At 42.2% G+C, this 144,179-nt stretch overlaps 1 protein-coding gene and 1 long non-coding RNA gene across 2 annotated transcripts; one reads left to right on the forward strand and one right to left on the reverse strand.

Moving 5' to 3' along the window:
• Positions 1-16,053: 16,053 nt before the first annotated feature.
• LOC309815277 lies at positions 16,054-64,038 on the forward strand. Its single transcript, XR_014295834.1, has 3 exons — positions 16,054-16,254; positions 17,403-17,499; positions 63,954-64,038. It is a non-coding gene; the product is annotated as an uncharacterized lncRNA (long non-coding RNA).
• Positions 64,039-64,742: 704 nt separating this feature from the next.
• FAM110C (family with sequence similarity 110 member C) lies at positions 64,743-71,506 on the reverse strand. Its single transcript, XM_082641969.1, has 2 exons — positions 68,867-71,506; positions 64,743-64,879 (listed from the first exon to the last, which is right to left on the reverse strand). Exon 1 carries the CDS (start codon positions 69,859-69,861, stop codon positions 68,896-68,898), a length of 966 nt encoding a protein of 321 aa, XP_082498095.1. The 5' UTR covers positions 69,862-71,506; the 3' UTR covers positions 64,743-64,879; positions 68,867-68,895.
• Between the last annotated feature and the right edge of the window lie 72,673 nt (positions 71,507-144,179).

A 144,179-nucleotide genomic window follows, 5' to 3' on the forward strand; every position in this document is an offset into this window, starting at 1 on the left:
CCCAGTGAGGACACCTGAGGAAGGATCAGGGATTATTGACTCAGATGTATCAACCAGGGCTTTTTCTTTTCCCAGCGACTGGACACACTTACGGAAGTAAAATAAATTAGTATTTATTGTAAGGGTAGAAATACATTAATACTTGCAAGTGACAAGTTGAAGAATGGGTTTGGACCTGGCAGGTCCAGCGGCTCACACTGTCTCAGTGTGATCTTGCTTCTCTCCAAATCTTTGTCCCGCTCAGTGCCTTTGGGGGACCCCATTCACAGGCACAGGCTCTCTCACTGCCCTTGGGCCAACAGCAGTTCTAGGCTGACAACCACTCACCATCCATTTTCCGAGAAAGAGTTTCTCCTTTTCTTGGATTCCAAAAAGTCATGGTTTTAAACGCCTTTGATCTGGCTTGGGTTACATTCTCATCCTTGACCCAACACCAGAAGATGGAAAATGGGACTGGCTAGATGTGGGTTGTAAACCCTTCTTCGAGCTGGGTGGAACATGGGGTCGTCCTTCTGCAACTGTTTGGACTGGAAGCAGGTGAGATGTAATTCCCAAAGGAAAACTGAGGCACTTGGGCCTGAGAACAGATGTTCGCTGGGAGAAAGCAACAGATTCTAAGTCAATGACAGCTCACTGCACAGCACAGAATCTGACACAAAAGGAAGAAAGGGGTTCACTTAAGGTCAGGGGCTGCAGCTATGTATCCAGTGCTCTTACTGCCCCTCCCAAGACTGCAAGAAGTTCTTTCACTTGCTGAAAAGTCAGGATCATTGGTGGTGGTAAACTCAAGTCTCTTTCCTTGGGCATCAGGTCCTCACATCTCAGAGGCTGGCCCAGAACAGCCCATGTGCCCTCAGAAGACCCACAGACCTCATTCCTGCCCCTGAGATGTGGGATCCCGTGAGTTATGCCATCTCCCTGGCCATATTAACTACCCATCCCTGAAAAACAATACTGCTCCTTTTCCAGTTTCTTCTCTCTCCTTTTCTAAGGGAAGAAACCAAATGCTAGGGTGGTAAGGAAACTCTTGTGCAATGAAGTAACGGGAGGCTCAAGAATTATTCCATGCCATGGAACCCATAATTGGCAGGCTTCCAGAGGCCACATGGATGCATATGGCTCTCCAAGACAATGGCAGTGTCAGTGTAAACCTCCCACTGGGCGGTCCAGGTGCTTCCATATCTTTGATTCTTAATGAATATGCATGTCAAAAGTTTCTAACGACTGAAAGGACAAAGGATTGCAGGGCCATGGTCTACTGTATGGGTGTTGTGTCAGGGACACACTCCAATGTTTAGAGGATTATTACTTCTCTTGGCAGCCTATGAGGCTGTGAGCGGGAGGCCTTTTTCTCAGCCACATGCATGTTAGTAGTTGAAACTTCTCAAAGAAATGTCTACACTGCCCAGGTAGCTCTTGAATTGCCCAGCATCATGGTCAGCTCCGTAACTGTACATGAGGGCCTGACAATGCCCAGGCTGGACTGAGCTAGAGGACCACAGATGCCTGCCTGGATAGTCAGAGGTCAAAGGCTGTCCTGCCTGAGACTTGATCATCTATTCATGCCCACTCAGATGGAACAAAGGATGCCTCCAGGGCCAGGAGGGCCCCACCAGCCCTTAAGAAGGCGGCATCTGGGGGCTGGCAGGTCACTGCCCCCAGTCCTGTATAAATCCACACGTGTCCGCTGAGTGCCCTCCTGTCCTGGCTGTGCTGGAACCTGGGGCTGCCCAGGCAGAGTAGGGCCAGCATCACCTTTCCCAGGTAGGAGGGCAGAAGGAAACCATGCATGACTTCTGACACCCTCCCCAATCCTTGACAGAGGTTGAGTTGGATAAGAAACAGTCCGAGACAAGAACAGACATTTCATTCTTCTCTCAGAGCCCAGGACTGGGGGGAAGGGATGCCAGAAAACCAGTTATTGACCTCAGCTCCCTGACTCCTGTTTGACCCTGGGCAAGTCCTATCCATTCTGGAGGCTTCAGAGAGAAAGAGAGGGGAGGGCAATGAGGGCCAATTGTGCTTAAACCTAACTCTAACCTTTACCCTAAGAACCCTAACCTCTAACCGTAACCCCCTAACAACCCTAGCCCCAGACCCCTAGACCCTTGCCCCGACCCCTAAACTCTAACCCCCGACCCTTTAGCCACAGCCCTCTACCAGGATGCTCCAACAATGACCCCTAACCCTAAACTGTGACCCCTGAACCCTCACACTGACTCAAACCTAGGCCTAAAGCCTGGCCTAGTGGGTACCGAGGGATGACTGTATGAACTCTCAAATAAACCAAGGAATTAAATCTTCCTGACCATGAATTTAGCAATGGTTTCTTAGATTTGACAGTAAAGCATAAGAAATGAAAGAAAAAAATAGATAAATTGGATTTCCTCAAAATTACAAACCTTTGTGCATCAAAAGAGTCTATCCAGAAAGGAAGAAGACAGCCCACAGAATGGAAGACAATATTGGCACATTCTATATCTGATAAGACTCTTTACCTAGAATATACCCAGGACTTTTCCAACTCATCAACACAAAGACAACAGCATTTTTGAAACAGACAAATGGCTGCATGGACTGCTCTCCAGGCAAGACATACAAATGGTCAACAAGGACATGGAAAGATGTCAAACGTCAGTAGTCATGATGAAAATGCAAATGAAAGCCACAGTGTGATGCCCCTTCACACACACTAGAATAAAAATAAACTTTAAAATCAATTTTAAAATATATAAATAAAAATAACAAATGGCAGCAATGCAGAGAAATTGGAACCCTTAAAAGTTACTTGTGGAGATGCACAATGGTGCAGTCTATGCGTACAAACCTTTACCATTTACTTAAAAATATAAAATATAATTACCATGTGGTTCAACAACTCCACTCCTAGATATATACCAAAAAAATGGAAAACAGGCATTCAAACAAAAACTTGTACACCAATTATTCATAGCAGCACTGTTCACAATAGCCCAGGGTAGAAAAGATTTAAATGTCCATCAGCAGGTAAACGGATAAGCAAAATAAGGTAGATTCATAAGCTACATTATTCTGTCATATAAAGGAATAAAGTAAAATTATACAGCCACTGTGGAAAACTGTATGGTGGCTCCTAAAAAACATGGATGTGATCCCTTGATTCCACTCCAGGGTGTACACCCAGAATATTAGAAAGCAAGGGCTGGAACAGACATTTGTACCCCATATTCATAGCAACGTTATTCACAATATCCAAAAGGTGGAAGCAACACAACACATCCTTCAACAGATGAATGGATAAGTACAGTGTAGTATATACACAATGGAATATGATTCAACCTTTAAAACTAAGGTAATTCTCACACATGCTACAATGTGGATGAACCTTGAAGTCATTATGCTAAGTGAAACCAGCCAGACACAAAAAGGACAAATGTTCTATGATTCCACTAGTATGAGGTATCCAGATAAGTCAAACTCAAAGACAAAGTAGAATAAGGTTGCCAGGGGTTGAGATGAGTTCGTGTTTAATGGTTACGGTTTCACATGGGGAAAATAAAGCTCTTGAGATGGATGGTGAGGATATTTTTACAACAATGTGAATGTAATTAATGCCACAGAACTGTGTACTTACAAATGGTTTAAATGGGGCTTTCCCCATGGCACAGTGGTTAAGAATCTGCCTGCCAATGCAGGGGACACGAGTTCAAGCACTGGTCCTGGAAGATCCCACATGCTGCAGAGCAACTAAGCCCGCGAGCCACAGCTACTGAGCCCTCGTGCCACAACTACTGAAACCTGTGCGCCTAGAGCCCGTGCTCCGTAACAAGAGAAGCCACCGCAATGAGAAGCCTGCACACAGCAACGAAGAGTAGTCCCGCTCGCCGCAACTAGAGAAAGCCTGCGTGCAGCAACAAAGACCCGACACAGCCAAAAAATAGAAAATAAAATAAAATAATTGTTAAAAAGTTTTTAAAGAATGATTTAAATGGTAAATGTTATGTGTTTTTAATCACAATGGAAAAAATGAATGAAATAATGATCAATGTTACAATGTGGATAAACACTGAAAACATCCTAAGTGAAAGAAGCCATACAGAAAAACCACCCAGATCATGCTCATCTTGTACACTTTAAACCCAGCAAGGTTTGTTAAGTGAGGAAAAGCCCCAGTGATGGTTCCAAGGAAACAAAACTGGATTCGAATAGAAAAATACATTTCCACAAAGCTGGGGCAGCTGGTGAAAGTTGAAGCAGGTCTGTAGATAGGATTATAATGTGGAAACCATAATTATTCCTCATTTGGGGGTTATGTGCTCGTTCCCTGGGAGAGTGGCCCTCCTACTCTCACAGGGTAAAACAAACTGGAGTATTTTGTGAATGTGGAAAACTTTATACTGCTATTTAAAGTTTTTTATACACTTGAAATTTACTAGAAAATAAAGTACTTATCAAAACAGCCATGTCATACCATGCCAGAAATACAGACAGAGCTATAGGGACTTGCCTGGGGGCGCGGTGGTTAAGAATCCAACTGCCAATGCAGAGGACATGGGTTCGAGCCCTGGTCCAGAAAGATAACACATGCTGCGGAGCAACTAAGCCCGTGCACCACAACTACTGAAGCCCGAAGCCTAGAGCCCATGCTCTGCAAGAAGAGAAGCCACTGAAATGAGAAGCCCATGCACTTCACCGAAGAGTAGCCCCAACTTGCTGCAACTACAGAAAGCCCACGTGCAATAACAAAGACCCAACACAGGCCAAAAAACTTAATTAATTAAAAACAATAGAGCTACAGAGCACACAGCACTTCCACTCCGGGGTGTACATCTCGGGAGAACCATGAATCCATAGGACACAGGCACTTCAACTGTTAGTGCAGCCCTTTGCAGGAGCCTCGACTTAGAAACAATATAAATGTCCTTGGAAGGAAAAAATGGATAAAGAAGATATGGTACTTATGTATAATGGAATATTACCCAGTCATGAAATCAATGAAATAAGGCCAGTTGCAGCAACTCAGGTGAACTTAGGTACAATCATTCTAAGTGACATAAGTCAGACACAAAAAGACACTTAGCATAAGATATCACTTATAGGTGGAATCTAAAAATGGCTACACATGAACTAAATTACAAAAGAGAGTCACACATTTAGAAAACAAACTTAAGGCTGCTAAAGGGGAAAGGTGGGGTGGGGCGAGGCATAAACCAGAGGGTTGAAATGAGCACAGATAGGGTTCCAAAGACCAAATAGGTAATTGACAAGACCTACTCTACAGCTCAAAAAACTAGACTGGGCACACTCTAGTCACCATAAAAGAATATATACGACTGGTAAGAATCTGAAAAAGAATTTATGGATGTCTCTCTGTAAGTGAATCAAGTGGATGTGCAGCAGCATTGAAAATCAGCTATACCCCATTATAAAAATAAATTACAAAAAAAAAAAAACCAAGGAGAAACTGTTACAAAATTCGTTCAGGGGCTGTGATGAAACCTGCATTGACCCCATCTAGATCTACAGTGAAACGGGACAAGAGCAGAGGGCTCCATCTCTGTCTTTACGTTTACAGTCTAATGCGAGCTCAAGTCATTTTACCTCTGTTCATACACTGCTGATTATTTTCAACAAATCACAAAGATATCGGTGTTTTATATTTACTATTTGGTGCTTGAGCTGGAGTAGCAGGCAGCGCCTTGAGGATATTAATCCTGGCTGAGCTATGCTAACCTGGAGCGCTGCTTGGAGATGCCCAAGTCTTTAACGTAGTCGTAACAGTCCCTGCACTTGTAATAATTCTCTTTGTAGTTGAACCCATTACACTGCAGGGTTCAGAAACTGACTTGGGCCACTAATAACTGGGACACCTGAGGTAGCATTTCCCCAAATAAATCATGTAAACTTTTGACTACTTCCCCCATCATTCTTACTCCTACTCATATCACCAACAGTAGAAGCTGGTTCTGGTAGAAGCGGAACTGTATATTCAGCTGTAGCCTGCAATCTGGCCCATGCAGGAGCCTCTGTCGACCTAACCATTTCCTCCTTACCTTTAGCAGGTGTCTCTTCAATTCTTCGTGCTATTTCTTGTATTACTATAGTCTTTAATCCAAAACCAGCAGTCAAATCCCAATACCAAACACCATTATTTGTTTAGTCTTCCCTAACTATAGCCATATTACTATAATTACCACTCTCAGTCCAAGCAGCCAGAATTGCCAGACTGTTAAGAGATAGAAATCTCAACACTACATTCTTTGACCCTGCAGGAGGAAACCGAATCCTATAGCAACACCTAGTTTGATTCTTTGGTCACCCTGAAGTGTGTGTATTCATGGCCTACCAGGGTTTGTTATAATTTCACATATCATTACATACGATTTAGGACAAAAACTGCCTTTCAGCTATTTGGGAATATTATGAGTCATGTCCACTGGCCTTTTAGGATTTCTCTGTGGGCCCATCTTATATTTACCATAAGGATAGCTGTCGACTCAGTAGCATACTTTGCATCAGCTACCATAATTACTTCTATCCCTACAGGAGTAAAAGTATCTAGCCGATTAGAAACTCTTTATTTAATTTTTTTATTTTTTTATTTTTGGCTGCGTTGGGTCTTCGTTGCTGCGCACCGGCTTTCTCTCGTTGCGGTGAGCGGGAGCTACTCTTCGTCGCCATGTGCAGGCTTCTCATGGCAGTGGCTTCTCTTGTTGCAGAGCACAGGCTCTAGGCATGTGGCCTTCAGTAGTTGTGGCTCACGGGCTCTAGAGGGCAGGCTCAGTAGTTGTGGTGCACGGGCTTTTTGCTCCGCGGCATGTGGAATCTTCCTGGACCGGGGATCAAACCTGTTTCACCTATATTGGCAGGCCAATTCTTTACCACTGCATCACCAGGGAAGTCCCTGATTAGCAACTCTTCACGGAGGTAATATTATATGAGATCCCACTCTATTATGAGTTTTAGGCTTTATTTTCCTTTTTACAGTAGGTGGTTTGACAGGAATCATCTTAGCCAACTCATCCCCAGACATTGTCCTCCAGGATACATACTATGTAGTAGCACACTTCCATGACGTAGTGTCCATGGGAGCAGTCTTCACTATTATAGGAGACTTCCTACACTGATTCCCACTATTCTCAGGTTACACAGTTAACTCAGCAGTAGCAAAACTCACTTCACGGGTATATTTGTAGTAGTAAATATGACTTCCTGCAGCACTTTCTTGGCCTCTCAGGGAGGTTACTACATTCCTCTGAGGCACACACAACATGAAATATTTTGTCTTTAGGCTCATTCGTCTCAGTAGCAGCAGTAATGCTAATAATCTTCATACTGTGAAAACCATTTGTGTCCAAACGAGAAGTCTCAGCAGTGGAAACTGCTGCTCCTAACCTAGAATGGTTGCACGGATGCCCTCCACCATATCCTATATTTGAAGTCCTACCTATGTAAATGTAAAATAAGGTAGGACTCAAGTCCTTTTCAAGCAGTTTGAAGCCAACAGCATAACAATTATGTCTTTCTCAATAAATGAGATAAAAGTAAAAAGTGATGTAAAATTTTCAAAGTGAAATCATAGGCTAAAATAGTGTATATCACGAAGGCATATCAATTTCATCTAAGCTCTCAAGATACATCACCGATTATGGAAGAACTTTTACATTTTCATCACACACATTAATAGTGATTTTTAAAAGAAGTTCTCTAGTCTTCTATATTATTTCACTAATATTGACAATTAAACTAACTCATATATGGACAATAGATGCACAGGTAGAGAAAATTTGAACATTTTACCAGCCATTATTGTAATCTTAGCTGCTCTATCATCATTGTGAATCCTTTACATGATACATGAAATCAATAACTCTTCCCAAAGCATAAAAACTATGGGTCAGTAATGATACTGATGCTACAAATACACAGATTAAGAAGATTTAAATGTTGACTGCTCTGTAATCCCCACATCAGAGCTAAAACCAGGAGAATAGTGATTAATAGAAGTCAACAACCTAGCACTATAGAGATAGTCATTGAATATTAGTTTCATCTGAAATTGTTGTACACTCCTGAGCTGTTCCTTCTCAGGCCTAAAAAGAGCTGCTATCCCAGGACGCCTAAATTAAAGAATCCTAATACAGACAGGACCAGGCCTATGTTGTGGACAAGAGAGCTCGTTTTCCTGAGGTCAAAGACAGGACAGAGGGATATGGCTGAGATATGGGGTGAATCTGGAGCCCATGGGGATGCACCCTCCAAGCTCCAGGATAGGAATGGGGCCTCTGGGGTCCCAGGCCACCCACCACGCCCTCCCGAGCAGCATCTTGGCAACATTCCCTGTCAGTGATGAGGCATCCCTAGCACTTGTCACGCCCCAATGCTGTGTCCTATGTGGGTCCCATGCTGTTGGGACCACACCCACACTCTGCAGGTCCACGCTGCAGGGTCCTTCCTGCCTCAGGAGTAAAGACCCCACAGCAAGCAGTTTCCTCCCCAACCAGCAGGAGGAGGGGAGGAGAGCAGGGGCACCAGGGGAATCTCACTCAGACAACACCCCAGGGGTGCCAGCGGGAACAGTGATGATGCAGATGAGGCACAGACCAAGAGATGGATCCAGAGGACCCAAAAGGCAGCTGGTCAGGTCCTGGCTCATCTGCACCCCAGACACCTTTGTCCCTCATACAGCCCCTTCCTCATACACCCTCTCCTTAAATGCAGATTCTTCAGATGCAAACAGGCAGAGCTTCAGGCTGAAAGTCAGCTCTTCCAAAGTGACCCCTCAGCAAACACGGCAGTATTCCACTCCAGTGGGTGCCCTGGAGTCCACAACTCAGGGACTGAAGTGGATATTGGTGCCAGGGGCAGTGGGAGAGAATGGGGAGTGAGACGTTCGTGGTTGTGGAACTTTGGTTTTGCAAGATGAAAAGTCTTAGGAATGGTGGTGATGGCTCCACGAGAAAGTGAATAGATCTGATGCCTCAGAAACGTGCACTTAAAATGGTGAAGATGGTAAAGGGTATGTGACGTGTGTTTTATTTCACTTAAAATAAATTCTTAAAATAATGTCTTGTTCACTGTGATTCCTTTTCGACTCCCCTTCATCACAGATGTCGGAGGCCCAGACACAGTCCCCTACCTTAGGGGCCATCACGGTACCCTCACATGGCACATGGGAGACCATTCTTAGGGGGGGCTAGTCTGTGCTCACCTGACCTCTGTCCAGGGGGACCCAGGCAGTGGTGACCCCCATAGATTAGACATATGATATGATATGTTATTAATATGATACCACCAAGCATTGTCACTCACCAGAACACAGAGCAGCAACCCACTCAAACATGCCTGACCTCACATGAATGTGAGAAGACTAAGAGAAGAAAAGGTACCACAGGTTAATCAGGTCAACACCCTTAATGCAGAGGTTGGAAATCTCAAAGGGGAAAAGACACACTGCAGGCAAAGAGCACATATGGGCTCTCCCCGTACATGTGATCCTGACCCATGCAGATGTGGTGAGAGCCACACAGTCCCCACACCCTTTACCTGGGGTCGCATGTCCACACTCACCACGGTGACCCCACCTCCCTAGACCCTGCACCTAAAGTCACACGTTCTCTCTCAACAGGTGACCCCTCCTACCCAGACCTCTCCACCTGAGTCACATGTCCACAGTCCCAGGGTGAACCGCCCTCCCCAGACTCCCCCAACTGGGCTCACACGTGCACAGTCTCCAGGGTGACCTCACCTCCCCAGACCCTGCACCTGGGGTGACATGTCCCCTTGGTCAGGACACCATGGCTCTGCTGGTGGCTCCCCTCACGTGGAAACAAGCTGTGTTCCTGGGGCTTCCTGGGATGGGAGAATGTGGCAGGTGGGTCTCCTCTCCCCACACTTGTCCCAGAGAAGTCCTCCTCTTTTCAGTTTGATTCTGTTGATTTTACCTGTTTTTAAAGCTTTCATGCTAAAGTTGAACACACTACTTGGTTCTGGCAGGCTCAGTCCTTTCTTGTCTCACATGCTTGTTGAGATAATTCACAGGACAGCAGGGCTGAAAGCAGAGGGGCAGCTCTGGACGCTTCTGAGTAGGGACGGTAGAATGGAAGGAGAACTCAGCAGCAGCCTCAGCTGTTACCCATCGGGCTTTTGCCCGATCTGCGTGCCCTGCAATCAATTCACCAGCTAAACCTGCCTCCCTACGCACCATGCACGTGCTGGTGAATTGGAATTATTGCCAGGTAGCCCTCCTGTGGATTCTCCACGAGCCCCAGGGAAGGTGAACCTTACAGGGATTAAGACTAAGGCCCCGACCAGAGCACTGACCCTTGGGAGGACCAAGTAACCACACTCAGAAGAGAGGTTGTTACTTAGAGAAGCCCACCTCAGTTCCAGACCCCAGACATTTAAGCACTCACCTTCAGATGCAGGCACGGAGCTTCCCAGTCCTGAGGCCAGGCCGGGTTTCTACCCAGGTTCCCATAGTCCTAGCGTACACAGAACATGGTCAGGCCTAAATCTTCTTCTTATAGACAACACATGGTCAGCTCTGAACATAATCAGTAGAAAGGACATGCAGAGGTCTAAATCTACCATGTAGACAGAACTTGACCATGTTTAAACTAGCTTATGGCTGATCTCATAGGAGGTACAGATCACACACATGGGTCTCTCATCTTTGGACACCCACATCAGGAAACTGAACAAAATCTTTGTCATTAAACATTTCAACAGGCAAAACAGAAATGTTACCAGTTTCTCTGGCCACCTGATGGTCAGGATCCATGGGTGAGCCATGAACTTCTGAGAGTGCAGCCCCGTCTGTTGCCAGGACAGACAAGAAGTGGCCTGATTCCAGCCTCCCAAGCTTCCAGAAGGAGGCGGCCGCACTGGAACCCAGGCAGGACAGTCCTGCATGGTCCGGGCCGGGAGATCCGGTCTGTCCATTCCACTGGCCGATTCCGGGCGGGGCGCTCAGGGCCGCTGAGAGCCCTGCACTCAGGTCCTGCTTCCCTGCAGCGTGTGCATGTGCATGTGCGTGTGTGTGTGTGTGTGCGTGTGCGTGTGGGTGTGTGTAGAGGGGGCGGTGGCTGACGGCTCCCATGGCTCCCGTCCCGGGCACCGCGCTGTCTTCGAGGGGAGTCACGGGGAGAGGTAGGGGCACAGAAGCTGTTGGAGAGGAGAACCCACCGCGGAGCTCCTTGCACACTGGCTCGCCCCACCTGGTGACCCGCCTGCCCATCGTGGGCCGCATGTCACCCCCCAGCCCCCACCCCCGAGGGCAGGGCGCCTGCTCTTTCAAAAGGACAAGGTCTCACATGAAGGAGACCCAGTGGGGACTGTCACGCCCCCACTCCTGATGCTGACTTTGGGAGAATGAACCCCCTTGACTGGGTGATGGGACACTGTGAGGAAAGAGGTGGCGGCCCCATCCAAGTCGGGGCCTGGCTGAGAGATGGGAACACAGGAGCCAAGTGCAGGGCCTGGAGGCCAGGCCAACAGGAGGGGCATCCCCAGCCTTGGCCGGCCTCTCCAACTGTGACATTGTAGCTTTAGGGGACCTGGGGCAGGTGACTGAATGTAATGGGTGTCTAAACTGGACCCTGAATGGGGCTTAAGGAAGGTGTGAAGGATGTTACTGAGACCGTGACAGTCATTGGAAGACAGACTCTGTGTCAGGACATCCTGCTCCATCCATTTAAATCCCTGAGATCTGTGACCTTTACGTGGCTACGCAAGACTGTTAGAGCAGCTGCGTGTGGATATATCTGCAAGTGGTTCCAGCAAACACACAGTTGTGCACACAGGCGGGCATAGCACACACACAAACGTATGTAGGTGCACAGCACAAATATATTCACACACTAGCATATGAACACACATGCACGCATATGCCCATGCACACACTAATGTGAGCAAGTGCACACTAACGAACGTGTGCAAGTGCACATACCTATGCACATGCACAGCATAGGTATGCAAACAGGCACATGCACACGCATGTACATAGCACACACACAGGGAATAAAGTGAATCCATAAAGTGAGTCCGTAAAGCATTAAGTCCTGAACACAAGTGAAGCTGACATGTATTTTTCCCTTTTCTTAGCTTTGATGTTTTTCACAATAAAAAGTTTAAGGAAAAAGTTAATGGCAAATGACTTTTGATTCATAGGACTTTCTGACGTTATTCCACAAATATTATGACAGGAGAAATGAATGTAGATAGTACATGTGTCCACTAATGGATGAATGGAGAAGAAAAACATGGTCCATCAATACAAGGGAATGTTATTCAGCCTAAAAGGGAAGGCAATTCTGACACAGGCTGCAGCAGGGATGAACCTTGAGGGCATTAATGCTCAGTGATGTAAGCTAGACACAAACAAACAGTGCTTGATCCATTCATACAAGGCCCCTAGAGCAGTCGGAAACATAGAGACAGAAAGTAGGATGGTGAGTGCCAGGGGCTGAGGGAGGGACAATGGTGACTGAGTGTTTAATGGGGACTGTTTCAATTTTGCAGGATGAAAAAATTCTGGAGGGCGATGGCGGTCAAGTTTGCACAACAGTGCGAATTACTTCTGGACCCTGAAATGTGCACTTAAAAATGGTTAAGATAGTAAAGTTTATGTTTTGTGTATTGGACCACAATTTTTAAAACTTAAAAAAAACAACAACAGGAAGTAGTCCGTGAATAACACAAGATGCACAACTTCACTAACAACCGAGGGATTAAAACCGTAAGAAAACTACTGTGCACACACCTACCAGAATGGCAGACGTGAAGACACAGTATCAAATATCAGCAGGATGTGGAGCAATGGAAAGCCTGGTGCGCAGCGGGGGGTGCAACCACTTCTGAAACAATCGGGCCTCAGAGAGCGAAGTCCATGCACACAGACCCACAGTGTTCCTCCCAGCTGAACACACACCCCCCAGCCCTGCACCAGGACACACGGACATGGACTCTGCAGCCACAGGAGCCAAACCTGAGAGAACCTGAAGACCATCACAAGCAGATGCAGAAATGAACCATGCACGCTCCTATGAAGGAATATTCCACAGCAATGGAGTACATTTTGTTTAAAGGCAGTAAAACTATAAAAAATTATTTTAAAAAAAAACTATATTCACAAGATGAAAGAATCTATAATTCTGGCACCTACGGATTGTCGAATGCTCCCCAAAATAGATTGTTGTGGAAACGTTTATTATAAGGAAATTAACATATTCTCTAGGAAGTACGGGGTGAATGGGCCTGCTACATTTTCTACATTGAAGACATATACAGGTTTTGATTTTACTTCTGTTAACTCAAGTGGGGTTTCATTGGATTTCTGCTACCGCGGAGATAATCAAATTCTGGGTAGGGGTCAGGAGAAAACTAGTCATAGGCGTTCTCGTGTAATAATTACTGTTGAAAGTGTAAATGATCCATTTATCAGTACGACTGAGAATAGAATAACTGCTGCATTACTTCATATGAGGTTGTGTGTGCTACTGTCCCTAGGGCTCCAGTGAGTGAGTATTTTGAATGTGAAGCTCATCCAGATCTGAGAATGGAATAAGTGGCTAGGTGTGATATGGCTAATATAAATAATATGCCAACATTTATATTAATTAGTGGGTAAGATATGGGAAGAGGAATTCATGTTTTGAGAGCCAGGGTTAAGGTTAGCATTGGGGCAATAATATATAAATTGATGATGTTGATGGACATAGTGGTTCTTTAATAAGTAATTTGTATGCCTCAGCAATGGTTTGTAATCATCCATGGGGGCTGAGGATTGTTGGCCCTTTCTGGATTTGTATATAGCCTAGGATTTTCCATTTAATTAATATGAGGAATGCTATGGTGAATTAAATTGGGTCATTTGTGAAAGAATGTTGATTATAAACATATTCTTAGGAAGAGGACTTGAACCAGTGCAGATAAAGGTTTCAGTTTTACATAATTACCAGGCTCTGCCACCTTAACAAACATGGTTCTACAGTAGGGTATGTATAAATTAATTGAATGTAGATTATATCATCATTTAGTTTCCAGACATTTTGTAAAGTAAGCCGTAATGCTCTTGTCCTTTCCTACTGGCAGAAATCTGCAATAGACAGAAAGCAACCAGGATGACTCCAGTCTGAACTCAGATCACGTGAGACTTTAATCGTTGAACAATTAAAAGCAGTTATACCATTGAAATGTCGTGATCCAGTATCAAGGTCATAAACCATATTGCCGCTATGAACTCCAGAATACAATTACACTGTTATCCCTAGTAAAACTTGTTCTGTTGATCAGTGTTTTAGAACAGGTGATAAAGCATTTTGACTAGTTGGTCTAAATTTTGATCACTCAGAGGTGGTTGCTTCTCCAAAAAATAAATGGCACACGGGCCCAAGGCGCACCAGCTTCAGTAGTTGTGGCACACAGGCTCAGTAGTTGTAGCCCACTGGCTTAGTTGCTCTGTGGCAAGTGGGATCTTCCCAGACCAGGGATCGAACCTGTGTCCCCTGCATTGGCAGGTGAATTCTTAACCACTTCATCACCAGGGAAGTCCCAGAATCACAGTCTCCCTTTTAGTATACCTTAAGCCCAAAGAATCCATGGAGAATTGTTACAGAAAATAAGACAATAAAATATTGTAAGGACTGTGACAGAAGCATATAGTACACAGTTCATATAGACACAGCCCAAGCAGTTACAAAGTATATTAAAAGGGAGGCTGCAATTTTATTTTATTATTTTTATTATTTTTTAACATCTTTATTGGAGTATAATTCCTTTACAATGATGTGTTATTTTCTGCTTTATAACAAAGTGAGTCAATTATACATAAGCATATGTTCCCATATTTCTTCCCTCTTGCATCTCCCTCCCTCCCACCCTCCCTATCCCACCCCTCTAGGTGGTCACAAAGCACTGAGCTGGTCTCCCTGTGCTATGCGGCTGAGGGAGGCTGCAATGTTAAAAGAATAAGATAAATTATACCCACAAACTCCCAATCTTTCCTGAAACGTTGCAATCTGGAACCCTATTGTAGGAAGCAGAAGATTCCAGGAGACATTCTACAAATGAAGGACTCTAAACCCTGTGGTTGGATAAGGAATTCTGGAAGGAAGGTATCCTCATCCGAGGAGAGCAGGTTCCTATACTTGTCTAACATCACATACCTGGACAGTTCCCACTGATCTTGGTCCAGGCATTGCCTGTCCTCTTGAGAGAAAACTAGGGCCATATCCTGGAATGTCAGCAGTCCCTGAAATTAAAAGTACACATACCGTGTGGCCACGGGAAGAGTTCATAATGTGACCCAAGAAGAAAAGAGCAAGTTAAGAGAACTGGTTTTAATTTAGAAGAGTGTCTTCAATTACCCACTAATATATATATATATATATATATATTTTTTTTTTTACAAAGTAAGTTTCTTTATCTTATTTCTAACTACAAGAAAAGAGTGTGGCATGTGATCCACAAAACCAGTATAGAGACTATACTTATCTGGAAAAGAAATGATAAAATGATGGTTTCAACACAGGCATATGCATTTTTGAGTGTTTTATTTATATCAAATTGGATAAAATGTGTGTATTTCTCAGACAGAAAAGACGTGTCGAGGTAGAAATGTACCTTTCAACTATTCATGGGTACACAAGTACACTGGGGAGATTGTAAAAGTTCAGATTGTGATTCAGTAGGTCCGGTGGGCCTGAGTTCTATTTTTTTAACAAGCTCACTTTTAACTAGTGATGCCACAGTCTCTGATTCATTAACGACAATTGTGAATAGCAGAGACATAATTAGAAAGGTAAAAATTCATATTTAATTTTGAACTTAAAGTGTTTTATGGATTTTACACCTTTAATAGGATAGTAAGCACAGCAGCAACAATCATTTGTGAATATTTACTATAGACCGTGTATCTTTCTAACTTTGTAGTGTAGGACTCCAGGAAAAATGCCTGGGCTGCGGTCACAGTGGGCGGGGCCCTCAGGCCGGGCCGCCCCTCCAGGACCCCCGACGGGGCCCTGCGCTCCTGGCGGCTCCCTCCCCCGGCGCCTCCGTCCCTCCCAGAAGGCCTCGGGGCAGAGCGGTCCCACCCACTGCGCCCAGAACGGAGCCCGCGTTTCCGCAGAGCTGGAGCTCCCGGCTCGGGGTCTCTTCCCTCCGCCTTCACGGAACTGCCCCGGAGCCCGCGGCGAGGGCGGCCTCACTGACGCTGCCGGCTCTGGAGGGGCCCCGGAGGCCGAAGCCGCGACAGTCATGCGGACGGCGGGCCGGGTAAGTGGGCGCCGACCCTCCGCCTGGTACGGTGCCCTGGCGGCAGGGCAAGACCAGCTTCTGAGGGGCAGGGGTTCGCCGCCACCCGCCGCTGCTGTGCAGAAAGGGCGGCCCCCAGCGTCTGGTCCCGGGAACTTCGGTCCCTCCTCTCGCCCCTGCCCTCGGCCTGGCTCGCGGGGCCTGGGGGGCGTGGGGAGGGGGTCGGCCTGAGTGTCCTGAGGGGAAACGGGACAAGGGAGGCGCAGGGCCCGGCTGCAGCGTCAGCGCGCCTCCCCCCGACTGCGGGGAAAGCGGCTAAAAACTCCTCCCGAGGCTCGCAGGCCCCTTATTCAGCGGAGTCCCTCTGCCCTCCTTCCTCCCTGAGCTAAAGGACCGGGGGGAGGGGACAGGGCAGGGCACTGGCGCAGGTAATGGGGACCATCAGCAGGTGATTGTTAACTAAGGCAAACCGGCTCTCCCAACGTGAGGAATGCAGCGCTTTTCTTTGTTTGCGGAGATGCCAGAGGCTGGGCTCCCTGAATTCCTTCCTTTCATATGCACCTCAGCGCTCTGGGGCCTGCATTCTGTATTTGCATATCCTGAGATCCTCAGGGCTCGCGGCTCACACTGGAGGGCTGCAAGGGCTGATGACTGTGACATCCTTTGTTTACTGAGATGGCAAGAAATATTCCATTTCTCACAGGCTTGAGGGGCACAGAGTGAAGAGGGTAGGAGAATCTCACTCGGCATGTACTTCGGTTTACACGTAGATAATATGTACACTTAACTGTGCCACTGGAGGTTCTCAAGTGTGATCAATTGTACCACTGCCCTCTATGGATTAACTTCATGAATATCATAAGATACATGCCTATAGAATTGACTTAATCCATTTAAATAGGATAATGGTCTTTAAAGGAAACATAATAGAAATATAACAACAAATCCCTTACCACTAAAGGCTGGGTCTGGAGCAACCTAAATAAATGTTCCATTGTTAAAATATTGAAAGATGTCTTCAATAGAAATATCAACAAAAATGACAAATAATGAGGGCAGCAGAATGTTGAAATGTTCTATCTTTATCCTTAAAGTGGCAGAACATCATGTATTAGTAGGCGCTGGGGGCAGAAGATGCCTGATTTTATACCTTTGTCATATTTGTACAGTTGTTTCAACAAGTAACTTAAAGACCAAATGGAAGAAAAGGAGGTTTGTGCCTGACATCATGTTGATGTGAAACCAGGGATGGCCACCTTGTCCCAGGTGAGTTAAGTTTACCTGGCGGGTAGACCGCAGAGCTCCTGAGAAGCAAGGGTTGGTATTTTTCTGCTGGGTGCCCCTTAGGTTCTGTGACTTGACTGATTGTGAGTCATGTTTCGGGAAAGACCTGATCACAGGAAAAGAGTGGGAGTAGAGTGATTTGGGGAGCAGCTAACAACATTCATCACGGCTCATGGCTTGAATGAATTTTAAAGAAACAGGAAAACAAATGCTTCTTATGGAATCAGAGAATGTCCAGCCGGACAATCCCGGAAAATGAGGAACACCCATCCCATTTTCCAGATGAGAAAACAGAGGCCCAGCAAGGTGAAATCCCTCACCCAAGTTGCACCCGTCTCTCCTCCCCACTACATGGTTCATGAAAGCAGGACTCTTCCTGTCGTGGATCACTGCTGAATCCCAAAAAGGACCAGGCATCTAGCCACTGCTCCAAATATTTTGGCTGACTGTAGGAACAATGCTATTTCTTTCTTTCTCACTCTTATTCAGGGTTGTGCCAAGAACTCCCCAGGTTGCAAAGTAATTAGATAAATGTAAATATTAATTGAGTTTTGTTGTGATGAGGACTTGGGCTTTGGAGGTAACAGACTTGGTTCAGATCTTGGTTCTGCCACTCAATAGCTGTTTGGCTTTGGGAAAATTACTAAACCTCTCTGAGATTATTTCCTCCTTTGTAAAGTGGGGATACATGTATCTGAGCCAGCAGAGCACCTGCATGAGAGATGTGCACTAAATATTGGTCTTTCTCACTCTCCCACGCCATCTCTGTTCTTCCCAGAGAAGTTGTACAGAAGGATATAGTACTTTTAAAAAATAATTAATTAATTAATTAATTAATTATTTGCTGTATTGGGTCTTCGTTGCTGTGCGCGGGCTTTCTCCAGTTGCGGCGAGCGGGGGCTACTCTTTGTTGTGGTGCGCGGGCTTCTCATTGCAGTGGCTTCTCTTGCTGCGCTTGTTGTGGAACACCGGCTCTAGGCCCACGGGCTTCAGTAGTTGTGGCCTGCAGGTTCACTAGTTGTGGCGCATGGGCATAGCTGCTCCGCAGCATGTGAGATCTTCCCTGACCAGGGCTCGAACCCATGTCCCCTGCGTTGGCAGGCATATTCTTAACCACTGCGCCACTGGGGAAGTCCAATATAGTACTTTATAAAGAGGGGTTTTAATTGATTTCAGATAGTGTACATGTTTCTTGTAGAAAAGATTTTTCCACTATAGAAACATTAACATGCAATACCACTACAAATGCGGTATTCTATGGGTTAGATAGTATCAGTAAATTTTATAAGTAATTGGGCAAAGGCCAAAGCACTAGGTACTGGGGAGTAAGAAGTCTCAAGTCTGGGGTGCCCCCCACCCCAATTTCAAGAGCAGGGTGTGTTTTTCAAATCCATATTTCATCTGGTCTTTGTTTCTCATCCATCCTCTGTGTCTGCCTTTCACAAAAGGCTCAGATCCTCCACTTTCACACCCTCCCGGCTGGCTGTGCCCCAGCTCCCGTCCTGGAACCTCTGCACGCATGGGTGTGCCTGCTCTCCCTGGGCCTCGCCAGCTTTGCCAGGGAGCTGCTGTACCGTGCACTGGTAGCTGTACCCCAGGGTGCCTGGACCCTTCTGGTACATGAAGTGCACCCTCATCACCGTGAGTGCACGCCCATCCCCTTACCTTATATCCTGCCTCTAAGCCAGGCTTGGGGGTGACTAGTGTGCCTTCAGCTATGTGAGGTGCTGGGATCAAAGTGAAGTTCCCAACTTCTTAAGTTGCAGGCTTGAGGGGCACACAGGGATTTAAAGTCGGGTCACCTGACCTAAAGGGGGTGCTGATTGCTTTAAAGCCAGGGCAGCTGGCTTAAACCCTGCGTCCCTCCGCTGCAGGACGAGACCAACTTTGGCGGTTCTCGGGTTTGCTCCAAGCCGGCACTGCTGTGCAGGAAGAGCTTCCGGTAGCGCCTTAGTGCGGGGGGACTTGGTCCGTTGTCTTGCCGCTGCCCTCAGAGCGGGACCACCTGCTCTTCTGGAGGAGAATCAGGGAGGGGGAAGTGCAGAGTCCCGGCTGGAGTTGCGGCACCCCTTGTCTGATGGCAGGGAAGGGGGGACGGGGCTGTGTGGTGTCCTGGGGCTGGACTCACCAGGTCGACTCAGCCTCTCAGCCTCCTAACCTCACCCCACACACCCCACAAGAGTCTCCAATAATATGTAATTGTGCCTTAGGTTCTCGGTCTTCAAACTCATACCCAGGCTCCCAGGTCCCTTGATTTAGCCAATTCCTCTGTGCTCTGTCTTCTATTAGATACAGTCCCAGAGGGAGGGGCTGGGGGATGGGACTGGAGGGGCCCCGGCAGCACTGGCCTAGGCTGACTAAAGAGATCCAGGGCCTGCGCTATCACACATGTGCGAGGACCCTTAAGGCGCAATCGAGGGGGCCAGTTAGAGGCAGTCCTTGTTGCCTCAAGTGAGTATGGATCACCGTCGGGTGGGGAGCATGCTGACCCCTGAGAAGTACTGTTAGAAGGATGTGTTCCTCCCTCGGCTTCAAGGACGTGGGTGGGCTTCAGGGCTCCATTTCCCCTCCAGACCTCCAGGGCTGACTGCACCCCAGCGGCCTTGCAGACCTGGCTTCCTGTCCCAGAACTTGCCAGGCTCCAGGAAGAATCCAGACTGCAGAGATGGTGCTTGAGCGCTCCAGCTTAAGAAGTGCTGTCCCTGGGGACCCAACAGTGGAGGGAGGAAGGGTGAAGGGAGTAGGGGGGTGGGGTAGGGAGGGGTGGCTGCCCTGGGAGACGTTGAGAGAGAAATATCGCCCCCCACACCCCCTGCCCCCTGCAACTGACTGACCCATTGATGCCATAGGATCTCAGGCCCTTTTAGTCAGAGATGCCTGTTTCTTTACTCCTGTGTTCAAAACTATGCAAAACCAACTCTTCATCCTCTTGCTGCCTTGCCAGGACTTGTAAAGCACTGTTCTTTTGGAGCACTCATTCCCTAAACTGCGGTTTGGAGCTGTCCCAGCTACTTAAAGGTGTTCACCTTAAACTGAGACTAAATCCTACTCTTTTGGAAAAACGTCCTGCACTTCCGAGGAGAGAGATCATGTTTTCTGCCCATTCCTTCTTTCTACTTCCCTCTTAAGAAGCCCTGTGCTCAGAGAGCTTGGTGACTTATTTTTTGCTTGATGTCAAAAAGAAACCTTCCCCATGCACCACAAAAATCTTTCCTGGAGCATAGGTGTTTCAAAACCATGACCGTGTTTTGCAGTCAGTATACACCGGGTAGACTGCCTAGCTATCCCTCCAAGAGCCAGAGGTGAGCGTAATCAACTTATTTGACTGGATGCCCTTCAAGTTTAGGAAGGTCCCATTCTTATGCCCCAGCAGATAAGACAGGGCCCTGGAGGGCTGTGGCTGTGATTAGATAACTTCTGATGATTTTATTTCCCTTACTGAGCTGCTGCTTCTAGGTTAAATTCATTTTATTACCTGTCCCTTTTTTTTTTTTTTTTGCGGTACACGGGCCGCTCACTGTTGTGGTTTCTCTCATCGTGGAGCACAGGCTCCGGACGCACAGGCTCAGCGGCCATGGCTCATAGGCCTAGCCGCTCCGCGGCACGTGGGATCCTCCCATACTGGGGCATGAACCTGTGTCCCCCGCATTGCAGGCGGACTCTCAACCACTGCGCCACCAGAGAAGCCCTACCTGTACATTTTTAAAGAAAGACTGAAAAAGTCACTGTAATAGGTCAGGAGTCTGAGCTCAGGGTTAGTCAAAGGTACTCACAGGGAGGAAGGTGGATAAACATAGGTGCGTAAAATAGGAGGGTTGGCAAGTACAGCCAGGACGACCGGGCTCACCGTGCGCACTAATAAAGGCCAGAATCTCCTCATTTATCTCTGGTGGGAAGTTCTGATGGTTTCTCAGGATCAAACTCAAATCATATTCAAACTAGGGGGCTTCCCAGAAGGCGCTGAAGCACCGGCAGAGCCCACCTGCGCTCCCACCTTGGCACTCCAGGATCAGAGTTGGGTTTGGAGATGGGGTTGCTGTAACCCCAAGGAGGTGAGCAGAGAGGAGGAGTTGATTACCGGTCTCCTCTGACTCTCTGGCCCAAATTGCCTGGCTTCACGAGGGGGCAGAGTTTTGCTTTGAGCAACTTATGGGGCACTTCCAGACTGGTGGGGTTGCCCAGTGGCCCGACAGTCTGACAGGCTGGCTGCGGTGTGACTGCCCTTTGTTTCTTCAGAATCTGTTCATCAGGAGGTGCATGGTTGCGGAAGCCCATTCACCGCCCCCCCCCGAGGGTGATGGCACCTTCCCTGGCTGTACCCTATGATCACCAGGTACTTGAAATGAATGCAAGGTTTTTGACTTCAAGGAAGAGCTCACATAACCCCTTCTGCCTCATAATGTGTGGGATTTACTATAATGGAAGGACATTATAAAGAACAGGTAGAAAACTCACCTGTTGGTCTCCATGTAGGAGTTTACTTTGCATGAATCTCTCCTACATGAGTAGATAGCAGAGGTTTATTTTTGTTCCCGTGTGTGTAGTTGTGGCAGAGGACGTAGGTATGGTGATTTGAAGCCCTCAAAGAAATATTCTCAGAATTCTCAAGACTTCTCTTGATTGGAACCGAAAGAGACCTGGAAAAGGAGGAAAAGCAAAGGAGGAGGGAGAACGAATGACTGTTTCTCAGTAAATTCACCTTCCTGGTTGATTGTTCTGTCTTCTCATTTCTTTTAGCTTCTATGTATGTCTAATGGGATGATGTAGAAAGGCTGATTTTTATGCTTTAAAAGATTTTACATCACAAAGAAACTAGAAGTGGCTAACAGAACTTGTTCACATCAATGTTACATAGAGACTTTGATATTAAATTTGTATACTAAAGTGGGTTAATCCAAATTTTCTCTTTTTGAGTGAACATTTGTAACATATTTTTGTAGATAATAATTTATCCTAGATATACAAAATTGTGAGAATGGGTACCATTTTTCACCCCTTAAATGATTTCTTTTAAATGAATAGATCGTACACTTTAAAGGCCAATGTTGTCTTACATGTTGTTTTTTAATTCCTTGATTTCCAAAACTTGTGTTTATTTAATTGATTTCTATCTAATAATCTGTCTCCCCTTTATTGTTTCTTACTTTATATTTTATTGATCTATAGTTAATTTGCATTATTATATTAGTTTCAGAGGTACAACATAGTGACTCATAAATGTTTAGGTTCTTCTCCATTTATACTTATTATAAAAGAGTGGCTCTATTCCCCAGGCTATACAGAACGTCACTGTAGGTTATTGATTTTATACAGAGTGGATTCTTCCTCAGAACCTCCTACCACTATTTTGCTGCTCCGCCCTGTCTCTCGCTGCTGGTAACCACTAGTCTGTTCTTTAATCTGTGAGTCTGTTTCATTGTCGTTGTTGTATTCAGTGTTTTAGATGCACGTGTAAGTGATAACCTACCAGGCTTGTTTTCTCTGCGGCTTATTTTACTAAGCATAATACCCTCCAAGTCCATCCATGTTATTGCAAATAGCAACATTTCCTTTTTTGCTGAAGTCATCATAAATATCATTTTTTATCCCCTAACCTACTGATGAACACTTAGTTTGACTCTATATCTTGGCTATGGCAAATAACACTGTTATGAACATTGATGTGCAGTTATTTTTTTTTAAAATAGTGTTTTTGTTTTCTTCTGATATACCCAAGAGGGAAATTGCTGGATATTATGGTAGTTCTATTTTTAGTTTTATGTGGAACCTCCATTCTTCTTTCCACAGTAGCTGCACTACTTCACATTCACATCAAGAGTTTACAAGAGTTTCCCTTTCTCCACATCCTCACTAACCTTTGTTATTTGTGACCTTGTTGATGACAGCCATTCTGACAAGACTGAGGTGATATATCTCATAGTTTTGATTTGCATTTTATTGCCGATTAGCTATGTTTAGCATCTTTGTGCATTCTGGCTGTCTATCTGTATTTTTTCCTTGGAAAAATGTCTATTTAAGTCTTCTCATTTTTTAAAAAAATATTTTGGGTGCAGTTCTGATATTGAGTTGTATGTGCTGTTTCTGTAGTTTAGATATGAACCCTTGCTTGGTCATCTTTTTGGTGTTAACCTCTTAGCATGTGCAAATATTGTCTCTCCTTCAGCAGGTTGTCTTTTCATTTTGTCTTTGGTTTCCTTTGCTGTGCAAAATCTTTTAAGTTTAGTGAAGTCCCATTTGTTTATTTTTGCTTTTGTTTCATTTGCCTTAGTAGACTGAACGCAAAACTGTTGCTATCATTTATGTTGAAGAATGTTCTGTATTTTCCTCTCGGGGTTTTATGGTCCTACATTTAGGTCTTTATTCAGTTTTGCGTTAATTTTATATACGGTGTGCTAAAATACTCTAATTTTATTCTTTTCCATGTAGCTGACCAGTTTTCCTAGTACCACTTATTGAAGAGACAGTTCTTTCTCCATATTGCCTGCTTTGTTATAAATCAATTAAATATACGTGTGTGGGCTTATTTCTGGGATCTCTATTCTATTCCAGTGATCTTTGTGTCTGTTTTTGCTCCGGTCCGATGCTCTTTGATTACTGTCGCTTTGCAGTATAATCTGAAGTCAAGGTGCCTGATGCCTCCAGCTCTGTTCTTTCTCAAGATTGTTTGGCTATTTGGGGTCTTTGTGTTTCTATACAAATTTTAAAATTACTTTTTCAAGTTCTATGAAAATGCTTTGGTATTCTGATAGGGATTGCATTAAATCTGTAGATTGTCTTTGGCAGTATTGTTATTTAAACAGTATTAATTCTTCCAGTCCATGCACCTGCTATATTTTCTCATCTTTTTCTGTTGCCTTCAACTTCTTTCACCAATGGCTGATAGATTTCTGAGTACATGTCTTTTACTTGCTTAGGTGTGTTTGTTCCTAGGTATCTTATTCTTTTTGGTGTGATTGCATATGGTATTGTTTTCTTAATTTTTTTCTTTCTGACAGCTTTGAGTTTTGTTTTTTTCTTCTTTTTCTAATTCCTTCAGGTGTAATGTTAGGTTGTTTATTTGATATTTTTCTTATTTCATAAGAATAAGCTTGTATCACTATAACTTCCCCCTGTGAACTGCGTTGGCTGTGTCCTATAGATTTTGGATCACTGTGTGTTCATTTTCATTTCTCTTGGGTATTTTTAGAATCCCTCTTTAATTTCTTCACTGTTCCTTTCTTCCCCTATTCATCTGTGATGTGAGGACTCTCTTTAATATGATGTTTGGATTTCTTTCAGTTGTGCGTGTGTGTGTGTGTGTGTGATTATTTAAGTTGCTGAGCTCTTAGTTTCACGTGGACACTAACAACCCTGCATTGTTACTCTGCTCCCCCACAGTTACTGAATTTGACCTTATATTTTACATCTACTTGTTTTGTGTGTCCCTTAACTTCTTACTGTGAATATAGATGATTTTATTACTGTTTTCTTTCATCCTTCCTGTTAGCTGTGTACATGGTTGATTTACTGCCTTTGTTGAATATTTGCCTTATCCAATGAGGTTTTTCCTTTAGTAAGTTTCCTTTCCTAATTTTTATGTTTCAGTCGTGGTCTTTTCTTTTTCACTGAGAAAAGCCCCTTTAAGATTTCTCATAAAGCTGGTTTGGCGATGCTGAGCTCTTTTAGTTTTGCTTCTCTGTAAAACTTTAGATCTCACCATCAAATCTGAAGGAGAGCCTTGCTGGGTAGAGTATGTTTGGTTATAGGCTTTTCCCTTTCATGACTTTAAATATACCATGCCACTCCCTTCTGGCATGCAGAGGTTATCCTGAAAAGTCAGCTGAGAACTTAATGCAAGTTCTCCTGTTTGTAACTTGTTGCTTTTCCTTTGCTCCTTTTAATAGTGTCTTTTTATCTTTATTTTTTTGCCATTTTAATTACAATGAGTCTTGGTGTGGTCCTCTTTGGGTTGATCCTGTTTTGGCCTTACTGTGTTTACTGGACTTGGATGTCTGTTTTCTTTCCCAGGTTACGGAAGTTTTCAGCTCTTATGTCTTCAGGTATGCTCTACACTGCTTTCTCTTTCCTTTTTGCTTCTGGGACCAGTATAATGCAAATATTAGTACACTTGATGTTTCACATGTCTGTTCAACTTTCTTCATTTCATTTTAATCTATTGTTTTACAGTTCATCTTCAGTGATTGCCAGTACTCTGTCCTTCAGTTTTCTGATTCATTCCTCTGTGTCATTTAGTCTACAGTAGTTTCCTTTTAGTGTATTTTTCATTTCAGTTATTGTATTCCTCATCTCTGTTTTGTTGTTCTTTAATGGTCTAACTCTTTTTTAAAAAATTCTAACTTCCTGCTCTGGTCATCCATTCTTCTGAGTTCTTTGATCATCTTTATAGTCATTACCTTGAACTATATTTTGAGGAGATTGGCTATCTCCACTTCACTTAGATCTTCTTCTGAGTTCTTATCTTGTTCCCTCATTTGGATCATGTTTCTGTGTCACCTCATTTTTCTTAACTTGCTGTTTTTATTGCTATGTATGTAGTAGGTTCGTTACATTTCCTGACCTTCGAGAAGTGGCCTTTTGTAGGAGAGGTCCTATGTATCCCAGCAGCCCACTGTCCCCTGGTCACTAGAACTATATGTTCTAGGTGTACCCCCTATGTGGGCTACTTGGGCTCTTCTGTTGTGGTGGGGTGACTACTGTGGGTGGTCTGGTAGGCTTGGCTGCCCCCAGACTGCTTGTTTGCCAGACTCTGGCTTGTATGGAAGCTGTCTGTGCTGCTTGGTGAGGCTAAATCATAAGGCAGCTGGCTGCACAACTCTGGGGGACACCAAATCTAGTGCTGGTTCACTTATGGGTAGAATTGCAGTCCAGGTGATATCAGGGCTAGTGCCCAGTCACTGCGGTGATGCTGGCTACTGGGAGGAAGACACAGGTCCTGAGTTCTGGCTGCAGGGCCCAGGAGTCTCAGAGTTGGTTTTGGATCACTGTTCCTGACACAGCTATCTGCAGGGTCTGGGGTATCCCTAATCTTGTGCTCTCATTCTGATGGGCAGGGTCAAGACCCAAGTGAGTCCATGGCTGCTTCTGGCCTGCAAGTGAGTGTTCTGGTCACACAGGCTGCTGGGCTGTGGTATTCCTGGAGCTGGTGTGTGCCTGTTGGTGTATGAGGCTGATCCCACTGCTAGAGCAGGTTTGCTGTTGGGTAGGTCCAAGCTCCATCCAGTCCCTGTGCAGTAATCACCTGCCGACGGTGAGACTGATTTCAAGGCCAGAGCAGGCTCACTTGTCAGAGGGGCCAGGGACTCTGGGGCTGGTGCCTCTCCACTTAGGTGTGGAGGCTGGTCCTGGGGCTTTTGGTGGCTGGGCCCATGTCCAGCGGCAGCTGTGCATTGAGAGGGTCTGAAGGCAGCCTGTTTGCTGGTGGATGGGACTATGCCCCTGCTCAGTTAGTTGCTTGGCCTGCAGCATCCTAGTACTTGTGTCTATAGTCTGGTGGAAATGGGTAGGGCTAGGCCCTGAGGCTAAAAGGATAGAGGGAGGATTCTGAAATTATGCTTGCTGGTACCAGTGGCCACGAGGTAGAAGGAGCTCCCCCAGATGGCTGCTGCCGGTGTCTATGTCCCTGAGGCTGTGCTGTAGTTGCCTCTGGACTCTCTGGGAGATTATCCAAGATCAGGAGGTAGGTGTGACCTAGGATCCGTTTAAATGACTGCTTCTGTTCTGATTCTTGGGTCATGTGGGATTTTGTGAGCATTTTTTTTTTTTTTTTTTTTTTTGCGGTACGCGGGCCTCTCACTGTTGTGGCCTCTCCCGTTGCGGAGCACAGGCTCCGGACGCGCAGGCTCAACGGCCATGGCTCACGGGCCCAGCCGCTCTGCGGCATGTTGGATCCTCCCGGAACGGGGCACGAACCTGTGTCCCCTGCATCAGCAGGTGGACTCTCAACCACTGAGCCACCAGGGAAGCCCTGTGAGCATCTTTTAAGTGTGGAATCTCTATTTCCCACAACCCTCTGGCTCTCTGGAAAGTAAGCACCACTGGTCTTCAAAGCCCAACTTTCTAGGAACTCTTCTTTCCAGCACAGGGTCCCTGGGCTTGGGAGCCTGATGTTGGGTTCATACCCCTTGCTACCTGGGTGCACCTCAGAAATTGTAATTATTCTCCCATTTGTGGGCCACCCACCTGGGGGATGGGTCTTGGCTCTGTTGAGATTTTGCCCTTCCTTCCTGTCTTGCCGAGGTGCCTTCCTTGTATCTTTAGCTCTAAAACATCTTTTATGGTAGGTCCCGGCCTTTTTCATCAATTGCTGTTCTGTAAACAGTTGTGACTTTGGTGTGCCCATGAGAGGCATCAGGCTCTGGGTCTTTGAATGCTGCCATCTTGGACAATTTCTCCACTTCATTCTTAAATCATATTATTTAATTTTTCTTAGTATCTTATTTGACTAGTGACAGTTTGAAATTTATTATCACTCATGTTTACTTCTCCTGTTTTAATAAAAGTGAATAGTGCATTCATTCATTTTGAAATGAAGGTAGTGACCTGTGAATTTCCATACCTCAAAAATCAAGGATAGGACAAAAGCCTTTTCTACCTGTGTTACCCTCAAACTCTGCACCCCACACCAGCTTGGGGATTAACCTCTTGCACCCATGCTCACCTTCTTTTTTTGGACCGTTAACCATCGCTGCATCGGTGTGTGTGTTGACAAAGTGAACTCTAGTCTTTCCAGTTTTTGTGTTTTGTTTTTTGGATTAGGGAAGAGTCCTACTATGAATGTACATTTACTGGTCTGCTGAAGTTCATATTAAACCTGTCAAGCACATTACCAGAATTGGAATTGCTTGTATACACACTTTGATAAATTTTAGAGACGATGGTAAAACAGAAGTAAATTGTATTTCAAATCCCACAATATTCTCACACCATGAAAACCCTTCCCTTTTTAATATATTTGTGTGTAGTTTATCTTTATGCCCATACTATATTTTCCAGAGATGGGTAAGTGTTAACGTTTCTTGCTAGCACATTTACGGTATTGTTCAAAGTCAGGCGTTTAGTGATTTAACATGATCATATTTCCATGAACTTGCAAGTACAAAATCTTCTCTCACACTGTCTTTTACTCCCTGCTCTTTTATATTGCCCTCCTAATTATCAGTCCTGGTCTTTCTTTATGTTCTTCATCAACCTGGATGGGTTATACTATTTTCTCCCTTATTCAAGACCAATAGAATAGAATAGAACACCCAAAAATAAACCCTGATATATGGCCAAATGGTTTTTGACAAGTTGCCAAGTCTTTTCAAAGTAGAAAGGATAGTATTTTCAACAAATGATGCTGAGAAGTCTTGTTGTCAACATGCAAAAGAAGGAAGATGGACCCTTACCTAACATCATATGCAAAAATTAATGAAAACATATCAAAAAACTAAATATAAGACCTAATAAAATAAAAAGTCTTAAAAGAAGACACAGGACAAGAGCTTCATGACATTGTATTTGGCAGTGATTTCCTCAATATGAAACGAAGGAACAACAAAAGTACAGCTAACAAAAAAATAAACAATTTGCAGTACATATTTTAAAAAATGTGTATCAAAGGAATGTAAACAGAATAAAATGGCAACCCACAAGATGGGAGAAAACATTTGAAAGCCATCTATGTGACAAGAGATTTCTATTCAGAATATACAGAGAACTCCTACAACTCAACAAGAAGCAAACACCCTGATTCAAAAATGGATAAAAGACTTGAATAGATGGTTCCTCAAAAAGAGGTACAAATGACTAAGCACTTGAATAGATGCTCCATATCACTAAATGCATGTTTATATATTTGTGTGCATGCATACACACACAAGCACACACACACATACACAAGCAGAAAACAAGTATTGGTGAGGATGTGAGGGAGTTGGAAGCGTTGTGCTCTGTCAGTGGGAATGTAGAATGATACAGCTGCTTTGCAAAAGAGTATGGCAATTTTTCAGATATTGAAAAATAGAATTACTACATGATCCAGGAATTGTACTATGAGGTATACCCAAAGGAATTGAAATCAAGGTCTTAAAGTAATATTTGTACTCCAGTGTTTAGAGCAGTAATAATCACAGTAGCTAAAATATGAAAGCAACCTAAATGTTCATCCACTAGTTCCTGGATAAGCAAAGTGTGGTATACCCATATAATACAATATTATTCAGTGTTAAGAAGGAAAAGATCTAGGAATATGCTACAACATGGATGAATCCTGAGGAAATTTAGCTACCAAATATGCCATTTTTGTGACTTTTAGTGAGTCATAACAATGCAACTACTTATTTCAATTTTATGGGGTACTTAGTGTAGTCAAAACCATAGAAATTGGGAGGGTAATGATGCTTTTCAGGTGGTTATGGAACAAAAAGGAAAGTTATGTTTAAAGGATATAGAGTTACAGTTTTAAAACTTAGAAAAGAATTAGAAAGATAAATGGCGATGTTGATTGCCCAATAATATGAATGTATTTAATATCACTGAACGGTGCATTTTATAATAACTAACATGTTATATTTTATGTTATTTGATTTTACCAACATACAAAATTGGGAAAGAATGTAGTATCAGGAAAGGGAGTGGACCTGGGATAGAGCAGAGAGTAATCAGAAGGGTGAGACACTGCATATGTTGAAGAAGAGGCGAGAGTCTTCACTGGCCAGAAGAGACTTTATAAAAAAAAAAAATTACTCTGAAGGTGCATTAAATAGATATCTGTGGGTGTACTGCTATCTCCCATGGGTTATCTTAAAGAGTCTTTACTAAAGTCCATAAGGCTTGTTGAGGCTTTTTTAAAAACTGGATTCCCTAGGAGATAATTAGAGGGTGGTACTTAAGTCTATGTCTAGGTTGACAGATTTTGCAGGGAAGACGAATCTGAGAACAGTGGAGGTCCTGAGAGTGTAAGTACATGGAAATTGGAAAAAATAATAATAAAGGGAATTAGGAAAACTTTTGACTTCGAAGGTCATGTATTACTGAGTCAGACCTGAGGTTTCTAAGGAGTTATATACACAGTTGCTATTTGGATTGCTTGTTGATGAAGATCAGTGGAAAAACTAGAGTCGTTTCCAAGTGTAGATAAGATATAATGAGAGGATGGAGGTGGGAAGTAGGGAGGCCCAGAGAAAAGTGGGAAGGTCATACTGGGCCAAGATGGTGGTAATATCCAGCAGAACGGATGGTAGGGCAGACTGTGGTTTCATCTTTTTTATTTCGGCTCCCCACCTCATCCTTAATAATTCTTTGGGAATATTTCATTGCTCTGTGATGCAGGCACAGAATTCGAGTAAGGAGACTACACCCTCAGCGTCCAGCTGTCTGAGTCCTCAGTGTGCTTCAAATGATGGAGAACTATTGCTTCTTTATGAGAAGAGTTAGTACCTCGTAGCTAAGCTTTAACTGCAGCTTATGCAGGATTGATTCCAATTTATATATACTGTTGGCATGGAGGTTCCTCCTCCTCTTTTCTTGACCATTATGAAATGAATCTATATTTCTCAATATTTGTGTATATCAGATAAATACATTAAGTAAAGGAATCTTATATATTGCTCCCTGCATAGTTTGCCCTTTCTTGTTTCTCTTTTACCTTTACTAAATTAGCACAGGGAGAGACCGTGAAATGTTCTGATCAGGAGAGATTAGAACATCATATTTCTAGAGAGGTTGGTTGGACAGAGCAGGGGTCCCAGTGAGAATCAAAGCTTCTGTTTCTACTTGGAAGTGTACCTGTATAGAGTAGAGGGCTCCAGGAAATATCCTAGAATATTGCAATGTCCCTGCGGGAGATCATTAAGAGAGGCAGGATCTGGTCCCAGATCAGTGTACTATGACATGTTTGTCAGTCATCTGGTGTGAGATTCTCAGAGCCAATCCCATATGGTAAGGCTGAGGGCAGAGTATGAAGAACCTGTGAAAGCCTTTGATTGAATGTTAAAGATGAAGCTCTGATTTTGGGGAGAATTTTCTTACCTGACCGAATGTCACCCTTCTGTGGGGATGAGATTCTGTGCTTTTCTTCTCTTGATGACCGCTGACTGAAAGTCATTAGAGGATCATGTCTAGACAGCATTCTTTATTTAATTTCTTAAAGAAGAAAACATAGAAAACATTTTTATCCACTTTCAAATTGAGGATCAAGGGGAATGACATCAGTGAAAATGTCAGAGTAGGGAGCTCTAGCTTGTGTCCATCACCAGAAACACTGACATACGTGGTAAAACCTGTCAGAATGATCTTATCAACACATGTAAGTTTTCTTTTCTTTTCAGCCTGTAGATTTATCTTTCACTGAAACTTAACTTACTACAAGATGTGGAGAATAAACAGGGAAGTAGAAACTGCATTTCCTGATGAGAGAATCACTAAGTCACATTAGTTGTTCTGAGCTATGTCTTACTCACCGTGACTGTAATTAAAAGAAACAAACAAACAAAACACTTTTTTTTGGTAAGTCAGTTCTGACATTTCCTCGTTAAAGACAAGGTAACAGATACAGATTTAGATCTACATACAATGTAGCAAATGTTGATTGTACCTGTGCTGCATATATGAGCATGACCTGCTACAAATCTTCATTATACTTATTGCCACAACTGACAAATTCACTTTGGCCACTCCTGATATGTTGCATGTAAGGAATGCATAGGACACTAACCCCAGCTGGTCACAGGTAAACTCTGCCACGTGGATTACTGCATGTTTTCCTGCTGGAGGACCACACATTCTCGAGTATCATGACTGCAGAGTATGTGGGCTCTTCTTTTTTCTGGATAAAGGTTAGATAATCACCTAATTTTATGAGAAATATATAAATTGTATTTGCATATTCTTCAGGTTTTTATTTATCCATTCTCTTTCAAGTCCTAAGTGCAAATGTTAAAGTTATTTCCAAGAGGGTGGTAAATAAGACAGCTACGTTTATGCTCCAAAATTAGCAATAAAGCATAATACAATTGTAAACGCATTAATGTGTGATTAATATGTAGATACTTATGTAAATACAATTTTAGTAATGCTTTGTGGAGAGCTTCAGAATCTAGGTATTTAAAAAAAAAGAATAAGGAGTTCTTGAAACTCTCAGAGAATTATATAGAAGTCTTTGTGTCTATAAATATCAATCTGGAATAATGCATTTTCTTAGAAATAAACTAGGCATAAAATTGTAGGGAAAAACTTCATGAAATGAAAGAGCATGTGAGATGGACATACAAGAAAAAGAATATTCTCAGAGAATAATGAACAGTGTGAATTTCAGCAGAAGTGTAATACAGATTCAGAGAGTAAAACTTTGGAGAGCCTACTTACGAGTTCCTCATATTGCATCTTTGGAGAGACGGTAGTCATTTGAAACATGATGTTATAAGATGACGTTAACATACTTAAATACTTTCGTTTAGAAATGACCACTTAGAACCAGAATAAATGAAAGAGAGCACAAAATTATGTTTCTGTTGATTTTTGAAGATCTCAGGTGAGTGCTGATAATTTCAATATATATGATGTCGGGCTGATGTAGGGCTTCCCTGGTGGTGCAGTGGTTGAGAGTCCGCCTGCCGATGCAGGGGACACGGGTTCGTGCCCCCGTCCAGGAAGATCCCACATGCCACGAAGCGGCTAGGCCCGTGAGCCATGGCCGCTGAGCCTGCACGTCCGGATCCTGTGCTCCACAATGGGAGAGCCCACAACAGTGATAGGCCCGCATACCGCAAACAAAACAAAACAAAACAAAACCATGATGTCTTTCACTGCAAAATAAAGGAGCTGTTACGGTGGAGGATTCCTGGACTGAATGTCAATATTATGACAATAGTACGAGTGTGTTTCGTGTTTGGGAATTACAATCATTGTTGCTTTTGCTGTGGTCATCCATTTACAATGCTTGGTGTCAGCTGATTTTTCTCTTGTAAAAAAATGCAGTCTGTGTGTGTGGAAAAAAGAAAAGATACATGATGTCTTGATAAAGTTGTATGTAATTTGAGATGGAAAAAAGCATTTCTTTTCTATAATGCTAGGATGCTAATTGGACATTTTTGCAAGAAAGAGATTTCAGGATGCAAATCTCGTGTCTCTAAGGTGGGAAGCCAGTTCATGGCGGAACATTCTATTAAACTTGTGTGAGTGCAGAAATATTTTTTTGGAAGGAAGAGGTCACGAATCCCTTTTTAACAGTTAGTGGTTTATAGTATACCGATTGAGCAAAAGGTCTATTTCTGAACTTTAGAAAAAAATAATATAGTTTTTCTGCATTTATATTATGCAGCTGATGTAGAATTTCAAAAATTCTTTATTTTGAAAAACAATGTAATCAATTTGACATAATTCATATATATTGAACCTGTGGTACACACACACAATAAAACTTACATTCAAAAAATCTTTTTCACTTAAGAAATATTTTCTAGTGTAGTTGATTTACAACGTTGTGGTATTTTAAAATACATGTTTATTAGAGTATAATTGCTTTATAACACTGTATTAGTTTCTGCTTTACAACAAAGTGAATCACCTATATGTATACATATATCCCCATATCCCCCCGTCTTGAGGCTCCCTCCCAGACTCCCTATCCCACCCCTGTGGGGGACATACAGCACCGAGCTGATCTCCCTGTGCTATGCGGCAGCTTACCACTAGCTCTTTTACATTTGGTCGTCTATATATGTCAGTGCTACTCTCTCACTACGTCCCTGTCTCCCCTTCAGCCCTGTGTCCTGAAGTCCGTTCTCTACATCTGTGTCTTTATTCCTGCCCTGTCACTAGGTTCATCAGTACCATTTTTCTGAATCCCATATGTATGTGTTCATGTACGGTATTTGTTTTTCTCTTTCTGACGTACTTCACTCTGTATGACAGACTCTAGGTCCAACAACCTCACTACAAATAACTCAATTTTGTTCCTTTTTATGGCTGAGTAATACTCCATTGTATATATAGGCCACATCTTCTTTCTATATTCATCTGTCGATGGACATTTAGGTTGGTTCTATGTCCTGGCTATTGTAAATAGTGCTACAGTGAACATTGTGGTACATGTATCTTTTTGAATTATGGTTTTCTCCGGGTATATGCCCAGTAGTGGGATTGCTGGGTCATATGGTAGTTCTATTTTTAGCTTTTAAGGAACCTCCATATTGTTCTCCATAGTGGCTGTATCAGTTTACATTCCCACCAACAGTGCAGGAGGGTTCCCTTTTCTCCACACCCTCTGCAGCCTTTATACATTATTGTATTAATTTCTGCTGTGCAGCAAAGTGATTCATTCATATATATATATATATACATATATATATATATATTCTTTTCCATTATGGTTTATCACAGGGTACTGAATATAGTTTCCTCTGCTATACAGTAGGGCTTTGTGGCTTGTCCATCCTATGGAGAATAGTTTGCTTCTGCTATTCTGAAACTCCCAATCTTTCCATCACTCTCTCCTTGGCAACCACAACTCTGTTTTCTATATCTGTGTGTTTGTTTCTGTTTTGCTGACATGTTCATTTGTGTCCTGTTTTCGATTCCACATGTAAGTGATATTATATGGTATTTTCCTTTCTCTTTCTGACTTACTTCACTATCATTAGTATCATTAGTATCATCTCTATGTCCATCCATGTTGCAGCAAATGGCATTATTTCATTCTTTTTTATGTCTGAGTAATATCTATTGTATACGTATACCACACTTTCTTTATACATTCATTTTTCAAAGAACATTTAGGTTGTTTCCATGTCTTGGCTATTATAAATAGTGCTGCTATGAACATAGGGTTTTATATATTTTTTTGAATTATAGTTTTGTCTAGATATATGTCCACAAGTGGGATTGCTAGATCATATGGCAACTCTCTTTATAGTTTTTTTGAGGAACCTCCATACTGTTTTCCATAGTGACTGCACCAACTTACATGGCCACCAACAGTGTAGAAGGGTTCCCTTTTCTCTATACCCCATCCAGCATTTGTTAATTGTAGATTTTTTTAATGATGGCCATTCTGATCAGTGTGAAGTGATACCTCATTGTAATTTGGATTTGCATTTCTCTAATAATTAGTGATGATTAGCATCTTTTCATGTGCCTATTGGCTATCTGTATGTCTTCTTTAGAGAAATGTTTATTTAGGTCTTCTACCCATTTTTCCATTGAGTTATTTGTTCTATTGTTATTGAGTTGTATGAGCTCTTTGTATAGTTTGTAAATTAAGCCGTTGTCAGTCTCATCATTTGCTAGTATTTTCTCCCAGCCCATAGGTTGTATTTTCATTTTGATTATGGTTTCCTTTGCTGTGCAAAAGCTTATAAGTTTCATTAGTTCCTGTTTCTTTTTTGCTTTTACTGTAAGTCCCCTACATATGAACAAGGTGTGTTCCAAGAGTGCGTTTGTAAGTCCAATTTGTTTGTAAGTCCAACAAAGTTAGCCGAGCTACCCAGGTTACACAGTCGGCTATACGGTATTGTACCGTAATAGGTTTATAATACTTTTCACAGAAACAATACATAAGAAGCAAACACAAAAACAAAGAAAACATTTTTAGCCTTACAGTACAGTAACTTGAAAAGTACAGTAATACAGTACAACAGCTGGGATACTGGGGCTGGCATCAAGGGAACAGGCGAGAAGAGTTACTGATTGGAGGAGGGAGAGGAGGTGGGAGATGGTAGAGGTGAAGGATTATCAGCAGTGGGAGAGAGGGGGCAAGCTCCAATTTCACTCATACCTGACATTGATGACACAGGTTCTGGTTCCTTGCTGGATTTAATTCTATCTACCCTCTTGAAAAAATGCTCCATTGATGTCTGGGTTGTAGCTCGTTTCTTCTCATCATAGATGATGACACGGTAGCACTGGTTTGCATTCTGAATGGCTGCTGCCACCTTTGGGTACCATTGTAGGTTCGAGCCCTGTGCCTCAAAAACTTACAGTGCCTCCTCAAATTTAGAAGATTCCCTTGCCATTTCCTGTGTCGTGAATCTCTTCAGTTCTTCAGTTACTTCTTCTTCCTCCTGTCCCTCTTCATCCTTTCTCTGCACCTCCAATTCCATCAGTAAGCTCCTCATGTTGCACAGCAAGGAGTTCAATGAAATTGTCCTCTTGAAGATCTAGCTCCAGCTTCTCGCTGAGGGTCACTACATTGCTGAAGACCTCTTCAGACTTCTGATCTACCTTCTCAAATCCACAAACATCATGAACAAACTGTGGGCAAAGGTTCTTCCAAACCCCATTCATGGTGACCACCATACACTCACACCATGCAAAGCCAATGTTTTTTATGGCCTTGTAGATGTTATAGTCCTTCCAAAGTTGTCCCTAGGTTCTTCCTGATTTGTCACTTACCTTTACTGCCTCACAAAAAGTGTGACATAAATAATATTTCTTGAAAGTTGCTATAACTCCCTGGTCCATAGGATGGATGAGCAATGCAGTATTCGGTGACAGATGCACTACTTTGACGTTGGGAAAAGTCATCCATGAATGGGGGGTGGCCCAGAGCATTGTCGAGCAGCAAAAGAATGTTTTTCTGGGACGTCCTTCTCGGAGCAATATTTCTCTACATCTGGGATAAAGTGGTGGCAAAACCAGTCCTGGATCGTGGCCTGTGTAATCCAGGATTTGGGGTTATGCTTCCACACAATAGGAAGAGAGTCATTCGCTATGTTTTTAAGGGTTCTTGGGTTCTCTGAATGATGAACTAAGAGAGGCTTCAGCTTCATATCACTGGAAGAATTGCCACCAAACAACAGTTAGCCTATCCGTTGCTGCTTTACAGCCCGGCATCAACTTTTCCTTCTTACTGATGTAACTTCGGTCTGGCATCCTCTTCCAGTACAGTTGTGTCTCATCCACATTAAACACCTGGTTGGGTAAATGCACACCATTATCAGTAATTTCTCAAAGTGTTTCAGGAAGTTCCTGGACAGCTACCCTATCTGCACCTGCTGCCTCTCCACTTACTTTTACCTTGTTGAGGTTGGCTCTACCCTTGAACCGATGAAAACAGCCATGGCTGGCATTAAAAAATATGCCTTCTGATTCTTTCCCGTGTTTCTTCTTCAAGTCTTCATAAAGGCTTTTAGCTTTCTCTTGAGTCACCATTAATCTGAGCAGGATTTAGCACTGATGTTGATCCTGCATCTGCACACTGAGAAGTTTCTCCATCTCCTCCATCACTTTTCCATGCTTCTTTGATATTTTGTCATGAACATTGAGTATTATATTGGCTGTGGGTTTGTCATAAATAGCTTTTATTATGTTGAGATATGTTTCCTTTATACCCATTTTGGTAAGCGTTTTTATCATGAATGGATGTTGAAGTTTCTCAAATGCTTTTTCGGCATCTATTGAGATGATCATTTGTTTTGTGTTTTTCCTTTGTTGATGGAGTGTATCATGTTGATTGATTTGCATATGTTGAAACAACTTTGTGACACGGGGTTGAATCAAATTTGATCATGGTGTATGATCCTCTTATGTGTTGTTGGATTCAGTTTTCTAATATTCAGTTGAGAATTTTTGCATCCATATTTATCAGAGATATTGGCCTGCAGTTTTCTTTTTTGGTAGTGTCTTTCTCTGTGTTTTTTTTTTTTTTTTTTTTTTGTCTTTATTGAATTTGTTACATTGTTGCTTCTGTTTTATGTTTTGGTTTCTTACTTGTGAGGCATGTGGGATCTTAGCTCCACCACTAGGGATTGAACCCACACCCCCTGTACTGGAAGGCGAAATCTTAACTGCAGGACCACCAGAAAAGTCCCCATCTGTGGTTTTTTTTTTCAGTAAATTTCTTTCTTTATTTATTTTTGGATGTATTGGGTGTTCGTTGCTGTGCACGGGCTCTCTCTAGTTGTGGCGCGTGGGGGTTACTCTTCGTTGTGGTGTGCGAGCTGTTCACTGCACTGGCTTCCTTTTTGCAGAGCATGGGCTCTAGGTGCGTGGGCTTCAGTAGTTGTGGCTATCAGGCTCAGTAGTTGTGGCTTGTGGGCTGTAGAGCACAGGCTCAGTAGTTGTGGCACACAGGCTTAGTTGCTCCACGGCATGTGGGATCTTCCCGGATCAGGGCTTGAACCTATGTCCCCTGCATTGGCAGATGGATTCTTAACCACGGTGCCACCAGGGAAGTCCCCCCCATCTGGTTTTGATATCAGGGTGATGGTGGCTTCATAGAATGTCATTGGATGTATTCCTTACTCTTCAATCTTTTCAAAGAGTTTGAGAAGAATCAGTGTAAGTTTTGCTTTGTATATTTGGTAGAATTTGCCTGTGAAACCATCTGATCCTGGATTTTTGTTGGTAGGGAGTTTTTGTAAATTACAGATTCTGTTTTGCTTTTAGTGATCAGTCTGTTCAAGTTATCTATTTCTTCTTGATTCAGTTTTGTTTGGCTGTAAAAAAACAACATATATTTTTAAGTTATGTTAGCAGCTAAATACTTACCATGTATTAGACCACAAAAGAGCAAAGGAAATAATATTAAAATATTTTTTCAAATAGAAAAAGTATTGAAATATTTTTAAGAAATTGGGATAATAATACTAGTTATAGTAATGACAAATTGTTCTGAACTTAAACACTACTTTATCTAAGATGCATATTATATGCTTATCGTTTTACTGTTTTTAAATACATGGAATGTTTTCTCCTTTCTAATGTAATTCTTTTATTTTACCTGTATATTGGGAAAAAATTTTAGTTGCACATAATATAAAAAATTACACTTTAATAGGAGACATTAATCCATTTACATTTGCTGTAGTATTGAAAATACTTAGGTTTAGAGTTACCATGTTATTGAGTACTCTATTTTATTTATTTATTTTTAAAAATATTTAATTTGGGGGAGGTATAAATTATTTTATTTATTTATTTATAGCATCTTTATTGGACTATAATTGCTTTACAATGGTGTGTTAGTTTCTGCTGTATAACAAAGTGAATCAGCTATACATATACATATATCCCGATTTCTCCTCCCTCTTGCGTCTCCCTCCCACCTTCCCTATCCCACCCCTCTAAGTGGTCACAAAGCACTAAGCTGATCTCCCCGTGCTATGCAGCTATTTCCTACTAGCTATCTATTTTACATTTGGTAGTATATATAAGTCCACGCCACTCTCTCACTTCGTCCCAGCTTACCCTTCCCCCTCCCCATGTCCTCAAGTCCATTCTCTACGTCTGCGTCTGTATTCCTGCCTGCCCGTAGTTTCTTCCCAACCATTTTTTTCTCTTTTTTTAGATTCCATATATATGTGTTAGCATACAGTATTTGTTTTTGTCTTTCTGACTTACTTCACTCTGTATGACAGACTCTAGGTCCATCCGCCTCACTATAAATAACTCAATTTAGTTTCTTTTTATGGCTGATAATATTCCATTTTATATTGAAGATGTGCAAAATCTTCTTTATCCATTCATCAGTTGATGGACACTTAGGTTGCTTCCATGTCCTGGCTATTGCAAATAGAGTTGCAATGAACACTGTGGAACGTGACTCTTTTTGAATTATGGTTTTCTCCAGGTATATGCCCAGTAGTGGGATTGCTGTGTCATACGGTAGTTCTATTTTTAGTTTTTTAAGGAAGCTCCATACTGTTCTCCATAGTGGCTGTGTGTCAATTTACATTCCCACCAACCGTGCAAGAGGGTTCCCTTTTCTCCACACCTCTGCAGCATTTATTGTTTGTAGATTTTTTGAATGATGGCCATTCTTACCTGTGTGGGATAATACCTCATTATAATTTTGATTTGCATTTCTCTAATGATCAGTGATGTTGAGCATTCTTTCATGTGTTTCCTGGCAATCTGTATATCTTCTTTGGAGGAATGTCTAATAGGTCTTCTGCCCATTTACGGATTGGGTTGTTTGTTTCTTTGATATTGAGCTGCATGGGCTGCTTGTAAAGTTTGGAGATTAATCCTCTGTCAGTTGCTTCATTGGCAAATATTTTCTCCCATTCTGGGGGTTGTCTTTTCGTCTTGTTTACGTTTTCCTTTGCTGTGCAAAAGCTTTGAAGTCTCATTAGGTCCCATGTTTTTATTTTTGTTTTTATTTCCACTTCTCTAGGAGGTGGGTCAAAAAGGATCTTGCTCTGATTGACGTCATAGAGTGTTCTGCCCATGTTTTCCTCTAAGAATTTTATAGTGTCTGGTTTACATTAAGTCTTTAATCCATTTTGAGTTTATTTTTGTGTATGGTGTTAGGGAATCTTCTAATTTCATTCTTTTACTTGTAGCTGTCCAGTTTTCCCAGCATCACTTACTGAAGAGGCCGTGATTTCTCCATTGTAAATTCTTGCCTCCTTTATCAAAAATAAGGTGACCATATGTGTATGGGTTTACCTCTGGGCTTTCTCTCCTGTTCCATCTATCTATATTTCTGTTTTTGTGCCAGTACCATACTGTGTTGATTACTGTAGCTTTGTAGTATAGTCTGAAGTCAGGGATCCTGATTACTCCAGCTCCGTTTTTCTTCTCAAGATTGCTTTGGCTGTTCGGGGTCTTTTGTGTTTCCATACAAATTGGGAAATAATTTGTTGTAGTTTTCTGGAAGATGCCATTGGTAGTTTGATAGGGATTGCATTGAATTTGTAGATTGCTTTCTGTAGTATAGTCATTTCACAATGTTGATTCTTCCAATCCAAGAACATGGTATATCTCTCCACCTGTTTGTGTCATCTTTGATTTCTTTCATCGGTGTCTTATAGTTTTCTGAGTAAAAGTCTTTTGTCTCCTTAGGTAGATTTATTCCTAGGTATTTTATTCTTTTTGTTGCATGAGTAAATGGGAGTGTTTCCTTAATTTCTCTTTCAGACTTTTCATCTTTAGTGTATGGGAATGAAAGAGATATCTGTACATTAATTTTGTATCCTGCAGCCTTACAAAATTCATTGATTAACTCTAGTAGGTTTCTGGTAGCACCTTTAGGATTCTCTATATGTAGTATCATGTCATCTAGTGGCAAACAGTGACAGCTTAACTTCTTCTTTTCCGATTTAGATTCCTTTTATTTCTTTTTCTTATCTGATTGTTGTAGGTAAAAATTCTCTGGGTTTAGCCCACAGAGAAGTGGCTGTGTGCATTGGGGCTGTGTACAAGATGAAGGCTGCTGCAAGAAAAAGTGAACACAAGGGCATCTTTGTCCGTCTTGCTTCTGCAGAATACAAAGTTTCAGATTTGTTGCATTTTTAGTTGAAAGTTTATTATAAATTTTTACTTAAAAAAGAGAAAACTCATAGTGTTTGAACTGACAAAGGCTGCTGTGTTCAAAAATCACAGAAGAGGAGAAACAATAAAGTTGAAACATTCGGTGGACTTGAAGCACCCGCCCACCCCCATACTCCCATCACCACCAAAAATAGAAGAAAAAGCTGTGATTACAAAAGCATCTTTCTGTATGATTTGTGCTTGGGGAGAGATCATGGTAGAATTATGAGCTGCTGAAACTCTTCTTAGATCTCTGACACTGAAGTTATCTACTTAATAGATAGGTTTTCTAAGTTTCTATTTTCATGTTGTCTTACTTAGTAAAGGTGGTTTTCAGTGCTTCCAGAATTGCCCAGTTGCACCATTTCCAAGACATTATTTTCCTTTGTATTGAATACGTCTGGTTACAAAGTAGCTGTGCTATTGCAGAGCCTATGGATCACACATCTTTTAGCAGGGAACTGCGTGTAGTAGGTGGGAGCAGGCCTTACTTCAGGACTTGTCTTTGCTCCAACACCTGTTCTGTGCAGGTTTTCCATCATTTTAGCCCTACCTTCACATCCAGCCTCAGTTGTTTCCACTCTTTCTTGTCACTTTCCTTGTAGCCATACCTATGGAATAGCAGCCCCCAAATGTGATATAATCTCTCACTCATTCTGGGCATTGTACTCTAACTCCAAATACCTTTCTGTTCTGGGACAAATTCCTTCTTTACTCTTGAAGAGGCAGCCCATGTGTTCCCACCTCAGACATGTCTGTCTGCCACCCCAGTGTCTCCTAAACAGTCTGGGCACTCACTGCACCTCTTTATGTCTGTTTCTTTCTTCTGTGCAGGAACACGTCAGAGATTGCGGGGGCAGCAGTAACAAGCTGGTGTGCTCATGCATGGTTCAGCTCTAGATTCCTGCCTGCCACTCTAAAAGTGTTTGAAGTTTAAAATTCACATGAAGATTTTCCTTAGGAAGAGAATGGTTGGCTTGAGTAGGTTCTTGAGCCTAGTTCATTTCTGTGTTCGGCAGCTATTGAGATCCAGGTCTAAGCCATGATTCTGCCCCTAGCAGCTGTGTGGCCCTGGGAGGTCACTTGGTGTTTCTCAGCTTAAGTCGCAGCATGAGTAACACTTTCTCATGGCCTTGTCAGTTGTATCTGATGAATAATAACAAGCACACAAAACATTTAGTTTTCTGGAACCTGGAATGCAACAGTTCCTTGCTAAGTATCAGCTGTGTTGACAAGATTGGACTGAAAGGAGCTTTCAGAAGTAATGGGAATATCGTTGAGGTAAAGGGTATAGAAGAAAAACATGTGCTGTAGTGTGCCTTTTGTTGAAAGGCACGTTTTATCAGCTATTCAGCAAGAAAAGAAGCACTGCCTATAGACACTGAGGTCAGTCTTTGAAGAGAAACATGTTCTAATAACCTTTAAAATTATCTACATCATGCTTTTTATGGACCTTTCCACCTGGAAATTCTGGAGAAAGAAGACTTTGAGTGGGATCAAGAGTGATGACTCACGGGTTTTGATCTAGGGTCCAAAAGCCAGGAGCACTTCTGCCATTTGTGGATTTCAAACGCACCAGGATACCTCAGAAGCGCATTTTCCTGCCCTCCAGGAGTCCAGCAAGTTCCTATGGCCACAGTGTATCCAGACAGCCATTCTATTAACTCACTGAGAGACAAGAATGTTGCCCACTTAAGCAATGGTTTTACTTTTATATAGAAAGACATTATTTATCTAAGTGTCACTTTTGAAGCTATTGGTTCACATAGCTCATTTTCAAAATTTTCTCAAATTATCAGGGTCATAGCTAATGTCACTGGCACCTAAGATAAGAGGGCTTTTTTTTAAAGAAACATTTTGTGAGAGGAAAAAATCACCACATTTCAAACTTTAACATCTCATATTATGCATTGGTAAATTAGAAATGAACACGCTCCCCTGCCAGCCCTCGTCATAGCTAATGATCAAGATCTCCTGCCTGAGCTTTTTTAAACCCAGCATTTGCTGGCTGGCTGTGAGCAGTAGGTAGCACAGCTAACACCTCATTTCTCTTTGCCCTCCTGTCACACAGGTGAGGACAATCCTGAAGCAGCATGGATGGCGAGTGGCTGAACACAGTGGCAGCAGCAGACCTGGTTCTGGTCTCTCCTCATTTTTGCACTGTCATCTTGATTTAACACAGGTGCCTCAAATGTGGGGATTAGGAGGACATCTCTTTCTGGATGAGCACATAGAACTGTAAAGTACTTTTGTTTCTGTGATTTGCAGACTTTGGAATATAGTGTGTCTACACACTGAGGCAGGTAGTTCTGTAGTAGCACCACACGTGTGGGTCTCAGGCCCACAGTGGCTGAGTCTCCTCACTGCCTGGCCCACTGCCAATCTGGACCATGCAAAGCTTCGCCCAATACATCTTTAACTTCTGAGCACATCTCTCCCCCAGCCGCAGGTGACAAGTTGACAGTGGAGCCAAAGGGAACAGGCTCCAGGAAATGGGATGTAATTCTTAGAAATGAAGGGTTGAGTCTTCGACAGCCTGGTGGATGGAGGCAAACTTGTGTAATGAGTAAACACAATGTGTGTCTTTTAATTAAATATTAAACCATAATAGAATGAGTGTAGAGAAGTGCCTAACATGGCTCAAATCTCAGATTTCAGATGTGGAAGTGCTGCTGTTTCAATCTGAAGGAGCATAGCCATGGTTGAGGGGCTAGGGACTAAGGGATGGGCTGCACTCCCAGCCCCCTTCAATCAGCAGTGCACCAGTTTCATTTATTTTCTAAATAAGGATTCTCTTTGAAAAATGATTTAAACGACTCATTCTAATTTCCTATTTTACAAATGAAATGTAATGAAGCCCAGAGTGGTGAACTGGCTTGGTCACAGTCATCTAGTGCTCAGTCTTCTTTCATCTACAAAAGTAGAAAAGCAGTAAAACCTCTTGTGATGGAATTTAGATATAACACTGTTGTCTCCCATCCTCCATCCAGCCATTCTGCTCATGTGGGGATGGCTAAAGTCCTCATCTTTGGGGGAAGGGGTGGCTAGAAAGGGACTAGCGCTTGATTACTTCAGATGTAATGCAGTTGTAAACAGCATAAGTTTTAGTGTTGTTATTTTTGTGCTTTTTGTCATGGTAATGATGAACAGCAAATTACTTTTCATTTACCTTGCAAAGACAAGACTCCATATTTCACACAGGTGAATTTTTTGGATCCTATTCATTGAATAATTGTAGAGTTTTACTATACTAACAGTGACAATTGAACTGGTAACTCTTCCAGCTTTAGATCAGAGTCAGAAGTGAAAATGAAAGAAACAATGACCCACAAAGGAAACAGTGGACTGTTTACTTAACTTCTGCCTGTCCTAGGTAACATTCAACGCTGGCAGTGATTGGTCCAGCCCCACATCTTGCTCACAGGTGAGACAAGTCCTATCACCTAAGGCCTCCATAAGTTGGTTTCTTTCTGTTCACTCAATTTTAGTTCTAATTTCCAAGGAACACTATTTTCTAGGTTAGGAGCTTTTTCTGTAATAAAATCAGTGTTCTAATTTAAATTTAATTTAAATTAAATTCATACTTTTAATTTAACTCTGGTTTTTTCCCAGTTTTATTGAGCTATGATTGACATATAACATTGTACAAGTTTGTGTACAACATAATGATTTTATATTTGTATACATTGCAGAATGATCACCACCATAAATTTAGTTGATGTCCATCACCTCACATATTATATTTTTTTTCTTATGATAAGAAGTTTTAAGATCTACAATCTTATCAACTTTCAAATATACAATCCAGTATTGTTAACTATAGTCATTATACTATATGCTATCAGTACATTCTTGACTGTGTCCGTCTGGGTGGCCAATCATCCCAAATATCCAGGACAGTCCTGGGCAAACCAGAGCAGCTGCTCACCTACTGTGACATAACTTTCCACTACCAATTGGAATTTAGCCAAATCAGAGTGTTTTCAAACTAGATTAGTTTTCCAAGTCTTTATACCCGGTACTCTTAAGTACTACACTTGTGTTTTGATTTATCAGAGTGCTTTCAGCCCCACACAATGGAGTCACATTGAAACTCCATTGCATGTGTCCAACTCAGTAAAGTAGCAAACATACACAAAAAAAGTTGCTAAGAGTCCTTGGAGTTCCACCTCAGTGCAGACCCTCTTTGTACACACTGCCTTATCTTCATGGAAGTGGGAGGTACTAACCCCACAGTTTTACCTGGAGATTAGCAGATTAAGGAGTAATGGGGCCACTTGAACTCCTTGAGGAAATAAATAACTCCTTTTTTTCCCACCTGGCCCCTGAGGCAACACTGCCTATTGTGATTTATTCCTTAATTATTTTACCGCCTCCCATTAATTACTTGGATCTAGTCTGGGCTTGTACAGTCCTGTTCAGAGTAGCTGATTGGCAGAAACCTGATCAGGGCTCTCCTAGTTAAAGAGAAGTTCTTTGCTGATGGTAATAGAGCATGCAAACAAGCTGGAGGTATAGGAAGACCTTGGCATTCGAGAACCAAGCGTGCTACGGGGCTGGCTGAGAACACTGGGTGGAGGGGAGAGAGAGCTTATTCTCACTGATTCAGCAGTTTTACTTACTTAAGGGTGTGGTGACACTTGGGGCTTCTCAGGGCCTCTCTCAGAGAGTCAATAAAGAGCTATCTCCTAATTCTGCATATTTATTTTAACTCTCCTTCTGCACCTTTTGCCAGGTGAACATGGGGAAAAGGCGGGGACAGGGATGTTGATGGAGGAAAGTTAAGATAAAGTCTGAATCCATTATTTATTGAGCATCTACCAGAAATGATTCACCACAAAACAGTTATTTCCTGAGATGGTGGATGATCCTGTAACTGGCCCAGTGGGACAAATAAAGCAGACTCAGCAGCTGCGATCCTGTTTTTGGAAGATTCTTCCTCAATCAGTCTTATTCTGCAATCATGCCACATTCCATCTCTTTATTCAGTGTACTCTCCCCTCAGTGCACACACATGCACGTACACATGCATGTTCAAACACACACACACACACTGCCCACAGCAGGTTTCAGTCTTAACCTGAGAGTCAGAGCAGTGTCAGTATCAGTTTGGATAATTGTTTGATCTTGGGTCACTTCACCCATTGGCTTCTAATTATACTAAGTTATTTGTCACACTCTGCATGTGCTAGAGGATCCCATGCCTATCAGCCTTTGGAAACGTTATTCTCTCTGCCTCAAATGCAACCCTCCTCTTCCATGAAAACTAATTCCCATTGATCCTTTTGGACTCAGAAGCAGTTCATGACTGTGGCTGGGCATCACCAATCTGGAGTGAGAGGGTCTGGATCTAAACATGGTTCTGTGGATCAGTAGCTGTGTGACCATAGGCCACCTGCTTCACTCAGCAAGCCTCCATTTTCACCTACTGATGGAATGATGTGATGGTAATAACTGTAACCAAACAGAGCTGTGTAAAGGATGGTGATGGGCCGAAGAACACCAGGGGCCTCTAGCTGGGGCACCTTACTATGGCAGCTCCTGGGGCCTTGACAGCCCGCAAGTCTCCTTTTGCCGTTACTCATACTGACTGTTCAACATTATTGCCTTTGCAATCTCAGCCTCAGAGTGTCCCTCCATCAAATATCTTCACAGTAGTGCTTGCAAGTTCCAGCTTAGAAGAGGAGACATCCAAGTGCAATATGCATTGACCAGTGAGGGGGATCAAGAAGACACCAGGGATGGAAACCAAAAATCAGCTAAAGAGCCTGGATGCCACAAGAGAGAGGGACTGTTTCTTGGCAATTTTAATGAGGATACAGTATATCCAGGCAGTTTATCAAGTAGGACTTGGATTTAACCTAGGCTCCTTCTAATTGTATCTGGTTTTCCATGAACATCTCTCATCAGGGAACCCAAGCTTATTCCTTGAGGATGAGAACACCTTTGTATAAATATACATATCTGCCTCTGATTTCAGTAAATCATTAATTTTTTTAGGCTTTCCTATTCTTCAAATTCAGATTTTAACTTTAACTGTCAACTGAGGAGTACCAGGGGGGTAAAAGGCCTGTCAATGACAGTTTACCTCTTCTGGCTGATAATCAATTCAGGGAAATGAACTGGAGAGCCCACAGGTCTGAGAAAAATAAAATACACTATTCTCATCTACGTAGAAGTACACTTCAGAATGAAAAGGAAGAGAATAAACTATAATGACAAAGCAATACTACGGATGCATATTGGCCCAGTTACAAAGGGGATAAATGGCTCACAAAAGTAGTTAATCCCTTTTGCTTTTAATAAAAGGAATAAACAGAAATCTGGGTGTGTACAATGCTGATTAATCATTTTCCAAATACTTTATGGGGCAGGTCTTGTTTTGAGTTGTCCTAACATTAAATAAAGATCTCGGCCTTGGGAAATATTGTTTTTGAGCTCTTAAATTGTAATAACCCATGCTTCTAAGTGAGGTTCAAGTCCTAGCGATGAAGCCCTAGGCTGGTACAATTTTCCTAGATGCTTTCACTGGGGAATCTTAAGAAGTACACAGTGTGGGTACTCTGGATACAAACAACACACTTGAAAAGTGCCAAAATATGTCAAATAGACCTCAGCGAGTGAGAAGAGATGAAACTGAATGAGAATTAGAAATTGGAAGCTCATGGGAGGACACACTAGGAATTTTTTGAGTAACTTCTAGAAGATCACACTGAAGTCTAATTGTTGGGCATTTTCCTTTCTGCATTTCAAAGGAGTGAAGAGGACTCCCCATAACTTTTGCTAAGAGATATAAAATAACACAAAGAATTGGCATTCCTAGGTGGAACAAATCCAGTAATATTTCTAAGTGATGATTTTTTTAAAAAACAGAACTAGCAACGACTCTAAAGGGAATGATTTAGTTTCTTTCCTCACAACTTAGATTTATACTTGCATTTTATAAACTTTTGTCTTTAAATCCTGCTGTGAACACAGAAGTGAAGACAGAGCTATAGAGCTTCAGATAAGCATACAATGGACATGATAGAGGATGTCTTGAAGGACAATGAAGAGGAGAGGACTTGAAACCCTGTGAACAGAAACCAAGGGCAACAGTGTAATGGAGCTTTACGATACCAGGCAATTGCAAACGCGGGGTCACACCTAATGAAGCTACTCTTGGATTCATTAACCAGCTCTTTCTGATTGGTATGTTCACTAACCAACTATGCTAATATTTAATATTAGGTATAAAACAAAGTAGGCAAACTTGCACCACACTACTCCAGGTATAACAAGGAGAATTTACAGAGTCATAGATGAACTCTCCAAATCAGAGAAACATTCACCCGTAAACGGTTGTGTTGTATAATTGTGAGTAATGTAAATACCTAAAACGTGGTGCTCTTGAGAAGCCGGCAGGAATGTCTTTTGGTGCAAGAAAGATTCTCCAACCATCCTCCATGTCCTTTGATTTAGGTGGTTCTCTTTTCTTTGTATGATGAAATCAAGGATCTAAAATTGTCTGAAAAACTAAAGATGCACAGTTTGTCTCATGAAGAATGGCTGGCTTTACAGCAATTGTTGTTTACAGATTATAAAACTGTTGAACAGAGAAAACAGTCAGCCTCTGCCTACAGGTTTTGTCCACGTGGGATGCATACCTTACCAAGTGTGTGGTCTTCCGAGCAAGCCAGTGAAGCCCCATAATGGAAGGTGATTTTGAAATCTTGTGACTAATTAGTAACAATATCTTTGAACCGTTTTTATGATCAAGTGTTCTACTTTGCTGTAAATAGAAAAATGTTCTCTGATCAGAAATGAAGAGACGTCAGAGTAGGAAGTAGAGTATGAAGTGTTGGATTTTAGATTGTAAACTCTCATGCAATATTATGTATTTTAAGATATTTATTTCTAGAAACTCTGAATATAAGAAAGGAACTATTATCAGAACTGGAATAACAAAACAAACAAAAAACCAGATCACACCCTAAAATTTTGGTTGCAGAGAGTTTATGGAGTATGAGGACTGGAAGCTTCAATTTGGCAACATCCGGAAAATCAGTCCATTTCTTCCAAGTCTATCTGAAAACAGGTCAATTATTTCCACTCTAGCTATGCCACAGGGGAGCAGCATTTTAAATGAGATGGCAGTGTATGTGAAGACCCTTGTAAATATGCTCTGCAGATGTGAAGAATAATCTAGGCTTAAAATAATGTGGCGTAGGCTTTCCTTCCACTAAGGGTAAAAAGCTATTTGTGTGTATGACACCCAACCTGCTATGTGCATGTGTGACCAATCAGAGCAGACAAGAGAACAAACATGTCAAAATGGAACAAACATATGCACACACACACTGCACTCAATATACAAAAGGTTTTATGCAAAAGGATGAATTTGAAAAGTTAATCGGGTCTCTCACTGAATTGGATAAGGTAATTAGTGGAGAATCTCATGAGAAAGCTATAGGGGTTTTTAACAGAAAGCTCTAGGAAAACCCAGCGGCCAAGACACAAAGCAGAGATGCCTCAGATAAGTTCTTTTTTTTTTTTCATTTCACGTAGAGTTTACTACAGATTTAGATCAGGAGAAGTTATAGCCACCGTCATAACAAGACTTTTCTTTCTTTTTTTTTTTATTACTTTCTGCTTTATAACAAAGTGAATCAGTCATGCATATACATCTGTTCCCCCATCCCTTCCCTCTTGCGTCTCCCTCCCTCCCACCCTCCCTATCCCACCCCTCCAGGTGGTCACAAAGCACCGAGCTGACCTCCCTGTGCTCTGCGGCTGCTTCCCACTATCTATCTACGGCTGCTTCCCACTATCTATCTACCTTACGTTTGGTAGTGTATATATGTCCATGCCTCTCTTTCGCTTTGTCACAGCTTACCCTTCCCGCTCCCCATATCCTCAAGTCCATTCTCAAGTAGGTCTGTGTCTTTATTCCCGTTTTACCCCTAGGTTCTTCATGACATTTTTTTTAAAATTCCATATATATGTGTTAGCATACGGTATTTGTCTTTCTCTTTCTGACTTACTTCACTCTGTATGACAGACTCTAGGTCTATCCACCTCATTACAAATAGCTCAGTTTCGTTTCTTTTTATGGCTGAGTAATATTCCATTGTATATATGTGCCACATCTTCTTTATCCATTCATCTGATGATGGACACTTAGGTTGTTTCCATCTCTGGGCTATTGTGAATAGAGCTGCAATGAACATTTTGGTACATGTCTCTTTTTGAATTATGGTTTTCTCAGGGTATATGCCTAGTAGTGGGATTGCTGGGTCATATGGTAGTTCTATTTTTAGTTTTTTAAGGAACCTCCATACTGTTCTCCATAGTGGCTGTACCAATTCACATTCCCACCAGCAGTGCAAGAGTGTTCCCTTTTCTCCACACCCTCTCCAGCATTTATTGTTTCTAGATTTCTTGATGATGGCCATTCTGACTGGTGTGAGATGATATCTCATTGTAGTTTTGATTTGCATTTCTCTAATGATTAATGATGTTGAGCATTCTTTCATGTGTTTGTTGGCAGTCTGTATATCTTCTTTGGAGAAATGCCTATTTAAGTCTTCTGCCCATTTTTGGATTGGGTTGTTTTTTTGCTATTGAGCTGCATGAGCTGCTTATAAATTTTGGAGATTAATCCTTTGTCACTTGCTTCATTGTCAAATATTTTCTCCCATTCTGAGGGTTGTCTTTTGGTCTTGTTTATGGTTTCCTTTGCTGTGCAAAAGCTTTGAAGTTTCATTAGGTCCCATTTGTTTATCTTTGTTTTTATTTCCATTTCTCTAGGAGGTGGGTCCAAAAAGATCTTGCTGTGATTTATGTCATAGAGTGTTCTGCTTATGTTTTCCTCTAAGAGTTTGATAGTTTCTGGCCTTACATTTAGGTCTTTAATCCATTTTGAGCTTATTTTTGTGTATGGTGTTAGGGAATTATCTAATCTCATACTTTTACATGTCCCCGTCCAGTTTTCCCAGCACCACTTATTGAAGAGGTTGTCCTTTCTCCACTGTACATTCCTGCCTCCTTTATCAAAGATAAGGTGACCATATGTGCATGGGTTTATCTCTGGGCTTTCTATCCTGTTCCATTGATCTATCTTTCTGTTTTTGTGCCAGTACCACACTGTCTTGATTACTGTAGCTTTGTAGTATAGTCTGAAGTCAGGGAGCCTGATTCCTCCAGCTCTGTTTTTCGTTCTCAAGATTGCTTTGGCTATTCGGGGTCTTTTGTTTTTCCAAACAAATTTTTAAATTTTTTGTTCTAGTTCTGTGAAAAATGCCAGTGGTAGTTTGATAGGGATTGCATTGAATCTGTAGATTGCTTTGGGTAGTAGAGTCATTTTCACAATATTGATTCTTCCAATCCAGGAGCATGGTATATCTCTCCATCTATTTGTATCATCTTTAATTTCTTTCATCAGTGTCTTATAATTTTCTGCATACAGGTCTTTTGTCTCCTTAGGTAGGTTTATTCCTAGATATTTTATTCTTTTTGTTGCAATGGTAAATGGGAGTGTTTTCTTGATTTCACTTTCAGATTCTTCATCATTAGTGTACAGGAATGCCAGAGATTTCTGTGCATTAATTTTGTATCCTGCTACTTTACCAAATTCATTGATTAGCTCTAGTAGATTTCTGGTAGCATCTTTAGGATTCTCTATGTATAGTATCATGTCATCTGCAAACAGTGACAGCTTTACTTCTTCTTTTCCAATTTGGATTCCTTTTATTTCATTTTCTTCTCTGATTGCTGTGGCTAAAACTTCCAAAACTAAGTTGACAAAGAGTGGTGAGAGTGGGCAGCCTTGTCTTGTTCCTGATCTTAGTGGAAATGGTTTCAGTTTTTCACCATTGAGGATGATGTTGGCTGTGGGTTTGTCATATATGGCCTTTATTATGTTGAGGAAAGTTCCCTCTATGCCTACTTTCTGCAGGGTTTTTATCATAAATGGGTGTTGAATTTTGTCGAAAGCTTTCTCTGCATCTATTGAGATGATCATATGGTTTTTCTCCTTCAATTTGTTAATATGGTGTATCACATTGATTGATTTGCGTATATTGAAGAATCCTTGAATTCCTGGAATAAACCCCACTTGATCATGGTGTATGATCCTTTTAATGTGCTGTTGGATTCTGTTTGCTAGTATTTTGTTGAGGATTTTTGCATCTATGTTCATCGGTGATATTGGCCTGTAGTTTTCTTTCTTTGTGACATCCTTGTCTGGTTTTGGTATCAAGGTGATGGTGGCCTCGTAGAATGAGTTTGGGAGTGCTCCTCCCTCTGCTATATTTTGGAAGAGTTTGAGGAGGATAGGTATTAGCTCTTCTCTAAATGTTTGATAGAATTCGCCTGTGAAGCCATCTGGTCCTGGGCTTTTGTTTGTTGGAAGATTTTTAATCACAGTTTCAATTTCAGTGCTTATGATTGGTCTATTCATATTTTCTATTTCTTCCTGATTCAGTCTTGGCAGGTGGTGCATTTCTAAGAATTTGTCCATTTCTTCCAGGTTGTCCATTTTATTGGCATAGAGTTGCTTGTAGTAATCTCTCATGATCTTTTGTATTTCTGCAGTGTCAGTTGTTACTTCTCCTTTTTCATTTCTAATTCTATTGATTTGAGTCTTCTCCCTTTTTTTCTTGATGAGTCTGGCTAATGGTTTATCAATTTTGTTTATCTTCTCAAAGAACCAGCTTTTAGTTTGTTGATCTTTTCTATCGTTTCCTTCATTTCTTTTTCATTTATTTCTGATCTGATCTTTATGATTTCTTTCCTTCTGCTAACTTTGGGGTTTTTTTGTTCTTCTTTGTCTAATTGCTTTAGGTCCAGGGTCAGGTTGTTTACCTGAGATGTTTCCTGTTTCTTAAGATGGGATTGTATTGCTATAAACTTCCCCCTTAGAACTGCTTTTGCTGCATCCCATAGGTTTTGGGTCGTCGTGTCTCCATTGTCATTTGTTTCTAGGTATTTTTGGATTTCCTCTTTGATTTCTTCAGTGATCACTTCGTTATTGAGTAGTGTATTGTTTAGCCTCCATGTGTTTGTATTTTTTACAGATCTTTTCCCGTAATTGATGTCTAGTCTCATAGCATTGTGGTCGGAAAAGATACTTGATACAATTTCAATTTTCTTAAATTTCCCAAGGCTTGATTTCTGACCCAGGATATGATCTATCCTGGAGAATGTTCCATGAGCACTTGAGAAAAATGTGTATTCTGTTGTTTTTGGATGGAATGTCCTATAAATATCAATTAAGTCCATCTTGTTTAATGTATCATTTAAAGCTTGTGTTTCCTTATTTATTTTCATTTTGGATGATCTGTCCATTGGTGAAAGTGAGGTGTTAAAGTCCCCTACTATGCGTGTGTTACTGTCAATTTCCCCTTTTATGGCTGTTAGTATTTGCCTTATGTATTGAGGTGCTCCTATGTTGGGTGCATAAATATTTACAATTGTTATATCTTCTTCTTGGATCAATCCCTTGATCATTATGTAGTGTCCTTCTTTGTCTCTTCTAGTAGTCTTTATTTTAAAGTCTATTTTGTCTGATATAAGAATTGCTACTCCAGCTTTCTTTTGATTTCCATTTGCATGGAATATCTTTTTCCATCCCCTTACTTTCAATCTGTATGTCTCTAGGTCTGAAGTGGGTCTCTTGTAGATAGCATATATATGGGTCTTGTTTTTGTATCCATGCAGCCAATCTGTGTCTTTTGGTGGGAGCATTTAGTCCATTTACATTTAAGGTAATTATTGATATGTATGTTCCTATTCCCATTTCCTTAATTGTTTTGGGTTTGTTATTGTAGGTATTTTCCTTCTGTTGTGTTTCTTGCCTAGAGAAGTTCCTTTAGCATTTGTTGTAAAGCTGGTTTGGTGGTGCTGAACTCTCTCAGCTTTTGCTTGTCTGTAAAGATTTTAATTTCTGCATCAAATCTGAATGAGATCCTTGCTGGGTAGAGTAGTCTTGGTTGCAGGTTTTTGTCCTTCATCAGTTTAATTATGTCCTGCCACTCCCTTCTGGCTTATAGAGTTTCTGCTGAGAGATCAGCTGTTAACCTGATGGGGATTCCCTTGTGTGTTATGTGTTGTTTTTCCCTTGCTGCTTTTAATATGATTTCTTTGTGTTTAATTTTTGACAGTTTGATCAATATGTGTCTTGGCATGTTTCTCCTTGGATTTATTCTGTATGGGACTCTCTGTGCCTCCTGGACTTGATTAACTATTTCCTTTCCTATATTAGGGAAGTTTCCAACTATAATCTCTTCAAATATTTTCTCAGTCCCTTTCTTTTTCTCTTCTTCTTCTGGAACCCCTATAATTCGAATGTTGGTGCATTTAATGTTGTCCCAGAGGTCTCTGAGACTGTCCTCAATTATTTTCATTCTTTTTTCTTTATTCTGCTCTGCAGTAGTTATTTCCACTATTTTATCTTCCACGTCACTTATCCATTCTTCTGCCTCAGTTATTCTGCTATTGATCCCATCTAGAGTATCTTTCATTTCATTTATTGTGTTTTTAATCGATGCTTGATTCATCTTTAGTTCTTCTAGGTCCTTGTTAACTGTTTCTTGCATTTTGTCTATTCTATTTCCAAGATTTTGGATCTTGGAAATAGAATCTTGGATCATCTTTACTATCATTATTCTGAATTCTTTTTCAGGTAGACTGCCTATTTCCTCTTCATTTGTTAGGTCTGGTGGGTTTTTATCTTGCTCCTTCTCCTGCTGTGTGTTCTTCTGTCTTCTCATTTTGCTTATGTTCCTGTGTTTGGGGTCTCCTTTTGCAGGCTGCAGGTTCGTAGTTCCCATTGTTTTTGGTGTCTGTCCCCAGTGGCTAAGGTTGGTTCAGTGGGTTGTGTAGGCTTCCTGGTGGAGGGGACTAGTGCCTGTGTTCTGGCGGTTGAGGCTGGATCTTGTCTTTCTGGTGGACAGGTCCACGTCTGGTGGTGTATTTTGGGGTGTCTCTGGACTTTTTATGTTTTTAGGCAGCCTCTCTGCTAATGGGTGGGGTTGTGTTCCTGTCTTGCTAGTTGTTTGGCATAGGGTGTCCAGCACTGTAGCTTGCTGGTCGTTGAGTGAAGTTGGGTGCTGGTGTTGAGATGGAGATCTCTGGAAGATTTTCGCCGTTTGATATTATGTGGAGCTGGGAGGTCTCTTGTGGACCAGTGTCCCGAAGTTGGCTCTCCCACCTCAGAGGCACAGCACTGACTCCTGGCTCCTCAATTTGGGATCATTCATTGTCTATTCATGTATTCCACAGATGCAGGTTACATCAAGTTGATTGTGGAGCTTTAATCCGCTGCTTCTGAGGCTGCTGGGAGAGATTTCCCTTTCTCTTCTTTGTTCTCACAGCTCCCGTGTCTCAGCTTTGGATTTGGCCCCACCTCTCCGTGTAGGTCGCTGGAGGGCATCTGTTCTTCGCTCAGACAGGACAGGGTTAAAGGAGCAGCCGGTTCGGGGACTCTGGCTCACTCAGGCCGTGGGGCAGGGAGGGGCACGGAGTGCGGGTGGAGCCTGCAGCGGCAGAGGCTGGCGTGACGTTGCACCAGCTCGAGGCGCGCCGTGCGTTCTCGCAGGGAAGCCTTCCCTGGATCCCGGGACCCCGGCAGTGACGGGTTGCACAGGCTCCGTGGAGGGGGGGGGCGTGGACAGTGACCTGCGCTCGCACACAGGCCTCGCGGCGGCGGCAGCAGCCCCAGCGTCCCACGCCCGTCTCTGGGGTCCGCGCTTTCAGCCGCGGCTTGCACCCGTCTCTGGAGCTCCTCCAAGCAGCGCTCTTAATCCCCTCTCCTCGCGCACCAGGAAATAAAGAGGGAAGAAAAAGTCTCTTGCCTCTTCGGCAGGTCCAAACTTTTTCCCGGACTCCCTCCCGGCTAGCTGTGGCGCATTAGCCCCTTCAGGCTGTGTTCACGCTGCCAACTCCAGTCCTCTCCCTGCAGTCCGACTGAAGCCTGAGCCTCAGCTCCCAGCGCCGCCCGCCCCGGCGGGCGAGCAGACAAGTCTCTCGGGCTGGTGAGTGCCGGCTGGCACTGATCCTCTGCGCGGGAATCTCTCCGCTTTGCCCTACCCAGGTACGTGGGGAGTTTCTTGCCTTTTGGGAGGTCTGAGGTCTTCTGCCAGCGTACAGTAGGTGTTCTGTAGGAGTTGTTCCACGTGTAGCTGTATTTCTGGTGTATCTGTGGGGAGGAAGGTGATCTCCGCGTCTTACTCTTCCGCCATCTTCCCCGGAAGTCCTCAGATAAGTTCTTGAATGATTCACTTAACCATTTAGTGAGGCTAATAGATTCTCTATAACTCCTCCACAACTGCAGGCCAATTATATCATTAAATGGAGGTGTCAGTAACTTGACTCTTTCCTCCTCTGCAAAACAGAAGCAGTAGCAATACTTGCCCCGACTACCTCAAAGATGTTTGTGAAGATCAAATAAGAAAATAAATATCAAGAGAGCCTAGTAAACTTAAAACTTCTAGATAAGTTCAAAGTAGCTGTGCTTTGCCATTAATATTCCTTCATAGCTTCCAGATATTTCACTAAATGATCAGAAAAATCCCACAATACTTTTTCAGAATTTCCTAGTGCAGTTTTGGTGCTTTCTCTAGACCAGAAAAATGTGTTTGCTTTCTTTCTTGTTCTCTGTTTTGAAATTCTAGCCCACTCTTTCTTTACTAAACCATGGTGGTGAGAGAACTTTATACACCCACTGGACCTATCACCACTGATTCCCCTTCTGCTGGAAGTAGGTTCTACACAGGGAAATGGCTAGCTAAACACAGAGCCGATTAGCAAATCCCACGTTCCAGAGCTGTGAAACCCGAAGAACTCCAGAAAAGAAAAAAAACAATGATACCAAGTGATGGCAGCTTGAATATATAAACTGGTCATAAATATTTAGACAAATTATTGAGTGATGATAAATATATATTGAATCATTAGGGGACTAATATGAGAGTAATAATAACTATTCAGTGTCCCCTCTGCATAAGTGCCTTTAAAAACATTCTTCACTCTCTAAATTGCCCATTTACCTTTTAATAAAAAGGAAACTGAGAGATGGTTTACTGCTCTCCAAGTTGCTCCAGAGGCACTTGCCTTCTACAAGCCTCTGTTTCAATGAGCTCCCACTCTACTGTCTGGACAGCGCTCACGTTCGCTCTTTCAGAGCTCAGAGTTTAATCTCTCCTGCAAATGCATTTTTATTAGAAAGTGTTCCTTGGAAAAGGCCCTGTAGCTCTCTGACAGGGTTCCTGACATGGACCACTGCGGGTTTACTACGCTGACCACATAAGTACATCCTGTGACCAGGGTTAGTATTGGGTGAGCAATCCTGAGGATGCTGGCAGAGTGGGTGCAACGACTTCCTGTGCCTTCAAGTCTGAGTTCACTCAGCCCAGAGGCAACAGGAAAAGGTGACTCAGGCTTCCTTCTGCCTCTACCTGCATGGGGAAAATGTTGACTGTTGGCTGTGGGCCGTGGCTTTAAAACGCACTCGAGACTTAGTGCATATCTTGCTCTTCTCTTTTACTATTGCTGAAAAAACTTCACAAACCAAAAGACATGCCGAAGTTCCCAGGACTCCAAAGTGGCTTTAAAGGAGTTCGTCCTCCTCCTTTTACAACTATGGCCATTTCTCATTTACCTAAAAGTTGCTGGGTAGCCCCTGCAATAATCATGGTTCTGCCAGACTTCGCTGAGACGATCCAGAAGGCCTTGAGCTTCTTATCTGGCATTGGAATTCTGTGATGTACATGAGGTGGATGCACTCTGGATTCGCAACACTCGTTCGTGGAGCTTGTGATGCAGCAGGTGGGCCGTCACCCAGTTTGGCATTTTGCCTCACTGTCCCAAGCTCTTCTGGCACAGCTTGCTTGCTCCCCCTCTGATTTTCTCTTTATTTTAGACTCTGTTTCTAAGGCACATGCCATCCCATGTAAAATGACCAACATACCCTACACCATGAGAGCCTGTCCCATAGTGTGGACATGTGCACGCTGCCCTTAGCCGTCTCAGCGTGTGAGACGTTGAGGCAGTGTCGCCACCCTCACCGGAGCCGCTCAGCAGACGGAAATGGGGGCAGTCAGGTAATGCGTGAGTGGCTGCTTGGATCAGAATCCTGCTTAGGTTTTGATCTGTTGAATCACTCTGCGCCCTTGAGAAGTTATGAAATTCTCCAAGCATTCTGGCTCTCATTTACTTCTTAAAAGAGAGAATACGGCTGCTTTTGGAACCAGGCAGATTTAGGTTCATACTCGTACTTCTCCAGCATATTAGTTCTCTGACCCGAGCAGCTACTAAATCTCTCCACACCTCAGCTACCTCACAGGTTAAAATGGTGATCCTGATAGATTGGTGTGAGGCTAAGGTGGAATAACCAAGGTGAGCGCTTCGTCCTGCTCCTGGTGCAGGTGCCCAGGAAGTGCAGGCTCCCTCCTGGGCTGTGCTGACCAGCTTCTTCCAGGGAGCTGGGCGCTCCCAGGAACAGGGCTAACACCAGAGAAGCATCTAACCCTTCTTTATCTTCACCACATGACCTTCCCCACCAGACAGGAAACACTCTACCTAAGCCGCCCTAACTTAAGGCAAGAGTGAAAATGCCAAACCCTTAATGCCACGAACTTCGAGTTCTCATGTGCTCATGGTAGTTTGGGCATTGATTTCCTCAGAGTGGGAATTAAAGTGAAATTGAGAACTTGGCATGGAGATGTGTATTAATCAAGGTGCCCTCTTAGGCTGTCCCATCTTCCCAGCTGGCTGGATACTGAAGATTCTCCGAGGACACCAGAAAGTTCCCGCCAAACAGGGACAGCTGGTTGCCCTGCTCAGGTTCAGCAACCAGGGCAGGGCTGGGAAGGAGCCTGGACAGACGCAGGGGCGTCCACCTGCTGGAGGCTGGGGCGGTGGTACACAAATCCTAACATCCCTTCCAGCTTTGAGGGTCTGTGGTCCCGGGTCCCTGCCCACCTCAGCAGATGCTGCACGGACATTCTCTCTGGTGCCTGACTGACACCTGCAAGGAAGCGGCCTGAGAGCTCTCTACTGGCACTTCGGATGCACCCCTTTCCAGACTGCGGGTGCTGCAGTCCTGACTGCCAAGCAGAGGAGGCCCGGCCCGCACCCAGCTGTTTACCTCCAAGGGCGTGTCTTCGACACAGCCTCAGAGGCCACCAGAGAAAACACGGCCCCTTCGTGAGAGCGGGCCTGCTCCGACCTCTGGCAGTCACCGCTTCTTTGCTATCTTGACTTTTTATTCTACTTGAAAAGAGGACTTCCTCTAAGAGCCAGGAAAGCCACACAGCCCTTTACCAACACCGTTCTGACTGGATACAGACCGAGCCCCGAGGCCCCATTTGTAATGCGTTCTGCTTTTTATTCAATTTAGACTTCACATGAATTTGAAGCATGAAGGGCCTCCAGGGATTAAAATAAACCATTCGTAACTTGCATGTTTTATTTCCCAGTAGCTTGACTCTTTTTATATGATTTGGACGTTGGGTTCCATCTATGGTTCAGACACATTGGCCAATAAATAAAAACTACCAAACGAAGGGTCGTATTGAAATCCGTGAGTCTGGCTCATGGTGCGGCTCACTTCTGTCTGCTCGACTTTACTCCGCTTTATCCCCTCCCCCACCTTCCATCTGCGTGTTTCCCACGTCTGTCATCTAACTGCCGGCCTATCTACCCTTTAATGAGTATCTGACCTTCCTCCTAGAACACACGCCACTCATGGCAGGGCGCCCGGGGAGCCCCAGTGCCTACTGCGGTGCCTGGCTCCTCAATACATGAACGTGGGTGAATCTGCTTCCTGTCATCAGTGGGTTGTCCTTGATTATAGCCGCTACTGCTCAGGACCATGAGTGTTTCAACAGCAGGGTATGCATTTAGTGGATACCGTAATTTCCATTCTGGCACTTGTAGTAAGAGTCCTACTTAAGCTCAAAATTGAGTATCCCACAGGCTATATACTAAAGCCAAGATTCCAGTCTTTCCATATCTGTTTCTGTGGCTCAGGTTCTCACTTTCTAAAGACATCAATATTCTGTTTTGACTGAAGGATGAATAGTTATCAATGGTTTAATACATTCTCCCCTTCAGAAAGCATTTCAATTTTAATGACAATTTTCAAGGAGATAACACAAAGATGACAATTGTAGGATTGGGGTCATTGTAGCAGAGAAAATGAGGAAAATATTACTGGATAGGAGCACATTGCCTGGTGTTTCTGTATTTTCTCCCCAGGAACTGTTCCTTCCTACTTCCACGACCAGAGTTATAAGCTCCTGGTTGAGAATTCAGTTTCCTTCTTGCTTGGTATTTCCAACCTGGAACATTTAACTATTATATAAATTAATTTATCTCATCACAAAAAGTGCAAGCAAAGTTGAAACATCTAACCACTGTGCATCACTTCATTGCTTCTGTCTTATTGAGTTTTCAAAAAGGGAAACAGAAAGGTGAGAACTCATGTTTACCTGAAGGAAGACAATGACAGCTGCTGTTGGATTCTGTGATGGAAGCCACAGAGCACAATGTCTGGACAGTTTCTGAACAGTTACAATCAGAGAGTTTCTACAGTCCCTGGGGGCTTGTCCATGGCCTTCGTGGAAATACAGGGTAAACTATTCTCCTCAAGAAGCCTGTCTTTAGATGCTTGTGTGGATTTGTGCATAAGCAGTGGCTGATGTGGCAGGACTGAAAAAGAAGCTGGCTTGGCTCAGCCGGATCAGCAATTTAGAGACTGGACTTCCCCACTGGCTCAGGCCTACCTCTCCAGTACCAGCAGATACAGAGAGCAAACCTGCTGTACGTAGAGTCCGCCTTCATGAAGGAGTTAACTAACGGGAAAGGTTACAAACTACACTCTCATTTTTATCTTTGGACCCAGTTTACAATGATAATATTAATAAACCATGAAGAAAAGAAATTTAAACAAAAGACTGATGAAACAAAGAAAACCAACGTGCTAAATATTCAAACTATTTTTATTGCATTCCATCTCCAGGGAGAACTGGAGACTTCAGACACCATGCAGCTCTCCTGGGTCAAGTTTTAGAATGCGCTCCTCATTTCTACTGATAATCTGCTGAGATGATATTAAGAAAAAAGGGAGAAAGCCAAAGATTTGAGTAATTATAATAAGCACACTCTTGCTTCAGTTTTTTCACATTGTACAAATTCATAAAGTAATACTAAAAATGAAAAAAAATACTTTATTTCTTTGATACAGAATATACAATACTGCACTCATGTCACAAGTAGTGTGCAGAAAAAATGAACTCTATTCAGAAACAGCCATAACAATTGTCTGGGCCTGATATTTTATGGAATCACCAACTACAGCACTGCACCTTTAACCCACTGAAAAGGGCAACGTTTGATAAAGCCTTCTTTGTATCCAGTGTCAGTGACCAGCGGTTTAGAAACTATATGCATCAGTATATAGTGAGGAAACTTTCCAGTTACATAAATACCTTTCACTCTGAGGCATTGCTGACCTGTACCCATGTATTAATGAAATAGATACTATCAAGATATTTTCCATGCTGTATCAATATTTTTTTCTCTCCATTGTGCTTAATCATATTACCTGAGAAGCTATTCTTTTGTGAACAAAAGAAACTATTTTGTAGCAATAGTGAAAAGCAATTACAAGCTTTTTCATTCAGATTGAGCTACAAAGTTTGATTTTCTCAAAGTCACTCAGCAAATTGGGGTAATTCAGTTAGGAAAGGACCTCTGGCCTCCAACCACACACTCAGGCCCGGAGCTTAGGCATGAATCTGAACAGACAAGAGGGAGCCTTAACCCATCCTGCTGGGGTCTGGGGATACCCTGTTCCTGACAGCTCCTTCCAGGAGTCACCTCCACTGAAGTGCAAATGCTTCTCAAAAATCTTGGTGCTTTTAAATGGTAACCAATTTGTTTTTCTCTTTTTCATCTATTACATGGATGGTAGAGTCCGCACCATTTTGATCTCAGGTTTCGGTTCATCCTATTCTGACAATAGAAAGGCACATAAGAATTTTACTTAAAGCATTCACATATAAAATTAATGGAATGTGTAAACAAGGGAACTGCATATATGAAAAGGTCCTTTAAAGAAAACTCTCAGGCTTCCCTGGTGGCGCAGTGGTTGAGAGTCTGCCTGCCGATGCAGGGGACACGGGTTCGTGCCCCGTTCTGGGAGGTTCCCACGTGCTGCGGAGTGGCTGGGCCCGTAAGCCATGGCCGCTGAGCCTGCGCATCCGGAGCCTGTGCTCCGCAACGGGAGAGGCCATGGCAGTGAGAGGCCCGCGTACCACAAAAAAAAAAAAAAAAAAACTCCTTTCATCTTTGACATTATCTTCTAAGTGTAATCCAGTGAACAGCAAAACAGCAGCATTTTAAAAAAAACAAAAGGGAAACATTTCTTAGAGCAGGGAATCTTTGTCTTTCTAGAGACTACATTGACAGAGGTACATCCATCAGCCAACAGAGCCTCCCCAAACGCGCATCTGTGTTTTACTTAAGAACAAATCCCTAGAGTACGGAGCACTTTATAGAGTAGTGAACCCTCTGCTTACGGTCAAATTTTGAAATTCAATTAAATAACATACAAAAAGATAACCAAGGAGAGAATGATTTAAAATTATCCTGATAAAAACAAAAACCATACGAAGTGTAGGAAAACTATTTGAAGACCAATAACTATATAAAAATAAATATTTAAGTAACTCAAGGACCTATTCTCACAGTAAAACAGTTACAAAAATAGAATACAATATTAAACAAATACATGAATATATCAAAATTGGTTTATAAAATATTTTACCATGGAGAAACCTATTTCTCTCTCCTCCCAATTCTTCTAATAATTTTATTCTTGAAGGGACATATTTTGACAAAACATTGTAAGCTTTGACCAGGTGACAAATTTTCTTTGGGTTGTCATCATCGATAGAAAATTCCTCTCAAAAGTTTCTGAATCTGAAATCTACTCTGAGTGCCATGAGCTGGTTCAGATTTAGGGTCACAGTAACTGCTTACCGACACCCAGAGGCTAACCCTTGTCTCAAACACACCCTTTTCAGAGAAGGGTGAAGTTGCCAAGTTTGGAATGACTGCCTGATAGGTGGGTGTGTGAATTAGACCAGAGAGCAGGGCACGTCACATGTCATGAGTCCATGTTCTGTCTAAACCGAGGCTTTTTATCCTTTTGGAAGCTGGGAACAAGAGAACCATGGAGGCCCATTCTAAATGGTGCTGCAGAAGAGGACCACTGCTGTTGATCTGAAGGAAGGAAGCTCCAATATTCTTCTGCCAGCTCTCAAGGAACTGTCCAGGTACAATAAAAGGTTTCCTAGCAGTATTTCAGCTCTTTATCTTTTAATGGTACCTGTGCATGGCTACAACCCAACAAGAGTGGTGTTCACAGAATGGCCTTGCAGCTCTCAAGTGGTTTTAAAAGTGCTTTCTGATTCATTTCATAAGATGATCAGTTGCAGTTTGGGAATTCACTGTAGTTTACAGTGCAGTGGTGCTTAGAAATTGAGGTCCACGCGTGAGTATGCACACGGGGGCATGTGTTTGCTCTTTGTCAGCCATAGTATTTGTGTAGAATATAACTTCTTATGATCATAGAACTTTGATTTAAATGGTGCCAATCCATCCAATATGATTGAAGAAGTAAATACCGTGGCATTCATGTTTGCTTTTCATGCTCTTTGCCTTTTTTTCTTTTTAAAATTAATTTAGGTATCATTAAAATGTATCATTGTGCCTTTTTATCAGCAAGCCACTCAAAAAGATGCCCTTGAAAATATTTCCAAGCAGCTTTTCCCTCTTCTGCTGCTCTCTGGAAGCAAGGATAGGTCCACCTAACATAAGAAAATATCTTCCAGAGCTACAGCTGTGTCATAACAGTTATAACTCAGCTCATTTCCAAGTTCTATGTTCCCATCTTCTCCATAACACTTCAAACCTTCTGAAATTGCTTAGGCTTCTTCAACGGTGTGCTTTATTCCTGGGAAAACAGCAATCATATGGACACCTGGGTACACTGGACAAAACCTGGCCGTGAGGATGGCCCTGGGGTCCCAATCATCCAGACGTACTTCAAGGAGTCCCCACTGTCGGGAAGGCTTGCTTCCTGAGGAATAAGGAAAAAGCTGTGAATCAACACCAGTCTAGGCAAAAGTTATAAAGCCAAGCATTGAACTACAAAGTCTGGTCCCTGCAGTTTTGGTTTTGTGATATTTTCTGCATTTTAAACATCTCCTTTGCACATTTTAAATTTTGAAAAGAAATCAGTAGCAAAAGCAGCTATCATCTGGTTTCTCTGCATCCATCTCCCTGCAGGCCTTTTTCTGGGGCAGTAAAGAAAAATTTATTTGAATGTTGATTGGTAAGGCCAGTGCCCACTAGCACAGAGCTGGACAACAAAACAGAACACAAAGCAAGCAGTACAAATAAATTTTTAGAGGCAAACAGATTCTTCGCTTTCAAACACCAATCTCTCTGAAAGGCCCAGGGGCTGGCCTGAAGACAGAGTAGGTAGCCTTATTACAGCTCAAGCCACTCGTTTACCTAAAATGCACTCTTAGTTGGTGACTACAGAGCTTCCCATCTAGTCAAAAAAGAAAGAAGCAGAAAGTCAGGAGTGCCCCAGTTTGTTTGCACTATCTCCCCATGGCATCTTTGCAGATGGTGAGACAGTTCTACCCCCTAGCTTTCAGTTGCCCCACATCTATCAAAGAGAAATGTGAAGAGAGCTGGCAATGTCTGAGATTTTTGCCTTAAAACCGAACAATGTTTATCCCTAATTAATTCAAAGGACAAGTTACCATTCTTTTATAACAATATTAAAATCAGTAACATATATCTGTGCAAAAGATAGAGCAGTTTTCAGGAATTATACACTGGGAAACAGAATACCAAAATTATCCACGTGTAACTATCTATCACTAATGGATCCCAGTGGGACTGCATGCAGATTCTACAAGTCATTCTCCAGCTCTGATATTCTCAGTTTTGGAAAGCAAATATTTTTACTCCATGGGGTAATAAATTTGTGAGCCTTTTATTTAATTCTGGATGGGCTATTTTTATTTTACTTTATAATATCTCTATCTAGCAAGGAGACAAAAACCTCCATAAAAAATGTTTTCTTTTTTCACTTAGAAAGCATATATTTGTTCATCTCAAATTTTCTGAATTTTTCATGAAATCTTAAAATGAATCCGTACGGACTCCAACACAAATGTCCTGATAAACTAGAGAAAAATTACACCTTGTAGTCTTGCTTCCACAGCTTCCAGAAGTTATGGAATTAATCTCGGGCAGGTAATCCTGTGAGAAAAGGTCAGCTGCATTTTGTTCAAGCTGCCGGAAGACCCTCACCAATGAAGGCGAAGGGTCTAAGCTCTCTCCTGGCTCTTCTTCAGAGGGGACTTCGTGTCTGTGAATGGCAAGTTGAGGGGCCGTGATCATGGGCAGACATCATCCCAGTCCCAGTGAGCTGGAGAAAGGACATGCATTACTTCCTCACAATTCTCCGAGCAGCCAGCCCTTAGGTGTCCTGGGTGGAAGCTCAAATAACCTGAGCTGTTTTGGGTCTAGGAGAGTAAATTTGTAGAGAAAATCTTTACAGTGCTGGTGATTGCCAATGACATACAGCAAATTGGGCAGGTTCCGTGTCAATTCCATCTCCCTTCTCTGAGCAGTAATATGAAACAGTTCAGGATACAGGTGACACCGTCCCCCACTTGAACAAACAGAGTTACGTAGAGGGAGGGAGAGGGTGAGTGAGTGAACCTCTGTTCTCCTGCAGAGGCTCACCCTGGGCAGTTTCCTAAACCTGTGTCGCTTTCACTCTTGCCTCAACTACTTCTCTGTCATGAAAGTGAAAGTTCTTACAGGCTAACCAACCTTCTTAAATCTTTCACAGACTCAGACCTAAAAGGAAAGGTTATTTGGAAAGTTACTTCATGGACTGAATCCTAAACTCCCCCTCAGGCTTTCACACTGGAGCACTGCGGGTGAGCGTGGGGCTGGGTTTCGATGGATCGGAGGAGAGTGCTTTTATATTTTTGGTGTCAGGTTTTATTTTGGTGTGTTTGTGCACCATTATGTTACTTCAGCACTATTTGCACCACCAATTTTGCCTATACTCTTTGCATAAAGTACAGTGCACTCTGGCCACCTGGAAGGGGCTCATTTATAAGGTTACTTTTTACATTCCACAACAGACGACAGTTTTTTTGTCTTCCTTTTCTGGGTTACAGTCGTGCAACACAGGCATACAGATTACTGACTATATGGAATCATAAAGCGTAGAGGTTGGAAAGCATCTGCTATCTGCCTTCGTTTTATGGACAATGGGAGCCCAAGCTAGAAGTGCGGGAGTGGTTGCTACCAGAAGCACTCCCCACTCCTCACTGAGAGCTCCATCCTACACAACATCCCTCTGGGACATGCCGGCCCCTGCAGCTTCCTTCCTCCACGTCAGGGTGTTCATGGCCAACCCTAACCCTGGCCAGCATTCACTCATCTCGGTTCCCAAGACAACCGGTGAAAAGTACAAGTTAATGTGTGCTTTTAGTTTAAATTCTGACTGCCTATATACATTCCTTGGGGATTCAGCCTAGTGGAAATGCAATAATCCTCAATGAACTACAAGGGAGCACTTAAGTCATGACCCTTCTGAGTTCAAGAGAAACAATGAACTCCTCTGTTTTTGCGAATTGTCACAACCGTACCAAGACCATGGCCACTAGGGGAAGTTAGGCTTTTTCCAGGCCTCAGACACAGGTGAGCTGTGTGCATCATGTCTGTGGCAGACTTCTCACCATGATGAAGACTGATACTGTGTGTTCAATTAGTCATCTCAACGGCAGAAAAATTACTTCCACCACGTGAATTTCACAAACACCTGTAGCAAGTTGTCAGTGCAGGGTCAGAGAAAACAAGATGTTGTAATGTTTAAAATCTTGGCTCCCAAAGAGAACCCTGAAAAAGTACCTTCCCTCCTCTCTTCACCACCCCTGGAAGTGCCCTCTCCACAGAGGTGACAGTGAGGATAAGCATTCCTTAGTTCCTCAGGGAAAAAGAACTTCTTGCGATCAACCCTGAGCTACTGATGTCCAAGGGGAAGAAATTTACCTCCCAAATTATCATCAGAGGCAAATAAAATACAGAATACTGCCAAGTAGAACTCTAAGATGCTAGTTACGATCTCGTCCAGCTCCCAGTTCAACAAACTGAAGCTCCTTCTTTTTTTTTTTTTTTTTTTTTTTTTTTTGCGGTATGCGGGCCTCTCACTGTTGTGGCCTCTCCCGTTGTGGAGCACAGGCTCCAGACGCGCAGGCTCAGCAGCCATGGCTCACGGGCCCAGCCGCTCCGCGGCATGTGGGATCCTCCCGGACCGGGGCACGAACCCGTGTCCCCTGCATCGGCAGGTGGACTCTCAACCACTGCGCCACCAGGGAAGCCCTGAAGCTCCTTCTTGTGAACTAAGCTGCTGCAGCGGCTCACCGCACGAAGGTCTCAAAACAATTTGAACAAAATTTAGCCAAATACAGATCTCTGAGCTAAATTAATGTCAAACTGCTGACAAGATCCTGTAGAGAAGTTCTCCTCCCTCCCACTTGGGTAAAGGCCTCCAGGAAGTGCAGAGCCTTCCTTTCTGCTGGAGGGGAGATGGCAGCCCCACCCCAGGGCCACAGGCTGACCGGTCAACTCACATCAAAGCTCTGGATGCCCACAGTAACTGGGGCTCTCAGGCTATGTTCAAATCAGGATAACTGCTGAGGTGTAAAACCACTTCCTGAGCATTAATAATCCCAATTTCTCCACTTTTCACAATAATAGACCAACTGGGATGGTGTTAGTGTGCACAATTACCTTTCCAGGCAGCCAGAAACCGCACACTCAAAAGAACTGGTGCAGGCCCTGCGGGGACCTGGCCTGGCGGCCCTTCTGCTCTTCAGCAGAGGCCACTCTGACGCAGGAGCCTCTGCGTCTCTATCGCTAGGGTCCCTCGCTACTTGAGAAGGCTGGATCTGCCTGGCTCGGTCACTCCCCAAGCCCTCACGGGCACGCCACACACACACCCCTCCCGGCCTCTCTGGACGCAAACCTCGGTCCGGGTCTCCCGGGGCGCAGCGGTCACGCCGGGCCCTGCAGCCCCTGGCCGGGGGTCTCCTTGGCCTTCTTACAGGTGTACAGCCACTTGATGATGCGGGCGTTCCTCTCGACCACCGAGGTGGTGCTGGGCACCTGCTCCGTCAGCTCTCCCTCCTGCAGCCCCTCGTCGCCACCGCTGTGCCGGGAGAAGCCACTGTCGGAGGTGGCGACGCTCACGCTGCGGACCTTGAGGGCGACGAGGTCCGACCCGGCGGAGAAGTTCTCCCGCCCGAGCGCCTCCACCACCTCGGGCTCCAGGCCGCAGTACTGGAAGAAGGTGTCACATTCGGCCAAGGACGCGGAGTAGCGCGAGCTGAGGTCGGACTGCGAGCGCTGCAGTCCCCTGTGCCTCGCCCCGAGCAGCTCCGGACCCCGGGGCGCAGCCGGAACTCTGGAGGGCGCCCTCACCGGCGGGGCGGGGACCGGGGGCGCGGAGGGCCCTGGCACCGCGGGAGCCGCGACTGGGCCGGGCTCGGTCGGGGTGGCCTCCTGGGCCCCGGCCCCGCCCTCCTCTCCCATCCGGGACGTGCCGGGGGACCCCGGCGTCTTGTCCTTGCCCGGCCTCGGTAAGAGCTTCTTCACCAGGCCTCCCCTGGGGCTGTCGGCTCCCGACCCTCGGACGAACTCGCATTTCTGTCGGTAGATAACCAGCGAGTCCGGCCTCAGCGGCTTCCGCGCTATGGCCCTGCGCGCCACCGGACCGGGGACGCGCGCCTGGAGCCGAGAGTCGCCCGCCTGCCCTTCGCTCGCCCTGGGGCTGCTGCCCTCGCCAGCCGGGCCTGGGCCGGCTCCCGGCGGGCCCCGCACGTACTTGGAGCGGTCGGCTGCCAGCCTTTCCACCGCGCTCCTGCGCGTCGGCCCCGCCGCGTCCCGGGCCCGGGGGGCCCCGGAGTCCCGGGACAGGAGGAGCTCGCTCGGGGGCGCGTCCAGGGCTGGCAGGGCGCGCATCCTCGGAGCTCAACAAACTGCGGAAACGCGCTACGGCCGCGGCGCCCGTCAGGCCGCCAGCCAATTCCGAAGTCCGCGAGGGGTGGGGAGCAGCTCCCCCGTTCCCGCCGGCCAGTCGGGAGCCTGGGCGAACCCGAGTCCGCGCGGATTGGCTAGTTGCCTCGGTCCCCGCCCCTCCGGCTCCTCCCCGCCTGTTCCCGCCCCCGCCCCTCACCGCGCGCCCGGTTCCCGGGTCCCCGTCCCCGCCCACGCTAGCTCCGGGCAGCCAGTAGCCGGTAGGACTGCGGGCGGACCTTCCCCCAGGGGGCTGCGCGCGCTCGCCCGGCGCTCCGGAGCTGGGAGGGCCAGTCTGCGCCACAGGGCAGAGGAACGGGGAGGGACCGAGTTGGTTCAGACCCAGGTATCCACCGCCTCCTCCCAGCCTCGGAGTGCCTCGGGTCCCCGTTGGACGCTGGCATTTCCGGACTGGGGGAGGGCAGAGCGGCTCACGGGCTCCCCACCCCCGCCCCCGGCAGGTGTCTCGTGTCCTTTGAATCCTTAAAGTGACCTCAGCGTGTTTGGAAACTTCTGACTCTTTAATTTCCTAAATCTCTACCTGAGCACTACTCTTAACTGTCAGAAAGAAAAGTCTATAAAAAAGGAAAGGAAACGCGTCGCAGAACAGGTCAGTCTATGTGTTAGGTAGAAAGAACCCAGGAACGGGGTAGGGACCTGGACTGCGTCCAGACTCCGTCAGGCGGCCTACGGGGGGCCTAACCAGACCGGAGCACCTGGTGCCGGGACTCGCCGGAGAGCAGTGTTGTCGGAGGCGAGGCTCAGTGGATTTGGAAAAAAACCTGAACAAATTCCCAGAATGACTCCTGTTTTTACCGTAATCAGTGCAGCGGGGAAACCACGGGCTCACCGGGGTAGTGGATCAGCCTAGGAATGCTAAAAGTCTAAGGCGAAACATTTCCAAAATTCCATTCTTTCAAAAGTTGGACAAAGGACTAAAAATATCTGCCAGATGAGTGAAATGTCCACGTTATCTCATGTTAAGGCCGACACAAAGACAGGCTGACCTTTCAAAGTTGTGGTTGAGTGCGCCTGGTGCAGGGCAACACAGCAGCCGGTGGGCTGCAGACAGGAAGGTGCCTTAGGTCTGGGTCTGAGTATGTTTCCAGAAATGCCAGTGGGCACCAAGAGGGGGCTTGTGGTGAGTCAGCAGGAGCAGCAGCTGAATGATTTCCAACAGGTTTGGCAAACTGGCGCCTACTGACCACCAACCGCCCAGGATCGCAGCAGGTGCCAAATGCGTCTTTGCACCTTGAGTTTCCGTGAGGTCAAATCCTGTCGTCAGTGACAGAAGCACAAGAAACCAGGTCTCCTGAGAATCGGACTACCCAGTTAGTGTGACCAGAAAATGCCACACTGATGCGAAAAGATGACTGTGGTCCTGAGGGTGAGAGAGAGAGAGATGGAGCCGGTGCCGGCTCCTGGGTTGGACACACTGTTTCCCACAATAGGATACTACTGGTGGAGGGGGACCATGTGGGAGCCCAAAGTCCAGCCTTTTCTCTGCTCAGGCGGCCTGGTCTATTGTCAGTCAGAGAAAGAAAGTCTTCTTAATTGCTTAGCCCAACGTGGCTCCTTTTCCTCCTTTGCACTTCAAATGCAATTGCAGCAGGTCAGAGAGGGAGAACTCCTAAGGATAGGATATCCAGAATTTGTCTGAGCCTGGGTCCACCATTTATTAGCTATGTTCTTGGACAGATAACAAACCTCTCAGGGTCTTTGTTTTGTTATTTGTAAAAATCCTCATTTTTATAGCTTAGAACATTCATTGCTTTGTAGTGAGCACTAAATGAATGTTAAAGAAAGACCTAGGCTTAGGTCTCTGCTCTAGCTTCTGGAGAGGCTGTCAGGTTGGACTTCTCAATAACTCTGGTTGCTCCTCTGTAAACTAGAGCTCCTTACATCCACCTGTTAGGGCATTTGTTAATGAGATTATGCATATAAAGGGCTTAGCACTATGTCTGGTACAGATCAAATTTTCAATAAATAAATGTTTTGATTATGATGGTTATGACTAGTGGTTTATCACATTTTAAATAATGTTCGTGAATTCACATATGAGTACTGAACATAATAAAAACTAAAGTATTTAAGATTTATTGCTATTAAAGCTAATTATATTTATATCCATAATTTTCTATCCATTAAGCAGATAACTAACTGGAGTAATAAGATACTGACAAGAAAATTTTCTAAATAAATTGATATCATTGCTCAACTGGTAGCTTAGACTTTGAGCCTAATTTCCTCTTCGGCATCATCTCAAAAGACTTGGTCAGAGCAGGAAATAATGCTTACAGACCCAATGATCCAGGAACTCTATTCCAAGGAATATATCCTAAGGAACTAAAAAGAGATGTGTGCACAGAATGAGGATATTTGTTGCAGACAAACAGTTGAAATCAACCTACATTCAACAACAGGAAGAAAGATAATGTATGACATACTTGTGGGATGGAGTATTACACAACCATTTACAGTCATGTTTGCACAGGATATTTTATGGAATGGGAAATGATCATGATGTATGTGAAATTTTAAAAATAGGACAAATATAGTGGCAGTCTTGAATAAATTTCTAGAAACATAAAACCTCCCAAGACTAAATCATGAAGAAACAAAAAATCCAAATAGCCCTATAACTAGTAGGAGATTGAATCAGTAATCAAATGTCTCCCATTAAAGAAAAGCCTTGAACCTGATTATTCACTGACCAAACTTTTAAAGAAGAACTAATACCAATCCGTCTTAACCTTTTCCCAAAAAGTGAAGAGTAGGGAACACTTCCTAACTCATTCTATAAGGCCTGCATTACCCTGATACCAAAGCTAGACAGAGACAACACAAGAAATCTACAGATCCTTATCTCTTATCAACAATGATGCAAAAATGCTTAACAAAATACTAGCAAGCATAATTCACCAGCATATTGAAAGGATCATCCACCATAACCAAGTGGGATTTATTCCTGGAATGTAAAGGTGGTTCAACATATGAAAATCAATCAATGTAATATGTCATATCAACAGAATGAAGAGAAAAAAACACACATGGTCATCTCAATTGATGCAGAAAAGACACTTGACAAAATGCAGCATCCTTTCATGTCATGATAAAAACACTCAACAAACTAGGAATAGAAGGAAATGACTTCAACATAATAAAAGTCATATGTGAAAAAACTAGAATGAACATTATGCTCAGTGGTGAGAGACTGAAAGCTTTTTCTCTAAGATTAGAAACAAGGCAAGGATGTGTGCTTTCACCACTTCTATTCAATGTAGAACTGAAACTTCAAGCCAGAGTAATTTGGCAAGAAAAATACACAAAAGCCATACAAATTGGAAAGAAAGAGGTAAATTTTCCTCTGTTTGCAGATGATATGATATTATATGTAGTAAACTCTGAAGATTCTGGAAGAAAAACTATTACAATGAAAAAAATTCAGTAAAGTAGGAGGATACAGGTCAACACAGAAAAATCAATGACATTTCTATACACTAACAATGATCAATCTAAAACAAAACTTACAAAACAATTGCATTCACTATAGTGTCCCCCCAAAAGAGTAAAATACTTAGGAATTAACTTAAACAAGGAGGTAAAAGACTTGTATGAAAACTACAAAATGCCACTGAAAGAAATGAAAGAAGACATAAATAAATTGAAATACATCCCATGTTAATGGTTTGCAAGACTTAATCTTGTTAAAAAGCCAGTACTACCCAAAACGATCTACAGATTGAATGTGATCCCTATGAAAATCCCCATGACACTTTTGCAGAAATAGAAAAAAAACTGTCCTAAAATTCATATAAAATCTCAAGGGACCCCAAATAGCAAAAGCAAACTTGAAAAAGAAGAACAAAACTGGAGGACTTACACTCCTGATTTAATAACTTACTACCAAGCTAAATCAAAAGAGTGTGGCATTGGCATAAAGACAGGTATAAAGACCAATGGAATAGAATAGAGAGTCTGAAAATAAGCCCTCACATATATGGTCAAATGAATTTTTACAAGGGTGCCAAGACCAGTCAATAGGGAAGGGACAGTCTTTGCAACAAATGGTGCTGGGAAAACGATATCCACATGCAACAGGATGAAGTTGGACTTTTACCGAACGCCAATATACAAAAATTAACTCAAATTGGATCAAGAACCTAAATATAAGCCTTAACACAATACAAATCTTAGAAGAAGATATAGGACAAAACTTTATGACATTGGATTTGGCAATGTTTTCTTGGGTATGACACCAAAGGCACAGGAAACAACAACAACAAAAATAGATTGCACTTCATGAAAATGTTTGAAAATGTGTGCATCAAAGACAGTTATCCACAGAGTAAAATGGCAACCCATAGAATGGGAGAAAATATTTGCTAATCATGTATCTGATACAGGATTAATAGTCAGAATACATAGAGAACTCCCAAAACTCAACAACACAAAAACAAAAACCCAATTCAAAAGTGGACAAAGGATTCAGACATTTCTCCAAAAAATGATTACACAAATGGCCAATAAGCACATGAAGAAATGTTCAACATCAGTAATCATTAGGAAAATGTAAATCAAAAGTGCAAAGAAATACCACCTCACACCCATTAGGATAGCTACAAGGAAGGAAGGAAAGAAGGAAGGAAGGAAGTCCAGAAAACAAGTGCAGGTAAAGATCTGGAGAAATTGGGACTCTTATGCTCTCTTGGTGGGAATGTAGAATGATGAAACTGCTGTGGGAAACAGCATGGCCTTCATCAGAAACTTAAAAATAGAATTACTCTATGTTCCAACAATTCCACTTCTGGTTATATATCCAAAAGAATTGAAAGCAAGATCTGGAAGAGTATTTGTACACCATGTTCATAGTAGCATTATTCACAATAGCTAAAATGTTGAAGCAACCCAAGTGTCCATCAACAGATGAATGAATATGCAAAAAAAGTATATACATGCAAGAGAATATCATTCAGCCTTAAAAATGAAGAAAATTTTGCAATACACTGCAACGCGTGTGAAGCTTGAGGACATTATGCCAAGTGAAATAAGCCCGTCACAAAAAGACAACTACAGTGTGACTCCACTTACATGAGGTACCTAGAGTAGTCAAAATTATAGAGACAGAAAGTATAATGGTGGTTGCCATGGGCTAGGGGAGAGGATTCTGGGGAGTTATTGTTTAATGGTAGGGCTTCAGTTTTACGAGATGGAAAGAGTTATGGAGATGGATGGTGGTGATGGTTGCACAACAAAGTGAATGCATTTAAAACCACTGAACTGAACACTTAAAATGGTTAAGATGGTAATTGTCATGTTATACACATAACAATACATATTTTACCACAATAAAAAAGTGGAAAAAAGCAAGAACTGTGGTACAATCATATTATGGAACATCACTCAGCAATAGAAAGGAATGAACTGATACACCCAACTTGGATGAATCTATAGTGAATTATGTTGAAGAAAAGCCCATCCCAAAAGTTTACATACTGTATGGTTTTATTTGTATAGCTTTATCACAATGACAAAGTTATAGAAATGAAGAACAAATTAGTGGTCCCAGGGCTTAGGAAAGAAGTAGGAGAGAAGTGGGTCTAACTATAAGAGGACAATGTGAGACATGATAAAAATGTATCTTCACTGTATGCATGTCAATATCCTGGTTGTGATATTTTATTACAGTTTTGCAAATATCACCATTGGGGAAAAATGAGTGAACGGCGCGCTGGATATCACTGTATTTTTTCTTACATCAGCATGTGAATCTATCTTTTTTATCTCAAAATATGTTTAATAATTCAAAAATTAAAATAGTAATATAAATAAGTGAATAAATAAATAGGTGTGTCAGTTACTCCAGTACTTCAGCTTCTGAGTACATTCTAGAACATAATAAATATTTACTAGCCCTCACTGTATGCAGAACACTGTTCCAGCTACCAAAGATACAGCAACAAACAATGATAATAATAAAAAAAAGCATAAGCCATACTTTAATGTATGTATCTCTTTTCAAGTTGATTTAATGTTAGCTTTTCTGCCTTAATGACCAAAGTGTTTGCTGAGTTTGTTTTCTGAGAGGAATAACTGTTGATTTTAAAATAATACATGAGTTATAAACACATTTATGTACAAATAACCACAATTACTCAGAAGCATATCATTTAATTATCTTTGGATCAGATTTGTAAACAGCAATACACTTCACCAATGTGCTCATTCACTTTTCCTGTGACAGACTCTGGCTACAACATTTATTCACATAATGGTCATAAACATTTGTTTGATTAAAATAGTGCTGGACTACTTTAATAAATGTTGTAATAGAAGGTTTGTATATTTTAAAAATTTATTTATTATTGGAATAAATTTGGCAATATGTCTTCCTCTCTCAATTTGTGAGCCAATAAACATGGAGACTCTATCTTTGAATTTATCAGTCACTTAAAACTCTGCAAAATGATTATGATACAAAGTATTTTGATTCCTAGCTGTTTTTTGCAATATTTATCAACTATTGGTGGTAAATTATTAAAATTCCTCTGGGGGATAGTCTTTAATTTGAAGTTAACTAAAATGAAAATATATAAATAAAGTGTTTTATAAGTGCACATGGAAAGCATTGATAAGGTTAATGCCTTGTAATGCAAGATGGTTCAGATAAAAATTAAGGGATCCAGGGCCTCCCTGGTGGCGCAGTGGTTGAGAGTCCGCCTGCCGATGCAGGGGATACGGGTTCGTGCCCCGGTCTGGGAGGATCCCATATGCCGCGGAGCGGCTGGGCCCGTGAGCCATGGCCGCTGAGCCTGCGCGTCCGGAGCCTGTGCTCCGCAACGGGAGAGGCCACAACAGTGAGAGGCCCGCGTACGGAAAAAAAAAAAAAAAAAAAAAAAAAAAAAAAAAAAAATTAAGGGATCCTTCTGCCTTCCTAATATATGTACACGCTCATCAATGTGTGAATGTGTGTATAATCTGGGTTATGTATTTAATATATACGGTTTAAAAGAGAGAACATTATAGTTAAAATTATAAAACTTAAGTCCTAATTCTAGGTATTTCCATAAATAACTGAATGAATGTGTTCACATCACTTAATTTTTTTTGAGTCTCAGTTTCCTCATCAGTAAAATGGAATAATAATACCTGCCTTTTATCTTTTACAGGGTCATTATAAAAATAAAATTAAGTAGTATACATAGAAAGGGCTTTGGAAAATAGAGAGGGTTCTTCAAACACAAGCTTTTATTGTAGAACAGAGCAGAATTTTGTGATAGGTTGACTCAAATTACTTAATAATTTTTGAATGACTAAATAAATATTTTAAACATGTGATTAGTAGAAAAGTAAGGGAAAGTTAGATGCCCATAAGTGACTTTCCAAATGCTTACCAGTGTTCCTGTGCCAATCCATCCTCTTCTAATTAAGCTTGTTTTGTTTCAATATATGAACAATCAGGAAAAATGAAAATTTATTTATTATGCATTTTGTTCTGTGTTGTGTTTAGTTATAGGGGCTCCCTGACTTTTCAACACCTAATTTAAAATTTATTAGCTAATTCTATCCTGAGAATAAATTAAGAGAATAGGAAAAGCATAACCACCCTGCTGTAGTGAGACATTCCCCCCATAGACACATTACTCGAAATCATACTACTTAATAATAGTTCCAGGGCTCCCCTGATGGCACAGTGGTTAAGAATCCGCCTGCCAGTGCAGGGGACACGGGTTTGAGCCCTGGTCCGGGAAGATCCCACATGCCGTGGAGCAACTAAGCCCGTGCACCACAACTACTGAGCCTGCACTCCAGAGCCCACGAGCCACAGCTACTGAGCCCGTGCACCACAACTACTGAAGCCTGCACGCCTAGAGCCCGTGCTCCGCAACAAGAGAAGCCACCACAACAAGAAGACTGTGCACCACAATGAAGAGTAGCCCCCGGTCGCCTCAACTAGAGAAAGCCCATGTGCTGCAAAGAAGACCCAACGCGGCCAATAAATAAATAAACAAACAAATAAATGTTTATTAAACAATTAATAGTTCCGGTGCTATTACTAGTGCAGTGGCTTACACCGTCCAACCAGCACCACACTATTAATATGGTAGTTCTATTTGTTTCCGACACAGCTGAAATTGACACAGTTTCATCTACTTATAGGTTAAATAGTGGTTGTGGTGGATTATCCATGATATCAACTGTTTATACTGTTTTTTCTGTAAGAAGGTATATTTGGAGTTCCCTTAAGTTTATTTATAAAGGGACTTTGGAAACATATTCGTTTATAATATGCCTATCCTCTCATTGTAACAATATGGCTGTTTTTTATTGGAAATTTATTGCATTGAACTACATATGACATGATAATATTTGAAAATATTAAAGGCTTTTCCAGTATTTCCTTTTCCTATTTAGGAGCATCTAGGTTATTCTCTGCTCTGTGCTTCAGAAGAAGGTGGATGACAAAAGAAATATAGATTCAAGAAGATATTTCCTGGCATTTGGGGATCAGCAGCTCAGCCCTGGATAAAGGGGTGAATGGGGAGGAAGTGAAATAAACTCAGCTCAAAGACAATAAAGCTTATTCAGGGCAGCACACGATGTTGTAAGGGTAAACTTTCCTGGCTCCTTTCTACCTCCAGACTAGATCAAAATCTCCTGGACCAGATTGGAAGAAGTATCAGAAAGGAAATTAGAAGTGAGTAGATATTGATAATGGTGGGTGTCATGATGCTGCCTTTCTCCCCGCAGCTGAGCTCTGGAAATTGGCAAGGATGAGACAAATGTCATGATAGGCTTGAGCTCTGAAAGCAGAGGTCATCCCTAGAGACCATCTCTTGGCAGGGGACATGCATCGTAGTGCAGCGCCTCAGAGCTGGACCTGGACCCCTACTGGTGGGGAACAGGACTCAGCAAAGAGCGACATGGATGGACGACCAGAGGTCAGAGGGAGCAAGCACAGTTCAGTAGATGAGTATAGACAGATGACAACCAGAAATCCACCTGCCACACACCCTCCCTGTGCCTGAGGCAGCCTCCAGGAACCTAGGCGGGATCCTGGGTAAATAAGTGGGCCAAAAATCCAAACTGAGTGAGCAAAAAGAGAGCTGGAAGTCTTTTCCTGCAGACATTAGGAGCTAAATGGACATGTGTGAGCAAGGCTGTTATCATAAACATTCTAACACTCCTCTTAAGAAAGAGTATTTTGGTTATAAACCATAGACTTACAAATAGTTTATTCTGCATTAAAATAAATGTTTAAAGTTAAGGATTGTATTCATTTTTTTTGTATGAATCTCTTATTTGAGTAGAAAGTAAATTACAGAATGTTATGTACATTTTGGTATCTAAATAAATTAAAAAGAATAGAATATGCTATTCTGCATATATAACTATAAAAAGAATATTAAAATGTGGTATGAATGTATACCAAATTTACCACAGAAGTTTCCTCAGAGGAGGGGAAGAATGGGACAGGGGCTTCAACTATAGCTGCAATGTTTGTTTTTAGAAAAAAAATATTTAAAACAAACATAAAAATATGTAAATCTCACTTTTTCTCACTGTTTCTTGCTCTCAGAATAAGCCTTTGCTATAAAGTGCTGATGTATCATCTACTAGTTTTCTTTTTTCCTCAGTTGCAGTTGATATTGATGATGATGCGACAGTTCGAGTGTCTAAAAACGTGTTGGAGTGTAACTATTATGGTAACTTTGAGGTAGTGGTAGCTGAGTTGGATGTTACAAATAGAATTTCAGCATGAAGAGATTGGGGTGAAAGTTCCCTGCTACAGGGAACTGAGACAAAGGCTTCAACCTGAGACAGTTGACTGTCATTTTCAAAGGGGGACATCTGGTGGTGGGGAAAAATAGAATGATAATAACCTGAAAAGGTGGCCAAAAGAAAGACGCTGCTTTGGCCTGTGAGAGGTGAACATACTGTAAAAACGAGGCAAAGACCACCGAAGGTGCGTATAAAGAGGAGGTGGCTGGGGGCATGGTGAGGGGAAGGGACAGGGAGTTTGGGACGGACATGTCCACACGGCTCTATTTAAAGTGGATAAAAAACAAGCACCTGCTGTAGGGCACGGGGAACTCTGCTCAGTGATATGTGGCAGCCTGGATTGATGGGGAGTTTGAGGGAGAATGGCTGATTTGCTTTGCTGTGCCCCTGAAACTATCACAACATTGTCAATCGACTATACTCCAATATAATATAAAAAGTTAAAACGAAACAAAAACAAAACAAAAATAAATAAATAAAAACAACGCCGTTAACAAAAAAGATTGAGTGGAGATTCACTTTCTTTAATTATGGCAGTGACTAAGAAAACAAACAAACATATCTACAAATAAGCATTAAAAAAAAGAGGAGGTGGCTGGCTGGCTAAAGTACCTGGGGAGGTGAGAGTGACAAGAGCCAAGCCTGGAAGGGGACTGTTAACTCCAGAGAGAAAATAGTGGAATAAAGTAAGAAGTCAAACAAAAGAAGACAAACCATAAAACAACCTCTCCCCAGCCTCAGCATACACTCTACCCTCCTTCCTGTTGAGGGTAGTGTTAACAGACTCCACAGAAGAAGTTCAAAGTAGAATATTTAAAACTAAATAAAGATACTGGTTCTGGTTTCTCTTGAAGATTAGAAATACCTGATATACTCTAGATAAATACATTTAACTAAATTAAGACTAAACCACATTTTGAAGCATAAGATTGAATCTTATTGTTTTCTAAACACAGTAATCAAGTCAGTTAAGCAAAAAAAAGCCACCACAAAACCCTCAAAACTTAGATGAACCCCAACTGTTGAAACCTGACTAGTTTGTTACAGCAACACACAGACAAAATCACAGATGGTATCCGATGTTCACATCTCAATTTGGTTACAATAACTCTGGCAAGGGTCTTAGGAAGTTCTTTAACAGGTGAAACTTATCAAATTTCCAGGAGGTATTGTTGTCTTCTTTCTTTTTCTTTCTTTCTTTCTCTATTATTTAAGAAGAATAAACCTTGAGTATAAGATGTCCATGCATCATTTACTAACTTTTTTCCCCTTTGAATTGAATTTGATATTGGTGGTGCTATGGGCAGTTCAAGTGTCTACAGAAATGTGCTGGAGTGTAACTGTTATTGTAAAGCTGCCCCCAAGCCAGAAAGGTAAACATTCTCTGCCGTGGGACATGTAAGTGCCTTGTTGAATGCTCTTTAGGAGAAGTAATGAGTAGACACTAGAAACCAAGGCATGAATGGTGCTATGCAGATGAGCTCTCTCTCCTGCCTACCCATGGCCAGACTATGGCTTTAAAATTAAATATCCTCAGCTGAGTGCATAAAGTTAACTTAAAATAAAACTACTGGCTTTCATTCCAACAGACAGAATGTCAAGTAAAAATTACCAAAAATACCTTCCCATAGTCAAAAAGCCATCAATGCAAGAAGCTGATCAAATTAGGGAAGTTTTGACATGGTTCTTCTTTAAATATTTCACAAAGATTATAATGAAAAGATGACACTTATTTGGGGGAGATGGTTTAATATCTAACCAGTAGGAGAGACTGAAGTTATTTCCATATCTATTATTTTTAAAGTTTATTTTTTCTCATTCTAAATGTAACACAGAAATGAAACAAAACAAAATGAATCAATACTGCCCATGGTACCTAGTATGCTTAAACTTACAAGGCACGAATACACTGGTTCCAAACCACTGCCTGGTTTAGCCTAAGCCCTGCAAGCTGATACTTGGGGCCCCTGCTGTTGTTGGGTGTTTCCCTGCAGCTCAACCAAACCTCCTTAGTGATCTCTGCTTCCAGCCACACACCCCTGCAGTCCAGCTCCATCCCTTCTGCTCTTTGTCCTTGCTCTCCCTCTGAAATTATCCAGCAGCCCTACTCACAGGGCTCAGAGTCTGTCTGGCACTGTCAGGTGTACTGTTTTTAAAACTATATGCAATATGTTTTCTAATCAACATTATGTAGGTTCCTCAAGACCAGAACTTTATTTTTCCATAATTGAATCCCTAACTAGCAGAGTTATCTGCATTCATTAAGTAACGAATAGAAGTTTGTCAGTTGATTTGTATCTGTATTTTCTTGGTCAATTATTGACATCTCTGCTTTTCAGTTACTTCTTTCAATAAGTCATTAAAGTGCATCACTCAGATTTTTATTATAACAATATATTTTTATGATTTACTTTCACTCCATAATCAGAAGTTTAATTACAGTAGCCATATTTTTGTTTATAAACCTTGACACATGTTTCTACATATAGATAATGGCCAATCTCTGAATCTAATATGAAAGCTAAATTAACTTTCAAAGTCATTAAAATATAAATCTTTGATGAATGGGTGATGAATGGGTTCTTTGCCTTCTCTTATTCAATCTGAGGAATTTGAAAAATGACATTATTACTTAAGTGCTTTGTTGTGTTCTTGTTATAATAATGCAAAGTTATAATATTACAGTAATGCCAATGAAGGTGGATTCAGGATTTATTATAGTTCATTGCATATACATTAGAATAATTTTTTCGAATAGAGTTTGTGAAACAAAAGATAAATTATTTTCTCCATCAAAAACCACTTTTTTTTCAATAAAACCATTGCACAAAAAAATTTTCTTACTATTTGTACTAATCGGTGTTAGGGTAGGCTGACTATAAGTTGCAGAAGATCTAATTACAGTTAGGGGGACCATGGATCTTTGTTTGCCTGGAACAGTCCAAATTTATACCTATTATTCTGACATAATTATTAATCCCGCCCCTTTACTTAACCAAAAATCTTAGTTAGGATAGTCACTCTAGTTATGCTGCCAGTTCAAACCAATTGTGTCTTTATGTAAATTAATTAACTTCTACTGGGCTCAATTTCCCATTTTTAAAATGAGGAGGTTGACCTAGGTGATATGTCAGGCCTGTTCAGCTCTACCATTATGACCTGTGAAGAAAGCATATGTAGGTCTGAAGAATGATGTTGCTTATAGTTTTCTAGTTCTCAGGATAACAAACTTCCTCACCAAAGATTCACAGAAAGGCTCCCTTAAAACAGCTACTTAATACAAAACAAAAATCCAAATTCTGCTCTCTGATCTGACTCTGGCATGCTGTTATTTGCTAAGCTCTATGTGACTCATTCCTCTTGTAAAGACTTGTCAAGAATGACAAAACCCTTTCAACAATCAATCGTTTTCTTACATAGGTCTTTAAGTTAAATAAACTTTACCTCTTCTGTGGATATAATCTGGGGAAGGAGGTAGAGAGCTGGGGAAAAGCAGGAAGAAGCCATATGAACCAACAGAAAAGCTGGTAAAGGAGTATCTGCATATTCAGCAACAGCTAAATGGGGGTGTGCAGGAGGGCGCTGAGCGCTGCCTTGGGCCTGTTAACAATACATCCACTAGAAGAGGGATTTCTAACCCAAATGCCCAGGATATTTGAGATCCTCAAACGTAACACAAGGGATCTATAAACTATTTCAATATTTTGAAAATCCAAATGGAAAGTGGTGATCAACTTTATAGCTGTATTAGCTTATCCAGAGGATTGGATTCCTGTGCTTTCAGCCAGCATTCTGTGAACCCATTGTGATGGGAGCAGGACAGGACAGACAACCAGACAGAAGAAAGCCTAGTTGAGACAATTCTGTAACAAAGCACAGCTGACCTCACTCTATACATCTTTGACAAGACATTTTTACTATAGAAGTCAGTCACATGCAGTCCAGGTGTTACATATAACACCCCATAAGTAGTTCTTTAGCTTGGGAATTTCTGAGGAAGAATATAGGTTCTGTTGAGAATAACTGAAAGCAATCTGCAGTGAGAAGGATACAGACTGGTAGGTTCCAAGGTTTGCATGCAAAATTACATCAAGTGGATACTGACGTCAGACAGCAATTCCTTCATGCTCTGCTCCGTAACTGCCCTTTCAGGGCAGCTGGGGACACTGCTCTGGTTTGGAGGCTGTTTCTTCTGGACACAGAAAATCCTCCTGTGTGTGTTGTGGTCATTGCTCTGTGCAGTCTCGGCTGTACACTTGCTCCTGTCTAGGGTTTACTACTAATTACAGAGAGTTCTTGGATTTTACTAAGGCATTTACTCAAGATGCAGTCACTATATGCAATTTTTTTTCCTGTTGACTTCCATCTGATTTGCTCTAAAATTTGCTGGATGCCTGCTTGGCTAGTTGCAGAGGTCAGCGTTTCTGGTATAGTAAATCTGACGCAGTAGAAGGAGGCCCTGGACAAGTTGTGGGGAATGATGATGGCTAAAGGTGGCAGGGCAAGTTTGGAGGGGGCCTTGAAGGCCAGGCAGGGGTGAGGTTTGAAATGCTAGGAGACAGGGCTCACCAAATGTCTCTGGTTAGGAGAGTGACAAAATAGTGGAGCCCTAAATAAATTAGAGTAGTCTAATTTTCTTGGGTCCTAACTTAAAGTCATATTTTAAAAGAGACTTTTTATTTAAGCCCCCGACTCCAGGAAGAAAAGTGTTTTCCCAAGTGGTCTACAGAACTCTTGGAGGAGATGTTTATAGGAACGCCCAGGGAAACAGGTTTTGTCATGAGGTAAGCTTCGGAAATTGCCTCTTAAATTATCCTTTGTAGGCCTAACATTTCACAATAACATTTTAAACATCTTCTACACTAAAGAAATCCACTTAATTTTGGTTGCCATGTAACTTTCAAACTCACTGGAGAGCTAGATTTGTGCTTGCACATATGTGTCATAAAGCATCAGTCAATGTTCTGCAAAACTCTGACACATAGGCCTTGTTCACAAAGAACAAGATAATTCAGTATAAAAGCCCTTTTAATGCTGAAAAATCTGACAAGATAATGCATTTGTTCAATGCTTCCTATACGTCAGGAGCTGTGTTTTCTACGTGCTGCCTCACACAGAGCCGGACATCACTGGAACCCACGTTGGTTATGGAAAGATGAACGTCCTTTCTCTAGACTACTACAGTGTCTCTGCTTTAATTTAAGCCTATTTCCTCTTGCTGGTATTCACACACTTTTGGAAAGAAAAGGATCAATATCCTGTTTATATAATAAGGAGAAAACTTTCCTTTTAATAACTTGCTTTTAAGTTTTCCCGTACCATTCAGTCATCAGTATGAATCACTTTGGTCCCCTTTTTTGAACTCTCACTAGTGTTCCATCCTTTTTCTCACAATCACTCTAAGGCAGCTTTGAAGTTCATCAGAAAACAAGAAACAGGGAACAGAGACTTCCTAGTACAAAAGAGGCAGCTGAGTCATAGGTCCTGGAGCAGAAAACTCCGGGTCCTGTGGATGTGAAGGCTCAGGGGGCATATGGGCTGAGAGGGGAGGGCAGAGGGGAAACCTGCCTCAACCCAGCCGTGGAGAGATGAGATCCACGCGCCTGCCCAAGGCCCTCAGAAGTTCCAGAGCTGAAACATTATCCCACAGCTCCCTGACGGGCACTGAAGCAAAAACACAAAGACTCCTCAGGAATATTATGGGAAGCCAGTCAAGATGATAAAGTGACACAGTTGTTCTTTCTTAACAAGAGCCTAGTGTGCTTAATCTTGAGTTTAATACTTCAAATAGTGACATTTTAACCTGAGTGGAAAAAAACATTGGTGTCAAATTGTAGTCACATGTTTATAATTCTCTCTATAAAGACGTAGAGGCTTTGTGCAGATGTTAATCTTCAATAAATATGATTTCACGTGATCGACTGGCAGTTCACACGTTACCTGAACTTGTTCTGAGGGGAGGTGAGAGTTACAACCCTAAAGACCGATATCAGGGCACCTAATTACTTTGTCCACACTTGTGCCAAACAATGAGGGGCAGCCGGGGAGGCAGGGGTGTGTGTTTGCTCTGGGCGCGGCCGCAGGACGCAGCCTCCTGTGACACAGTGGAGGGTTAGTAGTGTCACACCTGAGCAGCATTACATCCCCTCTGAATCAAAGGGATTAGGAAGTTTCCAAAACTGATGCCTAAGAACTGGATATTAATTAAACAGGAAGGTAAATAATAAATTACCTCTACAAAGATACACTTTCTGAGATAAATGAAAAGTTTAATAATTTATTTTGTACTTTAAGAAGGAAGTTTATTCATTTTCAGAAATTTGTTTTCTTAAAGATCTAGGACATGATAGACCAGGAGAAATAGCTGCATGGGCATGCCTGCTCCAGTGTCTGGACCAGACCATAGAGTAGATTCTGATTGTGAATCAACCAGGTATGGGGAAGGGCACTGGTTTTAAAACCAGGAAGTCTGGAACCGGATCCTGGCTCTGCCAGCTACTAGTTACATGGCCTGGATGTATGGCATGGGATAAGTCTACCTTCCTAGTATGGCTTCGTAGGGGTGGTGAAGGGCAATGTGTAGAAAAGGCTCTGACATAGTCGACAGCTTTTCCTCTTCCTCTAATGAATTCTTTTCCCGTTTACCCACACATATCCTCTTTCCCTCAAACCCGGGGCTCCTTAAGCTACAAAGTGTGCTGGGTGAAGGCAGCCGAGGGAGTGTGGGTGCTGTTTCCCTGGCAGCTTCCCATAGGACACCTGGGGTACGAAAGTCTATAGGGAATTTGTTAAAGCCATCAATTTTGTATTCCAGGTAAGCAGACTGGTACCGGTTTTTATCCTAAGAACTCAATCTTTTCTGTCCCGGGGTACCCTCGGGCTCCAGTGATGGGGAATTTGCATCCATGTATCACGAAAGAGCCACATCAATCATTAGGACTTTATTCAAGTTTTTGATGAGACAAGGATGCAATCAGATACACGACGACTCTTCTCCATGAACCATTTTAATCTCTAGCAAAGCCAGAAGCGGGCACTGAGGCGAGTGGCCTGGACTCATGGCACAACCCTTCAACCCTCACTTTTCTGGCGCCCTTTACTTTGCCATTTTGCAACCCCTGTCTTCCAGGGCAGAGACCCCTCCCCCGCTTCGACCTCAGCTGGTCATGTGACTCACTTTGGCTGATAGAATGTTAGCTGACCCCGGAGCAGTCAGGGGTCTGAGAAGCCCTTGCTATTCCCGCTGCCTCCTCACTCCTCTGCCTCACGACGGGTATATTGTATTCCCGTTATAATTCCAACGTTAGCAGAAAGATATGTGTGTATGTACAGAGGGATTGCATATCTTGTACAGGTTTCCCTGCTATCCCAAAGTAGAGTGCTCCTGCGCAGCCTTTTGTAACCAGAATAGCATAAGGTGAAGAGCAATTAACTAATCACGGTAAAGCATGGATACTCACAGACACAGTGCATAGCACTGGCGGCCTGGGGGCATGGGAACAGTAAGAGTTGAAGATTGTACCATGAGTACAGATAACCTACCACAGTTCACACTTCTGGTTTTCAGGGAAATTAAAATGGTCGATAGTGAAGTCTCCACATGCATTATTTCATCCTTACTTTATTAAAAACTAGAATAAAGTTATAACAATTGATGTGGCTCTTTCACAGCACATTTGAGGTTGTTAAGAGGTCATAATCGATGCAAAAACATCGGCTCTGGCCTCAGTGATCATTGTGCAGTCTTCTTTCATGCAAAAACAGTTACAGAGCCAACTGTAAAATGTAAAAAAGGCAACAAATCCCCCAGGGCCCAAGAATGTGTCTGTGTGAGAGTATAAATGTGAGTAACTATAAAGGGCTGGAATAACCTGTCTTAGGGCTTCATCAGGGAAGGTACTGGGACACCAGTCTCTTCTGTGGAAAGTTCTGAGCATTCTGGCTGGTTGCCTGCACCCCTCCCCGCCACACACCAAGCCCCCAAAGGCAATGTCTTACAAACGAATGTGCTGCCAGATAGATTTTACTCATGACACAGACAGCCTTGAAGTCCCTGGCCCTGTGGGGAAGCGAGGCAAGTCCTAGCATGCTTTAGTCCTTCTGATGCCCATGTAGACACCGTCTTGGTAGGCTGGTGCTCTGGGTTGCCATGTCACTATTCTGGACTAGGAGTGCAGAGTCTGAGCAGCTGGCATTGATCAGAGACAGACTGCTGGACCCTAGAAACTTAAAGACTATCAAGGACTGTCCAGGTAGAAGGTGGGGTAGAAAAGTGGCAATTTTTATGATCTCTAGGGTTTCCAGTCTTTGCACCAAGCAACGGGTGCTCATCACGTGCCAAAACCAACAGCCAATCACATTGCCTATTTTCTTTTTTTTTTAAAATAATGCCTATTTTCTTCTTTTTAAATTTATTTATTTATTTATTTATTTTTGGCTGCTTTGGGTCTTCGTTGCTGCATGCGGGCTTTCTCTAGTTGAGGCGAGCAGGGGCTACTCTTCATTTTGGTGCACGGGCTTTTCATTGTGGTGGCTTCTCTTGTTGCAGAGAACAGGCTCTAGGCGCACGGGCTTCCGTAGTTGTGGCACACAGGCTAAGTAGTTGCGGCGCACGGGCTTAGTTGCTCCGTAGCATGTGGGATCTTCCCAGACCAGGGCTTGAACCCGTGGCCCCTGCATTGGCAGGAGGATTCTTAACCACTGCACCACCAGGGAAGTCCCACGTTGCCTATTTCCCTATTTAACCAGAAATTCAAATTTCTCTAAACATTTAAAAATCTTCCCTTGGGGGCATATTTCAGGTGGCAAAGCTCCAGGTGGCAAAGCAGGACAAGCAGCAGCATCAGCTCAAGGAAACTCCCACATGATCAACTGACCACATCACACTTGAATACTTAACTCCTGTCAACACAATTTCAATCATTACACTAACAAAACTTCCTAAGCCTGAAAAAATAAAACTGAGGAACTATCACCTGGGAAACTTAACAAACAAAACTTACTGAGGATCAGCTGGAGCACTAAAGGGCTTTTATAATTTTGCTGTAGGGAAGTGAGTCAAGGTGAGGATGGCAATTGAAGCTGATTTCTCCAGAGAAGCATTCAACTATCCTTGGTGGTCCGAAGCTGGACAGAAGACCACTGAGAGATGGAAGCAGAGGAACAATAGTCATCGGTCCACTGGGAAATAAAACCAAGTCCTCCCGCATATGTGGGATACTGTGTGTGTTGTGTGAAGAGGGTGAGTCACTGCCCCATCTGTAATGGGCTGCAGCAACACAAGAGCTTTGGAAATGTCATACTTCCCTAAAGCAGCAGAAAAGCAGATCAGTGGTGACTCAGTGAGAATATGGACCTTCCAGGATCTGCAGAAATTCTCTTTACCATCTCAGTGTGAACTGAAACATTTCTATAGCAGGCAGATCAAGGTTTCTCTCTGTTTCCTCCTCCCACCTCTCCCTGCCTTCTTCAGTCTGGGTTATCGGGGCTTTGCCTGTGTGTGTCATCATTTGAGACAGCATTCCATAGTGCAGGAGTTTGGGGGACGCTGGCATAAGCTATTGGACAACCTGTGTCCCAGACAAAAGGCAATTCACTATTTCTGCATTTAATCAAGCCAAGTGTCCAGGATGCTACATTGGGTTTTGGGACTAGTCCTGGCCGGTAATAAAGCATTTCTGCCTTGGTTTCCAGGACCAGAAGTGGGTGCTAGCAGAATATTTGGACTTTCAGATCCCAGTGAAGTATCACTCATCATTAATTGCAAAGTCCTGAGTGAATGAATCTAACACTGGAAAGAGCATGCTGAGGCGATTGATTCAAACATCAGTGTGCTGTCTCAGCACTGACTTATTTCTAATTTCCCTCCATTTGGGATGTTTCCATATTTGACAATTAGTTCCCATCAGTTTGTTCCCAGAGGCTCTGTCCCTCCTTTTCCTGCAGAAACTCTTGGCTGTGGGCCTCAGCCTGGCTGCCCTTTTCTTGGCCCACCTCATTTCCATGCAGCCACTGTAGCCTCGGTGTCAAACAGCACAGCCTCAGCTGAAGAGAGAAACAGAAGCTCTGGAAAACTCTCTGGAAATCCACTGAAGACTTTGCTAAGGGAAGGAGGAAAAGGTAACTAGTTGGCAAAAAGGGATAAAACAGCTTTGGACTGTTTTGGGGTCTTTGGTCATGGAGAACCCCTTTACTCTACAAATTCTGATCAATCCAAAGCAAATCCAATAAAACCCTCCAAAAGCTGTCTTGTTGGGAGTTCTGTTTCATCTGAGTTAAAATTGCATGATAGTTTACTACATATCTGTTGGTATTATGGAGACACCTGAAGAAGCTTTCTGGTTAGCATGCTGTCAACATAATATTATTTTTCTACTAGGTTTTGGAATAGAAATCATTCAATTTGAGTCATGAAGAATAAAATGCCCTTTGGTTGCATCTCAGTGATTCATAGTGGAAAGGTATTAGTTAGGAATTTTGAATAAGTACCTTAAAATGAGGTGATTGAATATAATAGTATCAGAAAAATAGAAAATAGATTTGGCTTATGTTCCTCTTTAATGCTCTATTTTGGGTAAATGAATCAATAGTAATCTCTCTCTCCTTCCAAAAGAAAAAAAGGGGGGGACAGTTGGGAAAGGGCAAAATGGAGAGTTTTAAAGTCAGAGACAGTACCGTCCACCCATCACATTTGAAGAAATGCAGGATTCCTTGTCTCTGAGCTCCCTCAGCATTTTGGGTGTTTGGTCATCTCAGCCTGATGCCAACCCTTCGACTGCCTTGGAGATGATTCCTCACTTACTCTCAGAATCTCCTAAGTCGGTGAGCCCTGTTCCCTGAGGCAGCAACGCGCAAAGCCCAGAGCAGGGGATCTGCGGCCATACGGCTGGTTTAATCCTGACTCTGACTTGCTAGCTGAGGAGTACTGAGGAGTACTGAGTACCCTTCCTCTGCTTTAGCTGCATGGGGATAGGCAAGTAGCCTCTAAGCTATTTGAGGATTAAATAGGTTTTGCAAGAAAGAGAAAGCTTTTAGTATACCACCTTGTTCATGGTAGGTGTGCTATTCTTCTTTGATAAATGAAGGAGCTTGTTCTCAGCCTCATATGGCCTGGTCTCTTTAAAGACCCACTTTTGTTACTTCTCTGCTGCTTTATCTTCTTTCCCCCTACTTCCAAATTTTGATAATAGACAACTGGTAGTTGGTGGCTATCCCTCTGAGGTATGGAATGTTCTCCGTGGTATCAGTTAAGAAGGAAACACAAATTGAGATACTGAAAAACAAACAAACGAACTTACAGTGGCTTCACATAACAGAAGTCACATTTCTCACTCATATAGGGCAGGGATGGGTAGGTGGAGAGCCCTCCACCAAAGATGTGTGCTCCCTCTGTAGTGCAAATGTTTAGCTGAAAAGTTGCTGTGCATGAGGACTACATTCACCAGCCCATCTTGCATGCTGAACCCAAGTGACTGAGTCCCAGTCAACAGAATATGGACAGAGTGACGTGTACGCCTCTAGGGGTGACCCATAAAGGCATCCTTTGATCCTCCACTCTGGTCTTGACTCCATTGGCTGCTGAGTGTTGATGGAGCTGCCTTCAGTGGGACTTAGAAGCACACATGGAAGAGAGCCAAGTCTCCCCCAGGCCGGGTCCCTCCAAGTTTGCCTGATGTTGAGTTCCTGTCCCTGGTCCGAAACACCCAATCTTAGGCATTCTTGGCATTTCCTCCAATGTGAAAAATAAGTCCTCAGTGTCTCCCCCACTGCTTGAAATGCATGTGGGCTCATGTCCTTTACTCCTTTTGATGAATTTGGTAGTTCAAATGCATTTGACCTGAGAAAACAAAGACGGGAATGTTTGTGTTGATGTAAACTATTACTACATTTTGGAATATTGGTCTATTGCACTTCTTTTTATCCCACTCTATTAAAGTCTAAGCATGAGGCTTACGTTTCTAGGATTTAAAAATATATTCATTATTGATATATGTATGATCTTGCCCAGTAAGTTGACAGAAGGGAATATTTTATTCCTGGGCTAAAAAACATATGCCTGTATCCAATGCAGAATTAAAAAATAATTTTAATTACTAAGTATTATACACATGTGAGAAAGTTCATACAACATAAGTGTGTGGTTTAATGAATCATTACATGAACACTAATGTGACCACCACTCAGACCAAGAAATGAAAGGTCATCTCCTGTATGACATGTCCTGAGCATGATTAAGGCACAAATTATTACTCATTAAAGAGAAGAGACCAACCACAAGAGGACCTTGGGGCTTCTGCCAAGAGGGTGTTAGGAAGGACCCTACCAGATTTGGCTGGTGTTCAGTAATCTGGGGGAGAGTGTGAGGAAGCAGGGCTCTGCTCTGGGATAGAGGCTCGGGGGATCCAGGCAGTTTTACGACTGGGGGGGTCTCAACAAGTCTTAGCAGGAGGTGGGAGGCTGGGCTGACGTAGCTGTGTAGCCGTCACTCAGACCAGCTGGGCTTTTGTGGTTTGGACAAGGTTTATGTTCTGTCTGTTCAGATGTGATCACCCAGGGCTCTTGTTTTTGTCTTCCTCCTGCCTGGTGCTGATCTGTACAGCAGCAGATCAGCAGGCCAGCTTTGGGATGCATGGCGTGGCTTTTCTCTCAGGGTTCACACCCCTTTCGCGCTGTGTCATTTAAAAGTCCCTCTCATAGGGCTCCCTGGTGGCGCAGTGGTTGAGAGTCCGCCTGCCAATGCAGGGGACACGGGTTCGTGCCCCGGTCCGGTAGGATCCCACATGCCGCGGAGCGGCTGGGCCCGTGAGCCATGGCCACTGAGCCTGCACGACCGGAGCCTGTGCTCCGCAACGGGAGAGGCCACAGCAGTGAGAGGCCCGTGTACCGCAAAAAAAGAAAAAAAAGTCCCTCTCATAATGCTGGGAATTAAGGGGTTTAGACTTGTCCACTAGACAGTAGTAGGTGCACTTTTTGACCTCACATTCAAATGGAAGTTTTTTCTTCTTCTCCAAGTACTATTGAAATAATAGTTAATTTTCCTCAATTTTTAAATTAACTCCAGAAGCAATCAGTTAAAGATTGAAGAAAACAATCAGACAGATTATCACAATTCTCCAGGATACATGTTTTTACTTTCTTAATAATTCTTTATATATGATTTTTAAAAGGCCTGCTTGCAACTTGGTGTGTGACCATGTTGTAGTCTTTAACCTTTCTCTGCCCTCAATTTCATGTTATGTATCTAATCTGTGAAGATGTAAAAAGAAATGACGTGTAGAGGACAATTTCAATACTCAGCTAACTTTCCGCAGGAAATTTGCTTCAAAAGCATATAGACTTCCGGGTAAGATGGCGGAAGAGTAAGACGCGGAGATCACCTTCCTCCCCACGGATACACCAGAAATACAGCTACACGTGGAACAACTCCTACAGAACACCTACTGAACGCTGGCAGAAGACCCCAGACCTCCCAAAAGGCAAGAAACCCCCCACATACCTGGGTAGGGCAAAGCGGAGAGATCCCCACACAGAGGATCGGTGCCGAGCGGCACTCACCAGCCCGAGAGGCTTGTCTGCTCGCCCGCTGGGGCGCGCAGCGCTGGAAGCTGAGGCTCGGGCTTCGGTCAGAGCGCAGGGAGAGGACTGGGGCTGGCGGCGAGAACTCAGCCTGAAGGGGGCTAATGCGCCACAGCTAGCCGGGAGGGAGTCCAGGAAAACTCTGGAGCTGCCGAAGAGGCAAGAGACTTTTTCTTCCCTCTTGGTTTCCTGGTGCGCGAGGAGAGGGGATTAAGAGCGCTGCTTAAAGGGGCTCCACAGACGGGCGCGAGTCGCGACTGAAAGCGCGGAGCCCAGAGACGGGCGTGGGACGCTGGGGCTGCTGCTGCCACCGCCAAGAAGCCTGTGTGCGAGCGCAGGTCACTGCCCACATCGCCCTTCCGGGAGCCTGTGCAGCCCGCCACTGCCGGGGTCCCGGGATCCAAGGGCGGCTTCCCTGGGAGAACGCACGGCGCGCCTCGGGCTGGTGCAACGTCACGCCGACCTCTGCCGCTGCAGGCTCGCCCCGCACTCCGTGCCCCTCCCTCCCGCCCGGCCTGAGTGAGCCAGAGTCCCCGAAGAGGCTGCTCCTTTAACCCTGTCCTGTCTGAGCGAAGAACAGACGCCCTCCGGCGACCTACACGCAGAGGCGGGGCCAAATCCAAAGCTGAGACCCAGGAGCTGTGAGAACAAAGAAGAGAAAGGGAAACCTCTCCCAGCAGCCTCAGAAGCAGCGGATTAAAGCTCCACAATCAACTTGATGTACCCTGCATCTGTGGAATACATGAATAGACAACACATCATCCCAAATTGAGGAGCCCGGAGTCAGTGCTGTGCCTCTGAGGTGGGAGAGCCAACTTCAGGACACTGGTCCACAAGAGACCTCCCAGCTCCACATAATATCAAACGGCAGAAATCTTCCAGAGATCTCCATCTCAACACCAGCACCCAGCTTCACTCAACGACCAGCAAGCTACAGTGCTGGACACCCTAAGCCAAACAACTAGCAAGACAGGAACACAACGCCACCCATTAGCAGAGAGGTGGCCTAAACTCATAAAAAGTCTGCAGACACCCCAAAACACACCACCAGACGTGGACCTGCCCACCAGAAAGACAAGATCCAGCCTCATCCACCAGAACACAGGCACTAGTCCCCTCCACCAGGAAGCCTACACAACCCACTAAATCAACCTTAGCCACTGGGGACATACACCAAAAACAACGGGAACTACGAATCTGCAGCCTGCAAGAAGGAGACCCCAAACACAGTAACATAAGCAAAATGAGAAGGCAGAAAAACACACAGCAGGAGAAGGAGCAAGATAAAAACCCACCCGACCTAACAAATGAAGAGGTAATAGGCAGTCTACCTGAAAAAGAATTCAGAATAATGATGGTAAAGATGATCCAAGATTCTATTTCCCAGATCCAAAATCTTGGAAATAGAATAGACAAAATGCAAGAAACAGTTAACAAGGACCTAGAAGAACTAAAGATGAATCAAGCATCGATTAAAAACACAATACATGAAATAAAAAATACTCTAGATGGGATCAATAGCAGAATAACTGAGGCAGAAGAACGGATAAGTGAGGTGGAAGATAAAATAGTGGAAATAACTGCGGCAGAGCAAAATAAAGAAAAAAGAATGAAAAGAACAGAGGACAGTCTCAGAGACCTCTGGGACAACATTAAACGCACCAACATTCGAATTATAGGGGTTCCAGAAGAAGAAGAGAAAAAGAAAGGGACTGAGAAAATATTTGAAGAGATTATAGTTGAAAACTTCCCTAATATGGGAAAGGAAATAGTTAATCAAGTCCAGGAGGCACAGAGAGTCCCATACAGAATAAATCCAAGGAGAAATACGCCAAGACACATATTAATCAAACTGTCAAAAATTAAACACAAAGAAATCATATTAAAAGCAGCAAGGCAAAAACAACAAATAACACACAAGGGAATCCCCATCAGGATAACAGCTGATCTCTCAGCAGAAACTCTACAAGCCAGAAGGGAGTGGCAGGACATAATTAAAGTGATGAAGGAGAAAAACCTGCAACCAAGATTACTCTACCCAGCAAGGATCTCATTCAGATTTGATGGAGAAATTAAAACGTTTACAGACAAGCAAAAGCTGAGAGAGTTCAGCACCACCAAACCAGCTTTACAACAAATGCTAAAGGAACTTCTTTAGGCAAGAAACACAACAGAAGTAAAAGACCTACAATAACGAACCCAAAACAATTAAGAAAATGGGAACAGGAACATACATATCAATAATTACCTTAAATGTAAATGGACTAAATGCTCCCACCAAAAGACACAGAGTGGCTGAATGGATACAAAAACAAGACCCATATATATGCTGTCTACAAGAGACCCACTTCAGACCTAGAGACACATACAGACTGAAAGTAAGGGGATGGAAAAAGATACTCCATGCAAATGGAAACCAAAAGAAAGCTGGAGTAGCAATTCTCATATCAGACAAAATAGACTTTAAAATAAAGACTATTACAAGAGACAAAGAAGGACACTACATAATGATCAAGGGATCGATCCAAGAAGAAGATATAACAATTGTAAATATTTATGCACCAAACATAGGAGCACCTCAATACATAAGGCAAATACTAACAGCCATAAAAGGAGAAATCGACAGTAACACAATCATAGTAGGGGACTTTAACACCCCACTTTCACCAATGGACAGATCATCCAAAATGAAAATAAATAAGGAAACACAAGCTTTAAATGATACATTAAACAAGATGGACTTAATTGATATTTATAGGACATTCCATCCAAAAACAACAGAATACACATTTTTCTCAAGTGCTCATGGAACATTCTCCAGGATAGATCATATCTTGGGTCACAAATCAAGCCTTGGTAAATTTAAGAAAATTGAAATTGTATCAAGTATCTTTTCCAACCACAATGCTATGAGACTAGACATCAATTACAGGAAAAGAGCTGTAAAAAATACAAACACATGGAGGCTAAACAATACACTACTTAATAACGAAGTGATCACTGAAGAAATCAAAGAGGAAATTAAAAAATACCTAGAAACAAATGACAATGGAGACACGACGACCCAAAACCTATGGGATGCAGCAAAAGCAGTTCTAAGAGGGAAGTTTATAGCAATACAATCCCACCTTAAGAAACAGGAAACATCTCGAATAAACAACCTAACCTTGCACCTAAAGCAATTAGAGAAAGAAGAACAAAAACATCCCAAAGTTAGCAGAAGGAAAGAAATCATAAAAATCAGCTCAGAAATAAATGAAAAAGAAATGAAGGAAACGATAGCAAAGATCAATAAAACTAAAAGCTGGTTCTTTGAGAAGATAAACAAAATTGATAAACCATTAGCCAGACTCATCAAGAAAAAGAGGGAGAAGACTCAAATCAACAGAATTAGAAATGAAAAAGGAGAAGTAACAACTGACACTGCAGAAATACAAAGGGTCATGAGAGATTACTACAAGCAACTCTATGCCAATAAAATGGACAACCTGGAAGAAATGGACAAATTCTTAGAAATGCACAACCTGCCAAGACTGAAGAAGGAAGAAATAGAAAATATGAATAGACCAATCACAAGCACTGAAATTGAAACTGTGATAAAAAATCTTCCAACAAACAAAAGCCCAGGACCAGATGGCTTCACAGGCGAATTCTATCAAGCATTTAGAGAGGAGCTAACACCTATCCTTCTGAAACTCTTCCAAAATATAGCAGAGGGAGGAACACTCCCAAACTCATTCTACGAGGCCACCATCACCTTGATACCAAAACCAGACAAGGATGTCACAAAGAAAGAAAACTACAGGCCAATATCACTGATGAACATAGATGCAAAAATCCTCAACAAAATACTAGCAAACAGAATCCAACAGCACATTAAAAGGATCATACACCATGATCAAGTGGGGTTTATTCCAGGAATGCAAGGATTCTTCAATATACGCAAATCAATCAACGTGATACACCATATTAACAAATTGAAGGAGAAAAACCATATGATCATCTCAATAGATGCAGAGAAAGCTTTCGACAAAATTCAACACCCATTTATGATAAAAACCCTGCAGAAAGTAGGCATAGAGGGAACTTTCCTCAACATAATAAAGGCCATATATGACAAACCCACAGCCAGCATCGTCCTCAATGGTGAAAAACTGAAACCATTTCCACTAAGATCAGGAACAAGACAAGGTTGCCCACTCTCACCACTCTTATTCAACCTAGTTTTGGAAGTTTTAGCCACAGCAATCAGAGAAGAAAAGGAAATAAAAGGAATCCAAATCGGAAAAGAAGAAGTAAAGCTGTCACTGTTTGCAGATGACATGATACTATACATAGTGAATCCTAAAGATGCTACCAGAAAACTACTAGAGTTAATCAATGAATTTGGTCAAGTTGCAGGATACAAAATTAATGCACAGAAATCTCTGGCATTCCTATATACTAATGATGAAAAATCTGAAAGTGAAATCAAGGAAACACTCCCATTTACCATTGCAACAAAAAGAATAAAATATCTAGGAATAAACCTACCTAAGGAGACAAAAGACCTGTATGCAGAAAATTATAAGACACTGATGAAAGAAATTAAAGATGATACAAATAGATGGAGAGATGTACCATGTTCTTGGATTGGAAGAATCAACATTGTGAAAATGACTCTACTACCCAAAGCAATCTACAGATTCAATGCAATCCCTATCAAACTACCACTGGCATTTTTCACAGAACTAGAACAAAAAATTTCACAATTTGTATGGAAACACAAAAGACCCCGAATAGCCAAAGCAATCTTGAGAACAAAAAATGGAGCTGGAGGAATCAGGCTCCCTGACTTCAGACTATACTACAAAGCTACAGTAATCAAGACAGTATGGTACTGGCACAAAAACAGAAAGATAGATCAATGGAACAGGATAGAAAGCCCAGAGTTAAACCCACGGACATATGGTCACCTTATCTTTGATAAAGGAGGCAGGAATGTACAGTGGAGAAAGGACAGTCTCTTCAATAAGTGGTGCTGGGAAAACTGGATAGGGACATGTAAAAGTATGAGATTAGATCACTCCCTAACACCATACACAAAAATAAGCTCAAAATGGATTAAAGACCTAAATGTAAGGCCAGACACTCTCAAACTCTTAGAGGAAAACATAGGCAGAACACTCTATGACATAAATCACAGCAAGATCCTTTTTGACCCACCTCCTAGAGAAATGGAAATAAAGACAAAAATAAACACATGGGACCTAATGAAACTTCAAAGCTTTTGCACAGCAAAGGAAACCATAAACAAGACCAAAAGACAACCCTCAGAATGGGAGAAAATATTTGCAAATGAAGCAACTGACAAAGGATTAATCTCCAAAATTTATAAGCAGCTCATGCAGCTCAATAACAAAAACCCAAACAACCCAATCCAAAAATGGGCAGAAGACCTAAATAGACATTTCTCCACAGAAGATATACAGACTGCCAACAAACACATGAAAGGATGCTCAACATCTTTACTCATTAGAGAAATGCAAATCAAAACTACAATGAGATATCATCTCACACCAGTCAGAATGGCCATCATCCAAAAATCTAGAAACAATAAATGCTGGAGAGGGTGTGGAAAAAAGGGAACACTCTTGCACTGCTGGTGGGAATGTGAATTGGTACAGCCGCTATGGAGAACGGTATGGAGGTTCCTTAAAAAACTACAAATAGAACTACCATATGACCCAGCAATCCCACTACTGGGCATATACCCTGAGAAAACCATAATTCAAAAAGAGACATGTACCAAAATGTTCATAGCAGCCCTATTTACAATAGCCCGGAGATGGAAACAACCTAAGTGTCCATCATCGGATGAATGGATAAAGAAGATGTGGCACATATATACAATGGAATATTACTCAGCCATAAAAAGAAATGAAATTGAGCTATTTGTAATGAGGTGGATAGACCTAGAGTCTGTCATACAGAGTGAAGTAAGTCAGAAAGAGAAAGACAAATACTGTATGCTAACACATATATATGGAATTTAAGAAAAAAAAATGTCATGAAGAACATAGGGGTAAGACAGGAATAAAGACACAGACCTACTAGAGAATGGACTTGAGGATATGGGGAGGGGGAAGTGTAAGCTGTGACAAAGTGAAAGAGCGGCATGGACATATATACACTACCAAACGTAAGGTAGATAGCTAGTGGGAAGCAGCCGCATAGCACAGGGAGATCAGCTCGGTGCTTTGTGACCGCCTGGAGGGGTGGGATAGGGAGGGTGGGAGGGAGACGCAAAAGGGAGAGGATATGGAAACATATGTATATGTATAACTGATTAAATTTGTTATAAGGCAAAAAATTAAAAAAAAAAAAGCATATAAAACATATTTTCTTTATTTGACCATATTGGTAGCTAATCTATAACCCCATGGTTAAGATACTTGCACTCTTCTTCTGACTTTGATGTAACTTGCTGTGGAACATTGGGGTGGACCTCCCTATCTGTAACATGAGGATGATAAGAGGGCCTCCAGATATAAAAGAGGTAACATCAGAGAAGATGCTGTAAGTTCTTCATAAATTGCTTCATATTTTAAAAAGTTCCTCTAACTTACCTTTGCAAATTTTATCTATGTTATACTCTTGTGTAACAGTTATTATTTTCAGTAGGGGAGTATTCAACCAAGAGTGGCTCAACAATTTGTCCAATTTCATTTAGTTTGTGTTAAGGCCAGAAACCAAGCTGCTGCTTCTTTTTTCACTCTAAACATTTATAGTCTAATCACTCTTCTACTGCATTTTTACAGCATGGCTCCTCAAAGTTTTTCTCTTAAAGAAAATTATGCTAGCTCTATTTACAATAGCGAGGACATGGAAGCAACCTAAGTGTCCATCAACAGATGAATGGATAAAGATGTGGCACATATATACAATGGAATATTACTCGGCCATAAAAAGAAATGAAATTGAGTTATTTGTAGTGAAGTGGATAGACCTAGAGTCTGTCATACAGAGTGAAGTAAGTCAGAAAGAGAAAAACAAATACCGTATGCTAACACATATATATGGAATCTAAAAAAAAATAAAAAGAAAGGTTCTGAAAAACCTTGGGGCAGGACAGAAATAAAGACGCAAATGTAGAGAATGGACTTGAGGACACGGGGAGGGGGAAGGGTAAGCTGGGACAAAGTGAGAGAGTGGCATGGACATATATACACTACCAAATGTAAAATAGATAACTAGTGGGAAGCAGTCGCATAGCACAGGGAGATCAGCTCAGTGCTTTGTGACCACCTAGAGGAGTGGGATAGGGAGGATGGGAGGGAGATGCAAGAGGGAGGGGATATGGGGATATATGTATATGTATAACTGATTCACTTTGTTATAAAGCAGAAACTAACACACCATTGTAAAGTGATTATACTCCAATAAAGATGTTAAAAAAAAGAAAAAGAAGAAGAAAATTATGCTAAATTTTTCTTAAGAATCTCACTTGCTTGCAGGGAAAGCACTACAATACAAGGTTAAGAAAAACAAAGGCATATATCCCTACTAGCATTAAGGCTGTAACTTTCAGTTCAAGAATTATTGCAACTGAGGTCATGACTGAGCAGATCTTTCTGGATTTAAATGTGATTGCTTCCTGGTGCCTGCTTCCTAAGTCCGTGCTGGCTGCATCTTGTAATTACTAAACACCAGGCCAGCCTTCCCAGCACTTCCAACAAGGAGTGCCGCCTGTTCTGTTATTAGTTATTAGTGTTTGAGGATATTCTGAAGAAACCTGAAGTGGAAAACCATTAGGCACTAATCAAAACAAGAGAAGAACATGCGTATATTCCAACTACTGCCTTCAGAAAACATTTATTGTCTACAGACCCTCTGAGCTTCCTCCTGGCAGAAAGGCAAAGTAGTGCATTTTTCTTTCTTCCTATTTTATTTAAAGATAGATATTATCATGAATATTATATAAGTAAGAAGAACAAGACATAATAACAAATAACAATAGATATATGTCAACCCTAATGACATAGAATTATTGCCAAGGGTGAAAGTAACCAATGTTTCTTTACTTAAAAAATAATGACTATAGAAAGAGCAATGGATCTTAAGGTCAAAGAACAAAGATTGAGACCTGTCCCTGCATCTCCCAGGTGAGACTTTTGGCTAATTATTTAACTCCCCAGAGTGCTTATTTCTCATCTATAAATGGTGATTTTAATATCTGATCTACCAACTCCCAGGGTGGTTGTGAGGATCAACTATTATAAACTTTAGTGGTTGAGACCTCTTTAATTTTTCTTTTACTTGCCTCTTACCAACATTAGTAATAAACTTTATCTGTAAAGTAAAAGGATTAATTTGAAAATTGCTCAGATTATCTTTTAACTCTAAAATTGAGAGAATGTATGGCCTTTTGCCTTTCCCATTCTCTGAGCCCCTTTCACATCCTAGGATCACATAAAGCCAAAAAATTGTAGAGAACCTATTATGATCCAGGTCCTTCATGTGCATCACCATTGTTTCTTGACTTAGCTAACAACACACACACACACACACACACACACACACACACCTCTCAGTTTAAGAACACTTGTAAAATATTTATATATTATTTATCAAATGATAATTGGACACCTGATATATACTAGGCACTATGTACCAAATACTAATATTCCAGATTTACAAATGAGGAAACTGAGATTAAACAGCATGAGATTAAATAGCTAGTTGGTTCAAGAGGCAGGATTCAAACTGATGTCTTTCTTATTCCAAAGGCTGTGTGATACCAATATGCATGCTGCTGTCTCTCCAGGGATGTCATCTAATAAAAATAAGTTGCCTTTAACTTTTCTAACTGCCTCTGTTTAGTGTAAAGACAATTGAACAGAATCTTGGGGGGGGGGAGGGGAAACATTGTCTGGTTGTGGGAACCAAAGTCTAAAAATGCTTTTGCTAGTATGAGTAACATATGTAAACAGCACCTATTCTGATTCATAATTCCATAAGGTTGAATGGTGCCCTGCACTGTCGCTTTGACCTAGAAAAGCAATACAACCTAGGCAACTATGCCTTAATGGAAGAGCAAGGCTTGAAGCAAAAAATTGGGGCCCTGGCCCTTACTCTGTCTGTCATGAGCTGCATGCCTTTGAAGAAATTGTTTAGCTTCTCAGAATTGCACTTCTACTGTCTTCAGGACAGATGATAAACCATATCACGCCTACCTCACAAAGACATGTGAAAGCATTTTGTAAAATACAATACTCTGCAAATAAAAAAAGTTATTGGTCACATTGGTAGAAGGCATTTCAAGCACCAGTTAAAGTTGAGCTTGAAGTTATGACATGAAGAAAGAAAGATTACTCAGTGAGTAGGTGAATAAAGAGTGTTGTAGGGCTCACATTACAGCCTTTGGGGTTTGGATGCCCAAGAAGGAGCTGGGGTAGTTGGATCAGAGAGTATTGTTGAAGCTAATGTTTAAGTACATGAACAGAATCAGCTTGAGGTAGGGATAGATCACAGGCAAAGTGCAAGTGTGGACAGTCCCTGGTAAAGTACAAGCTAAAACCACACCTGGAGAAAGTGTCAAGTCGCCAAAGCCAGAGGCAAGCAGAGTGAAACTGTTGTGGAGAAACCCAAGTCAGGAAGAACAAGCCCTGAGTAACAGATGCGTGATGTGAATGTAGTATCAGGGTATCAGGGTTCAGGGAATCCAGGTCCAAGAAAGTTCAAGTGGGGAGAGTCTGGGCCGTGGCTTGTTGGTCTTTTGCAGCCATTTCTCCTTTAACTTCAACCACTTGTTCACATATGAAGGAGGCAGGACTAATGGCCACATTGAGGAAACAGAGCAGAGTCAGAGAATGTCAAAAAGGTGTGTGCATCTGTGGAAGATTTTCTAGTAGGGAAGACCCCGAAATCCAAAGCTACTAGTTATGAGGGAGCCCTGAAGCAAGAAACTATAAACATAATTGATGAAATCCTCTAGAACCTGGGGAGGCTTAAGACAGAAAATAACAATTAATATTCTTTATCTAATGCCAAAACAATTTGAAAGTTCTTATGTTGTAAATGCTGTTGACAGCTGCTGCTTTTTAGAAAAGGTACACCCATGTATATATTGTTCAAATATTTTTTTATCTTAGCACCTTTTATTAATGATAATAACAGTTTCTTCAGGAGTACAAATGATTTATATTTTTGTTGGTTATGGAGCATGAAGCTTAACTTCTTCAGATTATTTCCCACATGTATAGGATGAAGACATCTCTCTATGAATATCTGTGAACCATTATCACGTCTTCAGAGTCAAAAATCTACAGTTGTATGAAAACAAAGAATTAAAAATTTTTTACAAGGCCTAGCTTCAAAGTACTCATTAAACATGCATATATATTAGGCTATTTTCTATTCTAAAATAAAATCCCCAATACACTGCTTAGTGAAATCATTGTATTCACTGGGAATGGGTTTATATAGTGGTGGGCAAAAAGGAGTCAGTTAAATAAAATACATGTTATTTTCTTCTCATATTCAAGAATCCCTGCCTTTCCTTGTCTTTTATAGCCTTGTTTTCTAGAACATGACAGTTTTGAAGATTACAGGCTGATTATTTTATACTTATTGCCCTAAAGCAAAAAATAGCAACTTTGCTGTGGAGAAGTTTAGCAGACATGACGTTCAATAGGCAGTCAAAGTTAACATAAACTGTGATGGGACAAATTGAAATCATGTGCCACCCCACAGGATGCACTGAGAAGTACATAAGCATCACTTCTCTGATGCTTGTCAAAGAGTCATGATCTGAGTCAAGTTAGAAAGAAATATCAGACACACCTATTGAGGGACATTATCCAAAGAAGACCTACAAATAGTCAACTGGTATATGAAAAGATGTTCACTATCACCAATTATCAGGGAAATCAAAATCAAAAGCATAATGAGACATCACCTCACACCTGTTTGGATGGTTATTATTAAAAGAAGTGTTGGTGATGATGTAGAAATTGGAACCCTTGTATACAGTTGGTAGAAATGTAAATGGTGAAGCCTCCATGGAAAACAGTATGGAGGTTGCTCAAAAAATCAAAACTACTGTATGATCCAAGCAATCACATTTCTAAGTTAATGTCCAAAGGATCTGAAATCATGATCTTGAAGGGATATCTGCACTCCTGGATTCATTGCAGCATTAGTCACAATAGCCAAGATATGGAAACAACATAAATGTCCATTGATGGGTGAATGGATAAAGAAGATATGAGACATAGATATATCTCATACACAGTAGAACATTATTCAACGAGGAGAGAGAAGGAAATTCTGCCATTTGTGACAATATGGATGAACCTTGAGGGCATCATGCTAAGTGAAACAGGCCAAATAAAGACAAACGTTGTATTTATATCACTTATATGTGGAATTTTAAAAAAGCCGAACTCATACAAACAGAGAGTAGAATAATGGTTGCCAGGGGCTGTGATGGTGTATTAAAGTACACAATGTTATATATAAATTATATCTCAATAAAGCTGGAGAAAATAAAAAGAATTAATAAAGCAACAACTTTCACAAACTAGAAACTACAAAGGCTACAAGGAAAAATAGAAACAATAAAGTAAATATAGAAACATCAGACTAAGCCTCTCTCAGTTCAAGACATATTAAGAACATTACATAATCAATAATATAGTTCTTATGGATATATTAAATTCAGGCCCCTGATGAAAAAGAATACATTGTATTTCAAATAATGAAAGCATCCTTAAAACTGGTACATCATAGAACACAAAACCTCAATAAATAAAAACATAAGCTTCTCCAACAGTGATGTACTAAAACTAGAAATTAATAATAAAATAAGAATATAAAAAAGGTCCAGTCACCTGAATATAGCAAAAAAAAATGCTATTAAATAACTGAAATTTCATATTTCCTTGAAAGTAACAATGACAGCATAGTATAATATCTGAATCTGTAGGACCAAATGAAGCAGTTACAAGAAGAAATTTTGTATCAATACTCACGTCTAAAAAAATAAAAATATTAAACAAGCAATTTGAGAAGTTAGAAAGAAAACCAAGAAACAATCAAAAGAAAGCAAAAGAAAGGTATTACTAAAGGCAGAAGAAGAAATTAATGAATTAGGAAAACGTTGAACTAAGTAAACTAAAGCTGTGTAGAAAAAATACATTGTTGCTATTATTATTTTGAATTACAAAACTGTCTCTGTGTGAACATATCATTTCATTTGTTTTTCATAAAAACCTAGGAGGAATGATTGTTTTGAGTTGTGAATTTTTCAAAGGTTGACAGAATTTTCTAATTTTAAGTTCTTAAATTTAAAAATTTAAGATGGTAACAGCAACTTTCAGTTAAAAATATAAAGGGAGAGGACATTGCTTAAAAGTAGAGTTTTATGTTACCACATTTAAGATTTTTTAAAAGTGGTTACAAATTTTCAAATTCTAAGCAAAATATAGAAAAGTTCTCACCTCTCATCTAGGCAGGATTTAGACATATCTGAGAAAATCTACTAGGATGATGTGTGGCATCTTGCATGTGGCTTGAGAGCTCAGGGGCAAAAACTCAACTACTGCTCTTACTGGGATTCAGACATGTCCAAATGTGTCAGCTGAGGTGGCAGAATTTTATCCTCACGTGCATTTATAGTGTTGGGCAGTGGCATAGAGGAGAGCTTCAGGGGCCTTCAGAAGGAGTCATCTTGAGTGAGAAACTCAAACAAAAATAGCAGACACAAAGAGTTAATCCAGTCATCTTTGCGGTCATTCATCAGATACTTGATGTATAGGCACCAAGACACACACTGAGCAAATCAGAGTAAAGCCCTCACCGTCAAGGATCTTACTTCCTTTTGGAGGAAGAAAAAGTAAAGTGTATACAATGTCAGTGTTATAAGTGCTGTGAGGAAGAGTGAGTTAGGGTGAGGAGACCGATCCTGACGGTCTAGGCTGTCATTTTCAGTAGGGGAGTTAGAAAAGGCCGCTGGGAGAGGGAGGAGGGCTCCTGTGAGCAGTAAGGGGGGCCGAAGTGAAGGCCACAGGAGCTGGTGTGGCCGGGGGCCCTCAGCAAGGGGTACGGGTGGGAGAAATGGGGTCGATGAGGCCGGCTGTGGCGCGCATCACCAAGGTTTTCGAGGTCAGACAAGGACTCTGGGGAATCACAGGCTTTGTCGGATCTTAAGTAGATGAGTGACCCTAATCCTCCAAAGCACTCAGAGTGAAGGGTTATTGTGATATGGCTTCTCTTTTCTCAGGACACAGGTGGAAGACACAGGGAGAGGTTTTCTAAGGTAAAATCTGAAATTAAAGATACCCTCTAGGACACTGGGGGCCAAGCATCTCTGCTGTGGGATTCCACAAGGACTACATCTACTCATCTGCCCTCCTGCCTTCCGGGAGGGCAGATGAGCCGCTAGTAAGACACAGCACCCCTGAGGGAGGCCTAGCAGCCTGGGTGGTGAGAACTGGGAGAAGCCCTAAGCCATCCTGAATGCTTGGGGCTGCGGAGGGCTCTTCTGATCACCGCGGTGCCCTAGACTCAGGCCTGGGAAAGGAAGCCGCACTGACTTCCACTGGTGGCTCTGCTTTTCCTTCCTCCCTACCCTCTCCTCCTTCTCCACTTCTTCCCTACCCACTGGATCTTCTCTTTTCTGTAGGCTGAAGCCTGTGGAGGGTTGTTCCAAGGGCTCCAGGAGGAGATCGTGAAAGCCCTCTGTCATCTGAGCGATTCCTTAAGTGAGGGTATCCACAAGCACCGACTTTAAGCAGTTGAGCGGATATGTTGAATGGGATGACAAATTGCTGCAACATGTCTTGTGGCAAGATGGCATGAACTCCCAGGATCACACAGAAACCCGAGGAGCAGGTAGCACTTCACAACAGAATTCAAGGTGAGTTTCACAGACCAGGAGAAGGTTAGAGGGAACCAGAACCACTAGTTCACGATCAGACAGAAAAGACTAGATTGTAACCAGGTACAGTTTGTTTACATATACTATTTGCTAATATTGCTTCGGTTCAGAAGCAATTTTTCTAAATTTTTAAAAGAACTTGGAGAATTCTTTATTTAAAATCTGGGTACTATAATTGAGACCATGGGCTCCTTCCCTGGGATATGATTTCTACTTTGTCACTGTGTACAGTCGCAGTGCATCACTTAAGTAGGAGAAAATTGTTGCTCAGTACCAAAGTGCCAACCCTAATATATCAGGTTCCAATAACACAGTCTTCATTCTTTCCTTGAAATACCACTCGTGGCATGACATTGGGGGTACAAACATTGAGGATGCAGAGAAAGAATTAGAGCAGCATCTGCTTTCTCTTGGCCCAGATACACAGGTAGAGAGGGCATAGTTTAGAGATTAAGAGTGATGCCTCTGGACTCAGGCTACTGAATTTTTCTGTGTCTCAGTTTCCATACATGAAACATTAGGATAATAACAGTATCTACCTTATAGCATTGTTGGAAAGATGAAGTGAGATCTTCACTGCACATCACTTGGCCCAGTTTCTGTATTACAGTGGTTGCACTGCAGCCACATAACTAGCTTTATTACAGTTGTTTCCATTGGCCTTTTACCTGGACAACTGTTTCCAAATTAAATACAGAACAGATATCTGAACACTTACTTATACAAATTGCATTATCATGTTTCACTAAATACTGACAGTAAAGGGTCCCCATAAACTAAATTATCAGACTCATACTTGCCATGTAAGTTATATTGACACTTTTCAGGAAATTTTAAAGCACCCCCCCTCCCCCCGCCCCAATTGTTAACATGATTTCTTTGTGGTCAGAAACTATAGGCAGCTTGTGCTGCATGTCATGACTGATTAGTAGTTCAAATAAATAACAGTCAGTGAGCCTCCAAGGAAAAGGAAATTGACTTAAAAAATACAATATTTAGTTCTGTTAATCTAGCATTTTGTTTCTGCAAAAGACTCTTCTGTTATTGTCTTCTTGTGATCCTTGTGCTGACACAGCAGTGTAATAGGTTGGAAATTGGTGAACTAACGAAAAACTGTATATTGTTTAACATCCTTTGCGAAGTATTTGCATAATGCTGACAGTTTTACAGTCCTATTAAGTTAGTGACTTGAGCCACCTGGTTGTAAATTCTTAGGAAAACCACTGTAAGCTTTTTGCTTGGTGATCTGACTGGGCATATAATGTTTCAAGAAGTTTTGTTTCCTTTTCTTTTTGTCAGAGAGCGTTCACAGAGAAATAGTATAACTTTTCCAAGGTCAAGGTTACTGATGAGCTGACAAAAAACCAACGCTGGCTGTGCCAAGATGTCACATTAACAGAAATTCTTAAAATTAGGGGAAATGGAAGAGGCTGTGTTTGTTGGGGAAGCTGGTTGTACGCACATGTAATTGGTGTGTATTTTAAGTAATGACTCACAGGTTGACCGTCAACTTATCCAAATACCAAGAGACTCTTCATCCTTAATTCATCTTGACTTTCAGGCTTACTTGGAACTGCTAAGAAATTAGCAAAATTAATACCTTTTCTGGTTTCCTGAAAGCAACTCAAATGTGATACAAGAACCAGTACCACCTAGTAAGGCAGGACCAAAATTTTAAATGTTCCTCACTGACATTAATCATTTATCATTTCTATGTTAATCCAAAGAATCTAATGGAAACTAAACACTAAAAAAAAAAAAAAATTCCCTCAGATATGGGGATGTTTCCAAATTGTTAACTGTTTACATTTATGTAGACAAAACATCTGGATATCTGACTTAAAAAGCTTTTCAACTCTATATTTTTATTAGGTGAACAGTATTTTTTTAAGTCCCAGGACTGAAAATGTCTTATCCTTTAGAACTTGTTGAAAGAGTTGTTGCACTAAAGAATGCCCCAGGAACAAACAGGAAATTCAGTAGATTCTAGCATTTTGGCAAATACCATTTTTATTTAAAAAACACATTTGTAATATAGTTTGAATAAAATAAGCAGACCTTACTAAAGGTAAGACTTTACTAAAGGTAAGACCTTACTAAAGGTAAGACCATTTAGTGACTTAAACCTCCTCCCCTGTTTATTAGCCTCTATGAGTCAGGTTTAACATAACCCTGATTCCCCTGAGTGAAAGATTATATATTATTTGATATAAATTACTTTGATTTAGGCCAATACTATTCAAGAACTATTTTTTCTCTTAAGTTAATCATCATATTTTCATCCTCAGAAACTTGGAAGACAAAGAAGGCACTTGTAAGATAAATTTTATGTACATTATACAGAATTAAAAAATGGTAAAATGTGTAAACATCAATGGTAATTAGTATACCATTTACTGAGCATTCACTACGTGCCAGCTGGTTTACATACCTTATCTCATTCAATCCTCCAACTATAATTTATTAGGTATTCTATTTGTTGATTTGCAGGTCAGGAAACAAGTTCAGAGTGTCACTTGCCAAGGTCACTTAGCTCTAAGTGGCAGAGCGGGGCTTCAGGCCCAAGTCTCCCTGATGGCAGGGCCAGCACCCTTTCACTGTGAAACCATTTGCTCTAGGATCTTGGTAGAATATGCAAAATACATTAAAATTTGGGAAAAGTTATTTTTTCTAACTCAAACCCATTACTGAGTATTATATTCAAAGGGGATATTTTACCTTTTAAAAAAGTCCTTGGTTACTCCTTTCCTTCACTGCAGAGACCAGACAGTGGTGTCAGAGGTTTATGGAGCCCTGCTGTGTGTACTGAATAAATCTCTGGGCTTTGGAGAGAGCACATGCCCTGGGCCAGCCCACTAGCTCTGAGTTCTCAGCTACTGCAACCCTACTTTGTTCACTTTTTCATTTTTGACGTTAAAGCAACTCATATTCAACAGGGCATAGAGAATTATGGCATAAATCAATTTTCTATTTTTCAGACAGCTTTTAAACTTTAACTTTCTAATATAAAACCAAGAAAACTATAACTCCTAATACTCCAAATGTAATACATTGTGCTGACCAGCAAAACTGTCCTTTCATGATGTTTTCAGGGAAAGGAAGTAGGTTAGAATTAAGACCAGCATAAACTTAAGTTGAATTAGAATTATATTTGTTGAATAAGTGAAATGAAATATTAAACGTATTCTTTACCATGTATTGAATAGAAAGATAATAACATTTGGTCAGCAAGATTTTTTTCCACTTTTGAAAAATAAATAGGACAGCCAAAGATCAGAATTAAGAATGTACCAGAACTTTAGCTGCCCTTTCTTCATGTATGAAGAAAAGGTCATGTTTGATTTTGTTTATATGCTCTATCTCTTCTGGTTAGCACAGTGATGAGCACAGAGGCAGTAAGAACACTCATTATTAATTAGCTTAACAAACACTCTGGTAACTAAACTTCTGACACTGTAGCATAAGGTGAAATTTGCTTTGCTTTTCCCCATGCATTGCTGTTGTTGTTTTGCATTTATTCTTTTTTTTTTTCCTTTAAGCTTTTTAAAAAAAATTTTTATTGGGCTGATTTACAATGTTGTGTTAGTTTCAGTTGTACAGCAAAGTGAATCAGTTATACATATACGTATATCCACTCTTTTTTCAGATTATTTTCTCATATAGGCCATTACACATTATTGAGTAGAGTTCCCTGTGCTATACAGTAAGTTCTTATTAGTTATCTATTTTATATATACTAGTGCCCCACGCATTGTTGATTTATTTTAAGTATGGGACCCCTAGAGATAACAGTGGCATTTTCATGAGATTTTTTTTGTAACGAAAATCACACAGTTCATTTTAAATGGTGAGCCAGGATCCAAACCAAGTCTGTCAGATTCTGGAGCACTTATTTCACACACTGTTCAGATAAAGATTCTTTGCTCCTGACAAGGAAGGAGCCAGGTGCTAATGCAGATGCTGACGGTTTCCACCAAAAAGTCCTCTGTGTCACATGCGCATGTGCGTGTGTAACCCAGAAGTCAGGATGTAGGACTCAGAATGCTTCTGTGATGGGCTTGGGGGCGGCAGAGAGCTGCAGACATTTACAGTCTCTGCCCCTGGGGTGCGGGTCACACTGCTGCAGCTCCCTCTCCCAGGCAAGGAGACGGTCTCTCTCCTGCAGTCTCAGAGAATGTGGGGCAGAGCTCAACAGTGTAAAAATAATCAAGTCAGGTTTCATTTTATACCATGGCAATGAAGTGTAACTACTCTTTGTCACACTCTGCTAACAACCTGTTAACAGATGTTTCGTTTAATAGACGTCAGTAGACGGCCTAACATCCCATGGTTTGAAATGTTGGTTCCCAAACAACTATGTTTAATTTTGTATTTGCCTGGTCTCTTCTGGTCCCTCTGGCTTGGCATTTATGTTCCACCTGCTGGAATGAGACTTTTTTCTGGCATAAGGTTTATATAACGAGTGAGGGCTACGTTTGCTTAAAAGCTAGAGCAATGGCTTAATGAACCTGAAACAGTCCTGATGTTTACACTCAGGCAAGGAGAGTTCTCCTCCACCATCCACTTCAGAGGGAATATTTACTGACCGCGGATGGAGTCTCCTTCCCTCCCCAAGAAAGACGGTGCCAGTGGCTGAATTCCCAGACAAGAATGATTCACGACTAGAACTTAACAGGTTTGTTTCCCATTTCTACAGCTTACGGAACAGGAAGAACTCCTGGTCTCCTTCTGGCGTAACTTTTCAAGTGTTTTTGACTTTCTGTCATTGCAAAGGTGTTGGCATATTTGTGGGCATGTCGGTGGGATTCACTCTCTGCATTCCTTCATTTGTGGGTGTAAAGGGTCTGTCATCAGAGCAGGTCAAAGGCATCATGCAGTAGTGACAACTAATATCCAGTCCTCATCGCCCCTGTAACAATGGTCTTCTCACATCTGTGCACCCGAGGGAGCAGTCCCTTCCTCAGGCCCTTTGGGACGGTGTTTGGTGGGGAAAGAGAGGGCACCAGCTGGGAGGGGTACAGCATCCCCGGTCCTGGGGAGGGCGCAATGGCATATGAAGTCTTTGTATGGCTCCGTTGGCCAAAGTATATGTTGGCGAACACTGCAGGGGTCTCAGTGGCCCAGGCTTTGGGGTCTTGTGGGTGTCTACAATAGCTTGGGTGGCAAAGGCTGCTGTGTTCTCTTGTTCTTTTCCCATGTGGGGAAGTTCTAGCCAAGGGATCCCTCTTGGCACTGGGTCTGGCGTACCAGGGCTCAGAGGGGCAGCAGAGCCAAGTCCGGGAACTTCTGTGGGTCTGGATCTTTCAGCACAGGGACAGTTGCCATGGTGGTGGCGCCTGAGTGTGAGGTGTGAGAGTATGCAGATCACCAGTAGAGCTGGGCCCTGGGTCCCAGTGGGGTGTGGGACACAGCGACAGCATGGGCCCAGGGTTGGCAAGGCAGAGCCGTGGCCCGGCCCAGGGTGTGAGATGCGGCAACAGGTGGCCCCAGGGACGGAGGGTCATGGGCTGACTCAGAACCCGGGGGGCCGGGAGCAGCAGTACAGATGGTGCGGCACTGTGGTACCCCAGTGCAGGAGAGCGGGTGCCGCAGCCACTGGGGAGCAGGTCTCACTGCAGCCGTGTCTCCAGACCCCAGTCGGGAAGCTGCATGGAGGGAGACACGGCACTTGGCCGCTGGGCAGCCCCATCAGCTGTGTTCACCTGGGTGCAGCGTGCGGGGGCCTTGCTGATGTCGCTCCCAAAGGTGCTTTTTAAAGGGATGTACTAGAGCAACTACATGTATGCGAAGATTGTTCAATAACATTTTAATTTTAGAATAGATTTTGATTTATAAAAATTGTAGAGACAGTACAGAGAGTTTTCGTATACCGCATATCCAATTTCTCCTATTATTAACATCTTACGCTAGCGGTATATTTATCACAATCAATGAACAAATGTTGATACATCATTATTAACTAAAGTTCACACCTTATTTAGATTTGCTTAGTTTTTTCTTAATGTCCTGTTCCAAGATCCTGCCAGAATATCAAATTACTTAGTAATAATTTCTTCTTAAGCTTCTCTTGGTTGTGACTGTTTCTCAGGCTTTCCTTGTTTTCATGACCTTGTAGTACTAAGGAGTGCTGGTCAGGCATTTTGTGTAATCCCCTTTAATTAGAATCTGTATGCCCTTTTTGCGTTATTAAATTGGGATTATGTGGTTTGGGAGGAAGACCACAGAGGTAAAGTGTAATTTTCATCACATCATACCAAGAGTGCACCCAGTCACTACAACGTCTCATTGATGTGAACCTACATCACCTGGCTGAGGTCATGTTTATTGGGTTTCTTCACTTAAAGTTAATATTTCCCCCCTTTCCATACACATTCTTTGAAGGAAGTCATCATATACGGCCCACATCTGAGTGGGAGGTTATGCTCCAACATCTTTAGGGATAAGTACCCTAAAGAACCCACAGTCCAGTGGAGAGTTGAAAGGAAAGACATGCAGGATGTGGCCTCCTGGAAGGTTTAAAAAAATGGTAGAAGGAACCACTCTGCCTCTTGTACAGGTTGAAGGATGAACCAATCAGAGGTAGACATACCCCGAGCTCAGTATTTTGCTCCTGGAGTTTACCAATCCTGACTCCAGGAAAACTCTTCCAGGATTTGAAATATGAGCCACTTCTTCCAGTATCATAGTAGTTAAATCTGTTCACCACTTCTAGGTTCCCCACTCTATACCTAACACATTAGGATAGGGAGTTTATTAATAGAAGGAAGAACATCCATATTTATTTTAACCGAGGCCAGTGGTGATTTGGAAACCAAGAACTATCTGGAATTGTTTGCACCTTTAATTCTGGTGATCAAAATCCATTGCTGTGGACATGTAGGAACAGGACGTTTACTGAGTTTAAAATTAGAGCCAGGTTCCTTGATATTTTTCTTGCGTGTCTGTGAACTATTCTGTGAGCTAAAGGCAATTGCCGATAATCATAGAAACATTGGTCTGATGAAAGGGAATTATTGTATAGTTGTAACCCTGGAGTCAGAGGTATGATGTCCACTCCTTAGAAATGTGACATATAAGCAAAATGTGTACAAAAGCATAGAAAAATGTCCATTTACCTAAACACAAAAGCAGCCCATAGAAATACTGAGCTGATAAGACGGCCCTGTCCAGAAAAGCCAAACTAATAAGGCATCATAAACTGGCTGCCTTCTGTTTCTTCAGGTGGAAAGGTTGGCTTCCTATGTGCCCCTTAAGGGGACTGAAATTTTGGGTAGCTGGTCTTCAGAGCTCTAGCCACAGGAGCTGCAGCTTGTGGTCTGCTTGTCATGTTCATTGGACTTATTCACTTCAAGTTTCCCTGCCAATTTGTTAGCACATATTTTTTGATTAAAGCTGTGTTGAAATTTTATGTCAGCTGCCAACCTATTTTAAAATCAGCTTGCAAAGTTTTCACTCCTAGAGCACATTTTTTTTCCTGTAAGGATGCATAAGACCTACAATTTTCAACCATGAAGATTATCACTTAAGATATTTGCATTTATAAGCCAGAAGGTGTAATCTCCCATGAAAATACATTTTAGATGGTCATTTTTTTGGAAAGGATCCTACTGGTCAGCCAACATGTTACAATGTGGCTTCCAAACACTCAGTAAATGAAGTCAGTGCTGAGTCAACACTCTGGGGAATTTTAAGTCCAAATACTAAAGCACATAAGGCAAGATAGGGCCCACATTTCTGCAGGTGACTCCTCTCAAACGTCAGGAGATAACTGTCATCCCAGAACTACCCTTGACACTAGTCCAACATGCACCTGCCAAGGACTTCTTCCAACGAAGCCTCTGGACCTATCTTCTTTTTCTCTCTTCAGCTCACATTAAAATACAAACGAAACACCTGCTTCTCAAGTCATAAGAAGAAGGCGACAGCTCTTGTGACATGAGCGAAGGCCATGGCACCATCTCAACATTTCCAGGCTGCTCACCTGGTTACAGGTTCGTAGATGAGAGATTCTCTGCTCCTCCAGCAGATGGCTCTCTGTGACAGCCAGCCGCATCTTCCAAGCACCTGTGCTGTGCTGTGCATCAGCAGAGAAGTGCTTTGTATCAGCTTTATCACTTGAATATCCTGACGACACATGTGCCCGTTGGAATTCCTATGAAGTCTGAAGCTTGCTCGAGTGCAGTGTGGGCTTCGTTGCATTTTTAGGTGTTTTCATTTGGACCAAGATTTTGTCTGCTCAAAGAGATTGAAAGCTAAAGTCTAATTTCCTGTCTAAAAACTAAACATAGCTAAAGATTGTTATGACTATGCTCCTCTTTCATCTCATTATATTTACTCCTATAACATTTTTCTTTTTTAATTAGAAATATTTTTTCTTATTTTTTCAGAGTAATATAGCTTTATTTTCCTAATTATAAATATAATACATACTAATATAGAAAAAATGAGCAATACAGAAATTGTAGAGAGGAAAATATAAGGCATCTTAAGTCCACAACCTAAGAGGCAAACATCACTAACATTTGAATGAGTAATTTTTCTAAGCTTCTTTTTATTAAATCTTACATAAAATATACAATTGGATAAAAATGAGATTATACGAAAAGGGATGTTGGGTGATCTGCTTTTTAACTTAAAGTATACCGTTGAAAGGTCTGGTATAAATAAATATGAATCTACTTTGTTACATTTTAATGGATGTACCCTATTCTACTATGGGTTTGTTTCATATGTTTATCATCCAACCTCCTGATAAACGTTAGGCTATCTTTATGCCATGATGCACATAATTGAAATAAATGACACTGTAATTTTTAAAAATATCAAATATTCATTGAGTATTTACTATATGACACGCTTAATAATAATTATTATTATATATCATTTCGCAAGTGTGGACTCGACAGTTCCCTTTGAGGACTGTCCTCAAATCTCCTATGCTGTTTAGTACTAAGACTGAAGTAGGACACCAAAAGATTGGGCAATGCGGGAGGAGGAATTATTCTGATGAAAGGTGGTCAGAACCAAAGGCTCCTTCATGGTGAATAAAATAAGATTTCAGAGGAAATCTTTAGTGACTAGGAAGCGTTATTTGCATCGTCAAATAATCATCATAATAATCGTAATAATATTATTGAATGATTTCTATATAGGTAGGCACTCCGCTTGGCACTTAATATAAATTAGTTCATTTCATGCCCACAGTGACCTTTTGTTGCTCTTTGAATACACCCATTTCAAGGCAGTATAACAGTGATTAGAAGCATAGAGCATTCAAATTCTGCCTCTTTCACTTGCTTAAAACTTGGATGCTTGGGACTTCCCTGGTGGTCCAGTGGTGAAGAATCTGCCTGGTCGGGGAACTAGGATCCCACGTGCCACAACAAGAGAGAAACCCATGCACTGCAACAAAGCGCCCGCTCACCACAAAGAAAGATCCCGCATGCCTCAACAAAGATCCCACATACTGCAACTAAGACCCGAAGCAACCAAAAAAAAACCCCAAACCAAACCAAACCAAAACAAAAAAACCCCTAGGATTCTTGGTTTCTTCATCTGTAAGGTAGGGATAATTATACTGCTGCCCCCCACCTCATAGAGCTGATGTGATAAGTGAGTAAAAATAAATAAAGCACTTAGATATTGAAAAATATCCATTAGCTGCTATGAGTTACAAGAAAACTGAAGCTGAGACCATTTGTATGACTTGCTCAAAGGAACACTGATAGGAACTGGAAGTATAAGAATTCAAGCCCTAAGCAGTGAAATTAAATTACTTCAAGTCAATAATTGTTTATTGAATGCACTGGACTCTAACCTTTTTAAATTGAACTATAGTTGATTTACAATATTATGTTAATTTCAGGTGTACAGCAAAGTTAATCAGTTATAGATATACGTATATCCACCTTGTCTTATTCATGGTTATGACCTGAAAACCTATCATAGAGTCAGGCACAAGAGAGATGATAAATTGTGACTCATTATGTGTTCGGCATTGAGATAGATATTATGGGCTACAGAGAAGAAAACAAGACAAAATCCTGAAGGAATTTCTACTGTGGAACAACCCACTTGGCAGGCGCCCAAGTGTAAGCCAAGGGCAGCAGATATAAATGACCACAGGCTGTGTGACTTATAGAATTTAACCAGGAAGCCCATATTTTCCATCAATGACTTTATTGCCATTTTTAAAGAGGTTTCTTAGTTGAAAGAAGGTTGTGCCAAGTTCCCAGAGATGACCTCTTTTACCAAGAGATAAAAGCAATTGCTCTTATATCAATAGAGGGTTCCTCCTAACTAATATTTGGTTAACATTGTGAATAGCCTAGAACTTAGAAAGCGAAAAGAAAGAGATTTCTGCTAAAAGCTTGCGCAAAAGATACTGCTTCTCGGGGAACAATTGATTAAGGGCAAACTCACTTGGATTCTAGACCAAGCTTTGTCTCTAAATCATTATAGGACTTTGGCAAATCCCTTGACTCTCATCTATTAATGGAGGGAATTGAATCAGATTTTCTTCATAATTTCTTCCTACTTAAAATTTCTAGAATTACTTGACTGATGGGTTTCAAATAATACCTATTAAAATGGTAAGAGGACTTTGAAAGGGAACTGGGCATTATTATTCTTTCAAGTTCCCAGGATAATTCTAATATGTAGCCAGTTTGAGAACCATTGGTCTATGTGTTGCCCAAATTACTTTTCAAAGGCAATGAGAAGTAACCAGTCAAAATGTCATGATCTGGTCAAAATCTCTAGTACTCCTTGTGTTTTCTGAGTCTCCTCTTATTCTTAGTTTAGAAAAGTAACTTGAATTAGGGACTTGGAACGCTCAATCTACCAGAGGGCTGAAAAGAGGTGAGTTTCGATGACGACAGCACTCATAATGATGACGCTAGTGTTTGCATAGATATTTGTGCTTTCCACAACATTTGAACATTTATCTTTTTTCATTAATGTTCTAAGACTTTTTTTTTTTAATCATAGAGATTCTGTGCTTCTATTCACCTGGAATCATCTCAAAGCACAGAAATCTGTGAGTAGAAATAAAATTCACTTGTAGGGCATTCATGTGAAGAAACACACTTAGAACTGAGTGGCTTCATGCTGCACGTGAAGTGGAGTGTCCAGTGAGACCCACTGCTGATACGTTAACATTATCTGTTCTTAATGCTCAACGCATGACGCATATGCTAAGGATGTGCTTAAAAGCTGTGTGATGATGGGGTCAGGACTTGCTTGGTAGGATAGCACAGTTCATTAGGATAAATGGTCTCAAGAGCAACTCTGCATCAACCTGTGGGACTTGGCCCTAGAGCTACCAGACAAGCCTGGGACCAGGCCTGATAGGCATCGCAGGGCGCAGCTGCAGCATTGCAGGGAGAATTCTAAACGGGAACCCAGTTCTCTGATCTTACCACTGATTGCCTTGTCCCTGGGCTTCTGTCACCATCTCAGCATTGCTTCCTGTTCCAAATACCCAGGAATATTAATGCTAGAATCTATATTTTCTAAACTAAGCTGCAATAATTCCAAATTAGCTACTCAAAGGAGTTGTTTGGATGTGGGTGATTAAAAATATCTCCCTACGTTTGTCTTGTTCAGGAACATGAGAAAGGGGACACTTGGGCTCAGATGACTTAGACTAGGAACTTCTCAAGGGAGGCAGAAACGGTGCCCGACACCTGTAGGTGCAAAGCCTTCAGTAGAGGTTCTCAGGTGATGTGGCAACCATGCCCCTCCCTCCTCATTGTAAAAGCACAACAAAGCACTGCGCTTTGTTTAGTCTTTGAAGGAAGTGAGGAAGATCAACTTGCAATATCATAACCTTGTAAAGCCTCAAGATTTTAGACATAAAATGTGTAAATGGGAAAATCCTAGTCGTACTTACAGCTACAGCCATTTGGTGCAAGTGTCATGATGCTAACAACAGGGCCTGTTTCAATCTGTTAGCAAACAAGAAAGGGTACTTCCCAGAGCAGGGGGACAGCAAGCCTCCTGGGAAGAAGAGGAGGAGGAACAGCTCAGGGCAGAGAGTCAGAGCTGTGCATGGCCGTGCACATAGCCACGGAGACTGCACTTTGCAGAAGTAAGGCATTCTGCAGAAGACCGACGGCCTACATGTGTGTACTTACATAATTTGCTTGAATAAGTACAGTGTTGAATAAATGATATTAAACACCAAAGGACTCTGTAATATGGGCGTTGAAGCAAGAAGGGGCACTAGGAAGTGAGAAACCCAGAGAAAATCCTGTTTGCACCCGTTAACACTCGCCACCCATTCATTAGGGCCAGAACTAGAGGGGGCACCCTAACCTCTGTGCACCATTTATAGCTTCATAGTACATACATGTGGAGACTTACCACATTTAGTTCTCATAAGACTTTTTATTTAGTTATGGTCCACAGATACAGGACTTTATAGAAATATGGAATATGTTTAGTTAAAGACTGAAAATGACAGTGTTCAAAATAGTAGAAAATTATGATCTCAAGAATGTAACATATGAAAATAACTTACAAAAAGCTCCCCTTCAGGGAGATGCTCACCCTCCGTCTGGCTCTTCTGATGTTCCCAGTCCCAGTGCTGACTTGACAGTGCTTATCCATGAGAGACACACAGGGAAAGTCAGTCCTCGTGGTTTTGGGGGCTTATGCTCTGCCAAACATAAAGTCAGCACAGCTGTTATGCAAACTGCTGAATTAGCCACTGGTCTTAAAGTGAAAACCCGCCCTTGCTGATGGTTGATGTACATTTGGGGACTGTCATGCCATGGGCCACATTTGAAAAAACAGAGGCCTTCCAACGTCAATGGGAACTAAGGTATCACCTAGAAAGTTGCTGGTTTATCAGAGTCATTGCAGTTTCCTACCTAACAGATTTCTGTAGTCCATCCTGGAGAACAAGATGAAATAGCCGGAGGACATGAATTTGAGAACCAAACCGCAAACAGGGCTAATAAAGTTTGAACTGGGGAAACTGAAGCCCCATTACTTCTGCCCAGGGCTCCAGTTGACAGTTGCAGCAGTGTGCAGCCCTCCCAGGACTAGAAATTTGGAAACTGAGAGGAGCTACAGATGCCACAGGAAAATGAGGGTGCCTGATGGAGTTATCCCCATCCTGGCTGTTACCTGCTCCGGTGGTTTTTTCATGCCAGCAAACTCATTTGAACAAAAGTATATACTGGAAATCTTGGACTCTTACCACACTTGTAACAGGGTCAATTAATTCAGGAAATGACATAAAGGAGTGCTGTTTGTCAGAAAAATTATTTATGAAGAACATCTATTCTAAGGCATGGAAGCCCACTGGGGCCATTTGGGACTTGGTGGAAATGGACTTCCTAGAAATTCTGTCATCAGAAGGTAAGAAAGTATTCTCAATGGCTAAAACAAATGCTGACATGGTGATCAAGGTCTTACTGAATTATATCATCCCAATTCTTAATGAATTGTATCATCCTAACCATCTAGAATCCAATAGGGGAAGCCATTTTGTTTCTATGGTAACTTAGGGCTCTCTAAAACCCTATAAATACCTGTAACTTACCATACTCCTTATCATCCCCGGACTTCTGGACAGTTGGAATGATTAAACCATACACTAAAGAATTCTTTGGTTAATTTATATCAAGCCAGTGGCTTATAGTGGCCCAGAACATTGCTACTGGTTCTATTAAAATAAGGTCAACTCCTTCTAGCAAGCATGCTACTTTTCCCTCTGAGTTAATGTTCGCAGATCTGTGCATTTATTGAATAGAATTTAAGCCTACTCTTAACCTGAAAACGCAGTGATCAGAAACCAATGAGTTAGCTTGTTTCCCAGCTCATGATGCCATCCTGTGGCTGGATGCTGGAAGGTTAACTGAAGAAGATGGTATGGTATCGACTAGGAGAGCAGGGCTACACAGGGTTCCAATGACAGTCACCGTGCTAAACCAAACCTACCACGTGGTGCTGATAACTCACAGGACCACCAAAGTGAAGGAGAGACAGCTTCACAAATGAGGATAGCACCGGTGGCTATAAATATACTTATATTTTTATATAATATTATAACAATATAGAGTGACTGTAGCATCCATTAAGGACCTCAAGGTTAAATTCTCCAGACAGTAACCTCCAAGTCAGGTACTTGTAATTAGGAATAATCTATAAACACTGTAACACTGGGCAGCATAGTTTTTTAGAAACATAGAACCTATATATTTATAAATAATTAATAAAAATGAGAATAAAATATTTACAAATTATGAATTTTAAAAAATGAGAAAGCAATATTGTCAATACTTTAGTGATGCACCATACATACAATGGTGCTATATTTATATGATGAGAAAGGCAGCAACATACATTTGAACTATTAAAAAGTTCATATTCTTTGTCTTATTAATTCCACTTCACAGTATCTATCCAAATTAAATGATCAAATTTGTTTAAACATATTTATCTGGAGATATACAAGACAAAAAAAAGTGAAGAAGAAATAAAATTATTAAAAGCCTCCCAAATAAGGAACTGGTTTAAATAAATTGTATGTTTTGGTTAAATGAGATTTGACTTAGCCAATAAGTGTCATTAATACTTTTGATATATGAAAAGTGTGTATAGCATAACGTTCAAACAAGAAAGCAGAAGACAAAATAGACTAAAAAGCTTATCCTAGAAGAAATCCTGCCAAATACTGACAGTAATTCCTTTTCAGTGCAGGGCTCTCACACCCCTTGCTCCTGCCCTGGTCAAGGGTGCTGCCGACTCTGCCCTGCGTGTTCTTGTTAAAGAGAGGTCCCTACCCTGCCAGGTACAGGTGGCCAGGAAGCAGAGGGGTGAACCCTCCTCCCTCTGCTTTTCCTTCTGGGTTATGGAAACATCATCAACCGACTGGATGATGCCCACTGTGGAGGGAAGGCCACTGCTTGACTGACTCCACTGATCCAAGTGCTCATCTCAGCCAGAGACACCCTCACAGACACCCCGCAAGTAACGTTTAATCTGGGTACCTCTTGGCCTCAAGTTGACACATAAAATTAACCATCACAGGGTTATTGACCAGAAAAGCATTATCCAGATATTATATGAAAGAAAATGTGGAAAGCAAAACAATGCACGTTCAATTTATATCAAGAAAAGTTACAGAAATTAACCCAACACCTGCCAAAATATTCTGTGTTTTATTCTGTGGGCTGGAATTATTTCAGGTGGGTAAACTGAAGGAAAAAAAGTCCATTAGCATGACAATTAAATAACTATAAAAAACACAAACTATCAGCGATAGTGGATATAGAAATGGAAGAACTATTTAGTTAATTTTTCTATTGGCTCCAATACTGGAATGAAGTTTTAATCGAGGGGACAACGTTCAAAATGATACATAGAAGCAAGGCTATCGCTCTAATGGGTCAAGGTCATGTGAAGCCAGAGTAAGGACAAGAGACAGGAAGACCACCCTGAGACAAAATATAATTCAGAACACAGTTTAAGGAGAAAAGTGCCACCAGTATCGGACTGCTGTGAAGTCCTCTGAGGAGCACCCCTCCCAGGAGACCAGGGGCAGCTGCCCCCTTCCCCCGCCCTGTGAAGGACCAGCACTTGAGACAATAGCCTGGAGGGGGAGGAATAAGGTGCTACTGGGTTTCTTCAGGTTGCCCAAGTGTCCAGTGCTCTGGTGCAGAAGACAAAACTCTGTGAACAGGAGTTTTCCGCATCCTGATATATGGGAGCTTCTGCTAGATCTAATTTGACTTCTACAAAGAAAGAAATATGATCCTCTTGCATTTAAACATGTGGAATAGTTTAATGATTGTAAACTGGACGTTCATGATGCTGAGGTCCTGTTAACTGAACCTTCACCACTCACGAATTGATACTTTTCCCCAGAGATCAGAGACCTCACTGCAGCAACTGTAAGGTGTGACCTGACTTCAAAAATATTAAAACATGAAAAAGCATGCCAAGAAATGGAGGAAATACAGTGGTTAAACTGGAATTTAAATATAAAGTTTGTAGTTTATGAAGCTCCTTGGAGTTCCCTCACGCATTTTGAAAACTACTGGCTCTGATGACGTCAGAGGTATTCAGCCTCTCAGATCTCACTAACTGAATCAGATAATTTGTCTGCATGTGGGATCCCATTTCTCTGGAGATGGAGGATTCTGATAGAACAGGACAGGACGGGGTCCTGGAGTCTTCCCTTTCCCGAGACGGGGTGGCGCTGCGGGGTGGACCTCGGCCACCGGGCGGCGCCACGAGACTGTCGAGGATACAGCCCAGGACGCAGAGGACTAAGGCCACAGTGCAGACCCACGTGACAAACACGGGGAGGTGGCCGTCAGACTCCTCTCAAGTTTACTTGCACACCGCACACCAACAGAAGATAAGAGACATGAATGCCTGCTTAGCGCATGAGGGCTGACGCTCATAACTAGTCAGCCTTGGCAAAGAAATTCAAAAGGATGGAATACCATGTGGTATAAGAGAATGAACACTCAACTATAAAATATAGAATCAGATGCTAGTTTCAATTCCAGTTGAAAAATTTCTGAGCCTCAGGTTACGCCTCTGTGAAAGGGTAACAGTGACAATTACCACCCTGTCCTTGTTTTCCTCTAAAAATTTCCCATTCCTCCGGTACGCACAGCTAGATGTTCCATAGGGATATGATATCAGGTCATTCTGTCTTATCAAAAAACTTCAAGAAAACCAATAAAGACATCAGAATTCCCAAATAATATGTTTTTTTCAAAGTACAATATCTTTATATGGAGAAAAATTTATATAGAGAAAGGAATCAATTTTGTCTCAAATAAAGATTTGGTGACACTGTTAGTATGGCATTAAAGAGTAGTTTAAGTAATTTCTTCCAAGAAAACGTTATATCAAAATTTGATTTGTACTTTCTGAGGGTGAATAATACCAAAAACCTGGCACAATATATTTAAGACAAAGCAGAAGCTAAATAATTAACTATTCTCTTATCACCAGTTTCAGGAAACACAATAAGTTGGTGCCTCAAGATGTTCAAATTGTCCCCAAAGTTGAGTTACTGCATATTTTCTCAATCTTTGCTATTAGTTAGAGGAGAAAGCCTTCCAGATTAAAGATGGTGGACCAAGTACTCACCCATAATAGCCTTTCCTTCCAAGAAAGCATTGTTATCACAGTATCTCCATCATAGGGGGTGGAGGAGTGATCAGCAGAAGACAAAAACTGACTTGGAGCTCACACAGAGTGAAGGAAACCACAGTCCACACGTGTGGGGAGGAGCTCTGGATGCTGAGATTCAAGGCATCCAGAGTAGAGGCAGCACTCTGAAAACAGAGGGATTTATTAAAATCTGTAGCTGGAATGGTGGACCCTCAGTACCTCACCTCAACCCTCCCGGCACACCCATTCTCCCTGCCACCAGTGAGGAAAACACCAGCAACCATGCACCCTCCTTCCGAGAGGAGAGGAGGGATTTTCCTCTAGAGAAAGGGAAAAGTCTAGACCAAAGACAACCCTTTCTAATATTTGGGAAATTTCAACATAGTGAGTACTCCCTATCAAATCATCCCAAAGAAAGCCGCTTGCTAATGACCAACCTTACTAATGACAATGTAGATTCCATTCACCTTTTTGAAGTGACACTGTTAAATGTGAACAGGAAGTAAAACATCACCAGAAATTTAAGGGAAACGATCTCCAGGTGAAAAAGAGATAAAAGTAAACGAGCAGATATGCTTATTCTTGAGAAACTGACCCCCTAGCGAAATGAGACACAAACAGCATTTTTATGTTGTCATCTACTGGCCCTGTTTAGGTTTTAGACAATGCAAATGTATCACTTTGCTATATTTTTAATTAGTAGGATAAACCACGTGAAAGTGACATTCTTAGAGGTGAAAATAGTCTAATATCAGCAATTTCACACATAATAACTTTTTTAAATAGAAAGGATAGAATTAATTCAATATCCAGGCCAGCAATCAAGGAAGAAGCAAGGAGTGGAGGATTTTATAATTAAATAAAGAAAGCAAGATCTGAGCTTAAAGTTTACAAAATGACTGACATATACTGTCTTGTTTGTTCTTTAAACAAACCTGTAATTATATTAATATACCCAAATATTGTTAACTGTTGAGAAATCCAAGACCAAATAAAATGAAGCCTCCTCTGGGACACAGCTTTAATTGGGCAAGAGAGTGGAGATGGGACCAGAAGTCAGGCTGACTGACTCCGTGGCCTCTGCTTCCATTGTCCAAAAGAAGTCAGCCCAGATGAGACCCTGGGAAGAACATGAGACAGAGGCAGAGGGAAAAGAGCGGAGGAAAGGATGATATGTAAACGGAGGTAAAAGAAGGAAGCCTTAACCCCAGGAACATATGTCCATGGAGTCAGAACTCATGTGAACCCATGTGACCAGAGAGCATCATGTTGGCAGCAGACTCTTGAACTGACCCAAGGGGAGAACATTTATGACACTGATCCCAAGAAGGATAAACTTGACATATTCCAGATGTGAAGCAATTAAACCTTCACTGGGAAGGAATGACCCAGATAACTGCACAAATGTTCATGTTAAGGAATTAAAATGAATTTATACCCACATAAAAATATAGGAAAGGTTGACTCTTGTCAGATATCTGCAGGCTAAATTAGCAAATGTGCCACACACACATGCATGTGCCACACATGCACAAACATATTCACACAAACACATAGAAATATGTACAAACACACACGGGCACATATATACATGTGGGCACATGCACAAGCATGCACATCAAGCACAAGGCATGCATGAGCTTGCACACACATACATGCATGTGCACATGCATGCACATATATACAGACATGAATGTTATGCATACACGTGCACTCACACAAGTGCACACATGCATATGAATATACAAGTGTGTGCATAGTCTTTTGTACACTATTCACACATGAGTGCATATCACGTGTTCATGCACACATGTGGTGAGCTGTCCAAGCAAAGGTCAAACAAGTTACCTAGGCGGCTGGTGCAGGGTGACTTGTCTCTACTGGCAATCTCATCTTGTCTAGAACTGAATCCCATTCACACACTGATGGCCGTGTGCTTGCTGAATTCAACTCAGCTCCCTTTAGAACCAAAAGACGCCTCTGCGTTTCATCAGAACTGATTTCCTTTTCATTTTCTCACACAGCCTCTAGGAAAAGAGAACAGCTGTGAGAGAGAGAGAGAGAGAGAGAGAGAGAGAGAGAGAGAGAGAGAGAATGTACAAGTGTTTGGATAGATACAGTGCCTGGAGTGGAACTTTTAGTACCTCCTAGTCCCAATAAAGTATAAACAGTCAAGGGGTATTACAGACATCACTGCAAACCAGAAAACACAGCTGAGTCATAGCTTCATGTAGTGAGCATTTTGCTGCAGCCTTAGAGGAGCAGTGAGAGGCTGAGATGTCAGATGAGATCAAAGCCCTGATGTTTTATCAAGACATAAAACATCACCTCCTCTGTCTATGCAGCACCACTGAAGTTCACAGGAATTCCCCATTCCCTCCCCACTTGCAAACCTCTGCTCAAAGGATGGATCCCTCCACAGAGAAAGATCAGTGACTCTTGTGTAGCACCTCGAATAAACACCGGCCTGTTTCATTCCCTGCGTCGATGGCTGGAGACATCCACGCTCTTCACATACACCCCCCAGTGTGACCAAAAATATCAATACTACGTTGTCCTGGATAACCTTAGCACCTCCTAGAATAAAGGGGCAAGTCACCGCTAAGAGTCAGTTCTGGCTAGCTCAGATTCTCCAAGGTGAAGTGACACTGCTTGTCTTTTGTGTAATACAATGAAGCCACATCACACCCTTGGGATGGTAACAAAAGCTGTGCTCTTGCCTACCCTCTTCAGAGTTTTCATTCCGCGTGAATACAGACCTCTTTGATCTTTCAAATGATCTGTTTAGGAAATGTGTAAAAATAAAACAAGTTGAAACTGTGTGACTCCCAAGAAAAAAAAAACATTCAGTTTTAGCAGAGAGCCTTTGTAACCTAAGGCGTGTTGGGTTATTGATGACGGTGACTTCAACTGCACTTGACACTCCCATCCTGAATAATAAAAACAATAGAACAAGGTCTTTGCTCTTCCTCTTCTAAACTTTGTGAACATCAGCAAGTCACCTAAAGCCTCAGGCTGCCTCTTTCTTCTTTTGGAAAAAAAGAGGTGCCATTGCATAGGATTCTGGACCCTGGTGGAATGGATCCAAGCACAGGGCACAGGGCAAACTAACTGAATATGCAGTCCTGGGGATCAGTGTCGATTATTTTTAGATACCGTAACCTTGGCTTTATTGACACCTTATATTAAACAAGTCTCACTTGCCAAATGCCACAGAATGCAGGCCGACAAATGTGCTTTGAAAATTCCTGTGAGCTAAGACTGTCTTGGACACAAAATGTTGAGACGGTTAAAGAGAACATGCATGTCTCCACACAGGGCAGCCTCCCTGGAAGCCTCGGCATATAAATCTATGTGGCACCATCTCTTCTTTTAGAAATGTGTTTAGATTTTATAGATTTCTGCTAGATTCTGTTATGTAAGCTTTATGTACTGAAAGGTCTTAATTACACATTTTTAAATGTTGAGAAAAATGTTCACCAGTCTAGTTTGTAATATGTATAATAAACCTGTCATCTAATTTATTTTCTTTAAAAACAAGCTTCTTATACAAATTGCCTATTGAACTTTTATTTAGAATTTAAGGTCATTTGGGGGTTAGTGTCATGTAAACAAAATTCTCTAAAATGTTATGGTCTGTTTTCGGGGTATTGCATTCCTGCAGGCCATGATCAAGGCAGAGTTAGTCAGCTCCTGCAAAAAACAAATCCTTCTGGGTCTGGGAGCTCAAATGCCTAGGCTATGCCAGATTAAGTTTTCATTCCTGAGTCATAAATGCCTTAATGCTTGTATTACAGAGAAAAGACCACCTTTAGCTTTGGCATTGTGATCTGGCAAAGGCCCCAGATACCTCTACTGCAGTAAAATTTGCAAAAAGCCTATCTTGCTAGAGGGCTCTGATTCAGAGAAGAAAGTTGTGGAGACTCTGGGTTTATTGCTTATTGAGTCTGGCAACAGAGCGTGTCCATCAGGAAGTAACTGGGCTTTGAGAGGAAAGTGGAAAGGCACTGGGTTTCAGAGTTTGGACATACTTTTTTTTTTTTTAAACATCTTTATTGAAGTATAATTGCTTCACAGTGGTGTGCATTGCAGCTCTATTTACAATAGCCAGGACATGGAAGCAACCTAAGTGTCCATCGACAGATGAATGGATAAAGAAGATGTGGACATACTTTTTTAAACTTCAGTTTTCTTCTAGTTAAAGAAAAATAACAATATCTGTGTCTTAGGGCTGACGTGTGGGTGAAATGTGTGGCCTGGTGAAGTGCCTAGAGCATTGTTTGAACCAGAAAGGGGAGTCGGTGCGCTGGTCTGTTCAGTGCTGGGTGCTGTATAAGGTAGAGACGGAAGGCGCGAGAATTTCAGAGAGCGGGGCATTGTCCCAGATGAGGGACAGGGCGCACGAGGGCGGCAGAAAACCAGGGCTCACCGGAGCAGGCAGTCACTCCTGACGGACCGCCGAATCTCACGGGTCTTCACTTCTGTGCCTCTCGATGAAAGGTGACCTTCTGCGCACATTTTCATCCCACAGCTCAGTTATTTGTAAGCATCCCTCGTTTACCCTGCTGGCCTTAGGAGCAAGTTAAATACAGGGACGGCATCTTATTCCTTTGGCCCACTGGGCCTAGCTGAAGGTTTCCCTAAACGCTTTTAGACTAAGAGGAAAAAATGGAAAGGAATAAGTGGGCACAGCCCCAAACCGAGAGACATCATCTATCTCAGGAACGTGAGTGTGTTTATGGAGGTGAGTCCCGGGCAGGCCCTCAGGGAGCCCGTGTTCAGTGGGAGACAGTGCTGCCCAGAGGTCCCTGTCCCGGGCCCACTCTTGTTCCCCACACAGGGACATGCTGCCCTTTCAGCCACGCAGCTGACATATTGATCTAGCTGAAGACGAGGTAGAGAGGCAATCAGGGAGCCTGCGTAGCTGAGTCGTATAAAACTTCCTTTGCGTATTTACAGGAAAACAAACAGGATGATATCTCTTTTAAAGAAAATGTGCAAATTATTTAATTGTTTCCAAATATTCAGTGCTCTTCACTGGGGAAGGGAAACTGTTAGGAGGACGATTTGTGTTCCAATTCCTCCAGGACCATGAATGTGAACTATTCTAAGGGAAATTAAGACTCCAGTTAAATAGCTCATCAATAGAAATGTGTTTCTATTATAAATATGTGAAAGTATTATTAGTTTTTGTTGCTTTTTGTAACATAAAGCACACATAATCAAACTGATTGGGAAGATGTGCTGTGGCATTCAGCTTCAGAAGAGTTATTCAACTTTTGGAAGCTCTGTAGAGATGGGTGGTCAGAATTGATCAAATCTTTCTTGTGGTAGGCAGCCCTGAGGTGCCCCCGCAATGATCATGTCTCCTGGTACCCATGCTTCTGTGCAAAGTCCTCCCGTGAGGGTGGGTTGAACTGGTGACCCACTTCTAATAAACATAATGTGGAGGAAGTGATGGGACATGCTTCCAGCAGAGGCATCTGAAAGTCTCTGAGCTCCTCCTTGCTGTTGCACTCTTGTTCTTGCCTCTGGATGCTCTGATGCAGGCCGGCTGTCACGTTTTGTGCTGCCCTGTGCAGAGTCCCACGTGGCTAAGAGCTGAGGGTGGCCTCGGGCAAACAGCCACAAGGAGCTGAGGTCCCCAGTCCAACAGTCCATGGAATCAAACCCTGACAACAGCCATGGGGCAAGTGCGAAAGCCATGCACGCCTCAGCCAAGCCTTCAAATGAGAGCGCAGCCCCGGCTGATGATGCGAGAGCGGGAGACCCAGCCATGTCACCCTGGATCCCTAAGGCACAGAAGTGTTTGCTGTTTCAGTCAAGTAAGTTTTGGTGTAATTTGTTATATAGCATTAGATAAATCTATTCCTCCATCATGAATTCTCACTTTTAAGAAATATCCGCCTGAGTATCTAAGGATAAAGTGGTCTACTGTCTCCAACTTATTCTCAGATGGTCCAGAAAAAATAATATGCACATATAAAGGCAAATAAAGATCTATAAAATAATAAGCAAATGAAGCAAAATGTAAACAACTGGAGAAAAAGGGTGAAGTTTTTTATAGTATTCTTACAATTATTTCAACTTATATAAAAATAAAAAATAAACCCTAAGGCCAATATAAAAGATCAGTTTAGGAAGAGAATAGTTAAAATTATAAAAGTGGTGATTAACAAAGTTGTGAGAATAAACAGAAATACACAACCGAAGCCCTCATCACAAGGAAAAAAAGAAAAAGAAAAACGATTTGTAACTATGCAAGGTGACAGATGGTACTCAGACTTATTGTGGTGGTCATTTCACAACGTGTACAAATGTTCAAGCATTACCTTGTACACCTGAAACTAATACAATGTTATATGTCAATTATATCTCAATAATAAAAATTTTTTAAATAAAAGAAAAAAGAAATTATGTTTGAAAGCAAAAACAAGTGAGCCTATATTTTTGATTAGTTATGAGTGTGTTATCTGCATATGGAATCCTGTGGTCAACATATCATATCATGTCCAGAGTAAGAATAGCTATTAAGAAAGAAACCTGACTTGCCTAAATAAAGAAAAATTGTATAAGACAAAAGCATTGGACTGTTTACTTTTTAAATAGTTATTTAGTTTTCATTTGGAAAATCTAAAAAAGCCTCTGGGAAACATGTGGATGTTAGCTATTTCAACTACTTCTTTGCTTAGCATCTCTACTTTTATAAACAAAAATGTATTCATCTTTAAATGCATACCTATATAATTCTATAAGCAGCATGCCTCTGTGATTTTTTGGAAACATGTCATATTGGAAGTACTTATTTATATTGATGTTGAACAAATGTGTGCAACTTGTTAAAGAAACAGTTGTTAATATATATCAAAAGTGTTGAAATACAGCCTATGACTTAGTATTTTAGAAATTTCTCTGGGCAAATGAGTGCTACAAGAAAACTTTATATACAAAGATGTATACGACAGTGAAAAGCTGGAAATAATCCATATGTATAACAACAAGAAATTATTTAGCAAGTGGAGAAAAATGGAATATTATGTAATAATTAAAATTATGTTCAGGGATTTTTTTAAAATGGAGAAATGCTAAAATCTAAAAAGCAGAGTATAAAAATAGCAATGCAATAATTATTTAATTCATTTCAGACTTGGAAGAAACAATCTTCTTTTATTAATACTATTATATATTTCCAAATTGATCTGTAAAAGTATTAAGTCATGTGCATATATGCTAAAAATATACAGTAATATGTATACGATACTCCATTACCTTGTAGGAAAGAGATGATGACTTATTTGATATTTTCTTTAATAATTAATGCAGTTAAGAAGACATGTCAGCTGTGTTAAACAATTTTTGGTAAACTACAGACTTAATTTGTTAAAGTGGACACCAGGGAAAAATTAAAAGGAGAGATTCTGTTGTCATTTTTAAAGAATATGTGTGCATGCCAAAATTGAAGAGCAATTATACGGAGAGTTTATTTTTTTAAGACTATTTATAAGTGGTCTTGAGAGAGATGTTTTATATTTATATTCTTAGAGTACAGTACACATATCAAATATAATTGGAATAATACTAAGCTAGTTGTTTTCTGAACAAATTGTATCTCCATGTTGGCTTCAAACCATTTGCTGACCATTTTCCAGCAATCCCACTTCTGGAGTTATCCCTGCAAGAACTCGAACAGGATCTCACGTCCATGTCCGTTCATTACAGGTTTATCCACAGCAGACAAGAGGTGGAAGCAACGTAAGTTTCCATTGGAAGATGAATGAATAAAGAAAATGTATACACACTAGATGGAATATTATTTAACCTTAAAAAAGGAGGAAATTCTGACACATGCTGCAACATGGATGAACTTTGAGGGTCTTTTGTGACTGGCTTATCTCACTCAGCATAAAGGCAAATGCTGTGTGATTCCACTGGTATGAGGAATCTAAAGTAAAAACAATAAAACAGAAAGAATCAAAGAAACAGAAAGTAGAAAAGTGTTTGCTGAGAGCTGGGGGAGGAGAGTGGGGAGTTAGTGTTTAATGGGTACAGAGTTTCTGTTTTGCAAGATGAAGACGTCTAGGGATGTGTGGCCCAACAATATACATGCTCTTAACACCACTGAACTGGACATTCAGAAATGTCTATGATGCCAAATTTAATGTAATGTGATTGTACCCACAATCCGAAATAAAATCTAAAATTTTTAAAAGGCATAGGACACAATTACTCAGGCTGGTAGAAGCTTTGTGACCCTGGGTCAAAGAACTACCAGCTAAACTGAGGAACCTCTGAGGTCTGCCCCACAACCCACATCTGTGGATTTGCTGTTACCACTTGCACTTTCCTATTTCTATCAGCCTCCCTGCAAAACCCCCAGCCACACCCCGTCAGCACTTTCTCACCTGCTGTAGCTCACAGAACCACTCTTGTTCACTTGCTGCAGGGCAGCAGCCCGCTTGGCAAGATGCTCCCAGCAGCAGGTGGATGGGCTGCAAGTGGCTGGATTTATGATTGGTGAAAATATCAGAGAGTTAAGTTGGAGAGAAAGTAAGTGTTGCTATAATTATGATAGAAGAAAAGTAAAGGAAATATGGCACTATTTTCTCAGTGAGAGAGCTGAGAGGGAGGGAAGAAACACCTACTGAATGCCTAGGACAGCCCAGGAAGAAACCTGGGTCTCAGAGCAGGTGAGGCAGCTGCCTGAGGTCACATCACTGCTTGTGAGGGTGAGTTCAAGCCTTTCTGAACCCTACAGCTGTGCTTTCCCATTTCACCACAGCAAGAGTCTCTGGCTGCTTGAATACACTTAGCAATTCCTCCACTGTAACCAAAAGGTCGGAAATCCGTTCAGACCAGGGAGGGTGCCCTGAGGTGACCATTGCCCCACATTCTGTCATTATTGATGTCTATTTATCCAGAGGGTCTTGGACTTCCCTCCCTGTGTCTTTTCTTTTCTTTCTTTTTTTTTTTTTTTGCGGTATGCGGGCCTCTCACTGTTGTGGCCTCTCCCGTTGCGGAGCACAGGCTCCGAATGCGCAGGCCCAGCGGCCATGGCTCACGGGCCCAGCCGCTCCGCGGCATATGGGATCCTCCCAGACCGGGGCACGAACCCGTATCCCCTGCATCGGCAGGCGGACTCTCAACCACTGCGCCACCAGGGAGGCCCTGTCTTTTCTTTTTTTCTTTGCTATGTGAATCAATATTTCACTGCTTTTTATTGCTACACAACATTCCGTTGAGTGTATGTATCGCAGCTTGTTTGTCAGTGAGAAACTCTGGATTGCTTCCAGCTTGGGGCGGTTATAGGTAAAGCTGACATTTGCATTCAGACTCTGTGGGGCCCTAAGCTTTCGCCTTTCCTGGGCGGACATGTAGGAGTGGCTGCCACACTGTTTAGCAAAGTGGCCACAATTGGCCCTCTCACCAGCAGGGCATGAGAGTCCCTTTCACACAGGACAACGTCTAGACTTTTCCAGAACACCCAGTGGTCTTTCTCCGTGGAGAAAGAGCTTCCTCAGTCCCTGCCCACCCCCCCACCAGGCCTTTGTGCTGCTCCACTAGCCCTCACCTGGCCTCTGCTCCCTGCTCCTTGGTAGAGCTTGGGATTGTCTACTTCGCTCCTGGAAAATCAGCTGTAAAACCTTACTTGTTTGGCTGTATCATAAGCCAGGACTCTCTGCCTCTCACCCCCCATTTGTGGTCAGCTCCCGTTGTCTGAGAAGCACTGCACTGAAGCCCACCAGCCATGTCGGCGCCTTCTGCCTGTGTCTGGACCAGCAGGGCTCTGCAGGGAATTTTGACTCTTAACCTCCCCCAAGGTCTGGAGGTCAAGGTCTTTCCAGCTGCCTACAGAAGCTCCTTTCAGGACGTTCCCTTCACCCAAAGCTCAGAGCAGCTATAAAGAGGCCACGAGGCAAAGGTCTGTTCCTCAAAGTTGCAAAAAGTCCTCCCTGGGACATTATTTCCCTTCTGAAAGCACCTGGCTCCTAAAATTTTCTAGCTTTGGGGGAGGTAAAGAAAGAGAGGGTTATTTTAGAATTTTTTTACCCTTCCAATTTTACATTGTCTTGGCCCCACTATGGCCTAGCTAGACATCTTCCCATAACCAATAACTCACCATAAGCCTGAGGAGAAGGTTGATTTAAAAAAACCAATTCTTAAAATGTATTTTTTATTACTAGCTCACAACCTATATCTGATAGAGAGCAAAATAAATAGAAGTTAATTGTGAACCGAGACAGGCCCTGGGCACACAGGAGAGGCAGCAGACAGGGAAGATCGGGGCCCACAGGACAGACTCTCACCGTGGGCTCCAAAGACCAGAGTCAGGCCAAGCAGGAGTTACCAGCCGGTGACAGCAGGAGCACTCCTCCTCAGGGACCAGGACCTGGCACGTCCACGGTGGTCTCACCAGGACCCGTCTGTAGACATAGATACATGCACGCCTGTGTGACTATCCCCATCGAGCCTCTGTCTTCACGACATGCGCCTGTGGTGAACCAGAGCGGGTGTGGGCGGAGCTTCAAAGATCATCTCATGCAGAAACAAGACCGTAAAAAATGAACAAACTCAGAATCCTTTTTTTTTTCACTGACATTCTCCCTACCCTAACAAGTCATTTGTTAGCATTTTCCGACACACTTTTCCAGTTCTTGTTCATAGGTATAATCATGTTTACCTCACTTTCATCATTGCTTAGAAAAAATATTCTGGTATGGTGCTTATTTCACTTCTATTATACTGTGTATGTTATAATGTGTTGCTCCATATTTAGATTTTATTTGGATGCTGTACAATATCCTATAGAGTGACTATATGTGATCCTCTTACACTCAGTGCTACTGTTGGACGTTTAGATTACATTATGATTCATAATACAATGAGTAACTTTTATTATAATTTCATTCTCCCTTTGAATTATTTTATTGAGATACATTTCCATATGCCCATATATTTAAATAAATAATATTACAGGTAGTCACAGTGTTTTCTACTGACCAAAGCATATTTGAAGGACTTGTAATAATAGGATCTGAACCAACCACGCACCTGAGTGAGTTTCTCTTTGTCTCTCAGGGTGTCTCCTCTCCATGCATCCTTCCCTCTTCCCGACTCTCTTGGGGAAAATACACACACAGTTTGTCTTCAGTACCAGAGAGAAGCCTGGCATCTCTCCTCTCAAAGAGTGTCCTCCCACCCCTTTTATCGTCTTTTCTCACTGTCTGCTCTTAAACTGGCCTCTAAGCCCCTTCTAAGAAGGAGCTGGCCCCTGAAGGGGAATCTTGCAAATAATACAGAACCAAAGAATCAGCGCCGAATTGAACAAGTCAGGTGACAACTCTGAAAGTAAACCACACCAGCACCTTGTGTCCGTTGTCTGGGACATCCGGGCAGGTGCGCGTCCTTCCCTGGGGTTGTCCCGCGTGTTTGCCTGACCTGCGCTTCGGCCCGGAGCCGTGGCCGCCACTCTGGGTCTGCCCCACAGAGCCCAGGGTGACCCCAGGCCTGGAGATGGGCCCCTTTAGCCTCAGACCATGCTTCTCAGTCCGCCCTGCGGGCCACCTGGAAACGACGCCGAGTCCCCACAGTGGCCACTTTGTGCTTTTGCTTTTCTCCTGAACCTCCCACGTCTCATGTAGAGACTGAGCTACATGAGATCAGAGATGGGAAAGCCCTGGTCTTCTGAGCCCAAGCCTACCAGCCCGACTATTTCTGAGCACAGTGTGCCTTTCACCCTGAGACAGTAACTGGACGTGTCTGAACATATCAAAGGCCACCTTCTCGAAGCCCCAACCTTCAGGTGTCCCCTCCAGGCCCTGTAGGCACCATTGCTGTCCACATGCTCCACTTCTGCGCTTTTCTCCGCCACCTTCACAGAGGACTCTTCACCTGCCTCCCCACCGGGCCTCCCTCCGCGCAGTTCCCTTCATCCTGCCCTCACCCCACTCCAGGGGGCTCTGGCTTGTACCAGCCCCTGGGAGGACTGTGGTCTAGACTGTCACTGACTTCCACACCAACCTCCAGGGGCTCTCCTCTGTCTCCACCTCACTTGTCATCCCAGTAGCTCTGGTCCTCCTGACCAGTGCCTCTCATTTTAACTATTATTTTTCTCTTGTTATTTTTTTAAATTTAGTTATTTATTTATTATTTATTTTTTGGCTGCATTGGGTCTTCATTGCTGTGTGTGGGCTTTCTCTAGTTGCGGTGAGTCGGGGCTACTCTTCGTTGTGGTGCACGGGCTTCTCATGGTGGTGGCTTCTCTTGTTGCGGAGCACGGGCTCTAGGCACGTGGGCTTCAGTAGTTTGGCTCATGGGCTCTAGAGCACAGGCTCAGTAGTTGTGGTGCACGGGCTTAGCCTCTCTGTGGCATGTGGGATCTTCCCAGACTAGGGCTTGAACCCGTGTCCCCTGCATTGGCAGGCAGATTCTTAACCACTGCGCCACCAGGGAAGTCCTCCCTTGGTTTTTATTTCATTAAATCTTCTTGCTTTTCCCAAATTTGCTGGCTACTCATAGCCCCCGTCTTTCTGCTCTGCCCCTCACAGAGCTCTCCCAGGACCCGGTCTCCCTCCTCCTCTTTTGTATTCTTCTTTAGGTAAATGCGTGTTCCACAGGTAGATGTTAGCCTTCTTTGGGCTTTAGGTCTGCAGACACAAGTCTCACTTAAGAGCACCCCCTTGGATGTCTACGAGGCACACGAGAATTTACACAGCCAAAGGAGAGCTGCAAGTCCCCCGTCGAGCAAATGGACCCCCTTCTTCCCTTGCTCTCACCTTCAACATCCAAGCCATTTGGAAGCTAGAGTTCCACAATCATTCCTCTGTAGCCCCTTTTTGGCCACCACTCCCTGACATCAGAGTACATCTGACTGTCACTCTTCTACCAAAATATCTTGTAAAGGCCTGAAATTTTGGATCTTGGCCTATATGGCCCTAAAACCCAGGCCATCCTTAAATCCCTTTGTCCCAAAGAGGATGTGTATTTGCCCTATCTAGCCCTGGCCTTTACATTTTAGAATTAGGGTTTGGGGATCACAGAGGCATGTGGACTGAAACCCCAAACTGAAGCGTTGTGCTCAGGAAGACTCTGGAGTGACTTTTTTTTCTTTTATCCTGTTTTCCCTCCACCAGGATTCAAAGAGAGCTAAGTATTTCTCCAAGGTTGATTTGCTTTTCAAGCACTCTAGTTGTCCCCTTTCAGAGGACCTGAATTTACAAAGGCCATGTCCACTTCCTGCCATGTGAGCCCTGTGAAATCGCATACTTCTGGCCACCAAGAATTAGCATTGTCCTGAGCCAATCAAGACTTGCCTATTCTTGCAGATTAGACTCCAAGGCTTGCTTTATTTGTCTATGTCCTCAGCTGTAAGTTTTCCAAAGTCTCATTTGTTTCTGTTTTTCCTGGCTCCCTGGTCCATAAGTCACCACATCACAGACAGTGAGCCCTCTTTGCTATTGTTCATTGTAGTTAAGAACTTAGTGTAATTCTCAACCAGTGCGGCATCAGATCAAATAAACCTCGAGGAGGGGACTTCATGACAATGGAGGGGAGGTTCTGACCGTGAGATTTTCAAGCATCTCCAGCCTGGGCAGACGAGTCTTGGTCTTTCTGGGGAGGAGTGGACAAGGATAAGAAGACGGGTGTGGCAAGCCTGATGGCAGGAGGTCAGAGGTCAGCTGTTCCGCAGAGAGGCAGTGAGGGGGGCATTCCTCATTTTAATGCTCAAGGGAGGGTCCAAGTTCAGGGGCCACAGGGATGAGAGAATCTTAGCCAAAGTTTGGCTAACAAGCCGACAGGTGTGCTTCCTGCAGCAGTGGCGACAAAGCAGTTCAGCTAACCGTTTATGGGACAAAGAACGGGAACGTGGACAAGTGGTCTTGTCGCTGGTGAACAAGGGGGTCTCATCTCAGGTGTGGGGAAGGTGTTCTTTGCAGTCGGTCCTTTCTCAGAACACAAAGTGGGGATGCCTAACGTTTGCTCTATGCCAGGAGCCCAGGGCTGGGCAAAGTGCAGCATCATCAGTAGTTAGAAATAATTTTTGTCCAGGATGGATTTCATTCTGTATCCAGTGTTCAATTTTGTATGGCGTTCCCTATGCTACAGTGTTGTTCAATTCTTACCTCAGGTCCCTTATTACCAATCACAGCAGTATTTAGCTCACAATACTGAGAACTTCTTCCTGGGAGAAGAATTAAACTGAAAATAGAACTTCTATTCCATGGAACGTGGGAGCCTTAGTGAAATCATTGTAACTGCCTGGGAAACAGAAACTTAAGGACTTTAATCACCTTGTTTCTAGAATTATGTGGTTTGTGCCTGCATGCATATAGTATGAACTCAACCTTTTTCAACTAAATATTTTATAGCATTTTTAAAGTACTGTATTTAAGAAACACTTCAAATATTGTTGAGAGTTAAAAACCTGGACCAAGTGGACCCAACTTAACTGCTGCAGCCACCCCAGGGCAGACCCGGGCAGTGGGCAGCAGGGAGGTCCAAGCAAGGGCTACCCCTCCGTTGTCACCCAGACGGGGAACAGGGGAACAGTTGCTACATATTCACAGTTACTCTTATTCAGTAAGAGACAATTTACTTCTAGTGACTTAAACAGGAAACGTACTCTCTAGGTATGTGTACTGATGCGGATGGCTGCCCAGGTGACTTTCAGAACCTAAGTGACACAGTAACCCATCCACATTGCAATGAACCTACCTGGCTTCTACAGGGTTGACCGTGTAACCTCATGGGAAGTTCTCTCCTCAGGACTGACACTGTAATTATAATCTCTGTGGAGGTGCTAAGACAGAAATTCTAGCTTGTCTGGCAAAGGTACACCAGAACAAAAAAGAGCAAACTAATATCCTGGTTGTGTTTATTTTTACCCTTTGGAAAAAAATTAATTTCTACTTGAAATCTTTTTTAGCTGTTATTAAGAAAATAAAACATGATATAAAACGTTAGACAAAGAAAAATTTTACTTCATGACCTCAGCACCCTGACACACAGCCTGTGTTCACCTGTACTTTCCCTTCCAACCTCCAAACATGTATACATTTCACTTCGTCATAACGCATGTAAAACTGTGTATCCTAATTTTCTCTGAACAATATATTGTAAGCACTTTTCTGAGTTGTTATTTAGTTGTCATAATCATAATTGTAACGGCTGTGTCATATTTCAGAGTTTCTCAACACTAATAAATATAATGTTCATATGGCTGTAAATAAAATAATATTGAACCACGATGGGCCTTTAAAAGTTAAATGTTATTACCTACATGGCCAACAGTAGCTGGCTTTTCCCTGGTCTTCACGTACTTTGAAACTCATGAAATATTTAAAAGTAAAATTAATTTATCTTATTTCTTGCATCCTTGGTTCCAGTATGCATGGTGTGGGTCATCTTGCTGGGGTGAGTATATTGCAGCACAGACATTAAGCAGCCCTCCCTGTCATTCTCTTCTCTCCAGCTGTGTTGTCTGCATTCCCACAGTTTAAAGTTTATTTTAAACTTTATCCTTTCTCACGTTCTTTGTTTCTTTTAGATAACGTGCATGTAATTAGAAAAATAAATTCAGATCAAGGGTTTCTTTTGGAGAGATGGGTGCATCTCAGAACAACCAAGGTCTGTAAAAGGAGGCATTCCTCCTCTTTTTTGTGCCTATTGTGAAGGAATAAAGCAATGTGACCATTTTAGAATAATTAGGGGGATAAAAATCCAAAACACTGACTAAAAGTTAGCCTTTCTAGTCTGTTGATCATTTTTGAGTTCCTCAAACTTACACCCATATGTATTTATGTCTTTTTCTGCCTTAATTTTGTTTTCAACTGCTTTGCAAGAGTGCAAGAATGCAAGCTACAGACTTACTTCAGTTGGGTTGGGCCTTTGCCGACCTGACGTGTGCTCTGTGATAGACCTGAGGAGAGAAGATGAGCGAGACACGGACTGCGCGTCAGGAGCAGACAGGAAAGACTGTTATCCGGCAGGCTTGTGTTTTGGCTGTGGGAAACACCTGGCTTCAAGGCGTCTGGGGCAGGAAGGAGGTGATCTGAGAAGATTTCATGCAACCTGGATGACTTTCAGTTTTATTTCATAGTATGGCATCAGAAAGAGTCGTTTTACCAAACACTGCTTCTAATGCATCCTTGTGCTATTTTTCTAGACCCTGATGAGTGACAAGAGTGCTAGAACCTCCTATTTTGCACAGTACAGTAATAATTCTCACACCATTACAGAAGCACGGGGATATTTGTCTTTTTTATTCTCTGCCTTGAATGGTGTCTGGCACACAATATTCAATAAACACATATTGATTGGATGTATAGATGGTCAAATAGGCATTTAACATAATAGACTAGCATAGATTTCATTAGAAAGTGGTCTTATTATATATATAGGCACAAAATTTTAACATGGGAATTGCAAGTCTTACCCAACTTCCATTTATTAACTGGCAGTTAGTGCAGGTCTGTTAGTGGGCTAAGCTCCGAGGGTGCAACAACAAAGCCCCGTCCTATCAGGGACATACGGAGATGGAAACAGGCATAGAGAATACAGTGTGCATTAGAGGTAGGTTCAGTCTTCAATGAACATGCGTCAGAAACTACAGTTAGAAGCAGATGGTATCCACAAAACCCTTGGGTGCAGTGATTCCTGAATTAACAACCCTGTGTGATGCTCAAGGACCTCCTACTTTCATGTTCCTTGATGATCATGTCTACTGATGATCGTGCCAGAAAGTGGCAAGAGCTAAATAAAGCACGCCGGCTCTACGGGTGGCTGACATCCGAGCTCCCAGTTGGGTTTACACATATTGATCAACGGTGATCGCCAGTTCAAGTTGCAAACTTTATGTGACAATAGTAATAATACTTCAGTAATGCTTATTGAGCATTTCCTAAATGCCCAGCACTCAATGAAATCACTTACATGCACTATCTTATTTCATACCTTTTTTACAGATGGGAAGCCTGAGGTTCAAAGGCGGAAAGTCCTCTCCATAAATCATAGAGCTTGTAGGCAGTCGAGTCCAGGTCTCATATTTACCACTGTGCTCAGCAGTCTAATTCTAGCATATCACATTGACTTAAAATTTATGTGACTCTATATAAATTACTTCAGACTCAGGACCCAGACAGGATATGGTAGAAAGGTCCATACCTGTAGATGGTTGAGAGCCATCAGTGACACAGCTGGTTTCCCCACAGTCTCAGGGCTGACTGGAGCCTCCATGTAAGCTTGGAACCAGCACAGCCACCAATTTGGAGCTCTGGGTCTGCCACTTACTAGCAGTGTGATGTTGGGCAGGACACCCAGTTTCTTCACCACTAATATTTGCACAATGGTACTATCTTCATTCAGCTGTGAGGATTAAATGAGAGAATGGTCTGGAAAGTACCTGGTAAACCATGAGGACTGAAATACACATGTAATATTTTTATTTGACTTAAGTGAAAGTGTGGACAATTCGACATGCTAAAGAAAAAAACAAAACATTGCTCACCTTTGTGAATATAAAATAATTACATGAGATTTTAAAATTTTGTTTGTTTTTAACTAAATTCTTTAATCACTCTTTTCTTAGTATGACACAAGTCCTTTGAATTTACACTGTAACCAGTAAGGATTTGGGGGTATTTGATGGAGGGATCAGTCTATCAGATACTAAACTGGCCCCACAGAGTTTATCTGAACCTGAACCTTAGCCATACGTGAAAACCAGGTGACGTCTGGAAACTACTGGCAGAACAAGCTGGTCAAGGAGCAGTGTGTTCACAGCACAGCTTTGTCCAGACTGAGAAAGGAAAGAGAAATCACTCAGGACTGATTTCTTTTGTTTCAAACTAATGTCAAAGTCCGGGAAGCTTTCCCAGAAATCTCACTTCCTACATGAGCACAGCAGCCCTAGGACCACCAGGTGACCTGCTAAGCTAAGCAAGAAGGACCCCTTGCTTCAGGCAAAGTCTCCTTCCTTGGTTTCCACTTTCCATCCTTTGCTTATGTAGTCCCACAAGAGCTGTGTCTGAAGACAGACAGCACTGTTTGCTCTGCTATGATAATAAAAACACAATTATGAAATAATGTAAATGTGCACATAAAAACATACAGAAAAGCCAAATACAATAACAACCTAGCCAAGCACAGAAATTTAGCCCTAACCCTTAAGAATGCCAAATAGAGAGACTCGGGCCTTAAAGGCATACTCAAGCAACACTTAAAAACGTGCAAAACTTAAAAAAAATTCTTCATGTACAAAAGTCAATTGCAATTGTATACTTTTTTATTTTAACATAATTTTAGACTTACAGAAAATTTGCAAAAATACTGCATAGATTTTCCACATACATTTCACCCATCTCCTACCAATGTTAATATCTTATCAGTTATCAAAACGATTAACTGCAGACTTTATTTGGATTTCATGTTTTTCCATCGATGTCCTTTGTTGTTCCAGGAATCTGTCTCCTTGCTCTCCTTCAACCTCTAACATTTCTCAGTCTCCCCGTCTTTCACACCGAGAAAGTGCTTTTGGAGAGTTTGCTCAGGCACTTTGCAGACTGCTTCTCAATGTTATTATTGATGGTGTTAGCCCTGGTCACTTGGCTGAAGTACTATCTACTGGGCTTCTCCATTGTAAGGTTACCGTTTATCCCTTTTAATCAAAGATCTTGGGGAGACACTTTGAAGATATGTATGAATCCCTTGCCCCTAATTTTGCATCAGTGAGTGGATCTGGCCTGCAAGAATGATCGGTGTAGTGTTCTAATGGCGATTTTATAGTTTCTTGATTCTTTTCATGTTACTGATTAGAATCTTCCCTGAGGAAGACCTGCCCTTCTTCCCCATTTACTTACTTATTCAATTATTTATATCAGTATCGACTCTGGGTGTTTGTTTTCTGGGTTATAATAGAAAGTTTTCATTATTATTATTTTTTTGCTCATATTATTCAAGCTCAGGTCACTGGGAGCTCTCCCCAGTGCATACCTGGCCCTCCCCACATCCGCAGACCCTTTCTCAGCACTTCCTTACTTTCTGATCCCACAGATTTCCCAGGCTCATCTTGTATTTTCCCTGCCCCCAACCCCGGGATCAGCCAATTCTTCTATTGATATTTAGATGGTATTTTAATGGTGTTTCAAAGCCAGGATCTTGGGGGGGGGGTGCTGGGTGAGTTCATGACAACCAGGGTGCCATGGCTCCTGGGCTCTCTCAGGGAACAGAGCTGGAAATGCACGGTGTGGACATTCTGTGTCCATTTATCTGTATGCATATTAAAGACCATGCGCTCATGGGGATGCCTCTGATTCTAATCCCAAACCAAGGGCTCATTCTCGCCTTATTCCCTGCTGTACTTGTAACTTTTTTTCCTGAGGATGAGAAACAGGGTTTTCCTGTTTGTTCAGTCCTAGCGCTCACAGAGTTATGATTGCTACCCCACACCACTGAACACATTTACTGACTATAGTGTAGGACTAGTGCATAATTTTAAGTTTTTTTTTTTTTCAGTCAAAATCCTGTTAAAGTTTGGTTAGCACTTTTCCTTCCTTCCCCTTCCAGTGACTCACCTGCAACACAGTTAGGTTCATTCTGTGGTTTCTCCTCTCATTTTATGTCACTTTCATGTTCTTTGATGCAGTTTAAAATGATGCTTTATTTACATGGTGATCTCCAAACACTGCTGTTAAATTTACTGGAAACTGCTGCCTGGAGGTGAATGTCAACATCATGGGACCTTAGATGTTCATTTGTGTTCTTGTACATAGAGAGGCATTTCCAAAAATACTATAACAGAGATTGGATTCCAGACAAGCACAAAACCTGTCCAACTCCAGATGAT

This window comes from Mesoplodon mirus (assembly GCF_964341445.2).
Source record: "Mesoplodon mirus genome assembly, chromosome: 14".
NCBI classification, from domain to species: Eukaryota; Metazoa; Chordata; class Mammalia; order Artiodactyla; family Ziphiidae; genus Mesoplodon; species Mesoplodon mirus.

Excerpts from the sequence above, each read along its gene's own strand:
- FAM110C (XM_082641969.1), bottom strand. The coding sequence starts at position 69,861 with ATGCGCGCCCTGCCAGCCCTGGACGCGCCCCCGAGCGAGCTCCTCCTG.